Source organism: Vombatus ursinus, unplaced genomic scaffold (assembly GCF_900497805.2).
Source record: "Vombatus ursinus unplaced genomic scaffold, bare-nosed wombat genome assembly UNPS02014789.1, whole genome shotgun sequence".
NCBI classification, from domain to species: Eukaryota; Metazoa; Chordata; class Mammalia; order Diprotodontia; family Vombatidae; genus Vombatus; species Vombatus ursinus.
This window is the reverse complement of record NW_020954567.1, coordinates 8,690,611-8,834,789: the sequence shown is the minus strand read 5'-3', so window position 1 is coordinate 8,834,789 and position 144,179 is coordinate 8,690,611. Positions and strand designations below refer to the sequence as shown.

The following is a 144,179-nucleotide window of genomic DNA, read 5'->3' as shown; positions in this document are numbered from 1 at the left end:
TACAGGCTATCTCCCTTTATTAGGATGTGAGCTCCCTAAAGTCAGGTACTGTCTTTTTTTTTGGCTTATATTTGTATTCCCAGTGCTTATCACAGTGTCTGGCATATAGTTAATGCTTAATATATGCTTGCTCACTTGTTGACTTATCTATATAGTCTCTTAACATAGTCTCTCCCCTTAATCAAAAGGATTTTACTTACTTGTAAAATATTCCTTAGTGTGGCCTGGAGTTCTAAATTTTGGCTCGATAACTCTCTTGCCTGACCGGATAAATCATACATCATATCATCAAATAATTTTACAGTCTGAAAGGCAAAGAAATTTGTACTAAACAACAGAAATCTCTAGAAAATGACTCAATTTTAAAAGAACATAAAACAGCACACTCTGATTTTGTCTATTTACTTAACACTGACAGCTTCTGAGACAAAAATTTAGGAAAAATTACATACTGCTACAACTCCTATCGAAGAACAAACACAGAATCTGAAATTACCCTAGCAATACTAAGATATGTTTTCTACATAACCCACAAAACTAAATTTCTAAAATCCAGTTTTTATGGTGGAGAAATTAAAAATGCTCACTTTTCTACTGGTTTACCCATAATGAAGATATGTATTTAAGATTTAAGATAATTGAAGATATGCATGTTTTTCTCTAATAATGTTTCTACCAAGCTATCTATTCAACTATCCTATTCGATTCCCTTTTTCACATACATATGTATTTTCTCTCTCTCTTTCTCAAAAGACCTGGTCAGCACTGGATGCTCAGAATGGGCTATGTAATAGTTTCTCACGGGATATTGTGGCTGGGTCTAAGAACAATGGCCTCACATTTGCACTATCATGTCTCTAAATGAACTAACTGGACTAGACTATGTAATAAAACCAAGGCAAGTGATGACTGCTAAAAAAATTTAGATTTCAAGGTGGTATTAAAGAGCCTACTTTGAACCTGATAATCATATATAAAATCTTTGTTTAAGCTACAAATTTACTACCATGCTTTGTGGAGCATGAAGGTAACTATTGAGAACTTAAATCTGTCAACTGGTTAAATTTTCCTAATTTCCCAGTTTTTTTTAATTGTTGTCATTCTTAAGGGTTTATTTTAAAGATTTTTTTTTTAAGATGGAATTTCACAACTATCATTAAAATATATGAGAGATAAACAAAACTAATGAATTTAATTACTACATTATCAATCCTGAATTCTGAATTTTCATTTGGTTATTTAAACAAGAGGTATAAAAATGTGTCTAAGGACACATGAACTGATAAAATAATTTTGCCATTGAACAACTAATAATTTTTTTTCAATTCCCTGGGGCACTGAGAGGTTAAGTGATTTGCCCAGGTCACACAGCAAATATGGGTCATAGTCAGAATATGAACCCAGGTCTTACTGACTCCAAGGCTGTCTCTCTAATAGTTGATATTCTAAATACAAATATATTCTCAGGTTAAAGCTTTCCTTCTTTTATTTGGTTTATAAATACATAATACTATCCATAAATGTCATACCTTTGGTAATACTTGTGAAAAAAATGACTGTTCCAATGCTAAGTAGTTGATATGAGGTAGAAACATTTCTGTAAGAATCTTGAGAACTCCTATAAAGTGAAAGATTTGCATGCTTTTATGAAAAGATTAATCAAAGTCAGTAAAATTATGACAGAGACTACAGTATATTAACATATGGAAGAAAAATTCAAGTATAGGTTATATTTTTTTCAAAATTACTATTATTGATATCTTTTGTTTTTAAATCATCTCCATTACACAATGTTTATCACTCCCTTCTAATCCCTTCCCAAAAGCCACTTCTTACATGAGAAAAGTGTTAAAAAAAAAAAACAAGCAAATTTAATACAACAAAAAGCTCTGCCATTATATACAGTGTTCCACATCCATAGTCCCCCACTTAAATACAGTAGAAAGGGAAGTGCTTTCTCATCTTTCTTTGGGGCCAAAGTTGGTCATCCTAATTTCACAACATTCAGTTTCAATTTTTTGTGTTCTTCTTTCCATCTACATTGTTGTAGTCATTATGCATATCATTTTTTAGGGTTGTTCTTACTTCATTTTGTATCACTTCAAACAAGTAAAATACAATAAACATTTATTTAGGACCTACTATATGGCAGGCTCTATGTTAAGCACTAAGAAAAAGAAAGTTAGTCCCTGACCTTAAGGAGCTTACAATCTAAAAAGGAAGACAATACACAAGAAGTTGAATAGGGACAGCAGGCAGGGGATAATGATGGGAGGGTCAAAATCAAGCGGAGAAGCTGGTATAAAATGAAGATTTGGCTGGGAATTGAGCCCTCTATAAAGAGAGACAATGGGGGGAGTCTTTTGCTCTGCCCTTCAAGCCATCCAGTCAGAGAAAGAGGTAACTAAGGGTACAAATGGGTATAAGTAGGAAAACTAAAGAAATCTCCATGATGCTCAGCTTCCTGGTGATGAGCTTATTGGGGGTGGGGGGGAGTGATGATGGTGATGGTGATGATGATGATGATGATGCTGATGGAGTAGAAACCAAGGAGAAACCAAACATATCTTTCCATGATTCCCTGCATTCATCACATTCATCATTTCTTATGACACAGTAATATTCCATCATTACATTTGTGTATCACAATTTGTTTAATCATTCCCCAGAGGATGGGCATCCACTTTTTAAGTATTATCTAAAAAATATTTTCAATTTAAAATGTCAAGAGTAGCCATTTACCCTTCTTAGAAGAAAAACTATCAAGTAACTTAAACCAGAGTGGTGTGCCTCTAGAGAAAATGCTTCCTTCATGTTAAATGGAATTATACAAGTAAAGAGACTAAATTGGTTATACTTTTTAACCCAGCAATCCCAATATTGGAGATACACCGCAATCAATCAACAAGTAGTTATTAAGCACCTACTATTTGCCAAACACAGAGGTAGGCACTGTGGATATGAGAACAAAGAATGAAATTATTCCTAAATCGAAAGGAGCTGATGTTATAATGGGCAACAAGTAAATATGTAAGTACATACAGTGTAAATACAAAGTAAATAAATACAAATATATACAAAACAATGAAATGCAAGGAAGTTTGGGGAAGGAGGGCACTAGCATTTGGGGGATCAGGAAAAGCTTCCTGAGGAAAATGGAGTTTCAGCTACATCTTGAAAAAAGAGAGATAGATGCCATGAGGCCGAAGTGAGAAGAAAGTATGTTCCAGGTACGGAGGCCCACCAATGTAGAGGCAGAGAGGTGGGAAATGGGCTGTAGTGTGTGAGGAAGAGACAAGTTCAGTTTGGCTGAATTACAGAGGCCAAGAAGGAGAGCAATGTCCAATGAAGTTGGAAAGACAGGCTGAGGCCAAGCACTGTAGGGCTTTAAAAGCTAGACAGAGACGTTTTAATTTTATTCTTGACACAATAGGAAGCCACCGGAGTTTTTCATTCCTTTTTCTTTTTCTTTTTTAACCTTTGCAGGCAATCAGACTTAAGTGACTTGCCCAGGGTCACACAGCTGGTAAGTGTTAAGTGTCTGAGGCTGGATTTGAACTCAGGTCCTCCTCATTCCGGGGGGGTGGGGGGGAGCATATGCACTGTGCCACCTAGCTGCCCCTATCACTGGAGTTTTCTGAGTTCCAATATATACCAAATATTCATAGTAGTACTCTCTAAGCTAGCAAAGAACTGGAAACAAAATATACTGAGAGGTCAAGGAGGATTAAGACTTAGATACGGTCACCGATTTGTAAACCAGGGAACATATTAGTAATATTTCAGAGAAGAGTTTCAGAAAAGTGGGGGACAAAAACTTGACTATTAAGGGTTGAAGAATGAATAGGTTGTAAGCCAAGGAGTATAGACCCTCAAGGTACCCATCTTAGAGCTCTCCATCTTGCAAAGCTAGTACCCTTTATCCCATTCCCTCCTACTTTCCAGACTATCAATTTTCTCCTCTTAACTCTTCAATTTCAATTAGATTTAGCTCAATATTTTATACTACATAACTACAATATGCTCAAATGGTTATATGATCTATCTGAATATTAAAAATTACACATAAAAACATGAGGAGAAAAGATAAATATGACTAAAGCTGTAGATATATCTGAGGAAGAATTCTTAACCAATAAAGAGATACAAGTAATCAGAAAAAAATAAAACAGGTATTTAAGAATGGTCAGAGGCTATGAATAGTTCTCAAAATGATTGCAGACTATTAATAGCCACATGAAAATTACTCCGTTATCACTAATTAAGAAATGAAAATCAAAACAATTTTGAGGTTACTTTTTCCACCCCAAAAATTGGCAAAAATCACAAAAGATGACAATATTCAATGTTGGATGAACTGTGGAATGACAAACACACTAAGGAGAGCTGTGAATTCCCCAAAGAATTCTGGAAAGTAAATTAAAATTATTCAGCAATTAAAATGTACATAACCTTTAACCCAGAGATCCAACAGCCACCAGGTATATAGCCTAAGGAGGTAAGTGGTAAAAAGGTCAATTATATACCAAAATATTCCTAATAGCACTATTTGTAGAAACAAAAAAACTAGAAATAAAATCAATGGTCAATGACCGGGGAATGGCTAAACAAATTTGTGGCATTTAATGTAATGGAATATAAGAAATTGTGCTATAAAAAATAATGAATACAAAGAGCACAGAAACTCATGGGAAGATTTACATGAACTGATGCAAAAAGAAGTAAGCAGTATCAGGAAAATAACATACACAACTACAATATTGTAGGTAGAAAGGACAACAACAAAAAATTAAACCACCATTTTGTGAAATTACAATAACCAAACTTGACCCCCCCCCCCAAAGAGAATACACTTTCCTACCTTCTTTGAAAAGGTAAGGACCTAGGGGTGTGAAACACTGAATTTACTGCAGTTCTTGTTTGAAGTGTTAATTCTGTTCAACTGGTTTTCCAGTGGGGCTTTTTACCCTTTTTTCCCCTCTTTGTTATTAGTTTGCTCTCCTGGAGTATAAGGCAAAAACCACTCTGGATAAAGTTATATGGACTGTTTTATCATAACAAGAATAATAACAGCTAGCGTTTATCAGTGACCTAAGGTTTACAAAGCCCTTTATATATGTTAACTCATTTGATCCTCACAAAAACCAAAAAAGGTGGGTCCTATTAATATGATGCCCAATCTTGGTCCCGAAGAATATGATGTAACTCCCTCCCTAAAAGGGTGGGATTAATGGGGAGGAAGCAATTAAGAGGGGAAATGATTGCACTGTAAAAACAAAAGGCATCAATAAAACTTTTAAAAAATTAAAATAAACATTAAAAAAATCAAGTCATGCCAGAAAACAGCTAATTAGAATCTCTAGCTTCCTTAAATGCTCACCTGAACTGCTACTTCTTATGTGAGGCCTTTCCTAATCTTCCCAGCTGTTAGCACTTCTCCCTAATAACTACTTTCTATTTACTTTGTATATATTTTGTATACAAAAGCAGTCTAGTGTAGAGGAACAAATCACACTCAAGAGTTTGGAAGACCTGGGGGTTCAATTCCAAATTCTTAAATGTACTGGCTATGACCCTGGGCGAATCACTTAATGGATGTTGTGATGTGGCTACCCAAAAAAAAGCTATTAAGATTTTAGGCAGCATTAAGATAGGCATATATTTGGGAGATGGTCCTACTTAACTGTGTTCTGGTCAGGCTACATCTGGAGCATTATGTTATGTTCTGTCCTGGGTGCCATATTTTAGGAAGGATGAGGAGAAGATAGTGAGGGCCCAATGGAGGTAATCTGAGTAAAACATGGAATTGTCTTCATACTATTTGAAGAAATTGGGGTGAATAACACTGAGAGAAGACTTAGGGATGAAAGCCGTCTTCAATATTTGAAGAGTTGTCACGTGGAAAAGTGATTAGTCTTGTTCTGCCTGGCACCAAACTAGAAAAACAGGTGGAAGTTACAGAAAGAGGAAGACTTCTGCTTGATAAAATAAAACACTAACAATTAAGAGTTGTCCAAGAGTGAAATAGGCTACCACAGAAGGTAGTACACACTTAGAGAGACCTTTAAGCAATGACCGAATGACCATTATGATATGCTGTAGATGGGATTCATCACAAGGTACGGTTTGGACAAGATGGCCTTTCATGTCCTATCCAACCCTGCAACAGGGATAGGACCTGTTTCTGTGATTTCTTTGGTGTAAGAACCCCTTAAATGAGGAAACTCTCTCTACCAATGCAAGTCAGCATTTTATCTGCAACATGTAGTTTAAAAGAGTTGCCTAGATCACCAAAAGGTTAATTGTCTTCCTCAGGTCACACAGCCAGAACGTGTCAAAGGTGATCTATGGTCCTTCTGGTCCTGAGTGCAGTTCCATACCTACTTCATGTTTGCTCTCTTTCCAACTCTGAATTCTGTAAGTTATACAAACTTATCCAGATACCACATAACTAGAAGTGTAAAAAGAACACAGATTCTGACTTTTTTAAAGTGTGATTAAATTTTCCTTTCTGAACAGAGAAGCACTCTAGCTTGAGAACTGGGTCAAATACTTTATGTTCACTAAAAGTAATAGCTATAAGAAACTAAAAAATGAGCACCGATTTATTTTCCAGTGAGCAAGGCATCTCCACTGTGATGCAAAATCTAGACTTCACTGACACGAAAATTAAGAACCACACAATCAAGACATTCTTACTTACGTATGTGATCCTTCCAGTTATCAGAACACTGATACATAGAGTAAACTAATTAAGGAACACCCAGCATAATTTGAAATAGCCACCAGTTTGAAAATGGGCTTTCCAACAACCTGAAAATATTAGTCATTTCAACAAGAACCTTTCTTGGAATGCAGTGTCATTATAATATAATTATGATTTAATTATAATATAAACAACATATTTATTGAATTGAACACCGGAAATTTTCTTAGTACAGGCCTCAACAAAAATCCTGCCTATAAACGCATCCTGAATACAATCAAGCCAATTCAGCACAAAGTCACTGGTTATTTAGTGTACAGAGTTACTGGTTACTTTTCTTATTGTAAGATTTAAAATAAACTCCTGGTTAACATGTAAATCAGAAACATATATTTAGAGCTGGAAAGAACCTTAGCGATCATCTAGTTCAACCCCTTCATTTAATAAACTGAGGCCCAGAGGGATTAAATAATTTACCCAAAGTCACAAAAGTAGAAAGTAGCAATGTCTAGATAGTTTTATACAACATAATTCATATCCACATATAATAACATTTCACCTCTTTCAGAATCTCTACAAATATTAATGGTGAGTGCCGAATAAAAGTTATCCTATGTAATCTTCCCTGAATGAACAAATTACAGAAAAAAAGACCTGTAAGGCACAGGTCTCCTTAACCTTTTTTGATTCCTGGATAGTTCCCTTTAACAGTCTGATGAAGCCTTATGAATCCCTCCTCAGAATGTTTTTAAATGCATAAAACAAGATGCATAAGATCACAAAACCAATTATATTGAAAGAGTTATCAATTTTTTTTAAGTTCATAGATCACAAATGAAGAACCCTCAGTATAAGGAGACCTCTCTGGGGTTCTCTTTCCTCACCTGCAAAAGGAAGGGGTTGGAAAGAGCACACCTTAGGTCTTTTCTACCTCTAGTAGTCTATGAGACTTTCATATTAATGTTTTAGGGCTAGTGAGGTAAACTATTAAATTACAAGGCTTCCCTCATGCAATAATCAAGAATCTGGACTAGGCTTCGAATGATCTGGGTTCAAGTTCCAGCTCCAACATTTAGAACCTATGTGACCTCAGGTCAATTACATAACCTCTCAAATTCTATTCTTTCATCTATAAAAAGAGTTAAATACTTGCAATACTTTGAAGTAATAGTTGATGCAACAAGGTTGTTGTAAACTATAAAGTAGCATATAAGTTACTATTATCTTCACTGAAATCTCAGACATTGGATCCTAAACTGAAATCAACATGATCCTACCAAATTCTAACATTTAACTAATCATCCAAATGCATTTGGTTTTTAGTTTTAAGGCTATATTTTTCTTTTTCTTTTTTTTTTTTGTTTACCTTCCCACATTATAAAACCCACTCTGGAGATTATTTTTGTGTTGACAATTTGAAGATGTGGTCATAAATTTTAGGGCTCAAAGGGCCTGTGGAGTTCTTAGTATCCTATATAGGCAGAAGGGACCTTTAAGGCGATCTGAGATGATTGTAACCCCCTCATTTACGAAGAATTGAGACTCGGCTGTTATTTCACACAGCTAAAGAGTTTCTGAAGTGGGACTCCTCACTTCAAACCCAGTATTCTATCAACTATGCCATGCTGCCTCTAATCATCTAGTTCAAACTCCTCACTTTAGTTAAAGAAAATGAGTACCAGAAAGGTTGAGTTTTTCAACTGACACAGGTGGTCATCTGAAGCACTGTTATAATTTTTATGTAATTTATGTTTAAATACTTATATAAAATAATATTTATAAAATTTTTTTCTTGGCAACGATACTGAAATGGTTTGCTATTTCCTTTCCAGCTCATTTTACAGATGAGGAAACTAAGGCAAGGAGGGTGCTAGAAAGTGTCCAAGTCCAGATCTAAATTAGGGAAGATGAGTCTTCCTGACTCCAGGCCAGACATTCTATCCGCTGCGCCATATATAATTACATGTTACAGTTATTAGGTAAGAAGCATTTGTTATCCAGGTACTTTTAGAAACTCACAGATGTGGCTGAGCATATCCCAGACTGCCACGGAGCTGACTCGCTTACACTCTCACAGTGGAGGTACTTAAGGCCAGCCCAAATGACCAGCAGTGTGAATTCTCCTAAGAAGGATCAAGGGTCATGTTATACCATTAACAGCAGAGGCAAAAAAGCCTAGATGATATCATGCACCTGGGAGTCTAGGGAGCCACAGGAATAAAAGAGGATCACAAAAACACCGCGGAGAGAGCGCGGGCGGCAAAGAGACACCCTCTCCCGAACGCTAAGGGGCACCCCGACATCTCGCCCCACCGCCACCATCGGGCCACGGCGCAAGGCTGCAGTACTCCCTCAGACCCTTCCTTTCGTTTGCTTCAGCACTGCGCATGCGCGACAGGCACGCTCGCGCATCCCACAGGTGAGGGATGGGGGAGGGACCCGGACTCCCGCCTCCCTCCGACCCAGCGGACATTCAAGGATATGAGAAGCCGGGGCAGGACAGAAGGCAGCTCCTGACGACATAGGTCCTCGGACCAGCTTGCCAACTCCTCCAGCACCACGGTGGTCGCCGGCTCCGCGCGGTCCTGAGACATTCTCTCTGAGCAGACACAAAGTTTGGCCACTTCAAACGCGTCCCGCCCTTTCCTAGCGCCGGAAATAATCCTCCACTGTCCCGTCAGGCTCTGCGAACTCCCTCCCACCGAGATCCCCACTGACGCCGGCGTCGGATTGGAGCGGAGGGGAGCTACTGCGCGCGCCCTCGCGGAAATGGAAGACGCTGAGCGTTCCCAAGCGGAGGATGGAATCCCAGAACCCGAGGTTGGACGGCGGCCGGACTGGGTGAGGAGGGGTCGACCCACTCCTCGGAGCCCCCAAATAGTGGCGGGACACGGGGCTCGGCCTACGTCCTCAGGGAGGGCTTGAGCTCCCGAGATTTGTCACTGGAGTCCTCCGGAGCGAGGCGTCCCACGTGTGGAATCTGCTTCTTTTGGGGATCAGACTCGTAGTGACCCCCAAAAACCTGGATTCCCTGCACCATGACACAGGTAGAAGGGGATCCCCAGGGTAGCTGTAGGCAGCTAAATGGTGCAGTGGATAAAGCGCTGGGCCCAAGTTCAAATCCAGCCTCAGATACTTACCAGCAGTGTGACCCTGTGCAAGTCTCGTCCCGCCTGCCTCAGTTTCCCTTTATGTAAGATGGGGATAATAACAGCCCCTACTTCTCAGGGTTGTTCAATTCAGTCAGCATTTATTAAGTGCCTACTACGTGCCAGGAACTGTGTTAAGCGCTGGGGATACAAAAAGAGGTAGAAGACAGCCCCTGCCCTCAAGGAGCTTACAATCTAAGGGGGATGCAACATGCAAACAAACAGATACAAAGCAAGCTATATATAGGATAAACAGGAAATAATTATTAGTAGAATTAAGAGGGATTGGAGGAGGCTTCCCGAAGAAGATGGGACTTTAGAGGATCACATGAGTTAGTATTTGTAAAAGGCTTCAGAAACAAAACTTAACGTGCTATTAAATGCCAGCTGCTATTAATATTATTAGACTTGGGATTTGAAAGATCTGGTCAGAATCCTGCTTCTGTGCTTTGCAAATAAATCTTAACATGCTATTAAGTAGTGGTTTTTATTGTTGTTGTTATTGTTGATATTAAACTTGGGATCAGAAAGACCTGATCTAAATCCTACCTCTAACACTTAGATGGGCATGGGCAAATCACTTAACCCAGCTAAACCTCGGTTTCCTTATCTGTAATGGGAGGTTAATAATACCCATTGGACTTAGGTATGCAAAGGACTTTACAAAAGTTTAAAAATGTCATCTAAATATCAGTTATTATAATCTTCTTAGTCATCATGAAACAAGTTAGACCCCTGCTGAAGGTGAACCAGCCTTGGAAACAGCGTCTGCTACCCTTTGGTTGCTCCCTATGGCTCCATGCCTACCGTGGGTGAAGGTTTTAAAGTATATGTATCCTTGCCCTTCTTCAAATGCTTGTAAATTGAGGGATTTTTAACTATGTGGCCTCTAAGATCCCTTCCAGCCCTATATCTGTGACCTAATTCATTCCTCTCATTTGACAGAAAAGGAAATTGAGACCCAGAGAGGTTAAGTGATGACTTTCTCAGGTCCTAAGGCACAGGGTTGACCGTGTCAGTCCTGCTCAAAAACCTTCAATGGCTGTCACCGCGATTTGGCTCCAATCTGCTTTTCCAGCTGTATTTAGCATTACTACCATTCATACAGTCTGTAGTCCAGATGAATTGCCATAGAAGGTATTTCCTAATGCTGTATTTTATCACTCATCTATAAACTTTGCACAGATTGTCTCTCTTGTCTGGAAGACTACCTGCTTATCCCTTCTGAGGATCCCTTTTTTTCCATTCAGTGATCAGTTTAGATATCAGTTCCTACTTGAAACTTCCCAGAACTCCCCAAGTGTTAGTGCTCTCTTCCTCCTCAAATTATCTTGTTTTTGTTTTTGTTTTTTTCTTATCTTCGTAAGGTAAGTAGAAAGTAAATTCTTAGAGGGCAGGGATTATTTTTTTGTCTTTATAGCGTCCTCCAGTACGTCTCACATTGTTGAATACATTTTAAAAATGTATAATTGAATTGCCCTAGGTCACATAACAGGTAAAGAGCAGGGCTAGAGTCAAAGTCAGCTCTTCTGACTCCAAATCCAGGTTTCCTTCCACTTTACCACTCTGCCTTCTTTATGGTCGTAAGAAATGGGACAGTATGTTGAATTCAGGATCTCCTGTCTAACCTGCATTTCCCATATGTAGGCAGTTCCATTTATAAAGGGCTCTCGTTCCAAAAGTTATCTTGTAAATCTTTGTTCAGGGTTCGTTTATTTTTCCATAGAGCCAATATCTCAGTGATTAAATTTATATAAAGTAATAGAACTGTAACATTGACAATTCTAGCCTGAATCCTGTTGCCCTTGGGAGCAAGGTCGTGGGCAGGGAAAAGAAAGAAGCTTTTAATTGAGTAAAGATCCTGCCTTAGGCAAATTTTGAAACAAACAAAAAAATTTGCCTTTGGCATCCTTTCATTTCCCTTTATTCATCTCCTCTTATCTCTTCATGCCCCACTCTCCAGGCATCTATTTCTTGGAACATAGGATCATGTATTTATGCTATGCCGTTTCCATCCCTATCCCCAATACCCTTTCTAGACCTGTCCTACTGCCAAAGTACTCAGCTTTTCTCTTTCCACAGCCCCCTCTGGTCTGGCCATTTTGGGAGGGAAGCTGTCTAACTGATACAATTTAATGTGACTGAAAGCCATTCAACCTGGTTTTATCTTTGTAACTCCAAGATTTAATAAGTGTTTGTTGATTTGGGACCTACCAGAGATATCAGAATTTGTTAAATAGATCCTTTGTTAAACCAAATATAATTGGTGAAACTTAAGCTAGCATAACAATTGTTTTTAATTCCACAATTTAAGATTTTTTTTTAGACAGGGGAACCAAGATAGCTATCCCTAAACTGTTTCTGCTTTTCGGAACTTTTTCCTTTGGCAAGGTTCCTAGGAGTAACAGGCAAGGAAGTGGTCCTATATGCAAATCTTTTGTGTCTTGGGGAGTTTATATCACAGGTCAGCAAATTGTGACATTCTGGTTTGATAAATTCAATTTTGTTTCTTTTTTTCCTGTAGCAAAATTGAGAGATGATAAAAGCATACAAGGCAACAGTGAACTCAAGAACATTGTGCTTCGGCTATAGATTAAAATATCTGGAGAGAGATTTTTCACCACAGCAAGCTTTTCAGGAAAAATGTCTTTTAACAAATTCATTGGATGAATGTTGAAACTTCCTCAAATCAATAGTGATTTCACTACTACTTCATATTTTGTTTATGGTTACGAAACACTTTGCATATCAGAGTTCTGTCCATTTAATGGGAAGATGGCATTCCAGTTTAATTTTACTATAGACAGCCACCTAGACAATGAATTACCAGCTTTTGGAGATGAGGCCTTAGGCCTGGAATCTTCAGGAAAGACATCAGTCTTAGAGAGTCAAAAAGGAAAACAGAAAGATGGAAAATGGTCCTCCAAAGAATGTGACTTATCTGAGGAGCCTTTGTGGAGATGCAAATTGTCAGCAGAAGTTAAAGCTTCTCAAGTCTATGACAACTCACTGGTTAAATCAGATGAAGTCATAAGGGATCCAAAAGAAAAGCAGCCTGGTTTGAAAGTGGCCAAAGAGCACGATGTCCCTAAAGATTTAAAGAAAGTGGTAGAAAATAAAGTGGTAGAAGTTTTACCAGATCTCCACCATGTAAACTTGTCAGTAGTGAAAATGGCCTTTTTGAAAGACAGCTCTTGTGGAGAAGACATAGTATCCCAAAGCCTTTCTTCTCACTCTGATCTCATCACAGGTGTCTATGAAGGAGGTTTGAAAATCTGGGAATGTACCTTTGACCTTCTAGCTTATCTGGCTGATGAAGCAGCGCAGTTTGCTGGGAAAAGAGTGTTGGACCTTGGCTGCGGAGCAGGGCTTCTGGGGATAGTTGCCCTCAAGGGAAAAGCTAAAGAAATCCACTTTCAAGATTATAATGGCACTGTAATTGATGAAATAACCATTCCCAATGTAATAGTGAACTCCACTTTTGAATGTAAAGATGATGAAGTAAGTGAGCCAGATTTGAAAAGACGGAGGAACTCAAACCCAGCACAAGAACTTTTAAGCAGATGTCGATTCTTTTCTGGGGAATGGTATGAGTTTTCCAAACTTGTCCTAAGCAGCAAAAAAGCTTTTGCAAAATATGACATCATTCTTACCTCTGAGACCATTTATAATCCAAGCTATTACAGTGCTTTCCATCAAACTTTAGCTAATTTGTTGGATGAAAATGGACAAGTGTTTTTAGCAAGTAAAGCACATTACTTTGGTGTTGGAGGTGGTGTTCATCTCTTTCAGAAGTTTATAGAAGAAAGGAATGTATTTGAAACTAGGACACTCAAAATAATTGATGAAGGACTAAATAGGATCTTAATTAAAATAATCTTTAAGCATGCCCATTGAAGTCCAAATTCAGTACCTTTTTTTAAATGTGTTAAACTGCTGACTAAAAGATTTTTGCTCCAAGAATCAATTTTCTGTCTCATTAGTCTTTTTTATTATTAGTCTTTTTAATTATGAAATTATCCCAGTATTACCTCTCTTTTTTCCCTTCTCTACAAAATAAGAGGTCATCTAGCATGATGAGAAACAGGAACAATGAGAAAATAATACACCTAAATACCCTGTATTGATTGATCATTTTGGGACCAAATTCTGTATTCTCCATTCTCATTGTGTTAAATGAAATTATTCTTCAAAATATTTACCATCTGTTATATGAAATTTGCAAACTTCTTTCCCAACCTTTTAGACCTTAATTCAAAGGTAGTATCTAGTCAGATGTGCTTGGTTTATTTTTGTGATTAAAATAAGCATCAGCAAAAAGGTTCCAGAGAAACATGAACAGCATGTCCCAAAACTCCTACTGCAGTTTAAAAGTTTAATAATTTCAGAAATGCTACAAACTTAAAAAAAAATTGAAATGTTAATTATTTAAAATATTAAAATACTGATCTAGTCAATTATCAAACTCTATAAAAATTTTAATCAGACACTGCTAAGTGACAGAAAGGATTGCATTTGTAATCCTAGCCTTAAGATCATCCCAACAAAAAGGTTTTCATGCACAAGAACAATTTTGATGTGACCTCATGAGAAAAAGTCTAATAGAGACAGATCAAGTGGCCAATCAAGACAACTTCCTCTAGTAATCCATTGGTCTGAGAAAGTGTCATGCAAAAACTATCAAACAGACAATGTAAAATGACAGGATACTCCATCTTATTAAAATGTATTATTCAGAAAACTAAATTGGTATAAAGGAAATTAAAAAAAAACCTTCAAATGATGTTTTTGTAAGTTTGGAGCATTTATACCTCTGAAGTTGTTAAAACTTACAACTTTCCCCAGATTGTGGGACACCTTGTATAGAAAGTAGTCAAATCTATTCTAGGAATTTTTTTTAAAGTTTTTATCTTGAGCAGTAGTTATTAGGTAGTTAAACAATTTAATTGGTGCTAGTGCTTGTGGAGAAAGGGAAGGGAGTAAGAAGTTATGCAACTTTTGACTGATCTGATGGAATTTGGGATTTCCAAGGGTATTAGTCATCAAGCATTTATCAAGTATTATGTGCTGGTGCTAAGGATACAAATACAATGAGTGAAACAATCTCAGTTTACTGGGAAGAAAGAAGGGAATAACCTTTTCTATGGAGCCTATTATGTGCTAAGGACTTTACAAATATCTCCTTTGATCCTCACCACACCTCTGGGAGGTAAGTGCTATTATTGTCCCTGTTTTACAGTTGAGGGAAAGAGGTTAGTGACTTGCCTGGGGTCACAAAGGTGTCTGAGGCAAGATTTGAACTCAGGTCTTCCTCACTTTAGGCCCTAGGTTGTTACTTGCCCATGGTCTCTCAGATTGGAAGAGAGATAAGATACAAGGAGGCCAATCAGGATATTGTTTCCTTAATTCAGGAGGAAAAAAAAAGACTTGGAGAGTGGATGAATATAAAATAGGACTAGATATTCAACTGTTGGGAGTGGAGGGTGGGAGCAAAAGAAGTCAGTGATTCCCAGGTTGTGAACCTGGTTGGATGAAAGGATTTTACTATCAACAAAAATGTAACAGTGGTCTCCAAACTTTTTCATCTCAGGACTACATTTTTATACTCTTAAAAATTAGGGCCCCCCCCACCTCCAAAGAGGTTTTTTGTGGGTTATGTCTCAATATTTACCATATTAGAAATTGAAACATCTTAGTATTATTGTGAAGATAGTTTTGATCTTATGGAAGCCCTGAAAAAGTCTTGGGGGCTTTTTAGTGGTTAATTGAAAATATAAATTGCATCCACTGAAGTCCAAATCCCATTCTCTTAGCCAATTTGTTCACTTCCCAAATCAGTTTTTCTCTTTGGTGTCCACCACCTTCAAGCACCAGTCAAGAAAACATGACCTAAGCCCCTGTGGACTTAGTTTCTTGCCCAAAATTTCTATCTAAAAAACTTGTTGATTCGTGAACTTGGGAAGAGGTGGAAGAGTATGGAGACATTTGCAGGAATCTTATATAACTTGCCATTTGTCTGAAGAAAAAATTCGTCTTTGTTCAATTCAGGCAGAATGAACACATCCATAATCCATGTCCTTTATGTCATGGCTGACTCAGAAGTCAAGAGGAGAGGGAGAAATTTCATTGTGTTGACATAAAAAGGCCAGGAAACTGACTTCAGAGTATTAGGTGTAGTGTTGGCATGCTTTTGCTGTTTGCTGCCCTAGAACTCTTATAAGGAATCTCAATTAAGTTATAAACTCTTTGAGAGCAAGGACTGTCACTATACTTTTTATATCCCCCACAGCACCTAGCTCAGTAAATCACACATAATATGTTCTCAGTAGTTCTTGATTTATAAAACGTGTGACAGTCCATGCTTTCTGTTTTACTTAAGGGATATGAAATGTACACAAATATGAAAGAGATCTGACAATGATCTTTTTTTTAAAAAAATAGTATTTTGTTTTTTCCAATTACATGTAAAGACAATTCTTAATATTCACTTTTTTAAAATGTTGAGTTTCAAATTTTCTTCCTCCCTCCTTCACTTCCCCCCTCCCTGAAACAGTAATTTGATATAGGTTATGTATGTGCAACCATGTGGAACATATTTCCATATTAGTCACATGAAAGAAGAAGGATCCAAAGGGAAAAACCATGAAAAAAAATAAAGTGAAAATAGTATGCTTCATCAGTTAGCATTTTTCCATCACGAGTCCTTTGGAATTGTCTTGGAGCATTGTATTGCTGAGAAGAGCTAAGTCATTCATAGCTGATCATTGTACAATGGTGCTATTGCTGTGTACAGTGTTCTGGTTCTGCTCATTTCACTTTGCATCAGTTCATGTAAGTCTTTCCAGGTTTTTCTGAAATCTGCCTGCTCATTGTTTCTTATAACACAGTAGTAGTCTGTGACATTTCATATACCACAACTTGCTCAGCCATTTCCCAATTGATGAGCATTCCTTCTAATTCCACTTCCTTGCCATCACAAAAAGAGCTGCTATAAATATTTTTGTACATGTCAGTCCTTTTCCCCTTTTTTATGACAGTGATCTCTTTCTGGGAAAGCAAACAGAGGCTTCAACGTGAAAACAAATGGGGGAAAAGAAGCATTTGAGGCGGAGATGGATCCTGACCTGTGTCAGAGTTTGGGGAGGGTGAGCAAAAAGGGATGAAGATGGATCATTAAACATTTGGTAGTAAGCAACAGATTCTTCCTGTACCCTCTGGAGAAAAAGGTAGCTGCCTGTCCAGGGAATGATGGTGTGGATTCACAGGTGTGGTCGTTGGAAGAAGAGACAAGTAGTAGTCATTGGAATCCTTGCTGAAGGCTTCTGAGGCATCTACTTCTTGGCCTCATGACAACAATAGAGGGGCTTGCTATCATCCTGGTGCATATATCCAGGAGATGACAGAGAGCTTCCCCAAACTTATCAGACCAGATTACTACTATATACTTGTGATGATGTTTTATATAAGCACTTGAGACAAATTGTACTGCCGAAAGGAATCTAGGAACCATTGCTAGTCTAAAGTCTAAGGTAAGAAACTAAAAACATTTGTTCCATAGGTGGCATTTTCGTCACTATTTTGAAAAAAGGCAAAGAGAAAGGCAGACTTGGAGAATGAAAAGATGGCATCTCAAAATAGGATTTGGATTTCTGCACCATGCCTTAGAATATAGTAATGATGAGCTCTTAGATAGAGATAGAGAGTAGCTACAACGTAGGAAAACATTAGTAGAGGCACTTAGAAATGGAAATAGAAATCCATGGGAGACAAGATAAAAGAAAGGAGTTACAAACAAAACCCATGGCTTCAGATGTTTATATACAAGTACACAAACTTTAATTAACAAGCAAGGAGAAATCAAGATGTTGGGGGAGAAGTGCAACTTGGGGGCAGCTGGTGGTACAGTGGATAGAGCACCAGGCCTGGAGTCAGGAAGATCTGAGTTCAAATGTGGCCTCAGACACTTACTAGCTATGTGACCCTGGGCAAGTCACTTAACCACTATTTGCCTCAGTTCCTCATCTGTAAAATGTGGACATACTGGAGAAGGAAATGGCAGGCTATTCCAATATCTTTGGCAAGAAAACCCTATGGACTATGTCCCTGGGGTCACATAGAGTGAGACATGACTAGATAACAGCAAATGCAACTTGAGCTCATGAGAGTCATTGGAACTTTGTGGCCCTGGAAAGGGATGCCTTATTCAAAGGAACACGTTAGGTAAAAAGTTGTGTGTGGGGGGAGGGGAGGTGCAACACAGTATCACGTATTAAGAAGATATACTCACCTGAGAAAAATCCAGTAACCAGGGTGGGGAAACATGGTAGAGAGCATGTGGATAAGGTTCAAAAAAGAAAAGCTATTAGCATTTGATAATACTGTTCTACCAACCACCCAGTCAGAAAGAAGCTTTTGGGGGAAAAAATCACTTTGCCTCATACAGAGGCGTGATTTAATTGTGATGGGGGACTTAAATTATAAAGACATCTGCTGGATCTCAAATCTCTGCCTAAAGTATAGCAGTTAATACCTTCTTAACTTATTATGAAATGATAATTTTATACATCAAAAGGTGAAGGATAAGGAATTTCTACTTTTGATTCTTACAAGGAGGAATTGGTTGTTACAGTGGAAATGAAGGAAATATTGGGGAGAAGTGACCTCTTTACCTAAGAATTTGGATTACAGAAACAGAGAAAAGCCAGTCAGTCTCACATGTACCTCAGAATACTGTGGACTAAATTTTTTAACATTAATTTTATTTTGAACTTAATAAATACCCCCAATAACATTTCCATATACAGAGCAGAACACTAAGAGAAGATTGTGTATAAAACTGAATCTCCATTTTATGCCACTTATTTTTTTTTAATTCCACACTTTACTTTGAAAACTCAAAACTCTTGAGCCAATGTGAGCCCCCTTAACAATCGTTCAGCAGCTTCAATTACTTTTCAGCAAAGGCATTTACTCAAGTGAGTAAATATAGTGAGAACAATTGGTACAACACTTTCCTCACAAGATCTATGGCATATTCTCCTACCTATATACAAAACATCCATGGTAGAGTGAGAAAGTATAAATTTAGATTAAAATGGTAATGAAACATACAAGTAGAGCACAATACCTAGCCTTAAAAGTCTTTTCTCCCTTCATAAAATCCTAGGAGGGCTCCCTTTGCACTTAGCTCTCTGCTGAGCTTTTAGGGCCTATGCCTGTCTAGAGTCCTTAGCCAAAACTTTTCTCTGCTTCAATTCTATGTTTCCTCTTCTATTAATCTAGGCAATTTATATTTTTGTAAATATTCTTCCACTTCACTTAAATTGTTAAATTTATTGGCATGTAAGTGGGCAAAATAACCTTATATTTGCTTTACTTTCATCTTTGTTAATGGTGTATTCATCCTTTTAATTTTTGATACTAGTAATTTGGTTTTCTCTCTTTTTTAAAATCAAATTAACCAATTATTTATCTATTTTGTTTTTTCATAAAATCAACTCCTAGTTTTATTTACTAATTCAATGAGTTTTTTACTCTTAATTTTATTAATCTCACCTTAATTTTTAGGATTTCCAATGTAGTATTTGATTGGGGATTTTTAATTTGTTCTTTTTCTAGTTTTTTTTTAATTGCATGTCCAATTCATGAGTCTGCTCTTTCTCTATTTTATTGATGTAAGCATTTAGAGATGTAATTTCTTCTAATCACTGCTTTTGCTGTATCCCATATGTTTTTATATGTGGTCTCATTGTCATTCTCTTTAATGAAATTATTATTTCTATGATTTGTTCTTTAAGCCACTCATTCTTTAAGATTAGGGTGTTTAATCTCCAATTAGTTTTTAATCTATGTTTCCTTGGTCCCTTATTAAATATAATTTTTATTGCATTATGATCTGAAAAGGATGTTTAATATTTCTGCTTTTCTGCTTTTAACTATAAAATTTTATGTAATAATATATGGTCAGTTGTTGTAAAGGTACCATGTACTCCTGAGAAAAAGGTATATTCCTTTCTATTTCTATTCAATTCATAAAATTCTACTTTTGTCGTTGCTGTCAGTCATTTTTCAGTCATGTCTGACTTTTCACAACCCCATTTGGGGTTTTCCTGGCCAAAATACTGGAATGGTTTGCCGTTTCCTTCTCCAGCTCATTTTACAGATAAGGAAAGTGAGGCTAACAGCATTAAGTAACTGGCCCAGGGTCACACAGCTAGTGTCTGAGGCCAGATTTGAACTCAGAAAGATGAGTCTTCCTGACTCCAGACCCAGCACTCAATCTACTACACCACCTAGCTGCCCCAAATTCTACTTCTAGATGGCTTCAGTTGTCATGAAGACTTTCCTTGCATCAAGCCTAGATTTGCTTCTTATGCAAGTAAATAAACCAAATACCGCTTTCCTATGATGGCCCTTCAAATCTTGAAGAGAGTTATCATATCTCTTCACCCTCTCAGGGTTTCCTCTTCTCCAGGTTAAACACCCCCAATCCTCATATGACATGTGACTCACTATCACTTCCAAGCTTTAGGAGGACAGGAGATACCTTTGATATCAAACCACATGAAGCTGCTACTCTTCTGCCCTCTCTCACCTGCTGAGCTTTGAGAAATCTCTGACCTTGTAATCCAAACAATATAATTGCTATATTCCATCAATGGGACATTGAGACAGAGAGAAATCAGACTTAACAAAGTTCATATAGAAAGCTAACAGCTTAAATATTTATCACTGTTTTACTTTTCAGCTTACTCATATTGAATACTTTGCAGTAAGCTATGAGTATGATCCTTTACTGTTCTCTGTAGCATAAAAAAGGAAGACAATGCTAGCACATTATCTAGGGGAATAACATATAGAAGAATACAATAAGGGTAAAAAAATTCAGACAACTTCCAGCCTACTGCCTTGTACACCACATTCTCATTAACCAAAGTCCATGCCAGCTTTTTAGTCATTATTGCGTTTCTCTTTACTGCCATCTTATCCTCTTTATATTTTAATTACCATCAGAGAAAACTTCATTGTCTCTGATGTGCTTTTCTTCTCCAGATCTCCCACAAATTGTTCTTTGTTTCCTGTTTTTCCAGTTTTCTTTGCTATTTATAAGCTTCTCTAGGGTTTCCTAAAGTGAGGACCAGTAGTCTGCTTAAAGATATATTTTCTAGAAAGACTGGTATAGAATTTTTGTAACAATATGAAGGCTTTCCCCTTTTCTGTAAACACATTCCTTGGCCAGAATCCTAAAAGAGGCAACACTATATTAATCAGCATTCCATGTTTTCACTTTGGTGACCTTTCGTCAAAGTTTGTAAGTTAACGCCTATAGATTTGTCATTTCTCTTCCCAAGGGAAATATTTCAGAAATTCTTCTGTCTTGTTCCTTAAGCAGGGAAATAGTTATTTGTTACTTACATAAAATATACGCTGCCCATATGAGAAATATTTAACCACATGAGATTTCTAAATATATAGATAGGTGACATATGGTGAGATCTGAAGTCTGGTGTACCTCTCCCTGAAGGAGATTGTGCTTCCTTCTTCGAGAAGAGCAGGAGAAGGGATCATTTGTCTGGGGTCATCCCTGTCTTCTCCAAGAGAAAGGGACACAACTAGGATTATATCTAGGACATCCTAAATATTGCTAGTTCACAATTGGTTCAGAACAAAAACCCAGTTTCCTGGCCAGTATCTCTTAAGATACCAAGCTTACACCCAAAGGCTTGATTCCTTCCTACCAAATGCTAGTTATACAAAATATTATCATAAATAGTGAAAAGCAAGTAAATTCATACATCCAAGCAAATAGCAAATAAGTAGCCTCAGAAATACCCAGAAGGAATGAGTTCTCTTTCTCTCTCTGGGAGTAAGATATCTTAGCCAAGATATAGGCCCCAAGCTCACTCAAGGGGAAATTCCCTATAGTTTGTAGGAAAGCTAGCTGAAAATCAGAGACCTGATGAGAAGCTACCTTTATTATTGACAGAACCTGGCAATACTCTGCCTACAGGTAAATGCTTCTTTTGTGGGAATACAGAACAACATGGGAGTGTACCTAAAGCAGGGGTGGGCATGGGGGAGGTGGAGCAGGGGGATAGAGAGTAATAAGTGATGTGCCAAGGTCAGATCAAGAGCTAGCAACGAGGGAAAGGTGACTGACCCCTGTGGTCTCAGAAGAAGAGAAGAGGCTACAGGTGAGTGGGTGAGGAAGAGGGAGGAAAGATTAAAAAGGGAGAAAGAAGAAGGAAGGAAGCCTTACTTTTCCAAGGTGTGAGGGGTTCCACTGATGAATTGCCAATGAGAACAGAGAGATGAAGGGAGATGAGGATCTTACACCGGATTTTGAAGGAGGTGGGGGAGGTGGAAGCTTTAGAGGCAACTGGCACCTGGAGGAGTAGGAGAGCATGGACACAGGGAGATTTCCAGGCAAATTTAAGAAGAAGAAAAAAGTCAGCAAGAGAGGGTATAGATCAGTAGTGGGCTGGTCAAGGATGTGGTCAGGAAGGGCCCAAGATAGAGCAGTGTCCTTTCTGACACCTGCAATAATGACCGTTGTTCTGGAAAAGAGGCGGAGTGGGAAAAGTGAATCCATGGGGCAAATGCTGTAAGACAGTGGCAGAAAGTGCCTAGAGGGAGAACTTAGAATTGATACCTTGGAAGCTTTGATTACATAAAAAATGCAGAGAAAAGAGAGAGAGCAGATGATTATAAGGATCATGAATCAGAGAAAGAGGGTTTAGAGTAAACAGAAAAAGAAGATGGATAGTGAAGAGAGCAAGAGAGATCCTTTTTTGGAAAGAAGCAAAAAAAAAAAAAATTTAAAACTAAGGAACAAGGGGCAACTAGGTAGCGCGGTGAATAGAGCACCTGCCCTGGCGTCAGGAGAACCTGAGTTCAAATCCAGGTTCAGACACTTAACTAGCTGTGTGACCTTGGGCAGGTCACTTAACTCCAAATGTCTTTTTAAAAACAAACAAACTCTAAGGAACAAGACTAGCTGAAGGAGAAGGGAAGGAGGACTATCAGATGAGAAGAGAGATGAAGGGAAGAGAGCCAGTGGGAACAGGGCCATCCTTTAACATAAAGTAACTGAAGGAACATAAGACAGAGGGAACATGAAATGCTTCTGAACAGACTGCGTGGGATAAGAAGAGAAGTGATTAAATGGGGAAAAGTCATCCAGGAGGACTTAGTCTTTAAAAAATACTATCAGGAATCATTTTTTCTTTCAAGGTTTCTTCAGTAAGCATTCACTGAGTACTGGCAGCACAGCAAGACCCTTTGGGAAGTATAAGAAAAACAGAAGATAGTTTCTGCCGTCAACATTTCATCCAATGAATATTTTACTCTTGGATTCAAAGCATATGTTCTCAAGTTGCCACATCTTCACCATTCCTTTAATATTTATTAAGCCCTCACTATGCTCAAAGCACTGCACTGGATATTGGGTATCTCAGTAACTCTTTGTAATATCTCTTTTTCTTGGCTTTTGGTTTCACAAGTAGTCACCTCTATCCAGCCTTTTGTATTTGTATATGTATATGTATATGTAGATGTAGATGTATCTGTGTATGTGTATATATATGTAAATGTATATGTGTATGTACAAAAATGCATGGGGGTATGATCAATAGACTACCTCTACAATTTTATGTATAATTCAAATCCTGTCTCAGTCACTTGCTAGCTGTGTGGCCGTGGGCAAGACACTTAGTCTCTATTTGCCTTTGTTTTCCTATCTGTAAAATGGGGGTAAAAATAAAACCTACCTCCATTATTGTGAGAATAAATGAAATAATATTTGTAAAGTACTTTGCAAACCTTAAAGAATTATACAAATACTAGTTAGGAGGAGGAGGAGAAAAATAGTAAGAGGAGGAGGGCTGCTGATACAGTTCAATACTTTAGTTCATTTCCAGTCTCTTTGGTGTGTCTGTTTCCTCTGCCAGTAAAGATTACAAATTTTCTGTTCACTTTCATTCTATGCAACTCTTGTCTTTTTATAACTCTTCCATTGAAAATCTATCCCCATGTACTAGAGGACTTCCTTTGGGCCTTTTATAATTTCGTGGCTAACAGTGCAACATTTGGGCTATCTATTTATTATTCCTTACTCTTACTACATGACCAGCCCATCTCTAATTCAATTCAAATAAATTACTTTTAAATACATACTACGTGCAAGGCACTGAGTTAGGCACGGAGAATTCAAAAATTAAAAAATAGTTTCTTTTGAAGTGTTTATACTCGGGGGGGGGTGAGGCGCTACACCATATACACAGCATTAAATAAAAAGTACTAAAAATTAATTTCCAGAAGCAGCCTTAACACCTGAAGGAAATCATGAAAAGCTTCATTTTGGAGGTTATACCTGTGCAGTGCCTTGAAGGTGAGGAGGCAGTGCCTTTCTGATATCAGGGAACCTGTGTAAAAGCAGAAGTGGAGGGTGGAATTCATATAGAGGAAATAGCTAGCCCACCAGTTTACCCAGAATGGACAATGCATTTTACTTTTCTTGTCAGTCACTCATGATTTTGTTATTGTTTTTGCTATATTTAATACTATTTTGATATTTTGTTTATGCCACATTTTTAACAGAAATTTTTTCATCACTTACGAAGTGCTGCAGTTTACTTACTACCAGCCTTGCATCTTTTCATTATCTGTAGTTCATCTGTCATTTTGATTCTTTGAAATCTGTGTTATTCAAGTATTTGCAGCCATAACAACACTGGGAGAATCTTGATGTTAAAAAGATATTGTCAGGGAGCAAGCATCTTGGCATCACTGAAATTTCTTCCTGCCATACCTCATGTATTTCCTGTGTTAATCAAGGGGCTTGGTAAGTGTTAGTTTATGATGAGTTAGATATCACCTGACAGGAAACAGAATGGTTGGCATAGTTTTGGACTCCAGACTCTTCTGGAAAGAGCAGATGTGAGAAAACAAAGTCAGAAACAAGTCAAAGGAATGACCCAGAGACCTAGAACAAAGTTAGTTAAGACCAGAAGTAAGGGAGACACAATTGGGAAAATTAAGGTAGGCTGAATGCTTGTAAAATCGTTTGGAGACACTTGTGGAGTTAGAACCCATGATAAAGAGCAGCCAGCTTAGGGTGTCACGTTGTTTCTTGCTTGGTTGAACCATATTGCTTGGTTTCATTAGTCTGAATCAGGCCTTCATGGCTACTGAACCACTAGAAAGGGCTTTAGTTTCTCAAGGACGAGGGAAACCGAAAGAAATAACTCAAGCTGGCCTACAATTCGATTTAATTCAGTTAGACAAACATTGATTAAGCAAGTACTCTATACAAATATTGAATGGAATTATAAATCACACATTGAATGGAATTATAAAGAAAAACCAGATATTTGAAAAGTATAAGATGGGAGGGACCAGAATGTTAGGGAGAGTTGGAAGAGTTAGCTCATAGGTATGAAGCTAACGAGGACATGAATAAGCTAGATTCTATAACCATCTTTAGGATCTAGTAGGTGCCCATATGTATATCATTTTAGGCCAAGATTCCGGATACCGTAACAAGCTATTGCACTATGTATTTTTAAATTTGTCTTTTTTGCACGATCTTTTTGTTGTTGTTGTTCAGTTGTTTCAGTCATGTCTGATACTTCATGACTCCCATCTGGGGTTTTCTTGGCCAAAGTACTGGAGTGTTTGCCATTTCCATCTCCAGAGCATTTTACAGATAAGGAAATCTGATAAACAGGATTAAGTGACTTGCCCAAGGTCACATAGTTAACAAGTGTCCAAATGTTAGATTTGTATTCGGGAAGATGAGTCTTTCTGACTACAGGCCCAATATTCTATTCACTGTGCCACATAGCTGCCTGCTGCATGACCTACATTAATGTGTGTGTGTGTGTGTGTGTGTGTGTGTGTGTGTGTGTGTGTATTCCTCCTCTTCCATTTCCCAAAAATCCACATCCTTTGTAGCTAAGAATAACAAAGAGAAAAGGGGTAGGGGTGGGGGCTCAACAAAACCAAGTGGACAAGCGATACACTATGCCGTTTTGTATACACATGGTCTCCCATCACTGCATGGAAGTGGGAAGAAGATACATTTTCTCCTCTATTCTTTAGGGCCAAGTTTGATCATTATAATTTCACAGCACTCTCAACCAGAGTTTATGGAGTAGGGGGATGATATAGACAGACATACTCTTTTGGCAAATCACTGTTGCAGGTGAATGGAGAATAACTTGGAGTGTAGAGACACTTGTGGCAAGTGAGATTGATCAGCAAGCTATTGCAGTTTTTCAAGTGAAAGGTGATGAGGGCCTGAACTACATTTGCAGCTCTGAATGTAGAGAGGGAGATGTATGTGAGGGATATCATGAAGGTAGCCATGACAATATTTGGCAATGGATTGGACGTGTGGGGGGAGAGAGAATGAGGAGTTGAAGATGACATCAAGCTTAGGATTCTGGTTGATTGCAAGGTTGGTGGCACCTTCAACACCAGTAGGAAAGTTGGGAAGAGATGAGGGTTTCAGAGGGAAGATAATGTGTTGGACATGTTAATTTGAGATGTCTGGGGGAAAATCCAGTGTAAGTTGTCCAAAAGGTAACTGGTGACATAGAAATGGAGCTCAGGAGAAAGACCGCTGCTGTATGAATAGATCCAATAATCATCTCCATAGAGTTGATAATTGATAATTGATAATGAGTGAGGCTAACGGCTTCACTCAGTAAGAGTGTAGAGTTCAAAGAGATGAGGGTTTGGGAGGCCATCCATGGTTAGTGGACAGGACCTGGAGGGAGGTCCAGCAGAGGAGAATGAGAAGAGGTCAGATAGGTAGGAGAACCAGGAGAGAGTTATGTCACAAAAACCTAGAGAACAGAGTATCCAGGAGGAAAAGGTGATCAACAATGTCAAATGTTGCAAAGGGTCAAGAAGTATAAGGACTGGGAAATGATCATTAGATTTATCAATTGAGAGATAATTCGTAACTTTGCAGAAGACAGTTTTAGTTGAATGATGAGGCTGAAAACCAAATTGCAGAGAATTTAGAAGAGAATGAGAAAAGAGAAAATAGAAGCACTTAGTGAAATGATTTTCCCAAGAAGCTTAGCCAAAAAAAAAAAAAAAAGGTGGGGAGAAGATACATAGGATGATAGCTAATGACAATGGTAAGATCAAGTGAGGGGTTTTTAAGGACGGGAGAGATATGGGTGTGTTTGTAGGCAGTAAGAAAGGAGCCAACAGATAGGAAGACAGTGTAGGAGACATTGTTTTTAAGATGTAAAACAAAATAGATACCCTTGAATAAGTGACTATTGTCTGATTATACATTATATATGTGTGTGTACACATATGTGTATATATATATATAAATGGATAGATATATAATCTGATTATATACTAGAGACTTAAACCAAAACTGAGCCTTATCAACATGTGCTTATATCATACATGCACACACACATATATACATACACCCCCGCCCCCACTGGGGCTGTTGAGAAAAATGCCTTCAACACCTACATCCTGTTGGACTCTTATCCTTCCGAGAACTGAGACTTTTTTTTTAATCTTGGAGTGGTAGTGACCAAAGAACTGTTTACTTGTCTAAAAACCTCAGGTTTCATAATTCTAGGAAGCTTTCAACGCCATGCTTAAAAGTGACCTCTCTCCTGTGAGACCTTTTATGTTAAAAACATTTTTTTTCCTTATTCAAATCCCTTGTTATAAAAAGAAAATAAATGCTAAGGTGAATGTTTTGAGTGCATTTGGGTTACTGATTAAAATAATTGTTGGAGAAGATTATGTAGAATGAAAATTTGGCCTCAATGTTAAAAATAGTCAATTTCATTTGATTATTTTTGTAGTTGGAATTAGACAAATATACTTAAATATGCATATTATTTATGTAGATTTGATTTAACTCAAAAACCACTTACATACCTACTATGTAAAGGGCCATATGCAGATCTATCATAGTCTTTGATGTTGATTAATACAATAAATTTGTAAGTATAGTTTTTAAGTTTGTTTGCCCTTCCCAAAGAAAAAGACCCCTGACCATCAAGTCTAGTCTCTCATTCAATACATTGACCAATTGCACTGGAAATGTGATATGACTATTCCAAGAAAGGAAACAATGATTGATATCAAGTAGATGTGGGCTTAGCTTTCCCATTTGATTCTGTGAAACTGGAGTGAGTCGAGAACTTACAAAAATATAGGTTAGAAGTGTTAGGAACCATAAGAAGTGCATTGGACTCAAAATCAGGACACTTGGGTTCATAGCCAAGCCCTGACATTTACTAAGCTATTGTGACCTTGGTCTGGTCATTTACCCTTTTTAAGCCTCAATTTCCCTATCTGTACATTGCAGATAATAACAGTTGTATTATCTACCTCACAAAGTTGATGTCAGGAAAAGTACTATGAAAACCTCAAATCACTTATAGAAATGTGAGTTACTATTATATTGGGTCTTAATATTTTTCCCCCTTCGGTCATTTGCCCCCTGGCTATTCCACAAGAATTTTGTGGCTTTTTATTAATTTTCTCTCAGCTGTACTGTGGAGACACAAACTTTCACCTCTGCTCATTATCAAATAAGATAACTTATATAGATTACTATGTGACCTTAAAGTGATGTAAGGTGCTAGTTGCTATCATAATTGTTATTATTATTATTATTATTACATATAAAGAATAGCCAGTATCACTGATTCTTTTTTAAAAAATATTTATTTTATTCTGAACTTAAGAAAGAAAACAAATATTTTCATAACATAAGTAGAATAGAAAAAAGGTGATTGTACATGAAACTACAAATCTATTATGTACTGCTTGCTATTCCTTTTAAAATATAATAAAGTTATCATGTATTTTTTCCTTTTTTTCTTCTCCCCCCTTCCTTAGAGATAGTTACTATTAGAAACAAATATGTATATATATGTAAAACTATTCTCTATATACTTCTTATATATCTTATGTATATTTCTTATATGAGTGCTTTGTCTGGATGCAGATAGTGGCTTCCTTCATATGTCCTTTGTAGGTAATTTTGGTATTGTTCTCTTTTTGCACCATTAGTGGACCTAAAATCCTCACTATATGTTCTTTCAATCTTTGCCATAGCTTTTTATTGAAATGTTCTAAAATTCCAGGATTTGGTCTATTATAGTAACTCCCTAAGTGACCTCTTTATCTCCAACTTCTACCCCCTTCATACTATATTACATACAACTTGATCTAAAACCTTCAATGGTTTCATGTTTATCTGAAAAATAAAATCCAATCTCCTTGCCATTCTATGCTTTTAAAAAGAGTTAATGACACTGGCTACTCTTTATATGTAACAATAATAATAATAGCAACTAGTATCTTATGTGACTTTAAGGTCACAAACTTTGGTCACTACTAGTCCAAGATTTTTTAAAAATCTCAGTTCTAGAAAGGATGAAAGCCCAATAACTCCTCAATCTGATTCTAACTTTCCTTTGCAATCTTATGACCCTCTTCCTATACTCCTACCAGGACTACCTACCCCAGATAGACTAGTAATGTTTTTCCCTTGTCATTTTCCCATTCTATTCCTTTACTCAGGCTGTGCTTCTTGCCTGAAATGCTCCTTCCTTTTCATATGCCTAAATTCCAAGGCTCAGTTCAGATCCTGAAGGAAAACTTTCCTGATCATCTCTGACTCCCCTCAACCTACCATGGCCCACAGTTATGTTTTCCTCTTCTGAATTTCTGTGTTTTCATTTTGTATTTATCATATACCGCCTTTATCATTGCCTTTTTTTTGCCTTTAGTGAGGCAATTGGAGTTAAGTGACTTGCCCAGGGTCACACAGCTAGTAAAGTGTCTGAGGCCGGATTTGAACTCAGGTCCTTCTGACTCCAGGGCTGGTGCTCTATCCACCATGCCACCTAGCTGCCCCTATTACTGCCTTTTTGTGTGTATGTCTTTGATCATATGAACACTGAGGGTAGCAGGCTTAATAGTTTGTTACATCTTCCACATTGCCTAACTCAATGTAGAGCAAATGAGAGTACCTTCCACTCATATCTGGGTCCTCCTGGATAAGCTAACTCAGGTTCCAGGTAATCTCTGCAGCCATATCCATTCAAAAGGCATAACTCATAGACTCCTCTGATGTATTTATTTTGGCATGTCAGAGAATAATTAGTGCAAAGCAAAAACTTAATGAAATAGATTTTTTTTAAAAAGTAGCAATATTTTTTGATAAAAAAGTAACACATATCCAATGCAAGCCATGCACACTACATATTATTCATAGGTAATAAACAAAGCTGTCAATACTATCTTACTTAGATGTAGCAGTCCTCCATAAGCAACAACATAGCTAGCATTACTTTACATCTTCTGTTTCCCTCCCAATCAAGCAATTTTTTTTGGGTGAGGCAATCGGGGTTAAGTGACTTGCCCAGGGTCACACAGCTAGTAAGTGTCAAGTGTCTGCGGCCGGATTTGAACTCAGGTCCCCTGACTCCGGGGCCGATGCTCTATCCACTGTGCCACCTAGCTGCCCCCTCATTCAAGTGATTATTAACCACAAATGAAGGCCAGTGGCAACAGCAACTCTTCCATTAGATTGTGAGCTCCTTGAGGGAAGGGACTATGTTTTGCCTCTTTTTGTATCCCCAGGCCTTAGCACAGTGCTTGACACATAGTAGGCATTTAATAAATGCTTCTTGGCTGACTCTCTACTCATAATCTGTTGATTAGAGGTGCTCAGTCTTATGTTCGTTAACAAGTCTTTTCCGCATTGTTATGATGCATTTAGTTGGCATGACGTTTATTCAAAGATGGGAAATCAGGGTATGGCCCAGACTGTTCTGAGAATTCCTTTTCCCCTTATCAACCTTGTCAGAGAGCCTGTGTTATCATTCTGGCTTTCTTTGCTATTTACTGAATGTGACTCCAGAGTTCTCTCAGAGTATGTGCTTACGTAGGATGGGATCTTTCAGAACAGTCATTTCTCAGAGTTTTGTGAATTGCAGCATTGACTTTTTGTCTCCAAATATCTAGTTGAAACTTAATAAATTACACACCATTCTGTTTGGGCTCCAGCATCAATTCAGCTCCCTTGGAGCTTGCAATTAATGTTATGAACTGTTGGATATGAAACAAAATAGAAGATCCCAATAGCAGCCTGATCCTCAGAGGAACAAAAGTGCCAGCTTGCCTGTAAGTTCTGGGGAAGTAAAGAAAGAAGGTGAGGGAATGGGGAACAGAAGGAAATGTGGAGAAATCTGCCAACTTAAACATCAACATACCATGATTACTCATAGCAAAAAATACGGAACTGTATGGGAAAAAAAGAAAGGAAAGAAAGAAAAAAGGAAAGAAGGAAGGAAAAAAGAAAAAGAAGGAAAAGAAAAGAAAGAAAGAATTCTGAATGATCTGTGAGCAGAGGGAAAAAATAAGAGGGCTATGGTCAGATCACAATGGAAATGATACGATATGATGAAAACTGTCCTCCAGCCTCACTAATGTAGTGAATAGAGCGCTGAACATGGAGTCAGAAGACCTGGGTTTTGATCCTGGCTCTATTGCCTATTAATTGTGTGATTTAGGGCACATCACTTCATCTCTGTGAATATCAGTTTTTGCGGAACCCACAGAGTTTTGAGGAAGACACTTTATAAACTTCAAAGAACTCTATAAATGTGGGCACATACCTGGTGATGTTTTTAAGATTGCTCCTGTTTCTTCCCTGGAGGAGCTTCCCGTACAGGAGTGTGCTGTTTGCCCACGTTAACTTTATATGTGTATATTATACCTTCTCCATTAAACTACAAAGTATTTGAAGGCACAGGATCTGTTTTTACGTAACATTCCATAACTCACAATACCTAGCATAGAGCATTGAACATAGTTGAAGTTCAGTAAATAGCTATTTTTTTTGTTTGTTTTTTGGTGAGGCAATTGGGGTTAAGCGACTTGCCCAGGGTCACACAGCTAGTAAGTGTCAAGTGTCTGAGGCCGGATTTGAATTCAGGTCCTCCTGAATACAGGGCCGGTGCTCTATCCACTGCGCCACCTAGCTGCCCCAGTAAATAGTTATTGAATTACTGACTTGTACAAAGGTACAGAGCAAGCCAAGATGAAGATATCAAGTCATCAGCAGCATTTACACGTGAGAACTAAGAACATTAAAGATAGTATTACAGGAAAGAGCACAACATTTAAACGTGGCATGGAAAATTCCCCCAAGCTAGAGCCAACCTATTCTCACATCTTGTTCCAAGTTGACAATACTGAAAGATAGGAAGAACTGGTACATGGAAATTCCAGTAGAAGGTTTTCCGATGTGGAGCTATCTTGACCTGACCGTATTTCCGAGAGGTCTTGGGGTCATGACATTTCTGTAGTCACTCTATGCCCAAATCAGAGACTAACAAAAATAAAACTAGTATATACTCTCAAGTCCTGGTGACAATGACTCTGAAGAACAGTTGAGATGTAAGAGAATCACAGATCTTCAGAGTCAGAAGAGACCTCAAAAATTATCTACTTTAACCTGTACCTGAATAATAATTGACTACAACATACCCAGAAAGTGGTTATCTAGCTTTTACTTGAAAATTTGCTCCAAGGAGAAACCCACTTTCCAAGGCAGCTCATTCTACTTTTGAACAGATCTAATTATTAAAAGTTTAAATCAAGTCTGAATCTCCTCTGCCACCTCATTGGAGTGCTCCCAGAAATCTTCTCTTTGGGACTAGGCAGAATGTCTAATCTTTTGTTTCCATAATATCCCTTCACATGCTTCAAGGCAGTCATCATGCCTCTAACCCTTCTGGTTTCTAGGATAAAGGTTCATAGTTACTTCAATCAGTGCTCATGTCGGGGCATTTAGTTCCTTAACTGGTTTTCTTTGGGATATTTTCTAGCTTCCCAATGGCAAGCTAACCCTCTCCCCCTTGTTCCTTGTCCCTTCCCTTCTCCTTTTCTCTTCCCCTCCTTAGGTATATTCAATGTTATCCCTCATTATTTTTTGACCCTATTGTTTGACTCCACTGGTGTCCTGACCTTTTCTTCCATGGGATCCAGGAGATAGTCCACACCAGGAATTAGTCAGAGATGAACAATAAGGAAAGAGATGACCAACCTGGGAGAAAGGGGTGTGATCTCCACACAATCTCGTGTGACAGAGATCCAGGAGAGTAAACGGGAAAAAGCCCTAAGGTCAGAGTTAGGCATCCATGGTGGCAACAGAACCAAACATCCAGGCAGAGAGTCAACAATAGAGAAGGTCAGGAAAACACCACTGAGTGGAAAGCATGGGGCATGATGACATTTGTTTCACGCAAAGAACTTGTAGAGGAAAGGACAAAGGGAAAGTCAGAGGGATACGAATTTGTGGTCAGAGAGATTAGATTAAAACTCCAGCTTTACTATGTACTACCTGTATAAGTTAATTCACCTCTCTGGGCTTTAGTTTCCAGTTGGATCAAAGTGATCTCAGAAGTTCCTTCCAGCTCTAAATTCCCATGGTCATATGACCTCTTCCCTTCTTAGCTCAAGACCTGGCTGCTATGGGATCAGACAACTCAAGACCAGTGAGGATGCTGATGTTGTAGGAAGCTGTGAAACCTCCTCCTTCTCTCAAGTTCTTTCAATATATGATCTATGTTTAGTTGGGAGGGTATAGACTAGATGACCTCTTCTGGCTTCTTTTGGTGGTCATGAGATCCTTTGATTTACATGTAATAATAACAGCTAACATTATATAGCACTTTAAAGTTTGCAAAGTGCTTTACAAATACTATCTCATTTGATCCTCACAACAACCCTAGGAAGTAGGTAATATTATTATCCTTATTTTATACGTGAGGAAATTGAGGCAGACAGAGCTTCTGTAACTTACCCAGAGTCACACAGGTAGTATTTGAGCCTGGATTTTAACTAAAGGGCTATACAATGCAGACAGAAGAGGTATTAGCTTTGTTAGCTTTACTGTTTGGGTTCATTGAGGAGAACCAAGACCAGAAGAGAGATAATAATTAATAACAGTAACAGCTAGCGTTTATAAAGTGCTTTAAGGTTTTTGAAGTATTTTTCAAATATTATCTCATTTTATAGAGGATACAAGACAAATTTGAGTTCCTTATAAAGGAAGGATTTCCTAATCATTAGAACTTTTTGAAAATTGACAGGACTTCTTTGGGAGATGTTGGGCTCCTTTATTAAAGTTATTCAGACAAAGCCTGGATGGCTACTTTGTCAGGAGTACTTTGGGAAGTACCCATCACTGAGCAGAGAGCTGTGCTACATGATCTCTAAGACCCCTTACAATTTGGGATTCTGTGATTTTGAGGGGCCATTTCTTCCAGTTGAAGATGAATTGCTTGACTCCCAGACTGTCACAGATCTGAGCCACTCCTTTGTACTAGACCTAGAAAAAAGGGTGTAAATTTGAAGCTGGAAGTAAATCTACAGTTAATATGGTCCAATTTCCTATTTTATATGTGAGGAAAATGAGGCTAAGATAGGCTCAAGTGACTTACTTGCCCACGGTCATGCAGGTAATAAATGAGAGAAGTGGGATTTGAACCTAAGTCGTCTGAGTTCCAAAGGAGTACTTTCCCCACTGTACCACCTGTGCAAAGTTGGCCTTTTTGGCTCTTTTTTGGGGGGGAGGTCCTGAAATCAGGATCCTGAGTCAGCAGAGTACCACACTTGGACCCTAACATAGTGAAAGAAGTATTGATGGAGGAGGTAGAAATACCACTAATGAGAGCAAAGGCAAGAAAGGAAGCCGACTGGACGAGAGTGTAGAGGAGCAAACTGCTGGAAAGGATACATTTGTGAAATTACTGAAGGCTGATGTAGAAGGTATTAGAAAAAGGTAAAATTACTAAAGGCTTGGAAAAAAATCTCTTTGTGTGCTTATATGGGAGCCGGGAACTCTAATTCATATTTAAGGAAACCTGAGGACATGAACCTAGGAGATTTTCCTGGAGCAACTCCAGGTGCAATCAATGAACCAAAGAGAGAAAATGGTCCTCAGGATTAGAGATGGTCTGTGTAGGCCTAGAGTCCTTGGTGGAGACCTGGGACATGGGTTGCAATGCTCTGTATGTCATAAGTCCTTAATAAATGTTTGTTGGACTTATTTTTTGATTAGGTCTGGAATAAGGCTTGAGAAAGTTAGTAGATTTTTTGCCAGTAGTCTTTTATTTATATAGACATGTAGACCTATTTGGATATAGACTCCATTTCAACTTTTCTTCCACCTTAAGCCGTGACCTCCCCGTCTATTGTTTTTGCTTGCCCTGGCAGACCCCAGAAGTAGAGAACCAGAGGTAGAAAAAGTAAGAAAAATCCTGAGATCTTTATTGGCTACTCAGGTTGTGAGTGACATTGGAACATCTCTGATCTAAATGAACAGGCTACAATTTCATTGTAATAGGGAAGGCTTATGTTTCTGCCATGGGAATTTTATTACGTAGATAATTTTGACTGTCTTCTTGTGAAATTATTTGTACAGTGGTCAATGAAATGTATGATAGTAGAGCCAGGAGATTCCCCACTATTCCCCTTTTAAATTTAGGACAATGTATAGGGGGAGGGTGGGATGGAATCTCCTTTCTTCAAACAAAGGAACTAGCTACTTCACATCTTAAGTGGCTCCTACCTACTGGCATGAACAATGAAAGGGGAAACACCACTTATCAAACAATAATGTTTTTTGGAACTCATTGTGTCTCTTTTAGTGGCTTGTAGCTACCATACTTATGTTTGAGGGTATCAAAAAGGTGAAGTCTGGAGATTTCTAAGAGAACTATTTCTTTGGAATGTATGGTTTTGGGATTTTTATAATAATAATGCTTGCCATTTATGTGAAGTAGCATATTATAGCGGGTAGAGAGCTGACCTTAGAGTGAGATGAACTTGATTTCAAGTCCTGTCTCTGACACATGCCAGCATATGTTCCCTACATGTGTACCTCTACACAAGTGTTCTCTGGATACAGCCACTCATCCCACTGGAGCATATTTTTATAGGGGAGTGTGCCGCCACATTTATGGGGGAAATATTTATTTCTACTTTTCTTACTATGTCAGCTCATTAATTACCTTTCCTTTGATGTAATTGGGTCTCTGGCTGATTGTTAAAGGTAAATATGTTAGTGGGAGATTCTAAGCTATAGTTTTAGGAGATTCAGAGCCATATAACCTGAGATAGCTGGTCCCTGAGGAATTCACTCAATAAGTGGGGTTTGTGTGTGTAAAACCTTACGCTTGAGTTGAAAACAAAACTGCGCAGGTAGAGGATAGGTAAAATTAACCAGAACATCACTTATGTGAAAAATGTCTGAAGGTTTTAGTGGACTACGAGTTCCATTCAGGTCAGCAGTGTGGTCTGGAAGCCAATAAAACCCAATGGGATTTTAGTCTGCCTTAACAGACCTATGCTGCCCAGGATGATCGAGGAGATAATACTGCTGTTAAATATAGTCAAATATAAGGTAGAGAATGCTCGTGTGGGGAAGGGCAAAGGAAGGAGTTGTACAAAGTGCTCTAGAAAAATTTGAGACAGGAACACTTTTAACTGTGGAGGATCAAGAAAGGCTTTACAAGAAAATTGTGGCACCTGAGCTGAGCCCCTTCTCCCAGCACACAAACCTTCTGAAAGATGAAAGGCAGAGGTGATAAAGAAGGGAGTGTCTTGTACCAAATAAACACATGGAGGCTGGGAAACACATTGAGTACCAGGGAATGGCTAGCCATCCAACTTGGCTAGAACATAGATGGAAGAAGTGGAGTAAGGTGAAATGAGGCTGGAAAGGCTGGTGGGAGTCAGACTGTGAGGGGCCTTAAATGTAAGGTTAAGCAGTTTACATTTTATTCTATGAGCAATAAGGAGTCAGTGGAAGTCATTGAGCAATGATTAACCCAATATTTAAGAGATTATCGCGGCAGTTGTTTGAAGGATAGACTGGAGAAAAGAGTGAGTGGAGGCAGAGGGACAAGTTAGAAGACTATAATAATAGTCAAGAAGATATGAAAGTCTGAAGTAGGGTGGTAGTCATGTGCATGAAGAATGGCAAATGCAAGAAATCTTGTGGAAACAAAATTGACTAAACTCATTAACTAAATGTATGTCTTTTTTTATAAAGAAGTTACCTCTCCCATTAGAATGTAAGCTCACTGAGGGCAGGGACTGTTTTTGTTTTTTAATTTGCATTCCCAGAACTTAGCACAGCATCTGGCACATTTAAAGTTCCAATAGATGCTTGATTGATTGGAAAAAGAGCACTGGGTTTGGAGTCAGAAGCACTGGGTTCAAGTCTATTCTGCCCCAACTACCTTGAATTTATTTTGTATATGTATATTCATATGCATATAGTTTCAGTCTTTGTTTTTGTGTCCCTAGCACATAGGACAGTGCCTGGCACATAGCAGGCTTGAAAAATACTTGCTAATTGCTAAGTGGCACAGTAGATAGAAAGATTAGTCCCGAGTCACGAAAACTCATCTTTCTGAATTCAAATTTTGCCTCAGATACTTCCTAGCGTGACTCTGGGCATGTCACTTAAACCTGTTTGCCTCAGTTTCCTCATCTATAAAGCGAGCTGGAGAAGGAAGTGGCAAACCCCTCCAGTATCTTTGCCAAGAAAACCCCAAATGGAGTCATGGAGTGTGAGACATGACTGAATTGACTGAGCAACAGCAACCGTTGACTGGGAAAAAAGGGCAAAGGGATCTGAGTCAGCCTCCATGAATGTGCCTGAGGCAAATTGACTAATCTCTCTGACCTTACTTTCTTCCTCTATAAAATGAGGGGGTTGGCTTACAGGACCTCTGGGTTTCTCTACAGCCTTAAATCCATGAAACCATGAAACTACTCTCGTGAAAAGATTCAAAACTGTTTGGCTAGAAATACAAATTAATTTGATGTCAACTTGGAACAAAGCCCCTAGCTTCACTAGCTCCCTAGTTCCATGCTTGGCTCTGTGCTATTTAGCATTTTTGTCAGTGGCTTCAATGAAGACATAGATGGGCTACTTATCACATTTTCAGGTGACACAAAGCAAAGAAGTGAGAGAGAGGATTTATGGGGTGGTTTTTGTCCCCACAGAAGGAGAGTCAACGTACTGCATGGCAATCAGATTCTAAAAGGATATTAACAGTTTAGAATATTGAGCTTAATCTATTGTGATTATATATGTATACCTCACATATCTAATATTTTATACATATGCTTATATAATATAGAATATATTCTTATTAAGCTTCATGCCTCATTCACCTTGACTTCTCTGCAGCTTTTGAACCTGTTGATCCCTCTCTCCTCAATATTTTCTCTCTAGGCTTCCAGAATATCACTCTCTCAGGTTCTCCTCCTACCTGACTATTCCTTTGCTGGATCCTCATTCAGATCATGCCATGTAGGACACATGGACTGTAGGAACCACAGGGCTCTGTCCTGGCTCCTCTTCTCTTCTCTCTATACTACTTCGCTTGGTGATGTCATCAGTTCCCGTGGATTTAATTACCAACTGTTTGCTGACAATTCTCAAATCTACCTATGCTACCTCAACCTCTCTGACCTCCAATTTTCAGCTTCCTTTTAGACCTCTCAAACCAGATGTCCATCTTAAACCAAACATGTCCAAAACAGAATTCATTAGCTTGCCCCCTAAAAATGGCCCCTTCCTACCTTTCCTGTAGTGGGCAACACCATCCTCCCAGTCCCTCGGGCTCACAACCTAGTACTCATCCTCAACTCCTCAGTATCTCTCACCCCCCATATCCAATCTATTGTCAAGGCCTATTGATTTCACCTTTCCAATATCTCTTAAATATATCCTCTTCTCTCTTCTGACACTACCACTGCTCTAGTGTAGACCTTCATCACCTCATGCATGGACTATTGCAGAAGCTTGCTTCTTGGTGTGTCAGCCTCAAGTCTTTCCTCACTCCAATCCATCCTCTGTTCAACCACCAAAGTGATTTTCCCAAAGCTCAGGTCCAATCAAGTTACTAACCTACTTATTAAACAACATTGGCTCACTTTTGCCTCCAGGATCAATTGTAAAACCCTCCATTTGACATTCAAAGCCCTTTATAGCCTAGTCCCTTCCCACCTTTCCAATCCTCTTATATCTTACTCCCTGACATATACTTTTTGATCCAGAGACACTGGTCTCCTGGCTGTTCCACAAACAAGACCCTCCATTTCTCAGCTCTGAGCCAAAATCTTCTCTGGCTGTTCCCCTGCCTGGAATGCTCTCCATGCTCAACTCTGCCTACTGACTTCCCGGGTTTCCTTTAAGCCCAAACTAAAACCCCATCTTCTACAGGAAACTTTCCCTAACAACTTAGTTGCAAAGCCTTCCCTCTGTTAATTATTTCCTATTTTTCCTGTGTATGGTTTGCTTTGTCTATATTTGTTTGCATGTTCTCTCTCCTCTATTAGATTGCAAGCTCCTTCAGGGCAGAGACTGTCTTTTGCTTTTTTTTTATCCCTTGAGCTTAGCTCGATGCCTGGCATATGGTAGGCACTTAATAAGTGTTACTTATTTATTTATCCTTGGGTTCAGAACCAGCTTCACAGATATGTGACAGGGAGCTATGGTTTGGTAGCAGTTGATCTGAGTCTTAATGGATTGCAATCTCAATATGAGTCAATAGTGTGATATGTTTGTAAAAAAAAAAAAAGAAGTAATGGCTTTTAAGGCTTCATTAAGAGATACGTAATGCCCATTTTTAGGGAGATGATAGTTTTGCTGAATACTGTCCCAGTTAGACCATATCTGGAGTATTGTTTTCAATTCTAAGTACCATATTTTTGGAAGAATGTTACTAACATGAAAAGCATGTGAAAGAAGACAATCAGAATGGTAAGGAGCTTTGAGATTTTGTCATTAAAGATTAGTTACAAGAACCAGAGATATTTAGTTTAGAAAAGTGAAAACTTGGTATGGTAGAGAGTGATAGCTGTCATCAAGTATTTGAAGGGCTGTATACTATTGGAGGGATTAGATCTGATAGTAATAATAAATGGTATTTATGTAGTGTTTTCAGGTCTATGAAAAACTTTCCATGGTATTTCATTTGACCCCTCAACATCCACTTGAGGTAGGTGCTATTATTATCTCATTTTACAATGAAGAAACTGGGGCTCAGAGAGGTGAATTGATTTACCCCGGGTCATAGAGCTAAAATTTGTTTGAAGGGAGTTTTGGAGTTTTGAACCCAGGTCTTTTTGACTCCAGTTCTAACAATCTATCCACTATTCCAGATTGACTGTAGATGGTAAAACTAGTAAACAATGGTTGACAGTTGCAAAGAAGCAGATCTTTTTAACAATCAGCACTATAGAATGGGTTGTCTCAAAAGTAGCAGGTAAATCACTTAACCTCTGTTTGCCTAGGAGACAACTAGGTGGCTCAATGGACAGACCACTGGGCTTGGAGTCAGGAAGACCTTGAGTTCAAATCCAGACTCAGACACTTACTGGCTGTGTAATCCTGGGCAAATCACTTAACCTCTGTTTGCCTCAGTTTCCTCATTTATAAAATGAGCTGGAGAAGGAAATGGCAAACCACTTCAGTATCTTTGCCAAGAAAAGCCCATGGACAGTATGGTCCACGGGGTCAGACATGACTGAACAATGAAAAGCAGGAGAAGGGCAAGCAGTCAATGTATACTTATAAAGTATCTATTATGAGCTAGGCACTGCAAATACAAATAAACTGAAACAATCATTACTCAAAGAGCTTATATACTAAAAAGGGAGGTAAGAAGGAAAAAGGGAGGAAGGAAGGAAAGGAGGGAGAGAGAGAGGGAAATATTTATTAAGCACCTACTATGTGTAGGTACTATGCTGAGACCTTTATAAATATTTTTCATCCAGTCCTCAGAACAACTTTGGGAGGTAGGTGCTGTTATTATCCCCATTTCAGAGTTAAGAAAACAGCAGTCTTCAGAAAGTAGGCTCCTCTAATAGATAGAGGTAACTGTATCTGGTCTGAATGTGTTTTAGTCAAGTCAGAGAGCAATGGTTTGGAATAAGGATGAATAAGACTCTTCCAGGATCTGAAGCCATAGAGGACTCCAGGGTAAGAATGAAGGGGAACATTTCCAGGTCAGTGCAGACTGGATTTCGAGACCAAGGGAGGAATATTTGGTGACCAGAGAAAGAAATATTTTCTTCAACTGGGTTTACATAGTTCTACGGCTCCAGTGCCATCTTTGTCCCAGAACCACTTCTCTCTGAATATTTTTTGGCTTACCTGAAACATATTAAGACCAGTTAAAGTCACTACTTCTCTGGGGAACCTTGGCTTGGTACTCTGATTTTCTCAGCTACAGTCATGTAGTCTCCATGTGAAGTACCTTAATTCATGGTTACTGTCTCCCTCCTAGCATCTTCCTCCACGGACCATAGAGTTGCTCTAGAGTAGAAGTAGTATATCCCAGCTCAAGGCTAGAGGGACCATGGCAGCTCTAGAATAGAAAGTACAACCTAGCCCAGGACCAGAGGGGACAACCTGGGAGCCCAGATCCAGAGATGACTAGGACATAGTTTTGGAAAAGGACTGAACGTTTTTTGTTTTTTTTTTTCAGTTCTAGCGGTTGTGCCAACCCAAATTTATCTTAGGCTGAAAGTCTGAGTAACTTGATCTAGCATCCCAGCAACTGAGTTAAGATGAAGAAAAATGAGCAAAGGATGGATCTGTTTCAGTCAACCTATTCCCAGAGAGTGGCTAATTCTTCTGGTTGGTTGGTTGTTGTCCTTTGTTCTCAAAGAGGACCAAAATGACTTCATTATGCTAGAGTCAAGATATAGTGTATCTGACTGTGGCTGATCAGACCAATGGGAGCTCAACCACAGGTTGAGCACAAATAATCCATGTGGACATTTGGGGTGGATTCTCTGAATTTTCACATCTGTGTTTCTTTTGAAATCTATCTGGTGGTCGTAAGGTAAAAGAAATCCATGGTAAACAAGGCTCTTCCTTGGCGGTACCTTGGAGTCCATCACAAAGGGTATGCCAGGCCAAGTGTGGGAGTGGTCTCCATAAGAGGGAGATAGGGGCTTAAGGATTTTTGATTGATCAATCCCTAGATAAGAATCACAGGGTCAGAATGGTGCTACAGGAAACACAAACCTACACCCTATTTACCTTTCAAAGCCAAGGAGCAGAAATGGAAAGCACAGCATCTGTGTGGCATTGGGCTGGAAAGTGCTTACTGAGCGTCATCCACATTTTGCCATGTTAGTCACTGGCCAGTGTTGTCTGGTTACTATGGCAATTGAAACATATGAAAGAAATGTCAGTGTTATTTCTGTAAAATTCACCAACTATCTCACTGTTATTCATAGATCCTTGGAAACAATGTGGGCTTAACCAATTCCCAGAATCCAAGTGGACCTCTGAACTTTGTAAATGAGAATTCTGAGTTTATTGACATGCACAGGAAGCACCTTAACTACATCCACTGGCACCCTAATTATTTTTCACTAGAAATGGGTCAGGAAATACAGAACAAATTTGTAAGCTAATAACTAGGCTGAATTTTCCTAGTATTCTTCTAGTATCCTCTTTTAATGTCTCACTAACATCAAACTTTGAAGAAGATTCACTGCTCCTAATGTTGTATTCTTTAAGTCACTTAACCTCTGTTTGCCTGGTTCCTCAAGTGTAAAACAGGGATAATAACAGCATCTACCTTAGGGTTGTTATGAGGATTAACTGAAAGAATATTTGTAAAGTTCTTAGCATAGTATCTGGCACATAGTAGGTATAGAATAAATGCACATTTCCTTCTTTCCTTCTTTTGAGTTTGCAAAATATCCTTCCTGGGCAAATCATTCACATATATAGTCAACAAATAGTTTAACACGTTTATCAGTGATTTGGATGTAGGCATAAATGGCACAGAACTGGGAAAGTTAGCTAGCACACAATGTAATAGAATTTTGGATTCAGAAAGTCCCTTAGATATTGGGCTGAATCTAATAAGATGAAATTTAATAGAGATGAGCAAAATCTTATACTTGGGTACAAACATTCAACTTCAGAAGTACCAGATGGTAGAGGAACAGTCAGACAATGGTTCATATTATGATCTATAAATTTCAGAAGACCACAATCTGTGTGAGTCAGTTGTGTGGTAGTCAAGAAGGCCAATGACAGTCAAGAAGGTTAATGAGATTTGGGGCTTTATCAAGAGGAGCCTGGGATCTAAGAATTAGGTGATTGTGCTCTTCAAGGGTCAGACCACATCTAGAATTTTGTGTTCAATTCTGTGTATACCATCTTTTAGGAAGGATGTTAGTAACCTGGAGAGTGGGCAATTAGAATGGCAAAGGGTCTTGAGTTTCATATCCTATGAGGCTTAGTTGAAGGAACTAGGAATATTTAGCCTGGAGAAGAGAGGATTCTGGGGGAAGAAGACGTCTCTGATCTCATGGAATTTATATTTTACCAGGAAATATGCTGGTGTTCCAGAAACCTGGAAAAGTTAAATAACAATGCAAAGACAGTCGTTCCAAAGAGCTAAAAATGGCATATAATTGACCACCAGATGTGCAGTATAGGTAATAGTACTATGGTGAGCTCTCCATCATCAAAAATGTTCCTATAGACCTAGGTGACCAGCTATCAAGGATATCATAGATGTGACTGCTGCATTGGGTAGATTGGAATAGGTAGCTGCCCCTCCCCCCTCCTCGCCAGCCAAGATCCCTTCTATGTTTCTCTGTCCTTCTGAAATCAGAAGAGAGATCAGGAAAGACTTCCAATGACAACAAAATAATAGCTAGCATTTATATAGTGCTTTCTGGGTTACACGAGTATGAGCCATACATTTACAAATATCATTTTAATGGATTTTCATAATGAATATGTGGGATTTTAGTGTAACCACCATGGTCCCCATTTTATTAATGAGAAAACACGTTCATAGAAGTTAAAGGTCTAATGTAAGGTTGCATAACTATAAAGGGAACAGATCCAGTACTAAAAACCCACCTCTTCTGACTCCAAATCCAGCTCTTTCTACTCTATCACTCTAGAAGAATGAAGAAATTCTAGGCCAGGGGTGAGGGTGGGAAGAGAGTATGAACAAAAGTGTTTAGGGAACAGTGAACAGATTGATATTGTTAGAATGAAGTTTTATGGGGGGCAACATTGGAAAGGCAATTTGAAGCCTGATTTTGGAGTCTTAAATGGCCAGGCTAAATGGTTCAGACTCCTCCTTTCCCTCCCTCCCTCCATTTCCTTCTCCTTTCCTCCCTCCCTTCATTCCCTTCTCCTTCCCTACCTGTCTTCCTTCCTCTCTCCTTCCCTTTCTCCTCTATTTCTTCTCTCCTTCCCATCTTTCCTTCCTTATTTTCTCTTCCTCTTCTTCCCTCTTTCCCTTCCTCTTCTTTTTCTTCTCTCTTCCCCTTCCTCCCTTCTCCTCCACCCCTTTCAGCAGAGGAGAACTATTGAAGGTTTCTGAATAGGGGAGTGACATGATGAAATAGTGTTTAATCTGGCAGCTCACTCATACAACATGGCAGATGGACTGGAGAAGGAAGGCTCCAAAGGCGACAGGAATAATAAAGAAACTACTGTGGTGATCTCACCAGTGAGCCAGTGAAGGCCTGGACTTGTGTGGTAGAAATGGAAAGGTGAGAGATATTATAAAGGAAGAATCCACAAGATCTGGTTTCTGATTGGATGGAAGTGGAAAGCAAAAAGGAGGCTTCAGACATTAGTGATGAAGAGGATTTTGGAGTTACAGAATCAGAGCATTTCAGGCTTAGAAGACACTTCAGTGACCACTTATCCCAACCCATGCCTGAAAAAAAATTCTTCCATAATATATCCAAACTGATAGTTAGGAAATTTTTCTGTATATCAAGTCTATATTTGCCTCTTTGTCACCATACTCCAGCACTCTTCTCGTGCTGGAAGATCCCTCAGCCTCCTAGAACCTTTATTCATTTCTCTCTGGGCCCCCTGCTGCTGACTCTCTGGACTTCTTCACTATTCCCCAGAAGCCTTTTAAGCCTGAAAGACTCCTTTACCACCAAGCTCCATCAGCCCACCAGTTCTGGAAGATCCATCCACTCCTGCAGCCTTCTCATGTTAAATTAAGTTTTTTTGGGAAGGGGGAGAGAGACCGGGGGAGAGAAGGAACAGAAAGCGGGGGAAAGGGGAGAGGAAAGAAGTGACATGTGAAAATCACCAGAAATTGATAGACAGCTGTGAACTATGCTAACTGATTTAATTACAGGGGCCAGAGTGTCTAGCCCAGTACCTTGCTGCTAGTGGGCATTTTATTAAATAATGCCTGTTGAATGCATGAATACTTCCAGGCAAAGACATAGATCTGATTTTGCCTAGCCCCAATATCAATGAAATATAACCTAGAAACCAGACCCCAACCAGCCACCTAGAAAATCTGGTTAGCAATGCCCATTGTTTCAAGGTCCTAGTGGAGCCTCTTTCAAATTTGTAGTCATTTCTCAAGTGAGCCACCAGACAGGTCTAAAGTTTCAGTTTGGGGAGTCTGATTCTACCTTTTCCTCCCTTAATGCCTTCCATCCAGATCTTGAGGCAAGAATTGAAATGGAGGTACCATATTATTAGCTGAGGATGAGTCCTTCATGAGCTAGAATCACTGAATGCCAATGTAGTTATCCCAAAACAAAGAACCTGCCCTATAGTGAGAAAGAAATGAAACTAGAAATAATCTACTTAATGAAACTAGAAATAATCTACTTAATGATTTATTGGAGAGAAGACACTCTTTTCCTACCCACCTTTCCTGCCAAGGAACTGATTCCATTGTTCCCAACTGTGTAATTCATTAGCATTCCCATTACTCTGTCTCAAAGTCTGGTGGGATAGCCAAGAAGGTTAAAAGGAACTTGTGTAGCTCATGTGTGGAAAACTCAGAGTAATGCCTGGTTCTCAGAGAACAAGCTTTGTCTCCCTCTGGTATGATTAGTACGGAGGAAACCTTCAAACAAAAGAGACCAGGGCCAGAAAATCCCCTGGTCAAAGTCATTTTGACCTTGTTTGCACCATAACACCAGGGCTCATTGGCAAGGTCCACTTTGGTGCTATCAGGACCTATAATTTTAGCAGACCAGGGAATTCTTACCAAGGAAACTCCCTTTCCTAATGAAGTTCAATAATTCACCTTTAATTCATAGTCTTAGAACTGTGTTTGATAGTATTAGGGGGCTAAATGAGGTAGCTAGGAGGTACAGTGATTAGAGCTGTGGACCTGGAGCCAGGAAGACTTTGAGTTCAAATCCAGCCTCAGACATTTACTAGTTGTGTGACCCTGGGAGAGTCATTTAACCTCCATCTCAGTTTCCTCAACTGTAAAATGGGAATAATAGCACCTATTCCTCAAGGTTGTTGTGTGGATCAAATGAGATAATATTTGTCAAGTGTTTTGCAAACTTTAAAGTGCTGTCACATAGATAATATACTTCAGAGGCAAGACTTGAATCATATTTTCCCAATTCCAAGGCGATATTCCACTGGTGATTGTACCAAGCTAGGCAAAATAAAGCATGTCCATTCATCCCATGAACATTATTTGTCTATGATTAGTTACTGTCAGTTGGACCCAACCGGCCTCTACCCTGTGGGTGGCCAGAGCTGAACAGAACAGGATAGAGACAGGAGAGTCAGGAATCAAACAGAAGTTTAATTTCAAAGTGAGGGGTATTTTTTCATATCTCTACTTTGGGACCATGTTTGTTTTTTGTAATTTTGCAATATGCATGTTTATCATTTGATCCTCTTCCTGCTTCAAAGCCCAATTCAAATGCTCCTTGCTCCAGGAAGCCTCCCCATCTTACCTCTGTCCCTACCTCCACTCTCCAAGGTAATAAGTTCCACAGTGGTGTGCTGATAAGTATTTAACAACTGGCTCTCTGAAAATACACAACTCAGTTTTAAGTTGAATCTACATTATTACCATTTTCTGCATCACATCCTTAAGTCTAGACAATCAATAAAACAATCTGCTCATTTCTGAGATGTAAGTGATCACGCTAAAAATTTAACAGCTATTACAAACTGTTCGAGCTAGCTCCCTCCAGCAGCCACCTGGTTATTCACTTAGACCTTAACTAAAACTTTCTTTTGTGACTTTCTAATGCATTTAGACTATGCTGTTGTGTAGTATAGACACATGCACTAGTGTCTTACCACCCAATTATACTGTATAGTACTCAAATTCAAGGGATTGCGTCTTATGTGAACTCTGTATCTGCCACAGTGCCTGGCCACACGCTGGGCAGGCAGGCAGTGCTTGATCAGTGACTGCTGTATCTACTTTTATGCTACTTTTCTACTTAGGAACCCTGGGGAAAAGCTGGGCCAAAGTCACTAGAGTTGTAGTTTTGACCACTTAACAGCCATGGGACCTTAGGCAAGCAACGTAACTCCTCTGGGTCCTCATGTGCCTCATCAATAAAATGGGGACACTGAGAATCTGCTGACTTTGCAGGGTTGTGAGGATCAAACAAGTACATGAAAATGCTTGAAAACTATTTTTATAAAGGGCTTTATAAGTGGAAGGTAACATAACATCAGATAGAGAGATATAGAGGCAACTGGCACAGTGGAGAAAAGATTGGACCTGGAATCAGGAAGACTTAAGTTCAGATACTTACTAGCTGGGTGACCTTGGGCCAGTCACTTAAACTCTCTCTACCTCTGTCTTCTCACCTGTAAAATAGGGAAAATAATAGTGCCTACCTCCCAAGGTTGTTTTGAGGATAAAATTAGATAATATTTGAAAAGCACTTTGCAAACCTTAAAGCACTAGATAAATGCTAGTTATTATTATTGTGGAAAAAGAAATGGATTTGGGTTCAAATTCTGGCTCTGACACTTAATAACTACATGAACATAGATAAATCCTTTAACCTCTGAGCCACTGAATTATCTCTTTGATTTGTTATAGTGAAGCATTTGGTAGATAAATGTGGATTATTAGAACTTCTTAGAAAAAAATAAGTACCCTGGAGTTTGTTTATAATTTACCTTGGATCTTATTCAAGAACAGGAAGGGAGGTAGAGTAAGCAAATACATTGCAGGCGCAGGGTTTGGCAGGCCTGAGGAAGGGTGATGGGTGGTAATCATTCTAGGTATGGGCATCGAGTCTAATTTAGGAACAAGGGCAAGGGGAAGACCAAGGGTGAGAAAAATAGGAACTGTGGATAGTACATAGGAAATGTAGCTAATTCAATCATCTTCTTTCAAAGCAGGGGAATACCATTGAACCTTCTGAATGATGAGCTAGGCAATGAAAAAAAAATGTTCCCTGGGCATCTGCTATATGCTTAGCAATATGTTTAGGACTACGGTGGGGGGAGGAGGGCAAAAGAAAGCTAATGCATAATTTCTGCCCCCCAAAGAGCATGCACTTTAGATTTATGTACATTAAGTGATTGAAGAACAGTATTAGTTTGTAATAAAGTACCACTTGTAGGCTATATAGTCTCTCCCGCTGCACCCCCCAACCCCATATAGGCAACTTTGTGATCTTGTCTTATTGGGATGTGACAAATGTTACCAAGGCTTGCATAACTTCCTTGATTTAATGTAGACTTGATTTAATGTAAATTTAATGCAGGTAGGTGGCACCATAGTGAATAAGTGCTGGGTCTAGAGTCAGAAAAACTCATCTTCCTGAATTCAAATCTGGCCTCAGACACTTACTAGCTGTGTGACCCTGGGCAAATCACTTCACCCTGTTTGCCTCAGTTTCCTTATCTGTAAAATGAGATGGAAAAGGAAATGGCAAACCACTGCAGTATCTCTGCCAAGAAGACCCCAAATGGGTCACAAAGAGTCAGACACAACTGAAAACAACAAAGGAGGTAATGCATCATGAAACTTGAATGTAGCCTGTTTGTTGTTGTCACTTCTATCCCTTACTTTCTTGTGACAGAAAGCTGACTCAATTCACCAGGTATTTGTTAAGCACCAGTGACTGTGTGTCAGACAGAGAGGCAGTGTGAGGCAGAGGACAGAGAGGTGACTTGGCAATAAGGAAGACCTGGCCTTGACACATACTGACTGTTAGATCCTGGGCAAGTAACCTGAATATGAAGGCAACTCTCTAAGACCAAGAAGGTCTTCAGTCTTATTGCCAAGAAGATGCTGATCTATTATGGTAGAGGAAGTTTCCTCACCTGGCAGTTCCATATAATCACAAATCTAGTCCTTATTCCTATGAGAGAAGCACTGGGGATAGAAAGACAAAGATGCCTTTCTCTTGACGAGTTTATTTTAATCTACTATGGGCTCTTCACAAGAGACAGGTGACAGGTACTATGTCCCCTCATGCTCTCTAGCAAGACTGATTCTCTCTTTTTTTTTTAAATTAAACTTCTAAATGAATACAACAAGAGGCTATTCATTATTATCCTGTGTTGTCCCCCTCCCCACCCTTGGCCACTTATTAGCCGTCACACTGTACTGATGACTTATGTTTTCATTTAAAGAATGTTGACTGTGTATACTATGTATACACTCATACATGTGTGTGCATATGTGTGTGTATATGTGTACATTATATACACACATGTGTGTTATTATGTATCCACTCATACATAGATGTATATATGTGGGTAAATGTGTATATCATATATACATGTGTGTGTTATTTATTATGTATACACTCATGTATATGTACATATGTATATACTATACGTACACATATATGCTATATATTATATACATTCATACATATATGTGTGCATGTGTGTATATTATGTGTGTGTACACACACATGCATGTGTATGTATATGTGTGTATATACATACACATATATACACATAGGATCATAAGATATTAGAGCTAGAAGGGACCTCAGAGTTTTAGAGATGAGGAAATTTGGGACTAGAGAGTTGAAATCACCTACTTAAGGTCACATAAGTTATAAGGGGCAGAGAAGTAATTTCTAGTCAGATTCTTCGACTCTAAATCCATAGTTCTTCCCACTATATCATGAATGACTTCACCATCTGGATAATATTCTACTCCATCCAGACTCCTACTCTTATCCTAAGCAGGTAGTAGGGTTTGGTGGAAAGAGTACTGCATCTGGAACCAGGAGAAGCCTGCCTCGGACGTTTAATAGTTGGGTGACCGTGGACATGTCACTCATCCTCTATGAGGCTCATTTTCCTCATTTGTAAAATAGCGCTGATACCCAAAGCCATTGGGAAGATCCAATGGGATCATTTGTAGCAAACTGTAAATCACTATATGAATACCATTACTAATTTCAATGTTTATATTGAGAGAAAGGTCAAGGTCACCCACTGCAGCCTGGGCCATCACCAGTCCTCTTGACCTTTGTCTTGCCACTGGATTTGAATGACTCTGGAGGAGAGAGTGAGGCTGATGACTTTGCACAGTCCTGCCTCACCTAAATTCAATTCATGTGCAAGTCAAGACATCAGCCTTGTGATTTCATTGGTCATCTTTGAGAATGAAGGACAGACAACAATATTTATATTGAACAAGCCACTCTGGTACCTCTGATTTGGTTCTCTCCCAGAAGTCAAAGACTTTTAACGCTACCCAGACCACCTAAGAGAACATATATTAGACCTCAAAGTTTTTAGGAAACTCCTGCTCTGATTTCAAGAATCACACAACCCCAGAGGAGGGAGGAACCTCAGAAGCCCATTTAGTCCAGCCCATCTCTTAACATAAATCCTCTCTGCAACATAGCCAACAAGTGCTATCAGGTCTTTGCCCAAAGATCTCAAGTGGGGGAGCGGGGTGCTAAGGGTATGCTTATAAATGTTTAACAATCAGCTCTCTAAAAACCATGACACACTTGTAAGTATAATCTTCATTATTAACATTTACTTAAATCTAGACAATCAACAAAACAATTAATGAAGTCCTGATGGATGACAGTTGCCAGTTTCCAAGGGGTAAATGCCCATACTGAAAATTTAATTATTGGTTTTAACAGGTTGGTTTGAGTTGGTCTCAGCACAGTCCTTGGAGCCCCCCATTTTACTTTTTAGTGTCTCTGCTAGAAAGTTTTCCCTTTGATCCAGCTAAATCTGCCTCTTGGTAACATCTAGTCATTGTTCATAAATCTTCCTGATAGGGACAAGAAGAATATATCGAATTTCTTTTTTGCCTGACAGCCTTTTTCTTAAATAAAGTTTTTATTGATTCTATATACATATATAATTTGATTTATTTGATAGTGATAAGACAGAATGTCTTCTGTTTCTTACATCATCATATTTATCTCCAGGATTCTTCTCTTCAGCCACTCTCACTGCAACCTAAGATCTTTTTGTGGCTGTCATATCACACCCTTGACCCATATTGAACTTGCAGTACTCAGAACTCACCACTGGGCAGCTAGGTGGCGCCAAGCTGGAGTCAAGAAGACATCCTTATGAGTTCAAATCCAGCCTCAGATACTTACTAGCTATGTGATCATGGGCAAGATACTTAACCCTGTTTGCCCCAGTTTTCTCATCTATAAACCAAGCTAGAGAAAGGAATGGGAAACCATTCCAGTATCTTTGCTAAGAAAACTCCAAATGGGGTTGCAAAAAGTCAGACACAACTGAACATCAAGCCCTCCCTAATCACCCCAGTTGCTAGCATAGCAGGGCAACCAAAATTACTTTGGTGGTGGTGGTGGCCAGTACCAATAACTATTTATTTTGTATTTACTTCTCTGTGAACAGTCTCCCTCACCTCTCCTCATGCAGTGGAGACAATGCAGGAACTGTTTTCGTTGTTATCTTTGTATGTCTAGCACATCACATGGTGCCAGACACATAGTAGGTGCTTAGTAAATGTTTGGGGAATTGAAGAGAATTTTTGCTTCTGTCGTTGTCCTTCACTCTCCAAGAAATGATCTGGGGCTTCTCCCCCGTCTTGGGGAGCTCTGCACCCATGCTCCCAGCTGTTCCACAATCGTCCAGCAGATGGTGGTAGTTGCTAGCTATCAGCAGGGGGCCTTGAGCAGCTTCCGTGGTGCCCCAGAACCAGGTTGTACCCTGTTGAAACCTTTGGTGTTTTTTGTTGAGTCATTTTTCAGTTGTCCTTGTGACTCCATTTGGTGTTTTCTTGGCAAAGATACTGCAGTGGTTTTTTTGCTGTTGATTTTTTGTTTTTGTTACTAGCAGATGAAGAAATGAGGCAAACGGGAATTAAGTGACTTGCCCAGGGTCACACAGCTAGTAAGTGTCTGAGGCCAGATTTGAACTAGTTTCCCTGACTCCAGGTCTGACACACCATTCACTGCACCACTTAAAGGCCCCTTTGGTGTTTGCAATTCATATAATCTTACCCTCAGAATCACAGAATGAATCAGAATAGGAAAGGACTCCAGAGGTCATCCGCACCAACCCCCTCTTTTTAGAGATGAGGAAACTCAGCGAGATCCCCAGTGTGTATAGCTAGTTCCAGAAAGAGTCAAGATTTGAACTCAGACCCTTTGGCTCCTGAGATCTCGTTCCACTGAGCGACCATCACAGAATCTTAGAATTGGAAGGGACTTCAGAATCCTCTGATTAATCATAATGAGGCTGGAGGATTGCTAGCATTCGTATAGCTCTTTACGGTGTGGTTTGCAAAGCATCCTTCTTATATATGTATATATACACATACATACACATATATGTATACACACACATACACACATATATAATCTCATTTGATTCTCACAACAACCTTGAGAGGCAGGTGCTATTATCATCTCCATTTTACAGAAAGGAAACAGTGGCTGAGAAGTTAAGTGATCTTGTGCCCAGGGTCACACAACTAATAAGTGTCTAAGGCTGAATTTGAACTCAGGTCTTCCAGACTCCAGGCCCTGCTCTCTATGCACTTTGCCTCCTAGCTGCCTCTTGTAATTCAAACCATACAAGAATGCCCTCAACAACATAGCAACTAAACAATTAGTCCTTCCAGACTTCACAGGAGGGAGGACCTACCTCCAAAGACAGCCCATTTCACTTTAGGGTAGCTTAAAAATTTTTTTCACTTTACCACTGTCTGCCTCAGTTTCCTCATCTGTAAAATGAGATCAATTTTCACAGGGTTGTTGTGAGGATCAAATAAGATATTATTAAAGTGCTTTATAAACCCCATCAGCTTCAAAGGCCATGCCATTGGAATGTAAACTCTGGCAAACTCTATTAAACTGGGATCACTTTGAGTTCAGGTCCACTGATGTCTGCTACCTTGAGGACCAGTCCAACTTAGTTCACACAGATTCTTCACTGGGTTAGTCACAAGGCAATAGGATTGTTTATTTTTAACCATAGTGGCTCTCTAGGACTATCTATGAAGTTCTAGATGAGTTACTTTGATGTTGCAGAAACAGAGTTAATTCTGAGAAATGGTATTCCTTGAAGCATGAAACTACAGGGTACAGGAAGGGAAGTCATAGAAGCTAAGACTGGATAGGTAAAGTCAGAGCGCTGTTGAGTTAGAAAGGTCCACATTCATCCTATCCAGACCCTTTATGAATATAAAGATTCCAGCCACGTCTCTTCTCTCAACCTTCATGTTTTCAGACTGGAAAATCATAATCCTGTTAGCCTGTCTCCCATGCAGTACCAACACACTCCATTGGCCATCAACTCTCTTGACTATCTTAGCTGCTTTCTGTCATCCTAGTTTTAGACTCAGTCAGATCAGCCATCTTATTTTTCAAGGAACATCTGGTTTTGAGGAACATTCAAGGTGAGATTATATAAAAGCTCTGCATGTTTGTGAACAATTTGTACTATGAACAAATGAGAGCTTTTGCTCTCGTTTCCAAAAATACCCTAATCAGCTGAAATAGTTCTGCAGAATACTCTAAAAAATGAAATGGTATGCTGATCACTGCAAAAGCTCTGCCAACCTTATTAATAAAGTATCCATAACTTTGCAAAACAAACAAAAAAAGGGCGACTAGAAATATAACTTTTGCCCTGAACTTTTGATCAGCTACATGAAAAAATGAGCATCAAAGTCAGCAGCCAATGAGCAGTCAAAGTCAGAGCCAATGTCAGCAGGACAGAATGAACAGAAACATCTGAGAACTGGACTTGGAATCAACGAATCTGGGTTCAGATCCTTGATCTGCTACTTCCCAGGTATGACCTTAGGCAAATCACTTAGCCTTGCAAGGCCTTAGTTTCCTCATCTACAAAATGAGAGGGTAAGACTAGATCAATAGTTCCCAATGTTTTTTTGCTCTGTAAACTCCTTTCAGCAATAACATAAAAAATATGTTGCGAATCCCCAGGGTAATTCAATATACTACTCATAATTACTCATAATATTATTTTAAATTTACTCACTAAATGCTTACAACTACGATGATAACTTTTGCTTAAAAAAGATCCCAATTAAAATTCACATTATGTAATTGTAAAATATAAAATTTTATTCTACCTTTAATTATTAAAACTAAAAATATAAAACTACAATTATAAGAATTATGAACATTTTGCTATTTACTTATATTTTACATTTATTTATTTACTAGTATTTTATTGAATATGGGATATTCTGTAAGAATTAAAAGTAATCCAACAAGACCTCAAATGCTTACTATTATCTACATTTTTAAACTCCTTTATTTTGTAAATTTCATTGAGTATAACATTTTTAATGAAATAAGTTACAACTTGGAAGATGTTTAATATAAAATAATAATCACAATGAACTTAATTTTTCATCTCATTCACTCAGCCCTTTGAAATCTGTCTTCCAATCTCATCACTCAATTTAAACAGCTGTATCCAAAATTACCAATGATTTTTAATTGCCAAATATGATGGCATGTTCTCAGTCCTCTACTTGACATCTCTTCTGCATTCACCACCGTTGAACACTCTGTTCTCCTGGATGATCACTCCTATCTGGTTTTTCATGACACTCCTCTCCCCTAGCTTTATTTCTACCTGCCTGGCCCCTCCTTCACAGCCTCCTTTGCTGGCTTATCATCTCACCACATCCTCTAATTGTGGATGGGTGTTCCCCAAGACTCTGTCCTGGGCAGTCTTCTCTTTTCACATGATATACTCTTTCTCCTCACTCTCACTATCTCTCTCTCTTTGATCTCATCAGCTCTCATCAGTTTAATTATCATCTTAATTCAGATGTTTCATAGATCCATATTTCTTTTTTTTTTTTTGAGCTTGAGTCCTGTATCACCAGCTGTTGATTGGATATTTCTTTTTTTTTTTCTGTGAGGCAATTGGTGTTAAGTGATTTGCTCAAAGTCACACAGCTAGTATTATGTGTTTGAGGCTGGATTTGAACTCAGGTCCTCCTGACTCCAAGGTCAGAACTCTATCCACCACACCACCTAGCTACCCCATGTTGGTTGGCTATTTCAAACTGAATGTCCCAGACATCGCAAACAACATGTGCCAATAGCACTCTTCATCTTTCCACCCAAACCTACTCTTCTTCCAAACTTCCCATTTCTGTCAAAGACACTACTATTCTTCCAGTCTTTCAGGTTTGTTACCTCATTATTATTATTGACTCAACTCTCTTTTAACCCACATGACCCATTGGTTGCCAAATCTTGCTATTTCTTACTCCACATCTCTTGTACTCAACCCCTAATCTGTACTCCCAGCCACTATTTCAGTTTAGGACCTTATCACCTCTTGCCTAGATTATTTTAATGACCTCCTAACTAACTTCTCTGTCTCAAATCTCTCCCCACTCCAGTTGATTCTATGTACTATCGCCAAATAATTTTCCTTAAGAGCAGATCTGATCATGCCATTCTGCTTTTCCATAAACTTTAGTGGCTCCTAATTACTTTTAAAAAATATATGAACTCATTTTACCTTTTAAAGATCTTTGTAACTTAGCCTAAACCTGTCTTTCTAGCTTCATTATAAAATGCGCCCCTTTCTAAACTCTGCAATCCAGCCAAACTGGTCCTCTCTCTGGTTCTCACAGATAGCACTCTCTCTGTCTCTGTGACTTTGCATTGGATGTCCCTGCCCCAGTGCCTAGAATGCTCTCCCTCCTCACTTCTGCCTCCCAGGATTCCTCACTTCCTTCAAGAAATAGCACAGGAACAACCTCCTATGAAGCCTTTCCTGATCATCCCAGTACTTGGTGTTCTCCCCGCCAGCTGCCCTATATTTATTTGTGATTATTCTTGCTCTAGTTATTCTCTCTCCATTCATATGTACTGGTTGTCTTTCTCATTAGAATATAAACTCCTTTTGAATAGAAAATTTTCATTCCTTACATCTGTACCCCAAATATCTAGCTGGTATCAATAGGTATTGACATGCTTGTTGAATGATTTAGTGCCCCCATGATACAATGCTTCCCTGTCTGTAGTATCAAAGGTAGGAAGTTAACTGAATGTGATTGAGGCCCTTCTCTCTATATGATACTTGGTCCTCTTTTTGCATAACTGAGTGACCTTGTTGTGTGGGACAGGACCCAGTAACAACTTTACTAATGTGAGGGTGAGTAACAGAAGCCTGGCAAAAGTTGGGTACCACGTACAGGTGCCATCTTTCTCCAGACCAGCAGTCATTCAGTCAATAAATATTTATTAAAGTGCCTATTACGTGCCAGGCCTAAGCACTAGGGATGCAAAAAAAGGCAAAAGACAGTCCTTGCCCTGGGAGACCTCACAATCTAATGAGGGAGACAAGATGCAAACAACTATGTACAAACAAACTATATATAGAATCAATGGGAAATAATCCACAGAGGGAAGCTACTAGAATCAGAAGGGATTGAGAAACGCTTCCAGTAGAAGATGAGATTTTAGCTGGGACTTGAAGGAAGCCAGCAGGCAGGACAGTGAAAATGCCCTTCTGTTGCTTTCTCTCTCCAGCTACTCATTTAAGGCCCAGGTCCTGCACATCCTAGCCCCTTTTGAGGCTATGATTTAAATCATCTGGTCATTCCCACCCCCACCCCCCAGCCCTCACTCTCCTCCTCATGCCCTTGCTTGTCCCAAGTTGTGGCATAGGCCTTGTCTTATGAATTAAAATACATCCACAAATAAAGACCTATTGTTTTGCATTCATCCCCCACCTCAATTCTTCTATGAAGACCCTTCAGTTCATTGGGTTAGAAAAAAATTGGCTGTCTTGCAGTCCCTCTTCAAAATCCTCTTAGCCCCTCTGTCATAGTAAATGATTAGCCTAAACAGTAGCCCAGAAAGTCGGGCTCTCTTTACCAGGTTTAAAAGTAGCTTACAGTCAGATTCTGAGCAGGGGAAAGGCTGGTGCCTCATTAAGGCTATTTGGAACAGCTTCTTCTGTATCTTCTTCTACCATAGAACTGCCTTTCCTTTCTAATTACAGTAAACATTACTTCCACTTTAATACCATCATGGAAGGAGAAAAGGCTTAAAACTAATAGGGAACCAACTAATGTCATGTTGGGCTGGCTTTGGTCTATTTATTTGCCCTTAGTTATTGACTGCATAATATATAAAGGACTTTTTGGCTTGCCTCAATGACTCCCTGTCAAACATTCTCTGCTGTTGCTTTCAGTCTTCTTCCTAATCACTCTTTGAAAGGCAGACATGTAACTAGGGTGGGTCAACTGGAGCTTTGCCCAAAGCACCAAACTTAGAGGGTATCAAATTTAGAGGATATCTTTCAGCAGCATTGAGATGGCAGATCTTAGCATCTAGTCAGTGAGAATAATCATTTAAAGTAGGAATCTACCAGCTAGCAGGCCAGGATGACATCCTTCCCTTTTATCCTACCCAGGCCCACCCATGGGGTAGCCTCACAGTGCTGCCCTGGGGTCTTTGAATCCTTCATTCAATTGAGGATACACTTCATGCCACTTACCTGGGGGGCAAAAATTTCTTGGTACAGGTCTGCTGAAAGGAATGACCTTAGTAGACCATAAGCCCAAAGAGATCAGGAACCATGTTTTATCTAAAGGTTGGCTCTTCCTCAGTGCCTTGCATAGGACTCTGCATACTGTAGGTGCTTAATAAATGTTTGTTGAATGATTGAATTAAGAGTGGAAGGGCTTGTTTGTGCAAATGGCCACTCAAACCATTCTGTCTATTCATTTTACTACTTTAGAACCTCTTCCCAGAAGAGGCTCATTCATGTTGTTCTCTTTCCAATACTACTCAATCTGAGGTGTTCTAGAAGTTGCCTTCCTTTTTTTTTCAATAATATTTTACTTTTTCGGGGCAGCTAGGTGGTGCATTGGATAGAGCTCTGGCCTTGGAGTCAGGAGGACCTGAGTTCAAATTTGGCCTCAGACACTTGACACTTACTAGCTGTATGACCCTGGGCACTTAACCCCAATTACCTTACCAAAAATCAAAAAGAAAAAAAAATTTTCCAATTACATGTAAAGACAATTTTTAAAAATTCATTTAAAAAATTTGAGTTCCAAATCATCTCCCTCCCTCACCACTCCCTCCCTAGAGTGGCTAGCAATTTGATAAAGGTTATGTGTATGTACAATCATGTAAAACATATTTTCATATTAGTCATGTTGTGAAAAAAAAAAAACAGGCCAAAAGAATAGAACCGCACACAAAAAAAGAAAGTGAAAATAGTATGCTTTAATATTCATTCAGACTCCATCAGTTCTCTCTCTGGATGTGAATGGCATTTTTCATCATGAGTCCTTTGGAATTGTCTTGGATCATTGTGTTGTTGAGAAGAGCTAAGTTATTTCTGGTTGAGCATCACACAGTGTTGCTGCTACTGTGTACAATGTTCTGGTTCTGCTGACTTCACTTTGCATTAGTTCATGTAAATCTTTCTAGGTTTTTCTGAAATCTGCCTGTTCATCATTTCTTACAGCACAATAGAATTCCATTACATTCATATACCACAACTTGTTCAGCTATTCCCCAATTGATGCGCATCCCCTCAATTTCCAGTTCTTTGCTACCACAAAAAAGCTGCTATGAATATTTTTGTACACTTGGGTCCTTTACCCCTTTTTGTGATCTCTTTGTTATACACACCTGGTAGTGGTATTGCTGGGTCAAAGAGCATGCACATTTTTATAGCCCTTTAGGCATAGTTCCAAATTGATCTCCAGAAAGGTTATAACTGTATACAACTCCACCAACAATGCATTAGTTAGACTGCTATTCTCAAAGCTAGATGGATATTCATTTCCTGATCCCTCCACTTGGTTTATCTTGACTCTAGGCTCCAATTACTATCAGGAATTGGCAGGAAAGAAAGACCACCTCTATTCACTGCAGGGAGAGTGCTCCTTGAACCATTGTAGCTCAGGCCATCTTGGCTACCCCTTAAACTATATGATTTGAATGTTTCCTTGGCTTTCAATTAGGGAAACAGTTTCCTGCCACTTCAGTCCTCTTCCCAGGTTTCTGACTTCAGATGCATCTATTCATTCAGAATTTTGGTCTTCTGTAGTATCGTGTCCCATCTCATCCATGAGCTTTGAGCAATATATCTGGTGTTTACATAGTACTTTAAGGTATACAAAGCATTTTACAAATAGTAACTCATTTGATCATTACAACAATCCTTGGAGATGATATTTATTTCAACACTGCTCTTCTTGTTCCTTCCATGTGACCCTCTGTCTCTTATCACCTGACTCTGTGCCTTTTAACTGCCTAGAATGCTCTCCCTTCTCACTTCTGACTCCTGGCTTCCCTGCTTTCTTCAATATTCAGTTTAAGTCCCAACTTCTGGAAGAGTCATTTCCTGGTCCCAAGATTACCTTCCATTTACATAGCATATATCTTATATATATGTAGGTGTGTATGCATGTATATATATATTATGTGTGTATGCAAATGACTTATATATATGCATATATATGTAATCATTTGCACATTGCTCCTCCATTAGAGTGTAAGGTCTTTGAAGGTATGAAGTGTTTTTGCCCCTTTTTGTATCCTTAGAGCTTAGCAGAGTACCTGGCAAATAGTAGAATTTAATAAATGCTTGTTGGCTACTTTTTGACTGAATTGTTCCCTGCCAATCAGATCAGAAAAATGGGTTCCTGTTACATCAGTCCTCTGATCAGGGTTCTCCCTTCATATGTAGCCATTTGTTTGACTGCCTTCCTTCCCCTGGAATGGCATGCCCCATCTCACTCTGAGCCTTGAGTCATATTGCTCATATATGACCCTAGAATTGATCAAAACCACACTTTGTGGGTTTCCCCGACTCCTGACCCCAGGCAAACTCTCCCACAAAACATGACCAGCAGAGAAGCCCTCTTCAAGCCCCATGACCTTTTCTCTTCCTTCCCGAAGGCCTCATAAACTTGTTTGATGGTTTCTTAAGCTAGAGGACCTAGAGACTTCGGCACTAACACAAGAAGGACCAGTACTAATAAGCCCAGTGCGGTCATAGTCTGAAAATACACGTGTGAATGAATGTTAAAGCAACTAGGATGAATTTATTATGTGTCAGACAGGTGTGAAGGATACAAAGAGAAAAAAGTGACAGCTCTTGCTTTTAAGAAACTCACACTGTAATTAGGGAACTAATATCTTCATTTAGACTCTCCTCGTCAGATCCCGGGCTCCCCTGATTTCTTAAGGACTCCCCTCTATAGTATTGATCTCAAAACAAATGGCAATATCGGGCCAGATGATCCCCCCTCAGGAATTGCAATCTCTGGCTGACCCCCATTTGCATGGATTTAGGGCTTTCCTGATTCTAAAGTGGCTCATCGTAATCTTGAGGTCATCCTTCTTCTTGTCTTTGTCATTTAACTGAATTCTCATATCACTTAAGGCTCCCTGATCTTCAGGCACAGTATGTGGTCCTATGGCTACCTAGGTAAGTGGTCCTTTAATTTCTCGTTCACACTTCTTTGAAGTGATTCTACCAAAGCCCCAGTGATACTCAGGTGGCAGAACTCATCTCTGCCAGCCATGAAAAAGCATATTCTCCTCAAAATGGGGGTATCCCCAAATGGCCAGGAATGCTTCCTATCGTTGTTGATTGCTCTTTAGCAAGTGGCAGCTCTATTCCATCAGAGGAGCTGTCCAGTGCAGGGAGTCTCTTCTGTGCCAATCTGTCTCCAATTGATGGACATCCTTGCTAAGTTGGTTGAGAAGCCCTTTTGGCTGCCCTCAAAACCTACTCACAGTGGCCTAGAAAGACCAATGTCTATGTTCATTGGTGCTGTTATAAGAGCCACCTGGATGTGATTGTCCTTCTGACCACTAACCACTCTTGGCAATTCCTACAATGGTTGACCCAGCCTACATATCAACTCCAGCAGATCCTCTATGGTTACAGTAAACTTGTGTTTTTAAAAAAAATTATAACTGCATTTCAATACAATTGGCTTCTATTGTAATCCTGTTTATTTTATTTTATGCATTTAAAAACATTCTAACCCTTTAACCCAGCAATAGCACTTCTAGGACTGTATCCCAAAGAGATCGTAAGAATGGGAAAAGGACCCACATGTACAAAAATATTTGTAGCAGCTCTTTCTGTGGTGGCAAAGAATTGGAAAGTGAGGGGATGCCCATCAATTGGGGAATGGCTGAACAAATTGTGGTATGTGAATATAATGGAATACTATTGTTCCATAAGAAATGATGAGCAGGCAGACTTCAGAAAAACCTGAAAAGACTAGTATGGCATTTTACTGAATGAAGTGAGCAGAACTAGGAGAACATCGTATACAGCAACAGTCATTTTGTGCAATAACTAACTTTGATAGACTTAGCCCTTCTCAGCAATGCAAGAATCTAAGACATCTCCAAAAGTCTCATGATGGAAAATGCTATCCACATTCAGAGAACACACTACGGAGTTTGAATGCAGATTGAAACATACTATTTGCTCTTTTTTTTCTTCTGTTTTGTTTTGTTTCCTCTTTCTTGTGGTTCCTCCTATTGGTTCTAATTCTTCCTTACAACATCACTGATGTAAAAATATATTTAATAGAATGTATATGTAGAGCCTATATCAGATTACATGTTGTCTTGGGGAAGGAGGCGGGGAGGGAGAGGGAGAAAAATTTAAAACTCAAAAGTTTATGGAAGTGATTGTTGAAAACTAAAAATAAATGAATAATTAAAAAAAAACATTCTGAGAAATGGTCAGCCTCTGTTTTTACTAGACTGCCAAAGGGGTCTATGACAATAAAAGTTAAGTACTCCTGGAAAAGTCCACTGTATAGGGTTTTCCCCAGACATGCACCAGCACACTGGTAAGCGCAACCCTCCCTGATCCTTACCCTCACCCATAGTGGGTCACATGGGTAACCAGATTTTCCAATACTTCACGCCATTGCTCTGTCACAAAGCACATTCATCTGACTTTCTTGCTTTTCTTCTTCTCATCATAAATCAACTCCACAAATACAGTATGATGAGGCAACTGAGACTCAGAAGCCTAGGTTTTCCATTTCTTGATATGCTGTCTCCTAGCAGTTTCAGAGTGGGAGAGAGGTGGGTGCCCTCACTGCATCTAGTAGCAACAGCTATTGCTTATAGGCCCCATGTATTGTCTATCCTAATTGTAATAACAGTCACTAAACATTGGTCTTCTACCTCTGAAAGGCTAGGAATAAAATCAAAAGAAAAAGAATTTACTGGTGTCTACATCAGCCAAAGTAAGCACTAAGATAATCATATGGGTAAGTTAAATAAAAACCTTTTCCCTCAGTCATCTGGATATTTCGGGGGGGGGGGGCTGGGAAGTGATATATTTGGCCTGAATTATTCATATATTTGCCTCATTTCTCCATTTTAATGTATGTAGGGAATAGTCTCCTAGGTTAGAGAAAGCATTTCCTTTTCATGAGTAGGAAATAGTTTCTTAGATTAGAGAAAACATTTCCTTTTCATGATTCAATTTGAGATCATTTAAATGATTAAAAAAATCATATTCCAGGCAGTAGAACCAGAGATAAAAGATAGCCTGGACTTTCTATCACCTAGACAGACTGACTGGAGCTTTTCTGTATGCTTAGAGATAAATTCTGTGTTTTTTTTTTTTAAAATGCATTATTCACCTCTTCCTTTCTCTTTATCTAATATAATAAGTGATGAGAATCAGCTCACTTTGTGACAATGATCCCAGTATTCCTGTAATATTCACTGGGGGAAACATAAGATTTTAAAACTGGGCTCCCATTCAAAAATAACATTCTTTAATAACCGAAGGAATCACTAAAGGTCAAAGGTTAAGCCAAAACCCACAAAGCAAGGAAATTCTATCTTGAAATTAGAGGCGGAAATTTCCTTCCGTTATCCATTGTCCAACACACACTCACACACACACACACACACACACACACACACACACACACACACACACACACACACACCCTGCTCAAAATCTTGGGAGCTAAAAGGTACCTTAAAGGTCATTCATTCCTTATTTTTACAGAGGAGGAAATGGAGGCCTGGAGAGAGGAGGTGCCTTGTCCAAGGTAACACCCCTATTCAAGGGGCAGAACTAGGACCAAACCCCATCAGAGCAGTATTTATAGTTATCTGTGGGCACTAGCACTTAATGGAAGTCCACAGGGACAAAAGTTTATTAGGGTTGAGAAAGGGGAGGAAGAGGTAGAAGGCAGAGAAACAGGTCAAGGGAAGATGCAGCTCTTTTTATAGCTGTCCAAAAATGTCAAAATGTTCTTATGATGCTGATGATATCATTTGGAATGATAGTGGCCCCGTCAATGGGTTTGTGAGATAGCTATATTGGTTTGATTGAGGAAAGTAGAATGGGAGAGGGGAGAAAAAAGGGGGCAAGAGAGAGATCAGGACAAGTAGAGAAAGGAGAAAAAGGGAGGGATGAAAGGTGAAGCAGGCTAATTTGTTACCTTGGATTCAATTTTGAAACAAAATGAAATTGTGGAAGATCTAACAGTTAGCAAAAAAAGGAGATTTATTTGGCCATAGCAGAGGAAGGGTATTCAGCAAGAATATTTAGTGAGGAAATCACATTGATTCGCTAAGCACAGCTTCCTAGTGTTGGTCATACTGTTGGTCCATGGTCAGAAGTCTCAGGAGGCGAGCTGTAACTTCTCATGGTCTTTTGTATGTACGTAATTAAGAAATCTCATAAATAGCTCATACTTTACTCTCATGAACTAATCAGATCTCAAGGCCATTTTCAATATCTTTTAAGGAAAAGAATTATTCTTACCTGTAAAGCATAGGTCCTGAGGAAAAACTAGCCCAGACCATGCAGTAAGGCCCTAGGAAATTTTGTTCCCATTAAGCCCTCTAAATACACCCCTCCTCCAAACTTCTCTATTTCTATAGAAGGTACCACCACCCTATCAGTCACATCAGTTCAAGCTTCAGTCATCCTAGTTAAAGGGTAACTTCCATCTCCCAACCCAACTAACATAGTAACAAAAAAGCCCACACGCCTCAACTGAATAAATCAATCTGGACAAAGTGGAAAGTAGGTATGAATAAGTCTTAAATCAATTTGAGAGGATTGTACTGAATGAAAGACAGATGATGACACAGAGGAAAATTCTTGTAACTGGTTAAAAAGATTGTCATACTTCTTGGTGCATAAAATAGCAAGCCCATATGGAGTCATACAGCAAAATAGTTTAGTGGAAGAATAGTTGCACTTGGAGGATTCCTTTTGGAGAGTTGGAGTCAAGGCACTGAGTGGTAATTGCCCTTGAGGTGAAAGGAAAATGAGAGAGAGAAAGAGAGAGACAGAGAGAGGAGAGGAGGAGATGGGGGAGAAGAGGAGAGATTTAACAAGATTTGCTTCCTGCCTCTGACGGTAGAAACACTGTCATTGGAGACACCAGAGTCTAGTCACTAGATCCATACTAGACTATGCATCTAGCTGAGATCAGAGAAAATGGACCAATAGGAGAGAACACATTCAGCTGGGAGTCATAGTCACCTGAAGAAAGGTAGCTTCAAGGAATTTGACTCCTTATTGTGGAGAAAAGCTGGCTATGATCTCCACAAAAGCATAAATCTTTTTTTTTTTTTTTTGTGAGGCAATTGGGGTTAAGTAACTTGCCCAGAGTCACACAGCTACTGAGTGTTATGTGTCTGAAGGCAGATTTGAACTCAGGTCCTTCTCACTCTAGGGCCGGTGCTCTATGCACTGTACCACCTAGCTGCCCCAAACATAAATCTTTGGAATCCATCAGAGAGCTACACATAAACGGAATTTCATAAAGTCTTTCTGAAGGAATAAAACGACTTCCAGTGACCAGGAGTCGTGAATTACTTTTGCTACATTTGTTCTCTACATTTTTTGCCTTGTCACCTTTGTAATTTAAATTTGTGCCTACTCTCCTTATGTACCCTGTGTGTATTTATCAGAAAGTGTGCTCTGGACATTTGAGGAGAATGTTTTTGTAACTAGTGTTCTTGCAATACCGTTTTAGTAAAAATATTTGCTTAAAAAGCTAGATCTGGCTAATTAGTTAGAAGCACACTGGTGGGGGCTCATGGGTGATAGTATTAGAAATCCAAGCCTTCAAGGTTGCCCTTAGAACACTGATAGTATTAGTCAGCTGCTCCCTAGCCAGCCTACCAATGGAAGTGGAAGATGGGGAAATATTCCTGGAGGAGGTGTTACATTTGATTTTTCCTTCTTTATCACTGTCCTCTTCTCCACTATTCAGTCAGTTGCCAGCTCCTATTATTTTTGCCTTCACATATTTCACATTCATCCTCTTATCTCCTTACATATATATGGTCACCATCCTAGTCCAGTCATTTATGACCTCTAACTTATAATATCCTCCTAACTGCCATGCCTGTCTCCCTAATTCTTTGTCTACTTAACTGCTAAAATAAGCTTTCCAAGACATGGATCTGATGAGTTCAGTCCCCTCTTAAAAATCTTTAGTGGCTTCTCATTGCTTCCAAGATAAACTATATATTTAACTTGGCATTCAAGGATCCAACTTACCTCTCTTGCTTTATTTCATATTACTTCACTTCATTTAGTCTATATTCCAACTTAACTGTAGGGTTTGGCCCCTACACTAAGCATGTAATTTCCACCTCCATTTATTTGTGCCATCCTGAAATTCATTCCTTCATCTCTGCCTCTCAAAATTCTTATCTTCTTTCCAGGATCTATCTTCCCTGCAATCTTATTCCCCAGTTGCTAGTGTTCTTTCCTTCCTCAAATTACTTGCTATTATTCATATCTATGTACATGATGAATGTGAATTTCTTTGAGAAAAGGGACCATTTTGTTTTCATTTTTGTGTCCCTAGCACCCAGCACATTGTACATAGTAGGTACAAACAAAAAAAAATTGTTGAATGGAGTTGAATTAACCTTTTACAGAGAGGCCAGGAGTTCTGATTTCTAGCTGCTCACTTATTTTGAAAACCAGTCTTAATATCTGTTAGATATAAGGTAGAATTGCTCTTGACCATTAGGACTTGTTTAGCTTAGATATCTGCACTCTAGTTTTCTTCTTGAACAAGGGATATGATCTTTGCGTGATGGTTTGAAGCATCTTGCTAGATGGCTTGCACATTTCCTGTTTTCTCTTCCCACTTTATTATACTTAGAAGAAGAGGCATATAAGAGTCTGTAGTCATCAGATTTAGGTAGGAACAATCTGGGGATTAATCTAAGATGACCTCCAAGAGGTATCTCAGAAAAATCAGGTTATTCATCTCATAATTCGGGGAATCTTAGGTGAGTCAGATGAGAGGAATCCTTTCTCTTAATTAGAACAGACATTTCCCCATTACTGTTATCTGATGGTTGGGACATTATCTTCAGATCTCATCTACAGACTAGCTCCCAATCAAATTTAAAACCAAAGCAAGTCTCTCATGTTCAGGCTAAAAGGAGGTGAGGAATTATATTTTGCCCATCCATTCCCCTCAGAATCACTTTTGAAGAATTTAAGCCTTTAAGACCATCTATTCCAAAGCCTTTATTTTATGAATGTGGAAAAAAGGCTCAGGAGAGGTGAATGACTCAGCATCACACAATACAGGATGTGGCTCCAAGTACAGTCCTTTCTCCTTCAACACCCATAATTCTGGTTAAGGGAGTTAACACAATGCAGTAGAAAGTGCTTTGGTTTGTAATCCTTGAATCAGATCCTATTGTGCTAATAACTAGGCAAGTAACAGTCTCTTGGGGGCTTCTGTTTCTTCATCTATATATAAATTAAGAGGCTTGAACCAGATAATATCTAAAAATCTTTTGATGGCATATGTAGAAATGGCATCAATTTGAACTAACTGGGCAAAGAGCAATAATAAATTCACATTTATTACTTTCAGGCATTGCGAAGACTAGGATTAGGGAGGGTAGGCAGCCACCTAAGGTGTGCTACCCCAATAGTTCCTTATCAGGGCAAGAATAAGTCAAGTCAAGTCAACAAACATTTATTAATCATTTACTATGTATCAGGTACTGAGCTAAGTTCTGGGAATACAAAAAAAAAGGGACAAAAAATAGCCCATTCTCTCAAAGGACTCAGTATAATGAGAGAGACAACATGTCAACAACTACATACAAACAAGGTATATACAGGATAAATTGTCAATAATCTCAGAGGGAAGGCACCAGCCCTAAAGGGGACTGGGAAAGGCTTCTTGCATAAAGTGGGATTTTAGCAGAAACTTGAAGGAAGCCAGGGAAGCCAGGAGGTAGAGTGTTCCAGGCATGGGGGATAGCCAGTGAAAATGTACAGAGTTGGGAGACAGAGGGTGAGTGTTTTATGTGAGAAACAGCAAGGAAGCCACTGTCACTGGATTGATGAGTGTGTGGAAAGGAGTAAAAATGAAGACTGGAAAGACAGTAGGGGTCTAGGTTATGAAAGACTTTAAAGGCTAACCGGAGAATTTTATGTTTATTTCTGGTGATAATAGGGAGCCACTGGAGTTTATTGGATAAGGTGGTTGACATGGTCAGATCTGTTCTTTGAGAAGATCAGTTTGACAGCTGAGTAGAAGGGAGACCAACCCTGTCTCAAAGTTATCATCCTCTCCTCCCCAGCTCTTCAGTTAACTGGCAGGTCTTATTGTTTTTGCCTTTCTAACATCTGCAATGGTCTAGATGTGGGGTACTAAGGTAGTGGCACTGTCAGAGGACAAAAGAGGGACATATGGGAGAGATATTAAAAAGGTAGAATCTACAGGACTTGGCATTAGATTGGATATGACATGGTTGGGTGGGGGTGTGAGAAAGAGTGAGGACTTGAGAATGACACCTAGATTTCTAGCCTGGGTGACTGGGAAGATGGGAGAGAGGACGGCTGGGAGTGTGTGTGTGTGTGTGTGTGTGGGAAGGTGATAAACTGTTCTGGACATGTTGAGTTTGTGGTGTCTACAGGACATCCAGTTTGAGATGTCCAATAGGCAGATGGAGATGTGGGACTGGAAATCAAGAAAGAGATTATAGAATCTGTGATAGCTGATAAAATCACCAAGTGAAATAGTATAGAGGGAGAAGAAAGAAGACCCAGGACAGAGCCTTGGGGAAAAGACACCTATAATTAGTTGACAGAAATGAATTTAGATCCAGCAAAGGAGACGAACGAGCAGTCAATCAGGTAGAAGGAGATCAGGAGATGGCAGTATCCCAAAAACTAAAGAGAAAAAGGGATCGAGTGGGAAAAAGTGATCAATGGTATTAAAGACTATAGAGAGAGCAAGAAGGATGAAGATTGAGAAAAGGCCTTTTGGCTCAGATTATCTGCAGAGGAAAATAGAGGATCAGCATTCAAATGGAGAAATATTCAAATCTTTCAGGCTTCTTTAGGGCACTTCGTATGCTTTTGATTCAGCTCTACTTTCAAGTCCATATGGAATAGGCTAACAAAGTTCATGGCCTTATAGAACTTCTTGTTGTTCAGTCACTCAATAGTGTCCAGCTCTTCATGACTTCATGCCCCACAGCACCCCAGGTCCTTCTGTCCTCCACTGTCTCTTGAAGTCTGTCCAAGTTCATGTTCATTGTTTCCATGACACTGTCCATCTCATCTTCTGCTGTACTTAGGAGCTTTGATTGAATCCATAGATCAGAAGAATAATTAACATTTCCAATGGCTCATAATTAGTAGCTTCTTGAATTGTTGAGCTAAGGTCCATACAATCTAAATAGAACTAAGTGATTTAACCTTTCCTGATTCTTTCCTTATTTATAGTTAAAAGGTAAACTTTGAAGGAGGTCTCTAGAGGAGTACTTCAGGAATCTGTATAATTCAGCTTTGTGCTATTTAAAATTTTAATCTCCTACTGCGAAAAAAGGTGTAGATGGAATGCTTATCCAATAATCTAGTAAAATGAAAATTAATGGAACAAAAGTAAAATCTTACACTTGGATTTTTAAAAAAATTGACCTTATAAGACATAAGCATAAGACAAAGAAGCTGTTACTAGATAGCAGTTGGTACAAATAGGGTTGATCAGAAAGATCCCCCTTTACCAATCAATTTGAGCTTATCTCTGTCTATAGTGCATGGATATGTAAAACTGTCAAGTCCTCGTTGCTTTGTAGCGATGAAGGCTGTTCTCAAGTTGATTGGTTAGCTAAGGCCCAAGAGGATGGACTCCTATTATAGGAGTGTATAAAAGAGAGTGAGAGCCCCTTTTTGATCAGAGACACTTTTTGGCTGACTCCTTTTCACTTTTCTGGGGCAAAAGGATAGACGAGCGCTGAAGCAGAATGGACTGGTTCTGGGAAGGATAGGGGATAGAAAGGCATGTGTGTGTTGGGGAAGGAAAATTTGCATATGCAATGTCCTCTTTCCTTTCCCAGCCCCCAAAGGACTGATAATGGCTGCCTGAGTTAGAAGTTCATGGAAGTAATATTGAGAGGAGAAATACTGAGAGGGGAATGTCCCATCCCAAGAGATAGGAGAAACCAGGTCAATGGTAAGATTTCTTGAAGAGGCACATGGCAGAAGCAAATGTGCACTTGCCCTTGTGGCCAGAGAGGATGGTTCATGAATAATGTTACTGACACTAGGGATGTTTACATTAAAGAAGGGAAGGTTTCAGGAAGCAGATCTAGGATACCAATAGAAAATCTTGAGGGAACTAGGGAACGGGAGGAAGAGAGCTCAATGTGAGCCTGAGGGTAGGATGTAAGTGAACAAGCAGGAAAAGACAATGAAGGAGACCCTTACAGAACACTGAGTGAGGAATAATGATAAACTTGACCTTTATGTAGTACTTTACATTTTGAAAAGTGCTTTTTCTATATATTGTCTCTTTTGATACTATCTTCCTGATTACTCTATGAACCCATTACTACAGGTATCATACTCACTTTGGTTGGGTTGGCTGTCCATCAGAGACAAAGAATCAGAGGTTTTGAGAGGTTAAGTTAGTTGCTCATGAATACACAGCTAGTAAGTGTCAGAGTCAGGATCTGAACCTAGGTTTTCCTGGCCACAAATTTAAGGCTCTATCCATTTGATGTTCACTCTATCCACCTATATCCTGCTGCCTCATTATTCTACCTTGCTAGAAACAGATGAATACACCAAAACTGTGTCAATACACTGAATCTCATAACACTGAGTACTATATATAATTTGTGTCTGGACGTTCCCTTGCAATGTAGTTATTATTATATATAGGGTTGTTTGGAGACAGAGTATCTATCCCTTAAACAGTGTTGGATCTTATTATTAAAATACTGGGGTGAAGACCTTGATTAATACATTTAATTGTTTTACTAGAAAGAAAATGCATCAGCTACTAGTGTCTGGCCCCTGGGCAAATCACTTAACCTCTGTTTGCCTCAGTTTCCTCATCTGTAAAATGCAGATAATAAGAGCACCTATCTCCCAGGGTTGTTATGAGGAGCAAATAAGATAATAATTGTAAAGATAATAATTGTAATTAGCACAGTGCCTTGTACATAGTAAGCACTACATAAATGTTATCTATTATTTTATTATTATTTAGTTGCATAATTTTATACTAATATTAAGTATAAATGTTTCATTCTAAAGAATGACCAAGTAAGCAAGGCCTTTGAGAGAAATCTCTGGACCAGAGATCAGAGGTAAAACATTTACCAGGAGAGATGTGATATAATTGATCTAACTTAAAAGGAAGGTCATAGACTTATAGAATGTTGGATTTGAAGGACCCGAGAAGTCAAGTCCAACTGACTCAATTTTATACAAGTGGGTAAACTAAGGCTCATTGAGGTGAAGATATTTACTAAAGACAAGAAAATACATTTTTTAATGGAACCAGGACTACTACGCAATGCTGCTCCTAACAAATCAGTGAGCTCAGAGGTTTGGGGATAATACTTTCATTATTTTCATAATGTCTAGGATCGTGACTCAACTCAACTAAACACTCATTTGTTAATTGCCTACTGTGGAGCTGGTTGGCATAGAGCTGAACTTGAAGCCAAGAAGCCCTAGGTTCAAACCATGCCTCAGACAGTTCATAGCTGTGTGATCCTGGGCAAGTCATTTAATTTCTCTCAGTCTCAGTCCCAGTCTCAGTCTCACCATGTGTAAAATGGAGATAATGACAGCAGCTACCTCACAGTGTTGTTGTGAGAATCAAATTATAGAAAATGCATCCAACTCTTTGTGAACCTTAAAGTGTTATATAAAAGTTAGCTATTATATAAATGGTAGCTGTTCAAAGCACTGTGAGAAATGCTGAGGATATACAGACAAAATTAAATAGTTGCCGACTTCAAGGAGCCTACGTTATTATTCTTTTGGAAACCTACATTCTATTGGGGAGATACAACATGGATCTGAGTAAATAAATATGAAGTCGGCGAAAAGCAATACAAAGTATTTTCAGGAGGGAAATAATACAGAAGGTGGCATCTGAGCTCTGCCTTAAGAGAAGCTAAGATTTCTGTGAGGTAGAGGTGATGAGAGAGCACATTCTGAACTTGGAAGACCATTGGTACAAAGGCATCGAAGTGGGGGATGGAATTCTGTGTACTGAGAACGACTAGTAGCTGGTTTACCCGGAAAGAAGACTTACATGAAGGTGAATAATAAGAAATAAGTTTGGAAAGGTGGATGGGAGCCAAATTGTGGAGGGCTTTAAATGGTTTGCTGAGAAGTTTGTATTGTATACTAGTGACAAAAGAGAATCACTGAAAAAATTTTTGAGTAGAGGGCTGACATGGTTGGTTTTGTATTTTAAGAGTATTAATTTGGCAACCATATGGAGGATGGATTGGAGAAGGCAAAAAATGGAGGCAGACTAATTAGGAAGTCATTGAATAGTCAGGTGAGGAGTGATGAGGTCCTGAATTAGAACTTGAGACCCCTGGATTACCCTCAACCTGGTTTAGCCTGTCTGCTGAAACAGTGTCCCAGGTATGGCCACTGTGCATGTTACAGCTTCTTGGAGCCACAGATGAGTTAGGTGTGGACACCAAAGGTGGAAAGCAACCCTGAAATTTCCTTGAACACACCTTACACCCCTACACCAACAAACCTGTTGGTGAGTTAATGAGGTGTCTACCTCAAGCATGTGAAAACTTCACCTGGTGAAATGGGTGAATGAGGACAATATCTTCCAATGGCCATGAAGGCAGCTGAAGCAGGTGTTGTGGAGTGTTTAGAGCTTGATTAGATAGTGAAGATGCCAAGGTCATCCACTGCATCTTGAGCCATCACCAATGGTCTTGATTCTGTCCTGCCACTGAACTGTAATGATTCTGGAGGAGAGAGTAAGGCTGATAACTTTGTGTAATTCTGCCTCACTTAAATCCAATTTATGCATGAATCAAAAGACACAAACAAAGAATCAGAATAGTGGTTATATGATCAAAGAGAAGGAAATAGCCAGGATAACCATAACACCATTATCATTCACCTTAAGGCTTACAAAAGTTGACTTTTGCTCCTCACTATTTACACTTACCACTACCACTGCCAAAGAAAGGGCTGCTTTTCTTTGGCACCTTCTTTAAATTAGTTGTTTTCTTTGTGATTAATTAAAAACACAGTAGGGTTAAAAGTAACTTAACGGGAAATATTTTTTTTTCTCATGCAATAGCTAGAATCGAGATAATAATAGACCAGGAGGAGCCACTCTTTGGCCTGAAAAACAGGCAGCAAAAACAGCCAAGGAAAACAAACAGGGGACTGTTCTCAGACACAAGGATTTTTCCCACCTCGAAGACGACAGTCTGGAAGCATTCAGGAAAAACCTTGAAAATTAACCAACCTTCCTTATATAGAAATACCGTCCGTTATGGGAATTTACTGGTGCAGTTCCTATATTGTAGAGGTATCCATTACTTTATGCAGTCCGGTAGAACTGAAGCATGAAGAGGAAGTCTCAAGATAAGTGCCTGCCAGGGAGAAAGAAAGGAAGATCATTAAAATGGTGAAACTGAGAATCATTAGGAAGCTTTAAAAAAAAAGGGTATTGGGGGAATTCCAACATTTTACAGTATCAGAGAAGAGATAAAGAGAAGCTACATGCCACGTGATAAGTGAATGGCAGCCCAGTTCACTTTTTGTGTGTCATTTTCCTTGTAATTCCCTTTCTATGCTGGACAAATAATTCATTTCCTATTATAAACCACCGCAAAGATTCAAAAATCGATTTTCCCTAAGAGACAGTGAACCATCAGAAGGCAAGTGACAGTTCTACTTTCACCAGTAGCAAGAAATGATGAACACAAACTACTATGTTGTCACTATTTGCAGGAATATGGTTAGAGAAGGTAGCTGGCATCACCACATTCATTCATTCATTCACTCATTCATTTATTCACAAGAACTTAGCTAAGCATCTACTGTGTGCCAGGCACTGTACTAGATACTAGAACTACCAAGTCAAAAAACAAAGCAGTATCTGCCACCAAGGACTTTGTATTCTATTAGAGGAAACAATGTGTACCTATGTGTCACTGAGGTCTAGATAATGAGGGTCCCAGTCCTTTGAGAATATATCATCTGGTCTGCCTGGGGCCAACCCACATTGGATATCTGGGGAATCTGGAACCTCACTGGGCAGTCTTCCCATTAAACACATGTGTGTGTGTGTGTGTGTATATATATATAATGTATATATATGTATATATATATAATGTATATATATGTATATAATTATGTATGTATTTGCATATTTCATGGACAGCTAGGTGGCCCAGTGGATAAAGTGCTGGTCCTGAAGTCAGGAAGACTCATTGTAAATTCAAATCTAGCCTCAAATTAGCTGTGTGACCCTAGGCAAGTCACTTAACCCTGTTTGCTTGAGTTTCCTTATCTGCAAAATAAACTGGAGAAGGAAATGACAAACCACTCCAATATCTTTGCCAAGCAAATCCCAAATGGTGACATGAAGAGTTGGACACAATTGAAATGACTGAGCAACAAATTTATGTATTTCACATGTAAATAAAAGACAGGCTGGCACAGTATCTAGAGCATCAAAGTAAAAAAGACCTGAGTTCCAGTCCTACCTATGACACATCCTGGCTGTGTGATCTGAGGTATGGCATTTAACTTCTTTGTACTCCAGGACTATATAGGTTGCAGACAAGGTGCTGACAGAAGTTTTCTCAACTGGGTGAATGAAATTGCAAGCCTACTTCTTACCTCTTTGTAAACAAACATTCACTGAATACTCCCTGTGTGAAAGGCCTGAGCTAGACACTAGGTATACAAAGATAAAATGAAAAACAGTCCCTGCCCTCAAGGAGCTTATATTCTACTGAGGAATAAAACATTTAAACAGAAAAATAAATCCAAGGCTTCTCCTGAAAAGGGGCACATAGGTTGGGGCTTGAAGGAAGCTAAATATCATCACTGATGGAAAGATGGGGTCATTTTCACCTTCTTCCCTTGAAGGAGTGAACAGAAACACCAGAACAACTGGGAGTTAATGTTAAATCGGAAACTATTCGTTCCATCCTAGATTTTCTACCAATTCAAGTTAGGCCTTACTGGTTCAGGGAACTCTTCTGACCTTAGATTTTGGTCAAATTTAATGACCACTTTCCTTCCTTTTGGGAAACATAAGTTTTGAATAGGTGATTTATAGGTTCAAGCAGCATCTACCCTGGCAAATAGGGCAACAACATCTAATACTAAATCCAAGTCCATATAAAAGTCATCCCTGAATGATTCATGATCTCTATACATATAATCTCCTACTCTCAAAATTCCTTTTTCTTTTAACTTCTCCTCACAATGATTACTTTCTATCCACCATAGCCCCTGCTGCTCCATGGTGCCCTCTGCTGTAACCTAATAGCTAATGCAGCTGATACTTTAAGGTTCCCTCATTACAAAAAGTACCATAGGATAATTCGTAGGTTTGCAGCTGGAAAGGAGCTTAAAGGCCAGCTGGTCTCACTTTCTACTTTTATAGATGAGAGTAGGAGGACCAGAGAGGTTAACGATTTTTTGAAGGTCACATAGGTTTATAGGATCATAGATTAAGAGCTAGAAGAGACTGCAGATTGCATCTAATCCATCCCCTTTAGTTTTATAGATAAGGAAACTGAGGCTCAGAGATATCAAGTAACTTGCTCAAGGTCACATAGGTAGTAAGAAGCAGAGCCAAGATTTGAGCCAAGACCCTCTCATTCTATAACTACTGTTTTTTTTTTTCCTTAGGGTCACCTAGCCCAGGCACCAAGAAAGACACCTGAGATCTTGAGAAACCATTCCTGATTTAATCACTGAGCTCTGAACATAGCCCTCTCCTAGCTCCCTATACCTGTATTGTCTAAATTAGGAATGAGACAAAGGGGAAAGAATAGACATCTACCCATTAGAAAGATAGAAAATATTTATAGTAGCTCTCTTTGGGGTGACAAAGAACTGGAAATTGCAGGGATGCCCATCAATTGGGGAATATGATTGTGACGGAGTACTACTGTGCTATGAGATGATGAACTCAGTGATTTTAGAAAAACATGGAACTATTTGCAGGAAATAATGAAGAGTAAAATGAGTAGAATCAAGAGAACATTGTATACAATAACAGCAATATTGTTTTAAGAATGATTTTGAGTGAATAAGTTATTTTTACTATTATAAATGCCTAAATTAACTATAAGGACATATGAAGAAAAATGCTATCTGCATCCAGAGAAAGGACTGATAAATAGAAGTATGTACAGAATAATTTTACACACACACACACACATCCCTATTTGTGTCTAATAGTAGCCCTCTGTGGGGAGAGGGAAGAAAAATAGAAATTTACACGATAATTTTATTGTATATTTGAAAAGAATGGCAAGTTGTGCATAGTTTTGTACTTTCATGTGGAATCACCTTTTTTTTATTGTACTATGTTATGGAAATGCTTGTTTTATTACATAAATTAAAAATAAAATTAAAAAAAAGATAGGTGGGGTAGTAGAACTAGCCCAGCACCTGACAGCAGTAGACACCTGGGTTTGATCCCCACTTCTAGCATTTTTTTTAAACTGTGTGACCATGAGCAAGCCACTCTCTCTCTCTGAACCTCAGTTTCCTCATCTATAAGATAGAGATAATGGTACCTCCCTTACTGGTTTATTGTGAGGATCTAGTTAAAATATATGGATAAAGCTCTTTGCAAACCTTAAAGAGTGGTGTAAATGCCAGCTGTTACTATGTGTCAATATGTTGAAAACCAGAGATCAGGAATGGAAAGTACCTATAGGTATGTTTAGATGCATAATACTTGTAAGAGTCTGGACATGGACCACTTTTTGATGCTGTCGTGTGTTTTGAAAAAAATTTTGCACTTGAATTTATTATAAACATGTAATAAAAGAACATTATTTTTAGTCAAACACTTTAGTGCTTGTCTTATGGTATATACACGCTTATTAGAGTTCTCATAAAGACACTGCTCCTTAAAAACCATCGAGTTGATAAGGTGGACAAAGAAAAATGGATTATGTTGGCAAAGTAGAGATAGCTGCTGATTTGAAAATCTCATCTGGTCAGTCTCATACTGGTCTATATTTGTCTGTGTTTAAGAAGAGTGGTTGTGTGTTATTTCTAACCCTAAAACTTACTTATTAGGCTTTAGCAAATCATAGAATATGTAAAAGGCATCAAAGAGTTGGTAGAATGCAGGAGGAGTGGCAAACTTTGGGGAAGGGGCTTCTTATCATCACGGGATTTGTAACATTGTGGACATTCCCAGGCATCTTTCTTCCTTTGGAAATTCCTCACTTTCTAACTTGGAGACATCCTCCTATTATTCAGCCATTGGGTCATGAAATTCCAAAGGAAGTGCCGTCTTTAAAAGGAATCGGACGCTCAGGGTGTGCTGCAGTTCTACGACCTGAGCGTGAAAGTGCGCAGTGTGAACCGCGAGGCTGTGCTTGAGGAAATCAGGAGAGCAGATTACCAGATCGTGGAACTGTAAGTACAACTGACTACTGACTAAACCCTGATCAGGATTCATTATAGATGCCAGATCCTGTGGAGAAGGCATTCTGCCAGCTTCTCCCAGGTGGATTTGTGTAATTTTCAGACTGGCTAAAAGTCCAGCTTTCTCTCTGGCGCTAGATGTAAATCCAGAATCCAACTTTTGCTAAGTTGTTGGAGGCTTTAAGGCTTTGCCTTTGAAGAATATCATCAGTCTCATGGTTTAGCATTTCTTTATAGTCAACATCTTATATTTTTAAGAGGCATAATTCTTTTATAATATTAAGGACAATGAGATACTATGAGGTAACAGACAGAGTGCTGGACTTGGAGTCAGGCTGGGTTTGAACCCTCCCTTGGATACTTATTAGCTGTGTGACCCTGGACAAGCCTCTAGGAGCCTCAGTTTCCTCACTTGTAAAATAGTGATAATAATAGACTCTCTTCCTAGAGGACTGCTGTGAGAAACAAATGGGATTATATATGTAAATCACATTAGAAACCTTAACGTAATTTTTAAACGTCCATTTCACTTTAAAAACAAATTCTGTTCTTTTTTGTCTCAGAGAACTACTCCAACGCTAACATTGTGAGGAAAAGGATGATTTCCAAAATGATGACTATCTTGTCATTTCTACATGCTCTCATTTTTGGTAAGATCATATTTGTTTGAGAAACTGATATCACTAATTTTAAAAAGGGATAAAAAACCTCCTTTTGCATAGAGATACCCTATATAATATCATTACCTGATTCTGGGAAAATGTGATACTAGATCAAATGATATTACAATGGGAAACTGAGAAAAAATGCCTGGTGGCAGGGCACTGAGCAGTTTCCAGGAATGAGGGGGTCTTTGCTAATCTCTTTCCCACTCTTAGAAGGGTGACAAAAGCTCAGGTCACCCCAAGGTCCCCAGGAAAATTTCATATTGATTCCCGAGATTGTCCAATCATATGGTTATTATTTCAAGGCCAAGAACCCCAAACAAACCCATAGAACTAAAAAAAAAAATCTGTCAAAAGAACAGTATACTCACAGGATAAAATTGTATGCTTCCTTTTTCTAGCCTGTCTTCTGTTTGAAGGGAGTGAAGCTTGGTTATACGCTTCTTCTGAAATGAATATGACTTATGAACAGGCAAGGAAATATTGTCAGGAAAGGTACACAGACCTGGTTGCCATTCAGAACAAGAATGAAATTGAGTACCTGAATAGAACACTAACATTCTCTCCAAGTTACTACTGGATCGGAATCAGAAAAATCAATGGCATCTGGACCTGGGTGGGAACACAGAAGCCGCTGACCAAAGAGGCCATGAACTGGGCTCCTAACGAGCCCAACAATAAGCAAAATAATGAGGACTGTGTGGAGATCTATATCAAGAGGAAAGAAGCCTCAGGCATGTGGAATGATGAGAGGTGCACAAAAGAGAAGCTGGCTTTGTGTTACACAGGTATGGTGCATGATGAATTAGTAGGAAATGATAATGGTAGAATGGGTGAGAGTAATATTTGAATAATAGCTACCAAATAGTTTTAAGGTTTGCAAAGTGCTTTACATATATCATTTCATTTGATCCAGAAGTACCGACCTCATAAGTTTCCTCTACTGAAATAATGAGATAATGTATGTAAATCTTTTTATAACGCTAAGTCTCAATATAGTTGTTAATTATTTCTTTCTGTTTTTGGTTTTTTTTTTTTGGTGAGGAATCAGGGTTAAGTGACTTGCCCAGGGTCACACAGCTAGTAAGTGTCAAGTGTCTGAGGCCAGATTTGAACTCAGGTCCTCCTGACTCCAGTGCTGGTGCTCCATCTACTACTCCACCTACCTGCCCCTTAGTGTTTAATTATTAATAGCTAGGTGATACACTGGATGGGGTGTTAGATCTGGCATCAAGAAGACCTGAATTCAAATATGGCTTCAGGCACTTCCTAGCTATGCGACCCTGGGCAAGTCACCTTTCTCATCCTTTGTTTCCTCATCTGAAAAATGGGGATAATAATAGCACCTACAATAATAGCACCTCTCAGGTTTGTTGTGAGGATAAAATGAGATTATATTTGACCTTTGCAAACCTTAATGCACTATTATCTAAAAGAAAGCTAGTGTCATCATTATCATCATCATTATTGTTATTATTACTATCATTACCACAATCAGAATGTGTGTGTGTGTGTGTGCAGTGATGGTCACTGAGGCTGAGATACGTGTGTGTCTAGAGCACTGGGTATAAACGTTTAGAGATGATGAAGAAATATGGTACCTCCATTTTGCAAGATGGCCTTATGAGTGTGAAAATAAACACCACCTGTTAAGATTTTTGGTCTGAAATATATTAAAAATGAGATTCGGGGAAAGGTGGACCTAAAAATGTCAGCCTGACCTCTTGACAGACCCATGAGCTAAAATCAGAAGCCCAGCAGGCCAATATGATTTGGGTCCTCTTAACAGCCCTCCTTTAGCAACCATCCTCATGATTCCTTAAAGGAATAATAGCAGCAGCAGTGATGATCCTTTTGGTTTCAGCCTCCTGTACCAGCAACTCCTGCAATGGCCATGGGGAATGCGTGGAGACCATCAACAGCTTTATTTGCCAGTGCTATCCGGGGTTCACTGGGTCCCAGTGTGAGCACGGTAAGACCTCCTCTGCCTAATCCATTTATTCCATTGTTGCAGCCTCATTTCATCCTCTCCCTTGTCTTTGGGGTGTGGACTCTATCACATTACTTTCCCTGTTACACCAAAAGGAGGAATGAGTCAGGATGATTTTGTTTTCTATCATAGCTGTGACCTGTGAATCTCAAGCCAATCCTGAGCATGGCATCCTGGTTTGCAGCCATCCAATGGGGTATTTCAATTCTTCCTGTTCTGTGAATTGTGAAGAAGGCTACGTCCCAACCAGTACTAATTCAATACTGTGTACTTCTTCTGGAGAATGGAATGGACCTAGCCCTACTTGTAAAGGTATTTCATTTTTCTTCAGTATAGAAATTTCTGGGCCTCATTCTAGAACCCCTGTTTCTTATCCCACTTATATTAGATTATTTTGGAAGCTATTTTAGAACATAACTCATTCTGTCTTCCAATCTATAGTCAACTCAAGAACCACACTAATGGAGGGGAACAACCATGAGAGTAATTCAAAATGGCAGTCCATCAAAATATGATAGATCTTTGGCTCTGAAGGGTATATTGTATTTTCTTTGAATAGGAATGATCCCAGTTTTGTGGAGATTTAGAACGCTTGGAACAACAACAGAAATGAAACAATGCTTCTTCTCTAATCACCTCCTTTCTTACTTACCCAACCTACTCCTCCATACTGGGAATAGACTATTTCATCTTTAGACTGTTACAAAACTTTAGCTTAGGGGCAGCTAGGTGGCGCAGTGGAGAGAGCTCTGGACTCAGAGTCAGGAGGACCTGAGTTCAAATCTGGCCTCAGGCACTTGACACTTACTAGCTGTATGACCCTGGGCAAGTCACTTAACCTCTATTGCTTCACCAAAAAGCAACAACAATTACAACAACAACAACAGAAAGAAAACCAACTTTAGCTTACAAGCAAAAGCAATGTTGGTTTGCATCTGGGAGAATTTCAATTTGGCTTAGAATTCCTTTTCTTACAGTTCCTTTTGGGCTTGAGAACATCAAGATTCAATTTGTGTTAGCAAAGTAGAGAGACTTTTAATAGAGAATTATCAGTGTAAATAATCAGAAGTTGACTTTCTCTGATAAGGTGGAAATCACACGTGAGAGGCTTCATGCTCAAGTCTCTTCTTTCAGGGACTTGTAGGACTGTCCACATCCTACACAGAAGAACTCTGCTGTTCTGTCAAGTTCACGGTCTCGCTTCTAATTTCTAGTGGTGGAGTGTGACACACTGACAAGTCCTGTTCATGGATCCATGAACTGCTCCCAAAGCTCTGGCATCTTTCCATGGAATACAACCTGTGTGTTCGACTGTGAGTCAGGATTTGAACTAAAGGGATCCAAGGAGCTTCATTGTAGCTCATCTGGGAAGTGGGACGTGGAGAAACCAATGTGTCAAGGTAGGATGTCTTAATATTAAGAGGCAATTCAAAGGGCTGGTTCTGTAATGTATTACTATAGGGGTCAAACAGATGGTTAATGGGAATGATGTGTGTCTGCTTTTCTGTGTGCCTCAGCAGTGAAATGTAATGCTCCCAGCCAGCCCCATAATGGCTTTGTGAAGTGTGTCCATCCCCTCACTGGAGACTTTACCTATGGATCAGTCTGTAGTTTCAGCTGTGAGGAAGGTTTTGCACCGCAAGGATCATCCCAGGTTGAGTGCACGGCTCAGGGGCAGTGGACACAGCAATTCCCAACGTGTGAAGGTAGGACCAAATTTCTATCTTTTAACATTATAATATGACAGGTCCAGCAGCTTTCTCTTCTCTGAATGGAGATTCCATTCCTTCAAAGTCATGCAATGAAATGAAGCCAGGTGCCTGCTTAACCTTTTGAAATCAGATTCAATGGGCACTGTGAACCCCAGGCACTATGTTTAAACCACTTAATTAGCTCTAGGTGTAAGGCAGATCTAACCAGTTTCCCCTTAAGCATGCACAGAGTATTGAATAATTAATTGTTCTCCACCCTAGAGGAGCAGCTTATTCAGATGAGCTTGTGCCCCAGGTTATACTCATTATTGGCTAGATACATACATGGAAAGATTGGTTCCTATTTAGAATGTAATAGATGTAAGCCAGTAAGAGCACTATCTTATATAAGCTGATGGTGGAAGAGGTAGAAATGTTAATATGATGGAAATAATGGCCTCTGAGGTCCTAGACAGCTCGTGATCTTAAATCTTACGAAGTGTTTCTAGCACAATGCCAGGCACAGAGTAGACACGCAAGTATATGCTGAGCATAGATGCATAAGTGCATGTTTACATCTTCTCCAGTAGAAGGACAGAGACATTGAAACCTAGCAAGTTATGTAAGAATCAGCAAACTCGTTCTTGGAGTGCCAAAGTGGCCAGAAAGAGATGTTTGTTTCAGAGTCAGGAAGGTCCACAATCAGGGTCCTAAGCAAAACTTCAAAGCAAGTAACAGATTTCTTTGGTGCCACCCACCTCCCATACTGAGCTCTTCTCTCCCTCCTGCCGCTACCTCCCCTTAGTCTCTCCAGGTCCCTAGATCCCCAGTGCTTCCCCCCGATTGTCCAAAGCCCTCCCTCCCATCCCTAGCCTTCCCAGAGTGTCAGAGGAACAACAAATCCCACTTCTGAGAGGCTGCCATCTATGCCTGCCCAGAATTAACCTTATTGAATGGATGAGGAAAGAGGAGTAGAGGAGAAATAAAAATTACTTCTCCCATGGGATCAAAGAGAGGAAAGAATGCGGATTTAGCACTGAAATGCCGCTACATCTTCAGACTGCTTTTTAGTACACTGCATCAAGCTGCTGTGTTCTATAAGCCCCCACCCCCCAATTACTCATAAATCCTGCTGAAATAGCATGATGTACCCAAAGAAGGCTGGATTTGGAGGCACAAAGTCTTAGCTGAAAACTGGTTCTGCCACTAACTCCACGTGTGACCTGGGCCCAATTACTGAACCTCTCTGGGTCTGGATTCCCCCCTCTACAGAATGAAGGGGCCTCGAGGCTGCAGGTCCACCCGTGGACTAGGCCGTCTCTGAAGGCTGCTAGTTTGAACCCTATGATCCATGATCTAGAATTAGCTTCTTCTTTACCTCTGTCTTTCATGGAATGGATCTGAGTTCACTCATCAAAGTACAAACACTTCCACATTGCTTCGCGATCCCAACTGAGTATTCACTTGTGTCTCATTAGCTATACAGTGTAAAGCACCCACCAGGCCAGAGAGGGGCCACATGGAATGCCTTCCTAGCGTTTCTGGAAGTTTCCAAAGTGGATCCAGCTGTGAGTTCTCCTGCGACGAGGGATTTAAGTTGAAAGGATCCGAGAGACTCCAGTGTAACTTCACAGGGGAATGGGACATGGAGGTGCCCATGTGTGAAGGTAGTTTTTAAAAATCCAAGCTTTTTTTTTTTTTCCAACACCCAGGACTTTATTTCTTGAGCAGTCAGTCTGTCATTGCATTAGTTAAGCAAACTGCTTATAGTAACGGCGTGTTTGTGTGCACTTGTGTGTGTTACAGCCGTGAAATGCGATGCTGCTCGCCAGCCCCAGAATGGTTCTGTGACGTGTGCCCATTCCCCCGCCGGAGACTTCACTTACCAGTCAGTCTGTAACTTCTGCTGTGAGGAAGGCTTTGAGCTGCAAGGGTCCCCCCAGCTTGAGTGCACGGCCCAGGGGCAGTGGACACAGCAAATGCCGACCTGTGAAGGTAGGACCGAATTTCTCTCCTGTCAGCAGCTCCCTTCAGGCAAGAGAGCTACTGAAAACTTAGAACTCATGTTGTGAAATGAAGCCAGGTGCCCAGCTGTGTAGGTGGTACAGTTCAAGAGTGCCAGACTTGGAATCAGGAAGATCTGAGTTCAAATCCAGCCTCACTTACCAACTGTGTGACCGTGGGCAACTCTATTAACATGTTTGCTTCAGTTTCCTCAACTGTAAAACGGGGATAATAATAGCACCTACTTCACAAGGTTGTTGTGAGGATAAAATGAGATAATATTTGTAAAGCACTTAGCACAGTGCCTAGTACATAGTAGGTGCTGTATAAATGCTTATTCCCTTATTCTCCCTGTGAAATCCTAGGCAAGAAACCTAGCTTCTCTTGCAAGGCTTCTGTTTCCTCATCTGTAAAACACAGGTGCTACTTTCAGTGGCTTCTTAGGTCCTTTCTGGATCCAAATCTATGATCCTGTGATCAATCCCTACAGTTAAAAGGCTTACTGTCTACCAGGAAGTTAAAACATAAATATAACTATTGTATATGCTGTTGTTGTTCAGTTGTGTCCGACTCTTGTGACACTATTTGGGGTTTTCTTGGCAAAAATACTGGAGTGGTCTGCCATTGCTTTCTCCAGCTCATTTTACAGATGAGGAAACTGAGGCAAACAGGGTTAAGTGACTTGCCCAGGGTCACACTTTATTTCTTGAGCAGTCAGTCTATCATTGCATTAGTCAAGCAAACTGCTCATAGTAACGGCGTGTTTGTGTGCACTTGTGTGTGTTACAGCCGTGAAATGTGATGCTGCTCGCCAGCCCCAGAATGGTTCTGTGACGTGTGCCCATTCCCCCGCCGGAGACTTCACTTACCAGTCAGTCTGTAACTTCAGCTGTGAGGAAGGCTTTGAGCTGCAAGGGTCCCCCCAGCTTGAGTGCACGGCCCAGGGGCAGTGGACACAGCAAATGCCGACCTGTGAAGGTAAGACTGAGTTTAGGTTCTTTTATTTCTTCAAAAATATTTTCTTTTATATATGAAAGTGAAAATGAGATAGTTTATTTCAAAGAAACAAAAGCCTGTAACTTTGATGACTAAAACATAAACCAAAGTTTTAATTAACAATGAGCTTGGGTTCTTAGGTGGGTTGATCAGCTCTTGGAGGTCATTTAATACCTAGATAGAAATTAAAGCCTTGATCCTAATTTTTTTATGCTGGAAACATAAATTTGTATATTTTCTGGCCTCTAGCCTGAAACAGGTAAATTTTAAGTTGAGAGAGACTAAGTCACTCACAGTCATACACTATCTTTCATATTATAGACTAATTTACTCAGATGATTTGCAGAATAATCTTAAAGAAATGTGTCCCCTAGCCCAGAAGTTTCGGAGGGGAATTCAGTTTAACCAGCTTGACTATTTCCCAGTAGACATTTATTAACCTCATGCATCTCTCTCTTTGAATGTCATTTCTAGTGGTACAATGCTCTACTCTGAAAGTCCCCGAGGAGATGAACATGACCTGTGATGGTGATAGGGATTTTCTCTATGGCACCAGATGTGTGTTTGAATGCCCCGAGGGATGGAAACTCAACGGCTCAGATTCCTTGGTATGCAGAGACACAGGAAGCTGGTCTGGGATGCTGCCTTCCTGTGAAGGTAATGGGCTAGGGCTGGCTCACTAAGAGGATGTGGGCTGAAGGGTAGAAAGGGAATTATCTGGATATTTCAGGAAATGATGTATAAGGGACAACAATTGCCCATCCTTCTCATGTACTTATTCATTTAACTAATCAGTTATTAAGTGTCTGTTACATACAAGGAACATTGCTGGGCCCAGGAGATAAAAAAAAAACAAAACAAAATAAAAAAGGCTCTGACATCAAAGATGTTACATTCTTTAACCAGAAGATTATATAGGTTAATGAACTGCACAACCTTTATATCCACAGGGATAGGGGGAAATAGGACAAAAAATACTTGTTATTGTTTAGAGGAGGGGTCAGCAAACTATGGCCAGTGGGCCAAATCTGGCCCATTACTTGTTTTTGTACAGCTGTGAGTTAAGAACTGTTTTTAACGCCAGATGTGCAAGAACAGATGGTGGGCCAAATTAGGCCTGCAATAGGAGTTTGTTGATACCTGGTTTATAGTAAAAGTTCTTAACTTAGGGTCTGTAGACTCAGGAGGTCCATGGACTTGGTCAAAAAGAAAATTAATCTTTATTTTGACTAATCTCTAACTAAAACTTAGCTTGGCCTTTAATTACGGAAAAACATCATTCTGTGAAGGGATTTCTAGGCTTCATTGGACTACCAAAGGAGTTTATGCCAGAAAAAGGGTTAAGAACCCCTCGTTCAGGTCGCTTCTGCTCTGGGCATGGGAGAATCCCTCCTCTTACTCACGGACACTTTCCATCCAACCAGTAGCATTCCTTTGAACAAAATCCATTGTTAGTTAAATCTTTTGATGAATGATTTCACCCCCTTACATTCTACCTAAGATAAAAATGCCAAATATAGCAAATGATCCTCTCATCAATAGAAGAAAAGGCCAAGGAGGAGGGACTTTGAATCTGCTTGCAAGTGTCTTACCTCATTTGTATTTCTGAATGACTCTTTTCCTCCTCATTCCCTTAGCTCCCGAGGAGTCAAACACTTCCCTGGTCGTTGGCCTGGCCACCAGTGGGACCTCCCTCTTGATGACTGCGTCATTTCTTCTTTGGCTCGCAAAACGTCTTCGAAAGAAAGGTGAATACCCTGCAAATACACTTCTGGGAATAATTTTCACCAAACAATAGATGAAGGAACGAAGAGGTCATAATACCTCTTACAAATGCAAACTAGGATTTTGGTTCCACTGTGTAGAACCTGGGTTCGACTAGAGGAAGTCCTGGCAGGATGGATGATAGTGAGCAGCCAATGGCAATCTCAAAGCAGGAGCACCTTAGGAAATAATGGTCCAAATTAGCAGTAACAGATTCAGTGTTAAGAGGCAATATGGCGCAGGAGAGAGAAGGCCACCCTTGGAATCAGGAAGACTAGGATTCAGGTCCTGTCCCTGATAGACACTAGCTGTATAACCATTTTCTCTTTTGGTGATATAGACCATTCTAACACTGTATGTTCCCCAAAAGTTGCTGAAATGCATCAATGGAGATAATTTCCATACCAAGGGTTCCCCACTACAGTGAAATTTACAGATCTGGATCAAAAGGAGGGTCAATGTTACAGCAAAGGAGGATTGGAAAAAATGCTCCTGAAGTATATTTCTTGAAAGTCCCAGGCTTGAATCAGAGTTGAGGAGATCACAGGATAGTAGATTTAGAACCTGAAGCAGTGTTGAGGTCATTTAGTTCTATCTCCTCATTTTATGAGGAAACTGAGTCACAGAGAGGTTGGGGGCCTTGACCGAGGTTATACAGGTCCTAAGTGGCAAAAATGAAATTCAGACCCAGGTCTTTTATTTTCGAATCCAGTGTTCAGGAGGCCTGAGCCCCTCTGCCCCCTTTTTTTCAGTGGGAAAAGTATTCTGCCAGTGAATCATTTGGTCTGCATTTGAGAGAGGAGGAATGGGGCACCTGCCCCATGGGGTTGTGAAGAAAATATTGTTAACCTTAAAGTATTAGATAAATATGGATTGTTATTATTAATTATTATTTTATCAAGAGGCAACATGGCGGATAGAGAGTTGACTTTGAAGCCAGGGACACCTGGGTAAAAGCCCACCTCTGACTCATACCAGTCATGTGATCACTGGCAAATCACTTAACCTCCAAGTGTTCTAGGCAGCTCCCCATGCTAACTGCAGGTACAAGGAAGATGCTGACGTGCTTGCTTAGGTGATGATTTTGCACTCAGGACTCCCTTATGCTAGTAAAATCACAGATCCAATACCTACTCTATTATTAGTATTATTACCTTGTTTTGTGATCATTTGAACCTTACCAATAACTGATCTTTCAAAACAATATCAGATTTATAAAAAGAGCTAAGGGTTGGGAGCTCAATTTGTCAGAAAGGATAAATTAAAAATTAGGGAATAAGGCAAATAGTTCAAAATTAGTTTTATTATTTCATGACATTAATGATTTTCTTTCTTTTCCTTGCAGTAAAGAAATTTTCTCCTACTAGGTAAGTTTTATCCTTGTGGATATATGAAATATACCAGCTAATATTTTATACAAATATTTCTCCCCTTTTCCACTGGAGAATAGTAGTTTACCTTGTCTTGTCTTGTGTGTTTTACAGCAGCTGCCAAAGTCTCGATTCAGATGGAATCTACCAAGCTTCTTCTGAGTTAATTTAAGTCCAACAGGATCAGGTAAAGTATCTATGTTTATTAAAAATCTATTTGGTTATCAGTGTCATCATCCTTTATTCATGTGGCATCAGCTCTACTGAACCAGAATTTCCTTGGTTTCTGAGGCTAATTGCCATACCTTATTTGCAATGAACAAAATATAGAATCATAGAATGGGAACCAATGCTACAGGAATCTAATGAGCCACTTCACTCTTTTATCCATTCAACAGAAATTTATGGCATGTCATCTACTTCTGTCAGAACACAACTTAACCTTTAAGGCCAGACTACTTAGCCGTTGGTGCCTCAATACTCCCTTTTCAATGGGAGTAGGGCTAGAGATGTTCTAAGTGTTTGGCGAACTGGATTTACCAATTAACAATTTTATTCCAATTCAATAAACACTTGTTTCATGCCCACTGTGTACAGAAAGCCTTGTGTTAGGTATTAGGGGAGACACAAGTTTTACTAAGACATGGCCCCTATCTTCACTGGTCTTTACCATCAAGGCATTTTGTGTTCACAAATAGTTGCATCTACAAATGTTTTATTATAAAAGGATTTGGGTTGGCTGGGTGGATAAAAATGCACGTGTAAATTATGACTTTGGTCTAGCTAGAACACAGTGTTAAGAATGAACAAGATTCAGATTTTGTGAGTGTTCTGAAAGGATTTGCTATTGTCTTTGCAGGAACTGGAGATACCTTTTCAGATATGTCTAGAAAACTGGGTTTTTCAGTCATGTGCCTAGCCACTGGGGACAACTCTTCTCCTCAAGAGGAAAATCTCCCTTGGATCCTTGGTCTTTCCATGCCTATAAATCACAAGCTTGGCATCCACAAGGAACTTCTGCTGATCAAGTCGGTGACAAGGGCTATCCCCTGTCTTTCTACTGGGAAGAGTCAGTTTCAATTTAGTATATGTTAACGTACCCTTTGAAATGAGAGGATGGATTGTCTTATAATAGATTGACCAACCAATGAGGCATTGTTAAGGCCTTGTAAAGGTAATGGAAAAAGGGCCTGCAATGTTGGAATTACATTCCTAGCCATCTCTAAGCATGAGCTCAGTGGAGACCCAACTTTGAAGTTCTTTGGTTCTTCACAAATGATGTGTGCCCTGACAGTTTCTAACACTCATAGAATACAGGTGAACAGGTGTTGTGAGGTAATGATATTTAACTTTGTAAAATGTAAGATGCCACATAAATGGGAAGAGTATTATAACTTATCAAGTGTTCAGAAGATCCTTGGGGATCTTCTGTTGAGAGAAATTCTGCCGCTAATTAAATACTGAAAAGAAATTCTATCATTTAAATGCCAAGAGAGATAACATTGACAAGAGCTCTGAAGAATGCAAACCATACCCATTTCTACTCACCAAACTGTACTTGAATGGCAGATCATTGATCTGGGGTACTTTTATTACTGTGGGATGCAGTTCAGCAAAATGTGCTTAGAGATTATTGGGTGATTTTTTTTTCTAAAATTTTCTAACATTTGACCAACTATATAGAATGTTCTGAGATTGACAAAACATTAAAACTATCCTTTAATAGTGTTTTTGGGGACAGCTAGGTGGTGCAGTAGATAGAGTGCCAGATATGAAGTCAAGAAGACTTATCTTCCTGAGTCCAAATCTGTTTTCAGACATTTACTAGCAGTGTGACCCTGGGCAAGTCACTCAATCCTGTTTACCTCAGTTTCCTCATCTACAAACATCTGTAAAATGAGCTGGAGAAGAAAATGGCAAGCCACTCCAGTGTCATTGCCAGAAAAAAAAAACAAATGGGGTCACAAAGAGTTGAACATGATTTAAATGATTGTACAACAACAGTAACAAAAAAAGTGCTTTGTACTTACTGAGAGCTCTCAGCAAGGTGGTGGGTGCACTTACTTTTCCTGGTGTTAGCTGTATCTCTGAAAAACTTGCGGTACTTTTTTTTTTTCCAGCAGAAGTCTAAGACCAGTGCCATCCATGAACTTTTTATTTCTCCAAAGGGAAGAGCTCTAATGCTCAGGACATGAAGGGGCCCTTCTATAGTTGTCCTCTTTCCACTATTCTTACCCATATAAAGAGTAGAAACAGCTCTCACTGTATAAATTGTATATATGATTTTTTAATTTCTTTTTCTCAGAAACTTCTATATCTTTTGCTTGTTATTTCCTCAGAGATGTTAAGTAATAAATAGCCTTAGCATTTCCATGTATGGAAAAAAAATACGGTTCTAGGATGTTGAATGTTTGACTTTGAAAAACAAATGGAGGTACAATTTTAATGACATCTTCTCTGTGTTGAATTAAATGAGAATTATGGGTATGTTCTATTTGATGTCAAAGATATGTGTGATTCTCAAGTGTCATATAAATACGATTCTTGTAAACTGAATTGTATTTTCTGTCCAATGGGAGCTCAATGTCTTTGCAGTAGATTATACAGCAAAGTGAAACTGCCTAATGAAAGATGCTCATCCCTCAACTTTCTCTGCTTTGTAAATTGGGAGGTTGTCCACACACATATAAAAATGGTTGCTTATTTATATGCAGAGAAAAATCCCCAATTGTCAGCTCCCCATTGATGGCCGGAAAGCCTGAAACAGTGACCACTGCCTTGGTCTCTGCCATGGCTGTCCTAGTGCTACAAGATGTGAGAGATGAGGCTTTCTGTGCTTCTGTGCTTTCATCATTATATCGTGCATATTGGGGCATTTTGTGCATATTGGGGCATATTGTACACATTATGTACACATACTGGGGCATACTGAGCTAGAGAGATGGTGGCAGTTTCAAGTAGTTGGACCAAAAGTCAGTTTGGCATAAAGCTGGGAATTTGCAAAGCAAAGTAAAAGCACATTCCACATTGCTCCTACCAATATCATTTTACAATAACGTCTTATGAGCAAACCTCACTGTAAAGCTGCAAAACCTGTCTATAATAATAGTGTTTTGTAAACATTAAAGTGCCATGTAAATGCTAGCTATTTTTATTAATAACAGCATTTGGCTGACAACCATTTATAGCATCATTCCTATGGAATGAATTGCCATCAGTAATGTCATTTTCTCACATGGAGTTTTGTAGAACCAATTGATGGTATCAGGTAAATTATGCCTATACTAAACCAAAACCTTTTTTTGGCAAATAGGAGAAGGAGACTTTATAATGCTCAGGTTTTAGTATGAATGACTATGTCTTAGAATTTTAAAATATTGTTTATAAGTAACAGATTGTTAATATGTATGTGTGTGAAATACTTGTACTGAAAAACATGTATGAGCTTTTGGGTTCTGTAGAGATTTTGTAATATGACTTTTAAAAATAAGTGTTTAAAATATTTATTTATGTAATATGTATCTATTTTATTCTTTATTATTCAATAATAAATAATAAAGATTTTTATAACAATCTTTGTGTATGGGTTTTGTATTTGTACTGAACATAAGTATTCTGGGTGAAGCTCCCATATGTAGGGAAGAAGAAGGCCCCACATGTGTAGTGAGGGCAAGGCTTGTCATTATGTGACTTGAAAAGAGGCAGAACAAATAAAAAAAAAAAGAGAGAAAAAAAAGAAAAGAAAAGAGGCAGAACAGACATCTCCAGCCTCTTCTCTCTCTACTATTCTCCAAGAGAGAATTTTATTCCTGCCAGGAGGAGAAGCAGGAAGTTGGTGCTGGAGACCACTCTGCTGTCCTCAGAGAGGAGGGCTACCAGGCTAAAAGCACATAAGCATATCTATATACTTCATTAAATATTGTTTTTCTAGGGAACATAACCAGGTTCCATATAACTTTTGATCCTATATAAAACTTTCATTTATCTCCAGAATCACACCAATTACCTACAGGACATTTCAAACGCAACATGTCCAAAACAGAACTCATCTTTCCCTCCAAACTCACTTCTCCTCAGAGCCTCCTTATTACTTTTAAGGGCACTACCATCCTTCCAATGAGCCAGGTTTGCAAATGGCATAGCTCTCCTCACTTTGATCCATCATCCCGCAGTTGCCAAAGGGATTTTCCTAAAGCATAGGTTTGACCAAGTCACTCCTCCCCCCAATAAACTTCAGTGGTGTCTTATTAGTCAACAAGTCAAGTCAACAAGCATTTATTAAGCACTTACTATATGCCAAGCACTGTGCTAAGCACCGGGAATACAAATACAAGCAGAAAGACAGTCCCTGCCCTCAAGGAGCTTTTATTCTGATGGAGAAAGACAAAATATAAAAGGAAACTGAAAAAGGAGTGTGGCCTGGAGGAAGAGATGAAGGTGCTCAAGAAGGGAGCATGGTAGAGAAAGTCCATAGAGTAGGAGTACAACCTAGAGAGGATGGCCTGGGAGTGCTTCTTAAAATGGAAGTTCTAGGAAGAACCAGCCAATCAGAAATACAGGCTGCAGAGATGAAGGCACTTCCAATGTGTGAAATTTAGGGGTAGGTGAGCTTCCAGGGTAAAGAGGTTCTAGGGCATGGTAGAGAAAGTGCAGAGAGACAGGGATGCAGCCTGGAAAGGATCCTTTGGGGTCTCATAGGTTCAAAGATAAGCTATTTCCATGCAAATAAAGTCAGATCTAAATAACTGGAAAAACATCAGTTGTTCATGGGTAGGACGAGCTAATATAATAAAAATGACAATTTTACCTAAATAAATTTACTTATTCAGCACCATACCAATCAAACTACCAAAAAATTATTTTAAAGAGCTAGAAAAAATAACAAGATTCATCTGGAAGAACAAAAGGTCCAAAATAACAGGGGAACTGATGAAGAAATGCTAGGGAAGGTAGCCTAGCCATTCCAGATCTTAAATTGTATTATGAAGTAGCTATCATCAAAACTACTTGATACTAGCTAAGAAATAGAGTGGCAGATCAGTGGAATAGGTTAGGTATACAAGATACGTAGTCAATGACTATAGTAATCTACTGTTTGATAAACCCAAAGACTCCAGTTTCTGGGATAAGAACTCACTATTTGACAAAAACTGGTGGGAAAACTGGAAAAGAGTATGGCAGAAACTAGGCATTGACCAAAATCTTATACCATATACCAAAATAAAGTCAAAATGAGTACATGATTTAGATATAAAGGCTGATACTATAATCAAACTGGGAGAGCAAGGAATAATTTACCTGTCACATTTATGGAGAAGAGAAGAATTTATGACCAAACAAGAGATAGAGAACATTATGAAATGCAAGATGGATAATTTTGATTACATTAAATTGAAAAGTTTTTGCACAAACAAAGCCAATGCAACCAAGATTAAGAGGGAAGCAGAAAACTGGGAAAGAATTTTTACAACCAGTATCTCTGATAAGGGCCTCATTTCTAAAACATATAGAGAACAAAGTCAATTTTATAAGAATATAAGTTATTCCCCAATTATAAATGGTCAAAGGATATGAACAGGCAGTTCTCAGATGAAGAAATTAAAGTTATCTATAGTCATATAAAAAAATGCTCGAAATCACTATTGATTAGAGAAATGCAAATCAAAACAACTCTGAGATACCACATCACACCTATCAGATTGGCCAACATGACAAAGCAGGAAAATGATAAATGTTGAAGATGTGGGAAAATTGGAACACTAATGCATTGTTGGTGGAGTTGTGAACTGATCCAACCATTTTGGAGAACAATTTGGAACTATGCCCAAAGGGCTATAAAAATGTGCATACCCTTTGACCCAGCAATAGCACTTCTAAGGTTACATCCCAAAGAGATCACACAAATGGGAAAAGGACCCACGTGTACAAAAATATTTATGGCAGCTCTTTTTGTGGTGGCAAAAAATTGGAAATTGAGGGAATGCCTATGAATTGGGGAATGGCTGAACAAGCTGTGGTATATGAATGTATTGTGCTATAAGAATTGATGAGCAGGCAGACTTCAGGAAAACCTGGAAAGACTTGTATGGATTGATGCTGAGTGAAGTGAGTAGAACCAGGAGAATGTTGTACACAGTTATAGCCATGTTGTACTATGACTAACTTTGGTAGACTTAGCTCTTCTCAGCAATGCAAGGATATAAGACATCTCCAAAAGTCTCATGATGGAAAATGCTATTCACAACCAGAGAAAGAAGTATGGAGTTTGAATGCAGATGGAAGCATATTATTTGCTCTTCTTTTTCTTCTGTTTTATTTTGCTTCTTCTTTCTTGTGGTTTCTCCTATTGGTTCTAATTCTTCTTTGCAATACGACTAATGTGAAAATATGTTTAATAGAAATGTATATGTAAAGCCTGTATCAGAATTGCATGTCATTTTGGGGAAGGAGGTAGGAAGGGAGGGAGAGAAAATTTAAAACTCAAAAACTTATGGAAGTGAATGTTAAAAACTGAAAATAAATTAATCTAAAAAATAAAATAGAAAAGATATTCTCTTTTGTTGGTACGACTCTTCACAGTTTGACCCCTTCCTATCTTTCCAGTCTTCTTGCACATTATCCATCTTCCATGTATTCCATCCAAATGCTGAATTGTCATTCATAAAGTGCCCAAAAGTCCTGTAGTAATTTCTTCTTGCACACAGAAAGAATGGGGCACTGAAGAGTTGGGTGGTTTGCCCAGGGCTGCATAGCCAGTGTGCATCTGAAACAGGATTTGAACTCAGATCTTCTTTATTCTAAGTCCAGTTCCCATCTCTATACAAATTATTCTTAGATCTACTTACCCATCTCTACACTCTTTGCTGACCTCCACTCTCACATCTCCAACTGCCTACTGGACACTACAACTGAATGTCCCATATATATCTTAAACTCAACATGGCCCACACTGAACTCAATATCTTTTTCCCCAAGTTCCCTCTTCTTCTAAATTTTTCTAATGCTGTTGTAATCCCAATCCCAAACCTGCTGACGTGGAACTATCTCGTTATTGGTGGCTGTATCAGGGACGGGGATTATCTCCAAATTATCCTGTATATAACATGCTTGCATATAGCTGTCTACATGTTATCTCCCCATTAGACTGTGAGCTCCTTAGAGCAGGGACTATCCTTTGCCTTTCTTTGCATACCCAGAGCTTAGCACAGTGCCTGGCACACAGTAGGCACTTAATAAATGCTTATTGACTTGACTTGATTCTATCCCTCTGCCATAAGCTACTATAAATAGCAAGACCAATTATGATATTATGATAGTCTAAAATAGAAGCTATTATGACAGTCTAAATATGGCTAAAGTCTGGGTCAGATGGTTATAATAGGAATGAATTGAGAAGAGGGGATATATGAAATAGATGTTGGGGAGATAGCATCTACAGGACTGGGTAATGATGGAAGTCGTTAGCCTGAGTAAGTAGGAGGATGGTGGGGGTCATCAATAGAAAGAGCACAGTTAGAGGAAAGGATAAGGTTCTTTGTTTTGTAGAAGATGAGTTCAATATGGGCCATTCCAAGTTGTCCTGAAGACAGTGGAGGCAGTGTGGTATAGTGAATTGGTAGAATCCTAGACTTGGAATCAGGAAGAACTTGATTCAAATCTTGCCTCAGATACTTACTAGCTATGGGACCATGGGCACGTTAATCCCTATGAGTCTCAGTTTCCTCATCTGTAAAATACAGGGATTGTACTAGAAGTCTCTGCCGCCCCTTCCGACTCTAAATCTACAACTTTATGGACCAGAGTCCTTTAGAATATTGGGTGCCCCAACCAAGGGAAGATGCAGAAAAACTTGCATGACTTGAGAAGGTGGGATTGGGTTATGAATGACCTGATCCCTTGGAGCTCCCCCACAGACAAGATCCCCGAATTACTGAAATGAATGAAGGATGAGAGAATATACTTTGTCAGGAGAAAAGAGAGAGATCACTGAGTACTTTGAGATTAATGAGAGAATGTCACTGATTAGGCAAAAGAGAAGAAACACCAGTAAGCAAATCATTTACTTTATTTTTTATTTTATTTTTATAGGTTTGAAAATTTTTATTATGGGGATGTATACTCCTAAAAGTTTAAAGACTGATGTTAATAGCAGTAAATATTTAATAAATATTTGTTTAATTGAAATGAAGAAATTAACAAAATCACAACTAAACCTATGGCTTTCTATTTATGTGGCTGTCAAATTATTTGTCCACAACAGAAAACAAAAACAAACAACAAAAAGCTTATCACTCTAACCAACCTAATTTGATTAAATTATGCATATTATGGACTTTTCAATATTTGATCCATCGTAGTGATTAATGTGATAACAATAAATGATAATTCACAGTTATATTGGGATTAAAAGTTTAGAAAATGCTTTTTTTACATCAGCTGAGGCCATCTTTTTTTTTCTTTCTTTACAGTATCAAAACTATTTTGTTCTATCATATATATAGTACCACTTGTGTTAAAATGATACCTAGGGCCAGTACCGGTTTTCTCTTGCTCATCCCACCTTTTGGCCATGTCACCATAGAGTACATCCACTAGAGGGTGACCAAGGGAAGAGAGAGGAGAGAACATTCTCACCAGTCAGCCTGCCTTTCCTTTCCTTCTGTTGAGGTTTGGTGGGGCACAGGGGGAGGTTATGACATTTGTCTAAAATACATTTTTTTCTATTCTGTGTGTATTTTTACTATCTAGTACTTTCTATTCCCGTATTACCACAGATAATCAAGAGATAAGGGTCCTGTCAAAAACAATAATCAAGCTAGTAGTTCATCTCTCCTCTGGGGAGGTGTTCAAGGACAAAGGGGGGACAGGATGTGGGGTGGGGTTGGGCTGCCACAATAAGGGAACTAAGTGTTTTGAGAGGCACTTGGTGCATTGTCTGGGCACCAGAGCAGCACTCGGATGAGGGACAGAAGCCTGAGTGACCCCCACTGAGCTTGAAGGCTGAACTGCTGCAGAGAACTAGAGGAAAGCTAAGCAGTCACCATGGTGAGCCTCTTCATCCTAAGAGACCTTGAGAAAGTCAGAGCAAGAGATGACTGCCCTTGGAAATGTGGGGGCGGGGTGGCAAACGGGCAAAGCAGCACCAATTCAAATTTCCTCTTAAGATGAAAACACAGGTGGTGAAAAAGGCATAGTTAGGGCAGACTATAGAGGTTCAAAGAGATGACATTAGGCTTCTACTCATCTTTCTAATTATATCTTCCTGCCCTTGGACAGATACCTCGGTTGGAAAGAGAGGCTATCCCACGCAATTGAAAACCATTAGCAAATAAGCATTTTAACAATAAACATTATGATTAAGTAATGTAGAATGACAGAGACGTTCTAAAGGAATTGGAGTTTGATGCTGTGATTTCTCTTGAAATTATGAGCTTGTCATCTGGGTAAAAATTATTTTCCTGTGGCTGAACTTTGCAATTGGATTTCTCTTTATTTCTAGCAATTGACCCATCATCATTTTCTAGAGATGGGCAGCACTGTGACACCATAACCTAGAATTTATATTGAGCCTGGATGCTTTTTAATGTCCCTGAAACCCATAAATCATAGCATGGGACAGTGGAAAAAGCATTAGCCCAGGAGTACCTCAGTTCAAAACCCTCCTCCGTCACTTACTACTTACTTACATGACCTAGGGCAAGCCATTTAGTTCCACGTGCCTCAGTTTTCTCATCTATTAAATAAGTGGGGTTGGACCAGATGGCCTCTGAGGACCTTTCCAACTCTAAATTCTATGATTTTGTTATGATAGCCTTACTTTGAATTATAAGATCATAGAGCTAGACTTGCAAGGCCATCTAATTCATCTCACATACACATACCATTTTGCAGATGCAGAAATTGAGGCCCATGCAAATTAAGTGGCCTGCCCAAGGTCACACAAGTATTAAGAAGCAGAGGGTGGGAGGGCCCTAAACTTCTTACCTCAATAAATTAAGGATCTGTAATTTTGTTGGTTTGAGAATTCCCTTCACTGACTCAGTTTGAAGTCCTTCTATAATGGCAGGTGGTTCCTGAAAGTTGCCATAGATGAAATCATCATTAGCTTACAGCCAAACTTTACTTAAATTAGACTAGTCCTTGAAAATAGGCATATGGCCCAGTCTTTTGACCCATACTCTCTAAGTATATTCATTTTAAGAAGATTGGTCAGAGCCTGTGCTCTACTGGACCACCATTCAGGATCCAAGGGTCATCTTTGCCCTAAGCTGAGGCATTGGAGAGGCCAGCTTTTCACAGCGGGAGATTTAAGGGTCTAAGATCATGTTGTCTGAACTAGCCCTAGGACAGAAACACAGCAACAATATTGCAAAATGTACAAAGTCAACAGTGGTGCTGCTTGGTAATTGTAGAATAAAGCACATGCACAGATAGGCTTTCGGTGGAGGCGTCAGCTTTGGAGAAGAACCCATCTTGCTTCTGAAAACCACCCCTGAGAACCTGCCTGTGCTCTTGTCCAGGAAGTCCCTCCATGCCAGGGTCTTAGGAGGTGATACAAACCTACTATTTTTTCTTTCATTTTGCAGAAACTTTCCTGGAAATATCAGCCCCTCGCTGGGGGCTGGTGGGGTGTCCTCAGGCTGTACACCCTAATAGTCCTGTATTGTGGTAAGTTGGATAATCAGTTTGCTCTGCTATAACCCTTTCCATGCCATTTGGTTGTTTGTTTCTGGAGGCAAGGAAATAGGCTCTAGGCAAAATTACAGATTAGTCTTTTGGCTTTTTTCACCTCTGGTATGTATGTATGTATGTATATATGGTCTTTTCCACCCTTTTGGCCTTAGCCCATTGTCTGCTCCTTCTTACTCCCCTTCTTTCTGCTTAGGTAATTTTCCTGTATCTACTTCCTGCTAAAATGGTAACTGATAAGGCTTGAAGAGAGGTATCATGGATCAGTGGAAAGAGCATTGGATTTGGCATAGGAGAACCTGGATTTAAACCCTGTCTCTGCCATTTACTGGGGCAGTTAGGGGGTGCCAAAGTGCACAGAGGGCCAGGCCTGGAGTCAGGAAGACTCATCTTCCTGAGTTCAAATCTGGCCTCAGACACTTACTAGCTTTCTGACCCTGGGCAAGCACTTAATCCTGTTTGCCTCAGTTTTCCCAATTGTAAAATGAGCTGGAGAAGGTGACAAATCATTCTAGTACCTTTCCTAAGAAAATCCTAAATGGGGTTGTGACAAATCAGACATGACTGAAAAAGATTGAATAACAACAAATCTGCTGTTTACTGTTTGTCTGGCCTTAAGTAAGTTGCAATACCTCTTTGTTCTCATTTCTTTCGTGTATAAAATGAGGAAGCCAGACTCCAAAATCTCAAAGATTTATCCATTTAGTTTCAAATCTGTGACCCCTTGGCTGAAGAGTGCATGCCCCTTTCTAGTGATATTTATATTTTAATATAGTTCTCTTCAAGATAAAAATATCATTGGTGCACAAAGAAATGAAGTTACTATATAACTTCTAATATAAATTATATAGGTGATAAGTTATTATATAAGTTATTAGATATGTATATATATGAGGCAATGCAGTTCTTGGAGTCAGGGAGACCTAGGTTCAAATCCTTTTGTTGTTATTCAGTCATTTCAAGTTGTGTCTGACTCTTCATGACCCCACTTGGGATATTCTTGGCAGAGATACTGGAGTGCTTTGCTATTTCCTTCTCCTGCTCATTTTACAGATGAAGAAACTGAGGCAAACAGTTTAGTGACTTGCCTAGGGTTATACAGCTAATAAGTATCTGAAGCCAGATTTGAACTCATGAAGATGAGTGTTTCTGACTCTAGGCCCAGTGTTCTATGCACTATGGTGCCACCTAGCTGCCCTTGGGTTCAAGTCTTGCCTCTCTCTATACATACTAACAGTGTGACTATGGACAAATGATCTTTCAATTCCTTAGTTTGTACTCTAAGACCATAAATGACAGATGACTTGAGGATCTATATCACTTCGGAGGATTTTCCATACTGGGAGTTCCATATACTGATGAAATCACTGATCAGCTCCTTCCTACCCTCTCCCTCACTCTCCCCCAGTGTACTAGTCAAGTCATGTCAATGAGCATTTATTAAGTGCCTGCTGCATGCCAGGCACTGTGCAAAGAGCTGAGGATACAAAGGACGGTAAAAGACATTTCCTACTCTCAAGGTCCTCATAATCTAGTGGAGGAGACAATATACAAACCACTTTGCACAAACATGATCTCTGCAGGATAAACTGGATATAATCAACAGAGGAAAAAGGCACTAGCATAGAGGACGGCAGAGAAGGTTTCTTATAGAAGTTGGGGTTTTAGTTGGACTTGGCAGTCCATGCCATGGTGGGCAGTAGGCGAAAATGCAGAGTTGGGAAATGGAATATTGTTTTGGGAGGCAATTGGGGTTAAGTGACCTGCCCAGAGTCACACAGTTAGCAAGTGTCTGAGGCTGGGTTCGAACTCGGGTCCTCCTACTCTATTCATTTCACCACATAGCTGCCCCTGTTTGTGTGAGTAACAGCAAGGAAGTGAGTGTCCCTGGATCTTGAAACATGTGGAGGAGAGTAAGTTTGAGAGGACTGGAAAAGTAGGAAAGGTCCAGGTTTTGCAGGGCTTTAAAAGCTGGAGGATTTTACGTGTGATGCTGGAGGTCATGGGGCGCCCCTGGAATTTACTGAGCAGATTGGGGGTGATGTGGTCCGATCTATGCTTGAGGGAGATCAATTTGACAGCAGGACGGAGGATGGACTGGAGTGGGGAGATGGTTGAAGCAGGCAGACCCCCGGTGCCACACAATTTGTCACTTCATTACACACTTTCTTGAATTTCTTGTTAATTATTTCATGTGGGTTAGTCTTCTAAGCTCGACCAAACTGTAAAGTCTTTGAGGTCAGACAACGTGGTCCATATCTCTCAGAGCATCTAGTCACGGTGCTGGGAACATAATAGGAGCTTAACAAATTGGTTGATTGGTGATTAAGTGATGTGTGCCATCCTCTGAAAATACATCCTAAGTAGGCTAACTATTTGATCTTCTCATGAGGCCGGTTCTGAACAGTTTCATACTTGACCCTCCAAGTTATACTGTCTTCACAGGACTGAGGAGCTTAATATTAGATATTCTAGAACTAACAGTTTATAAGTCCGTGGGTTAGGGACTGAATCTGTGATTTTACTGGTATAGCGAGCTCCCTGGTGAGCAAACTCCTTCTGCCTGTGCAGGTCACCACTTTGTGTCCCTTTTTTTTTTTTTTAATAGTTTCAATTGTGTAGTGGCTAAAAGGCCATCGTTGGAGGCAGAAAGCTTGAACTCTGGCACCCACTGGCTTTGTGACCCTGGGCACGTCACTTAACCTTTAAGTACTCCAGGCCAACTACTACAACCCCTACAAAAGGATCCCTGCTGGCCACATACTGATTTAGAAAACCACATACTAACATTATCTATATTCTATTCTATTGGGGAGGGGGGACAGCTAGGTGGAGGAGTGGATAGAGCGCCAGGCCTGAAGTCAGGAAGACTCATCTTTCTGAGTTCAAATCTGGCCTCAGACACATATTAGCTGTGTGACCCTGGACAGGTCACTTAACCCTGTTCGCCTTGCTTCCTTATCTATAAAAGGAATTAGAGAAGGAAGTGGCAAACTACTCCAGTATCTTTGCCAAGAAAACCCCAAATGGAGTCACAAAGTGACAGACACAACTTAAACAACTAATCAACAACAAATTGTATTTTTTACTTATTTTGTTAAATATTTCCTGCAGTATTTGGCCCATGTTCTAGGCAAGTCTCTAAGACTATAGTTCAAAGAGAAGATGCTGACCTACATTGGCAGAAGGAATTTCCTCCTCAGGGAACTGCCCATACCAGCAAAGTCACAAGATCCTACTTTCTGCCACGGCAGCTTCTTTCCTTCCAACCATCTGACTGTACATTTAACAATTCCACTTAGCTGTAACAGCAATCATAGCAATGGTTAACATTTCTATAATGCTTTGATCCTCACAACAAACCTGGGAGGTAGGTACTATTATGATCCCCATTTTACAGATGAGGAAACTGAGGCAGACAGAAGTTATGACTTGCCCAGGGTCACACAGCTAGTAAGAGTGTCTGAGGCAGGATTTGAGCTCAGGTCTTCCTGATGAAGCTTGACTCTGGATCCAGGGCTGTATCTATGGTGCCTCTGCACGTAATTTGAATTTGCTCACTATGTTTTTCTTTGTTCTTTGTTCACGCAGTTTTGTTCAATCAACAAGTTTTTATTAAGGACCTACTATGTGCCAGGCATTGTGCTATGTGCTGGGGATATCAGTACAAAGAATGAAATAATCCCTATTCATAAAGAGTTTATATTATTCATGTGTAATAGTAAAATACTACCTTGTTCATGTACTTTTAAAAGGGTAATCATACCTTACACATGCATACTTATGTCTTCCAACTGGTTGCAGACTCTTCAAGGTTAAGTCCCATATCTACTGTTTATTTGGGTCTTTGATACTGTCTAGTGATGCTCTACACACTCTGAGAACTTAATGAATCTTGATTATGATGACTTGGCAGCATTATTATATAGCTACTATTGTTCCACATGGACCGCATGGAGATAGCTATTGTGTATAATTGTGTGTATCTATATAGTCATTGTGTAGTTACCATTGCCACTGGTTCTCCCAAAGACTCCCATTTAAAGGACATCACTAGCCTTCTTTGACTTCATTTCAAAGAAACTAGGGGGCGCCATAGTGCATAGAGTGCTGGACTCGGAGTCAGGAAAACCTGAGTTCAAATCCAGCTTCAGACACTTAGCAGCTGTATAACCCTAGGCTTCACTTACCCTCTATTTGCCTCAGTTTTCTCATCTCTAAAATGAGGGTAATAATAGCACCCACCTTTCAGAGTCGCAAAGATCAAATTAGAAAACAATTAGAAAGTACTTAGCACAGTGTGTTCAGTCATTTGCAGTCTTGTCTGACTCTTTGTTACCCCATTTGGGGTTTTCTTGGCAGATACTGCAGTACTTTGCTATTTCCTTCTCCAACTCATTTTACAGATGAGGAAACAGGGGGAAGTAACTTGCCCAGAGTCACACAGTTATTTAGTGTCTCAGGCCAGATTTGAACTCAGGAAGATGAGTCTTCCTGACTGCAGGCCTGGTACTTTATCCACTGCACGACCTAGTTGCCCTACTTAGCACAATATTTGCACATATTAAGCACTCCATAAATATTAGCTTTAATTATTGTTTTATCATCATCATCATCAGACATTTAATGAGCACCTACTGTGTATAAGACACAATTTAATCAATCACTTAAGGCAAAAGTATTTGGAAAATGGCTAGGAGCAATGGGGGGAAATTCAAAAAGGCAAATTTAGGGGTCGGGAACCAAGAAGGCAACCCCAAAGTAGAATGAGCTGCTTCAGGAGATAATGGGCTTCTTCTCACTGGATATGCCCAAGCAAAGGCTGGATGATCACGTGGTGGGTATGTCACAGACAGGATGCTCGTTCAGATATGAGTTAGACTACGTGGTCATTAAGGAGGTATTGTGATCTGCAAGAGGTACATCCTAGCATTGTGATGCTCTCAGAAGAAATCACGCTTCAGTAACAAATAATCTTTCTAGAAAGAAAGTAATTATCATTCATATTCTGATTCCTCTTCTCCCTCAGCCAGATAGTGTGACGGCTACAAAATTGTCTCAGGAAAAAAAATGCTGGCCCTGAGATTTTTCAGAGCCAAATTGAGTTAATGTCTTCTAATCTGTTTTTCCATCTATAAAACAGTGACAATGATACTCACACCACCCACCTCACGGGATTTTGCTGTCAGAAAAGTTCTCTGTACTTTGCACACAACCTTACTCTCTTAGACATCTCCAAAGGGAAAGCCCTATGTTTTATAACGAGTTGTTATTATGATTAATTATGTTTTGAAGCTAAGTCTTATCAGTCTTGCCACTCACTAAGGAAAAGCAAAACAAGAAACTCTTGAAAGTTATTGTGAAATTTCTTTTCATTCATTTGAAAACATTTTGAGGAGAAGCAGTGGTTTGGTAGTTTTTTTTATGACAAGAACAAAATTATAAGCCGCCGCACCTGGGCCAATCATTTGGATAAAGCAATAGGTCTGTTTAAATATGGGACTAAAACTGAGACAGCATAAAGTAGCAGAAATAGTAGAGGGGTAAAGGGCAAAGCTGAGTGCAAGGCCAAGTACTTCCATGGGACAACGCTGCAACCTCTAGCATGCCTTTCCCCCTTTCTAGACTTCTGTTTTTTCCTCTGTGATAACAATAAAGATATTTAAAGCTAGCATTTATACAGCACTTTAAGGCCCACAAATCACTTTATAAATATCTCATTTTATCCCTGCAACAAGTCTGGAAGGTAGGTGTAATTTATCATTCCTATTTTACAGATTGGGAAACTGAAACAGAGAGAGACTAACTTGTCCAGGGTCACACAGCTAAGAAGTGTTTGAAGCCAGATTTGAACTCAGATCTTCCTGAGTCCAGGTCTAACTCTCTATCCACTACACTGTCTCTAAAATAATAGGGGTGGGGGCAGCTAGGTGGCGCAATAGATAGAGTACTGGCCCTGAAGTCAGGAGGACCTGAGTTCAAATCTGGGCCTCAGACCAAACACTTGACACTTACTAGCTGTGTGACCTTGGGCAAGTTACTTAACCCCAATTGCCTAATAAAATAAAATAAAATAAAATAATAGGAATGGACTAAGAGATGACATGTTATGGTCTTTCTTGTTTTAGCATGCATGCTTGTTGGATTAAATCCTATGAGACTTTGGTTAATCCCTCTCATATTGGTGTCTTCCAGATTTCTTGGCATTGCGTGGAGGTGACTGCTGGACCTACCATTACTCTGAAAGGCCCATGCCCTGGGCCAAGGCAAGAAACTACTGCCAGACAAGTTATACAGATTTAGTAGCGATACAAAACAAGGCAGAAATTGTGTACCTGAATGCCACCCTTCCTCTAAGTCGTACTTACTACTGGATTGGGATCCGGAAAATAGGAGGCATATGGACTTGGGTGGGAACAAATAAGCCACTCACTGAAGAAGCAGAGAACTGGGGCACGGGGGAGCCTAACAACAAAAAATCCAAGGAGGATTGTGTAGAGATCTACATCAAGAGGCAGCAAGATGCAGGCAAATGGAATGATGATTCGTGCTTGAAGCCCAAGGTTGCACTGTGCTACCAAGGTATGGAAGCAGCCACCTTTGTGGTCTTTTACTCCATAGCTCCCAAGGTAGGAACGGGCTGAGTCTAGCAGAGCAATTGAACTAGCCCAGGACGTTTTAAGGAAACAGGAGACAATTCAGTACAAGTCGTGAGGCTTTTTCTGCATTCCAAGACAGCCCCCCTCCTAGCTCCGTCTTGGGAATATTTGAACTGTGCAGAGTAAAACTTGAATCATCATGTTTCTGGCTGTTTCTGATCTTAGAGGATATGTGCACATTTGCACAAACTTTGTCTCTAAGCAGCCAAGAAAAAGATCTAAAATGAACTGCAGCAAGATGTGAAGGAGGCTAGGGGATGAGGAGGGGAAAGGTCACTTTCCCTAAAAACAGGACCTAGAAACGGAAACTTAAAAGCAGAAAGAGTGAGCAAGTCAATAGTTTAATCTAAAAATCAGGAAACATTCCAAATCATCCTCAGTAGCCCTCCCTAGCAAATAATTATTTTCCTGAACCAATTGGAGGTAGTCAGAATTTCCCAAATAGGTATTTGGTGAACAACAATTAATCTGGACCAGAGGTATAACTAGGCTGGGGTAACTGAGGCTTTACTCCAAGGTGCTGAAATTTAGAGGGAACCAGAAGCACCACCCGGGGGGGGTGCTTCCTTCCCACAGGTAGCCACATTCTGAGTAAGCTAATCCCAGATACAAAAATTCCTAGTTGTGGCTGTAGTTTGGATGCCATCAATTTGGGACTGGTTGTAATTTTAGGTGGGTTGGGCTGAAAGTTGCTTTGCAGTATCTATGAAGAAATGGATTGCCAAATGATTGAGCAATAAACATGAAGCTCCATGGGAGCATTTTTTAAAAAATCTGTGTATCTTTTTAAATCCAATCATGTAAAAACTATATTAAGACTTCAACCCATTGCATGCAAATGAATGGTAATAATTATAGAGGAGCTTATCTATGAAAGTAGGTTGTCATAGAGATTTATATAATGTTACTATTATGACCTTGAGTAATCTACTTTACTTCTCCGGGCCTGAGTTTTTTCTTTCATAAAATAAGTGGGCTGGATTCTGATGGTCCCTAAGGGCCTTGCTAGCACAGCATTATAGGATTCTACTTAATCTTAATGGTTATATGGACTCAAAAAGACTTAAATTTATTTTTCCTGACTTTCTTAAAGCTTCCTGTCAGCCTTTATCCTGTAGTGGTCATGGAGAATGTATAGAAACCATCAATAATTACACCTGCAAATGTGATTTGGGATACTATGGCCCCCAATGTGAGAATGGTAAGGTCTCATCCTTTTTTTTCCTTGGTTTTGTCCAGTCTGGGAATAAAGTTATGAAGGGAGTTGTTATTGTTTGCCTGAGCTGCTTCGCATAGTCACAAAAGACATTCTGAGAAGCAGGAAGTTTCAGTAAGAAGGCTGCCCCTTTTGCAATACTTTTCTTTTTCTGTAAAGATTTCATAAGTCACCATCATGTGTCAGGAGAACTTTACTAATCAGGAAGCAACCATATCATCCACCATTGAGAGACACACCCAGTCAGAGGAAACAATCATCTTGTCAACCTTAGTTTTTTATACATCTCCAATGGGAAGGCCAAGAAAATAGTGAAGGAAACTCATGTAGGTACACAAGGGAAAAGCTACAGGTTTCTATGACTTTAGTGATAGAATCCTCCCAGAGGTGCCCTGTAAGGGGCTATATTGGACAGGTAGTCCAATAACCTCATCAGGTGAAGGACTTTGCCTGAAGTCACATAGCTCATGAGATACTGAACATCAGTATCCTCTTTGGGGCATCCCTATTTCCTATAATATAAAGGAGTTGCATTAAATGAACTCTAATATTTCTTCTAGTTAGCCTAGATTCCATGATCCTATACTGTAAAAAAAAAAAAAAAACTTTCAGTCTCTTCCTCCATAAGATGACGAAGCTGAACAAGATGATTTCAAAGGTGATTTTTTTTCCTACCTCTGAAATTCTATGATTATGTAGTTCTCCAGGTGAGGACACAGTAGAACAGGAAGGAACTGGCTACTCCTTTCTCTATTTCATCTGTGTTGTAATTTACCCTTCACTTGTGTGCTGCTTCTGATGATAGAAGAGGCCCTTTCTTTCATTATTCAGGGCCTACTAGAATACCATAAAAAGAAGCTGAGAGGCAGTGTTGCCTAGTGGCTAGATAGCCAGCCTTGGAGTCAGGAAGAACTGGGCTTAAGTCATCTCTCTGACACATGCTGGCTAGATAATCCTGGGGGCACCTCTAAGTGCCCTCCTCTCTGCCCCCAGCAGCTCTCTGAGACTATAAATTGAAGATTAGGTGCTGATCTGCATTGACAGATGGGGTTTCCACACTGGGAGTTCCTTTTGCCAATGGGATAGCAAGTCTGATTCCCATCCTTCCATTCTTCCCCTTTCCCCTCCAAAGGGAGATGCTAATAGATTAACTTGCTAGCTAGCTGTTTCTGGAGTTGGCCACTTCCAAGAAAACACATTTGGATCCAGGAAAGTTCGCCACCAGATAATGCCTATGTTTCTTTTCTCATTGAAGTGATTCAGTGTGAGCCTTTAAGGGCACCGGACCTTGGAAGGATGAACTGTACCCATCCAATAAAGGACTTCAGCTTCAGGTCCATATGTACATTTAGCTGCTTGGAAGGAAGATACTTAGTAGGTGCTGAGGATACAACCTGTGAGGCATCTGGGAACTGGTCATCCCTCCAGCCAGTGTGTCAAGGTAGGTCACTTTGCCCTGATGTACTCTGATCTTCCATGATCTCTCTGACCTTTGCAACTGCTTCACAAACCCCATTAAACAAACCAGCCAACCCTCCTGCATCCCCCATGAGTATCTCATGTAACCCTGGAGGAGTCAGGAGATGAAGGTATTAAAATCTGCTTCTGCCAGCAATGGTATGAGCTTGGACAAATTACTTTCTTTTTCTGGGGCTTGCTTTCTTAATCAATAAAATGAGGACATTAGTGCAGGCGGTCTCTCTAAGGTCCTTTACAGCTCTAATATTCTATGATACTGCAGTTCTTGAGACTTACCTCCACTGGCAAAGGACTTGATGTGAATCAGACTCTGTTCTCTGTTCTATAACAAAGTCCTCTCTGTCAAGGAAAACTAGTACCAACCTGTTCACTCATAGAATAACAAAATCTTTGGTTCAGAGTTGGGTTGTGCTTCAAAAACAGCTTTTTAAAAACTTGGTACTCATGAGATAAAATTATCGCAAGAAATGAAATGATGTTTGGAAAAAATTCACGGAGGAAGAATGATGAAGTTCATTTGTAAAACCAATCAATTGGAATAAGAAATAGAAAGGCTCCTATAGCACATAATAATGACTAGCATTTATATACCACTTTTAAGGTTTGCGAAGCACTTCGCAAGTATTATCTCATCTTATCTTCACAACAACCTTGGGAAGAGGGTAAAAATCTATAAAATGAGGATAATAGGAATATTAATATTAGTTAATATTAGTAGGAATATTATCCTCATTTTACAGATGAGGGAACTGAGGGTAAGTGACCTGCTCAGGGTCACAGAGCTTGAGTGTCTGGGGCCACATTTGAACTCAGGTCTTCCTGATTCCAAGTCTGGAACCTGATCTACTACTACATCACCCACTTGTCTTAGGTCAGCACATCAAAATTCATTTTAGGGCTAGATCACTTAGACTAACCTCTTCATTTTATGGCTAGAGAAACTGAGTTGCTAAGAGACTGAATGACTTGCCCAAGGTCAAATGGTACCTCATTGGGTCTTCTGTTCTTTTCCTTGATGATAAGTATGATGCTGGTTACAAAGCATTCGTTTGACAACTATTCAACAGGTATTTATTGAAAGTCTACTGTGCGCAATTCATTGTGCTAAGCAGTATGTAAGCAGTAAGTGAAGGCTACCCCTTGTTCCTCCACATACAAATAGAAGCTTTCCCTTGTATCAAATAAGCATAATCAAGCAAAGCAAGTCAATACAGTGACCATGGATGACGATGGATGTCTCATTCGACATCTCTACTCCGTCACCTCTCTGCAATAGTTCTCATTATTGGGGAGTTTTTCCTTCCATTAAGAATAAATCCACCTCTCTGTAAATCCTGCTTCCTGGGCCTTCTTTCAGGTGACAAGCCTACCTTCAAGTACTTGTCTTTGTATTCCTAGTGCCCTGTTTGGTGCCTTGTACATAGTAAGCAATAAACAAATGCTTTTCCAGTTGCCTTACTGATCAGAACAGTTACTACCTTGTGCCTCACCAAACTTTCTCTTCCTCAAATTTAGGTTCATTCCCTGTGGGTCTGTCATTAATGGAGATGTGAGAGAGCAGAGAACAGTCCAGTTTGACTGGAGCATAGAATTCATGGAGAGAAATAATGGTGGCAGATTGTGGAGGGCCTTAGATCCCAGACATTTTTGAGCTGTGATGATAGCAGCAGAACTGGTGTAATTGAAAGGTGCTGGATTTGGCACCAGAGGATCTAGTTTTAAATCCTAACTCAGTTATACTATTTGTGAGATCTTGAGAAGTTATTCAACCTCTCTGGGCCTCACTTTCCCTATGGGTAAATGAGGGGATTGGACCAGATGACCTCTAAGTTTCTTCCTCTAAACCTAAGTATACTAAGGACATGATCAGATCTATGCATGAAAATGTGTCTAGGAATGGAATGAAGCATAGATTAGAAAAGAGAAGGGAATGAATCCAGTGGAAAGACATATGAAATTATCACAATAGCCCAGGTGTGTGTTAATGAGGGCTTATATGATGGTAGTGGAAATAGAGAGGAGAGGACAGATATTATAGAGAAGGAATTGATGAGATCTAATTGGCTATTAAAAGTTAAGAAAGAAAGAGGAATAGAAGGTAATACTAAGGTTAGGGACACAAGAAATGAGTAGTGGTGCCACAAAAGGAAATTGATAGTAAATGCAGAGAGATAAATAGAGCATTTTCATACATTTACTATGTGCCAGACACTGTGCTAATCTCTGGAAATACAAATACAAGCAAAAAGAAAGCATCCCTGCCCCATAGGAGCATACATTTTAATGAGGAAAGATAATACAAAAAAGAAAGTAGAAAAAGTTGGGGAAGGGTAGAGAAATGGTTCCAGAAGTCATAGGCTAAATCGGTTCTGAAGTGAACATGGCTGGCATGGTGTTCCTTAAATGGAGGTTCCAAGAAAAACTCACCAATTAGAGAAGAAGGCCACAAGGGTGGAAACGTTACCACCATGAGACGGCCACTAGGGTCTGGAAAGTTATCCAGGGAGTCATGGGCTGGGTCAGGTTTGAAGAAGGAGTAGATTGAAGGGGGAAAATGCCAAAGATGATAGATTTAGCAAAACAAAGATAACTCTAAAAATGGCGCACATGTTTCCTTCTTTTTGAAGCGACTCAGTGTAAGCCTTTAATGGCTCCAGAACATGGAATGATGGAATGCATTCACCCCCTGGAAGAATTCAGCTTTACCTCCAAATGCACATTTAGCTGCTTAGAAAAGATGGTATTAACAGGTGCTGAGGAAGCTACATGTGAAGCATCTGGAACTTGGTCATCTCCAACGCCGACATGTCAAGGTGGGTAACATTTTAGCATGAATGGGCTTCATTAATCCAGTAAGTACCATGTCTAAGCAATGGGAAAAGGACTATGAACTGACTAGAACTCTACCTGTTCTCAAAGGGAATTTTGCATGCAGAAGGTCCACTTTTGGGCTCCTTGGTCATAGACACCAAGAGCAGCTGTACTGTATGGTATCTTTGTACTTCTATTATACTTTTCTCCAGCAGCCCATCATATGAGCTTTAGTTGTTTAATTAGTCAACAAACATTTATTGAGGCCTTGATGTGTTAGCCAGGTATTGGGTTAAGCACCGAGGATATTAAGAAAAACACAAACAGTCCTTCCCTTCAAGGAATTCACCTTCTAATGGGGGAGACAATATAAATAACTAGGGGCATACAAGATATAATCAGAATAGAGATAAGGTAATCTGACCCAGGAATAATAATAACAACTAGAATTTCTATAACATTGTAAGGTTTACAAAATGTTTTACAACTATTATATTATTCTCACATCAACTCTGGGAGGTAGGTACTATTATTATCACCATTTTATAGATGAGGAAACTGAAGAAAACAGAGAGAACATAACTTGCTTAGGGTCACACAACTAGTGTCTGAGGCTGGATTTGAACTTGGGTCTTCCAAGTTCAGTGTTCTATCCATTGTGCCACCTACCTGCCTACCTGCTGAGATAAAAGGAATGACTCAGATGATGTCATCAGGATATAGATGCCACTGATATTATGGTGTAAATTCATCACCATCATCTCCAGGTCTCCTCTCTACTAACCTAACTGCCCTTCTTTGGACATTCCACAGCCTCTCACTGTCCTGCCATAAAGAATAATGCCAATATGACCTGACCAAGGTAGAGTATAGCAGATTGATGGACAGCAAAGAGTTAAAAGATAAGGAGACCAAATGTGGGCAATGATGATACCATTAACAGCAATGGAGAAGTAAGGAGAAACAGGATTTTTTTTTTGTGGGGGTGGGGGGGTAGGGATGCCAAAGGGGAGTTTAGACGTGTTAAGTTTGAGGTGTTAACAGGACATCTATGTTTGAGCTTTCCAGTAGTTGAGAGATTCATGATTTTGTAGGTGTGAGTCCAAACAATCAATAAACATTTATTAAGTGCTCACTATGTGCTAGTCAATGCTCCAAGAAATGGGGATACAGAGAAAAAGCAAAAATGGTTCTTGCCTTCAAAGAGCTTACATTTTAGTGGAAAATACATCATATATATAAATTAGTGTATACAAGATAAATGCAGAGTAAATAGTCTTAGAAGAAAAGGCATTAGAAATTAAGAGGAAGGGGTGGGTGGGAGGAAAAAGACTGAAGCAAAGTCAGATAATTTAAGAGTGAGAGGTTGGGAAGGAGATCATTCCCTCCATTGTCACAGATGGCAAACATTCTATGATAACAGATGCTGTTTGAAAGTTGCTATGGTAGAAGATTTCATTGCTCTACAATTTGCTGACAACAACTACAAATTCAGTTAGACTGGTCCTTGGACAACATATGCAGAGTCTATCCTGGACTCACATCAAAAGCTTTTTCATCATGGAAGGACCTACTAGAGCTTGTGTTTCCCTAGTACATCATTCTATATATATTGAGGAATCACAGTATGACTTTAGTGGAGGGTATATCCAATAAGTAATGTTAAGTCCAGAGCTTATGAGTAAGATTGTTGATGGACATTCAGATTTAGGAGTGATCAATATAGAGATGATAATTAAAGTTGTGGGACTGAATAAGATCACCAAGGGGGAAGTCACCATGAGAAACAAAGAGGGCCAAGAGTAGAGCCTTGGGTGGGATGTACAGGGTGGAATGAGAGGAGATAGAATCATTGAAGAAAGCAGAGAAAGCTATCATAAAGGTAGCAAGTAAACCAGGTGAGTTTAATGTTATGAAAGCCGATGAAGAAATTAATATTTGCAAGTCAACAGTGTCAAAATATGAAGAAGGATGAGGACAGAGAAGGTGCCACTGGATTGGGTAAAGATGAATTTAAATGAGTTAAATGTGGTACATAGGTATCTATGAGGCAGAGATTTCAAAGTAGTCTCTAGAAAAAATAAAAGGGTTTGAATTTGACCAAGAAAGTAAAGACATACACTGGGGCAGAAGCCCAGCTTTCTGTTGTAGTGTTTCCCTCACCAAGGTGTTTTTCTTCTCCTGACTATAGAATAGTCCTTTTTCCTGTTCTCCTAATGGGGGTAAATGTTAGGGAATGAATAACAATGGGGTGGGGTAAGCAGTATGAAAAAGTTATTGGAAGGATTTAGGGTCAGAGAGCTGGAACTGGAAGGGACCTCAAAGGTCATGTGGTCCAACTTCCTCATTTTTATAGATAAAGAAACAGGTTAAGTAAATTTCAAATTTGCTCTGGGCAATTCTATATTGAAACCTATAAATCATGGAGAATCTCTGCCAGATGACGCATGTGCTTTCTTTTTTTGTTGCAGGGACTCACTGTGAGCCTTTGATGACACCAGAATGGGGAATCATGAACTGTACTCACCCCCTGGGACATTTCCATTTTAGCTCTAAGTGTATATTCCGCTGCTTAGAGGGAACGTCCTTAATAGGTGCTGCAGAAACGACATGTGAAACATCCGGAAACTGGTCATCTCCAGAGCCAATATGTGAAGGCAAGTCCCTTTGCTTAGATGTAACTAGTGACTACGTGCGGGACAATATGGATGAGTAGACATTGAAGAAGTATGTATTGATTACAACTCTGAGTGGTCAACCCTGGTCGACTTCTCATCTTTAGCATCTGCAGGGCTTCCTTTATACCGGATGCTTTGATAGATGTGTTCTACGTCCACGCTATACTTTTCTTTGACCTTAGCATTCCATGACCTGTCTTTGTGCTTCTTTCAGGGCTGGAATGTGTTTTGCCTCTTGAAATTCTTCATTTTCTTCCATGTGAAGCTCCTGCATTATCTACAATGGGAAGGATTTGTTTTCCTTTTCTGATTTCCTAAGTTGTTAATTTCTCCTCAAATAAGCCAGTCTACATTTACCTGTTCACACACTGTAACTTCTTAGAAGAATGGAAACTCCTTGACAGGAGAGACGGCCTTATTTTTGTTGTATTTGTATCATTAGTGCTTAGCACTTTTTTTTGTTTGTTTGTTTTACACATAGCAGGTACTTAATGTTTTGGGGGTAAATTTGTGTTATTTGACTATATAGTGATAATTTCATCTTCCTTCACTTGTTGGCAGTTCCAGATATCCCTTTCTGACAATTTTCTTTGGCCAAGCCTGTCTTTCTCCTCTCCTCACTATTTCTGGAACTTTGTAATCGCTTTGGAATCTTTTGAAAAAAAAAACAAAAAACACATCACCATTTCCTACCTGGCCTCCTCCACCTCCTCCTCCACCTCTGCCTCCTCTTCCTCTTTTTATTACATCATCATTAAAATTATTCTTCTTTTTTGTTTTTGTTTTTTGTTTTGTTTTGTTTTAGGCAATTGGGGTTAAATGACTTGCCCAGGGTCACACAGCTAGTAAGTGTCAAGTGTTTGGTTTAAGACCAGATTTGAACTCAGATCCTCCTGACTTCAGGGCCAGTGCTCTATCCACTGCGCTACCTAGCTGCCACCCCTTTTTTAGTTTTGGGTTTTTTTTTTGCATTTCCACTATCTACACAATTCTTTTTTTTAATTCTTTTTTGGCTAGGCAGTGGGGTTAAGTGACTTGCCCAGAGTCATACAGCTAGCAAGTGTTATATGTCTGAAGCCGGATTTGAACTCAGGTCCTCTGGAATCCAGGGTCAGTGCTCTATCCACTGTGCCACCTGGCTGCCCCTTTTCTCTTTTTTTTTTAAAGTCCCTTTGACTTTCTCTAGTTGCCAATGCAACAACCTATGGAAACTTGAATTAATGGGGATCAAAAAGCCAAAAGTGATGGGAAGTGAATGAAGTGTCCCTTGACTGGTTGCCTGACTTCTTTTAGACCCAACTTAATATCTTTCAGTCCCTAATGACCCGGGTGTGTTAACTTACAGGGCTTATATTATAATAACAGAACCTTTCATTTTCTTTGGACGCTTGGTTGCATCTGAGGCCACGTACATTGCCCCATTGCCCTTCACGCCCTTGACTCCCAATTCTGATGCAATGCTGTGATGGCATAGAGAAACCACCAAGCATCCTTGTGTGAAATACCAAGACAATATCTCTTCCAGGAATCCCTAGAAAAGAACTCTCTTGGAAAGGCTAGTGTTTCATGGGTCACAGGCTAAAAACCCATTGATCTAGGCAAAGAATAGTTTGGATTGGTAAGTCTGACTCCTTGTCTTGCCTCTTTCATGGAGTCCCAAGTGTCATCAGACAGATTTAGTTTCCTCATCTATCATATGGAGGCAAGGTAGGAAATACATCCTCTATGTATCCGATGAACTCTGTTATAAAGCATCAAAAGTCTCCAAAATGGGAACAAGGGAAACATGATGTGCTATAGATGAATGTGAATTTAGAGATAAAGGGACTTTAGACATCATTTAATATTTAGACATGAGTGTTTATACCACCAAGGGAGAATATGATCACTGTATCATGTGTGTCCTGTTATTTTCTCTTTTAGGGTCAAGAAATATTCTATCACCCATCAGAAAGGGTCACTACAATCCTATCTTCATCCCTCTGGGGACTCTAGTGACTTCTTTCTGTGGGGTTGTATTTATCATTTTGCTGGCAAGGAAGCTGAAGAAAGGTAAGAGAATTTAATCTTCTACATGGAAATTAGAAAGGATTATGGAAACACAGAAAGAAAGTAAAAATATCAAAATTAATATTATTTCTAATTTCTTCCATATTGATTCTACAATGTTATTGATTCATACTAATTTTATAATTGTGTCTGCATCTCTTAAAGCCAGCTTGCTCTGAGTTAGTTTAAAGGTATAATTAACAGAAAAACTGTTATTTATCATATCTTATCTTTAAAGGCATACAAGCTATTGTGGCATATTCCTACAAGAAATATTCATTCTTGCCTATCCTTGTATAATTAAGGAGGGTCTTATCTCCTTAACAAACCCTAGGCACCAGAGAGTCTGCTAACAAGGTCTGCCAGATGCAGATGGGTCCCATAAAACAATTAACATTCCTTAATTGTCAGAGAAGGGTGGTTACTAGCCCCATATAGGTGCTAGCCCATTTTCTTTAAAATAACCAATCATGTCGTCTCCACTCCCAAGACGTTGTTTACCCTGTAACTAATTGCATTGTCTTCTTCACCTACCCAACTTGTACTCCCCCAAATTATATTAAGGCTGGTGAGCCCTACCTTGGGGTCTTTGGTCATTAAGATAGGCCATTGACCCAATTTATTGGTTACTGCTATCCTAACTAATAAATTGATCATGCTCAGATCATTCTCTCTAAGTTTACCTTAATTTTCAAATGCAACAGAAGAAAACACATAAACTCTCAGGAAACTGAACACAATGGATTCAGATAAAGTCTCAACTGAGAAATACACATAGCTCCAGGTTCTGTAAAGATCAGTTGTTCTTAGAAATAGTTAGAACTTCAAGTGCTCTGTCCCCATGCTCATAATTTTTAGAACCAGTCAACTGCATGATGCAATTTATTTAATGTATATCTTGTGCAAATTCTGGATGGAAAATACACAATCCTAGAACTTTCTTTCCTGCATTTTCATGCTGAGAATCCATTGAGATTAGATTCAACTTAACAAAAATTAATTAGGGGCCTACTATAGGAAATGTGTTAGGTGAGGTATTAGGAGATACAAAGATAAAACAAGAAACAGTTCCTTGCTTCGTGGAGGTTATTGGAGGAAAGAACAATTTCAAATATCAATATTTGATATTGGAATAATCAATAGTATTATTAGTAGGTATAGGGACAAAGACTAAACCTGTGATTACTTTGGCATAAGAAACTCCTTTTGTAGGGGCAGACAGGTGGCTCAGTGGATAGAGTACTGGCCTTGAAGTCAGGAGGACCTGAGTTCAAATTCGGCCCCAGACCAAACTCTTGACACTTACTAGTTGTGTGACCCTGGGCAAGTCACTTAACTCCAACTGCCTAAAAAATAATAATAAAATAAAAATTTGTTTAAAAAAAAAAAGAAACTCCTTTTGCCAATGCAGGGAGCGAAATCTCTGCCTATAGCATCAAGCTATGATTTGTTCAAGGTCACATGGCCAATCTTGTCAATGATGGGATTTGCATCTGGATTTTCTTGGCTTTAAGGTAAACTTTCCATCCCCCACACCTGAGGTATTAAATATGAGACCAGTTGGCTACATGTGGTCCATAATACTCCTGAGCATGGTCCAAACCATATTAAAATGTAACTGAAAACATTTAAAATAAATAGAAATACAATAAAACATAATTTTAAATTAACATTTAAACATTTAAAATAAAACAAACATTTTAAAACTAAGTCAATAGGTGGTTCACAGTGATCCTTATGTACGGATTACTGGCCTCATTTCTATCAGAGCTTGACATCACTGCCTCATACTATGCTACTTTTCTAAGTATACAGGAAAAATCTAAAACAAAATGGTTTAACAAATTCTAAAGGCATTGATTCATTATGATATGGTAAACAGAGTAATGGAACCAGAGTCAAAAGATGTGAGGTTGAATCCCAGCTCTGCCATTTATTAACTATGTGAACTTGGGCAATCAATCAATAAACAAGCATTTATTAAGGACCTACTATGTGCCAGGTACTAGGGATACAAAAAAAAAAAGTGAAACAGTCTTTGTCCTCAAAGAGATTACATTCTACTGGGGAAGAAATTGTGCCAATATATAGTTAAATATAAAATAGGTACAAGGTGATTTTTTTTGAGATGGATGACATTAACAGCACAGAGAATTAGGAAACATCTCATGGACAGGATGGCACTTGAACTGAGAATTGAAGAATAGAGATTCTGAGAAGTGAAAGTGAGAGAGGAATGCACACCTGTCATTGGGCACGGACAGTGAAAAGGCAAAGAGACAGTAAATGGGGTGTCTGTGTGAGGAACAATAATGCAGTTTTGATTGGACCATTGGATATATGAAGGGCCACAATGTAAAAGAATGCTGGGGAGGTAAGTTGGAACAAAGTTGTGAAGGGCTTCAAAAGTCCAACAGAAGAGTTTATATTTGATCCTGTAGGCAATGGGGAACCACTACAGTTTTCTGAGGAGGAGAGTAACATGGTCCAAACTTTCTTTGCGACAATCACATTGGCAGTTGTGTGGTGAATGGATTGGCATGGGGAGAGGTCTCAGGAAAGGCTGCTAATTATGAGGCTATTACAATAATTTACGTGAGAGGTGTCAAAGGTCTGAACTAAGCTGGTGGTATGTGGATGGAGGGATAAGGACAGATGTAAGTCATATTGTAGAGGTAGAAATAACAAGCTTTGGCAACTGATTAGATATGTGGGATGAGTGAAGATAAGGAGTTGAGTCTGACATCAAGGTTATGAACTTGGGTGAATGGAGAGATAGTGATACCCTTAATACAGGTAGAGAAGCTGGGAGGATGGTGAGTTTGAAATGACCACTATTTGGTTCTAATTTAGACATATGAGGTTCAGAGGCCTATAGGACAGTTAGTTTGAAGAATGCAGTAGGAACTTTTTTGGTCCCAGTTGAGATCAGAGAGCCTAAGTTGGGTGTGGTACTGAAGATCAGGAAAGAATCTGGGGTGAATCTACCAATATGGGAGTCATCTGCATGTAACTAAATACATACGGGCTGATAAGGTCACCAAGTGAGAGACTAGAAATAGAAGAGAAGGGAGAGTAGGAGAGACCCTTTAGGGTAAATTCACAGTTAAGGATAGGAATGTTATACAGACAACAAAGGAGTGATCAGATGGGTAGGAGGGGAACCAAGAGAAAGCAGCGTCCAAAATCTCAGTGTAGAAAATGTATTTAGGAGAAGAAGGTAGTTAACAGTGTCCAATACTGCAGAGAGGTCAGCAAGGAGATGATTGAGAAATGATCATTAGATTTGATGATGAAGAGATCATTAGTAAGAGTTGAGTGATGAGATCAGAAGCCAGAGAGATTGCTAGGGGGTTGAGAGGTGAGAGGGAGGAGAGGAAGTAGAAGCAATGATTGCATAGTAGATAGCTTTTTTTAGGAGTTTGAGAAAGAGAGGAGAAGATACAGAACTGTGGCTAGATGGCTTAGTGAAGTTTTTTAAAAAAAATTTTTTAGGCAAGTGAAACACGGGCACGTTTGAAAGTGGTAGGGAAGGAATCAGTAGATAGGGAGAGATTAAAGATTGGAGAGAGAGGTGATTATTGTGGAAGAAATCGACTGGAGAAGGCAGAAGGGAAGGGATCAAGGGTATATACCACTAGATCTAATCTAAGAGCTTAAAAGTTCCAGGTCAGAAATCCAGCAATAGTGCACTTTGACAATACTTTCTAACCTTTCCTAATTGCTCTAGCATATGGTGGCCCTAACAAATTAATGTAATCTTTGGCTTAATCTGGAGTTTATTAAGGACCTATTCATGTAGGAAAATTCCTTAACATCTGATTTATACTTTATGAATATATTCAGGCCTGGGTGAGAGAGAGAGCTCAATTGAGATTAGAGAGCCTGAATTGCAATACACCCAATCATCAGGTTTTCATTACTTTCTCTAGCAGTCCTCAGGGGCTCCACATCAGGAGCAAACATCATGGATGGTGGAGGTTACCTCGTATTGAGGATTATCAGGGCTAAGGACAAGAGGGCAAGGAATTGATTAATGGAAGAGAGAACAAACTTGAAATGGCCAACCATTTCAGTTCAATTGAATAAACATTTTTTAAGTGCCTACTATGTTCCAGGTGCTGTGTTAAGCACTAGGGACATAAAAAGAGGCAAAAGACAGTTTCTGTCCTCAAAGAGTTTATAATCTGATAGGGGAGACAATGTACAAACAAATATACGAAACAAATTATATACAGGATGAATACAGAATAATTAATGGAATGCAGGCCAATGGAATTAAGAGGGGTTGGGGAAGGCTTCCTCTAGGAGGTGGGATTTTAGTTGGGACTTAAAGAAAGCCAGAAATGTCAGTAGTCGGGGTGGAGGAAGGAGAGTGTTCCAGGCATGGGAGACAGCCAGAGAGAATGTTCCAAGCTGAGAGATGGAGTGTCTTGTTTGTGGATCAACCAGGAGGCCAGCGTCACTGGATCAAAGAGTATATGTTGGGGGAAAAGATGGAAAAAGACTGGAAAAGTAGGAGGCAGTTAGGTTATAAAAGGCTTTGTTATGTATTGGTTCTTAGACACAGCAGGAAACCACTGGAGTTTATTGAGTAGGAGGGCTTGACGTGATCAGACCTGTATTTTAGGTGTATTTTATATCAGACTTGTATTTTACTTTAGTGACTGAATGGAGGCTAGATTGGAGAGGGGAGAGATTTAGGGCAGGCAGACACACCAGCAGCCTGTTGCAATAGTCTATGTGTGAGGTGATGAGGGCCTGTACCAGAGTGGTGGCTGGGTCAGAGGAGAGAAGGCATATTGAGGCGATATTGCAAAGGTGAATCAGTAGGCCTTGGCAATAGTTTGGATATGGGAAGTTAGAGATAGTGAGGAGTCCAGGGTGCCTCCTAGGTTGTGAGCCTAAAGGACTGGGAGGATAATGTTGCCCTCTATGGTAATAGGGAAGGTAGCAGGTTTGGGGCAGGGTGTTAGGGGGAAAGATAATGAGTTCTATTTTGGACATAGTGAGTTTAAGTACTTGGATTCTTGTTCATTAGATTTACCTTATTACCTTAAAAGACCAAATACCCCTGGAATATATTCTGTGGACAGTGGAAACCAACTCCAAATGTTTTTTTTCTTATGCTCATCCATTTACAGCAAGGATGTGTTTGCATGGTGCATGCTATTTAAATTTGGGGACCCTTCCTAGACTGTCCAAGATTTCCCTTTGAAGAAGGCAGTTCTAGGATTTATTTTTTCCCTGCCTTTAAAAAGGTGAATGCCCAAATGTAGGGTCCATGTAAATATTAACTTTAATTTAACATTAAAAATTCATTCACAAGAGGGATTGCTAAATTGTCTTAGGTTTCAGGGCAGTGGATAAAGTTTTTCATTTTTTTGAGATTAGGAACCAGCCCTGAATTTTGTTCTGGATTCATTGGGCTGGTGGATGAAGAAATACTGACTTCAGTGTATTTGTAGTACCATACCTCCCTGCTACCCAGTCTCTCTGGGAGGGAAAAGACAACTGGAGAAGAAGACAGAAGGGTGGGGATAGATAAACCAAAGTAGTTTATACCAGTTGAGAAGGGGCAAAGCAGAATCGAAAGCCACCAAAAAAGAAAAAAAAATCTGAGTAACACTCCCATTGTTCTGACTCACCTTGTCTTTTAAGTGTGTTACAACCTGAAGTGTTAGCTAAACCTGTTATTTTGAAATCACACTTTCAACAGCAAGATCTATGTAAAAATGAATCATTTTCGATGTTTCTGGCATCAGATTTAACAACACACCACCTAACCCTGTTTAGCAGAAAAAAAATAAAATAGTGAAATTAAATTTTGTATTTAAAAGAAAGGCATTAAAGCCCCCAAATGGTTCATTGGTGAGTACAGATCACCCACTGCCCAGCAACCTTTATTTTGGCAAATGCTGCCTTCACACTGAATTGCTATTTGAAATTCCTCAAACCCAATGCATTAATCAGTCCTGTTCACAGAACGTTACCTTTTAAAAGTGATTTTCGATTAGTGGGTTCCCATGTGTTGTCCGTAGGCTGTCAGGGGTCCTCCAGGTCACTCATGGTATTGTCCAAAATGCAAGCATAGGACATTCTGGGCAAGTTTTTCAGTCAGGGTGAGAGGGAAGTTGGATGGTACTCTGGATAAATTACAAGTCTACTAAATGGATCTAAGGCACCCAGATCAATATGGCCACTGCTATCAGCTTTGATCAGGATTTTCATCCTGAACCAAGGTGAGAGAGACTGCCTCAGGTATAAGGTCAGGGGAGGCCAGAGGAAGGAAGGTTCTTATGGAATTCTTCACCAGAGGAGATCACATCTATCAACCCCCACTATTGTCCACCTTACACCCATCTACATGAGGCAGAATGGTTCATTGGAACAGATGCTAGCCTTGGAATTGGAATCTTGGCTCAAATACTGTCCCTAGTTCAAATCCCAGACCTGCCACATGCTATTTTTGTGACTTTGAGTAGTACACTTAACCACTCAGGGCCTCAGGATCCTCATCTGTGAAACGGGGGTGGGGGGAGAGGGAGATTAGATTAGATGATCTTTATGGACCCTTCCAGATCTAAATATATGATACAATTTGAAAACGATAAAATTATATCAGATGATCTTCAAGAGTCCTTCCAGCCTTAAATCTATGATCCCATGATCTCATAGTCCCCTATTAATTCTCATTGCCTCCAGCAACCCAGAATAAAAAGGGTAAAGGAGAGGGCAGCTTCCACGTGTTGTCTGTGGGGCTGTATTTTTCCTCTTGGCAACAGGCTGTGCTCTGAAAACAGTTCATGGACCCCTGAAATAACCATTTTCCTAGACAGCCTTTAAAGACTTTGAATAAGGAGATGCTTTACTTCTACATTTCAATCATCTACATTTCAATCCCATGAATAGTCTGAGCCTATTTTATCCAACAAGGAGTTTGGCCAAGGCTGAAATTGGCAGTAATGAGAAAGGTGGTAGGTTGTTTTTTTCAGTCTTCTCCCCCAGAGTCATTTCTGTACAAGATCTCAGACAGATAGCATGATGATTGACGTGCCACCGCTGTGGGAATTTCAAAGTGGGGGCAAACAGGAAACAGATAAAAGCTAAACTAGTTACAGTTATGCCAACGAAGAGAAGAGATGCCCAGAAGATCACAGAATTCATAGGTAGTTAGGACTACCATAAAGCTACATTTAAAAAATTCGGATTTAGGAAAAAAAAGTGCTCCTTGTCAGATTATAATCTCTTTAAGGACGAGGACTATGTCTTACTCATTCTCTTCCCCTCCCATAGAACTTAATATAGTACATTGCACATAGTAGGTGCCCAACAAATATTTGTTGAGTTGAATTCTAACATAGGCAGCCCCAATTTACTAACAGGCTAGACTTTCAAGAGTTTGTTTGTAAGCAAATTGCTTGGAACTCAAAACAGGTTTCTTCATAACAAGAGTGTCGCAAATAGCAGTTAGCGAATTAAATCTGAGGTGGTTACTTAAATAAAAATGTAACTGAAGTATGGTACACGTGCAATGAAAAACAGCAAATGATTATGTTGCAAATATATGGCATTTCAGTTATATTATGGGCTAGCCTGGGAATTTCACCAGTTTATAACATTGCTTTTTTTTGTGGAAAAAAAAATAAACACCCTGTGGTTCAAGTGGTAAGGAAATGTGGAAGTTTTGGGAATTTGTCTTTTCTTCTCTTTCTTCTGCAGGGTGTTAGGGGAAAGAGGAGTTTGATGGAGAGAGGAAAGAACCCAGTGGGGCAGAGAAAGTGATTAAAAGGTCTGGGGAGTCTAAGAGAAGTGAGAATGCTGAGGAAACTTGGGGAGGGAATGTGAGAAACTGAAGGGAGGGAGGTCCAAGTGTGGAAACTACAGGTTGGTAGAAAGGCTCAGTTCCCATACAGCCCTTCAGAGCTCCACCCAGAGCCTCTGACCTAAGCAAGAGCCTTAGGATCTGGACCTGGGATCATTTCCCTTCCTCTCCCCTCCAAGCACATCCCCACCAGAACAGAACATAATAGCTTCAGTAATGGTTTCCTTTTTGCTCCCCAGCCCAGGATGAGACTAGAACATAGAAGTGTACCAGGAGCATGTCTTTCCTCTTAACCTTTGCTTAAGTGGTTCCCTTTTACACAATAAGAGAGGGAAATGGTAGATTGGAGAACATTTTTCAATCTCCTGTATCACAAGGACTGGCTGAGCATCTGCACAAATCAGAACTTCTCATACCTTTTATCATCACTGTAAGGTCAGTCAGCAAATGCATACCAGAGGAGGAAACTGAGGCAGAGGTGCTTTAGGGACAACTTTTTTTTGGTTACATAATAACAAAACCAGATCCCCAACCAGATGTGGCCTGAATCCACCACTGGCCTTCATTCAAACTAATGCAGTGTTGTGTATGTTTTGTGGTTGGGAGAGTTTTCCACATGAACCCATGCACAGGATGAGAATAGGGCTTGAAACTAAACACATACCCACTTAGTTCCCTTTTCTCTAAAAATAAGCTCTCTCTATAGGACTGGGCCTTTATTGATGTACAGCTGTAGCTTTCATTGTTTTTTGCTTGAGAGAAAATCATGTGAAAACAGGCAACAAAATTTGTAATGAATGAATGAATGAATGAAAAAACATTTATTTAATGCATATTAGGTACAAAGCAATATGAATACAAACTTGAGCTCACATTCTAATGGAGGAGATAACATATGAGAGGCCAGCAGCAAGTCAGATATGATATAGAAGAAAAACAAAAGGTTACATATTTTTGTTAATGCTTTTTCTACAGATAAAATCGTATTTCTGGTTTGATCTTTCCCTCTTGCTCAAGCTTCTTGAGGGCAGAAACTTTTGTTTTTGTCTGTTTGTCCCTAATACCCAATAGTAGTTAGACTAGTTACAGATACGGTAATGAAGAGAAGCCCAGATAGATCACAGAAATCATAGGTAATTTGAGTTACCATAAAATAATAGATAGAACACTAGGTGGTGCAGTGGATAGAGCTCTGGGCCTGAAGTCAGGAAGACTCATCTTCCTAAGTTCAAATCTGGCCTCAGACACTTCCTAGCTTTATGACTTTGGCAACTCACTTACCCTATTGCCTCAGCTCCTCATCTGTAAAATGAACTGGAAAAGGAAATGGCAACCCACTCCAGTATCTTTGCCAAGAAAACCCCAAATAGGGTCACAAAGAGTAAGATATGACTGAACAACAACAACAAAATAGTAGTTGCTTTTTGAATGAGTATATTATTTGCAGCTGAGCCACATTATCAACAAAATGCATGTTGGGAAGATATTTTTCTCCTGGGACTATTTCTACAATGATCTTTTTGCTCCAGCTTCCCCTAGAGCAAGAGTTCTTAACCTAGGTTTCATGGACGCATAAGGGGTCTGTGGATAGATTTCAGGGGATCCATGGGAAAATCCAATCTTTATTCAATATAATTTTTTCTTTTGTAATCCTTTATCATATTTTTATTTTATTGTATTGTATTATATTATATTGTTTATTTTATTTTATTGCATGCATTTAAAAACATAATTCTGAGAAGGGGTCCATAGTTTTTACCAGATGGCCAAAGGGTTCCATGACACCAAAAAAGTTTAATAAGTTCTGCCTAGAGCAAGAGCTGGTTCCAAAGGACCAGAGATTTAGAGCTTGAGATGACCTAGTCCAATTCTCTCATTTTATATATGAGGAATCTAGATTTACCCAAGGTCACTCAGGGAGCAGGGAGCAAAGCCAGGATTTGAAGGTTGGTACTCTGTCTCCAAATATAGGGGTCTTTCCATCATGTGACAGCTTCTAGGAAGACATAAGCATTGTCATTCTGAGTCAGACCCATGGTCCCCTCTAGCCCAATATTCCCTGTCACTTTGAATATTTAGAGCTTGAAAGGACATTAGTCTTTCAATGAGTCCAATCTTCTCATTTTATAGATGAGGCCTAGAAGAATTGGGGGACTTGCCCAAAGCCTCAACCCAAGACTTCCAACTCCAAACCTACCCCCTCGCTCATCATTACCTCTAGTCAAATTCTGATAATGGTACCAACAGTTAGATCACATTTGTTAGGTCTCTTAGAATTAATATCTCTAATCAGTAGACTTCAAAAGGAAAATATGCCAGGCTCAGCACTGTCTATAGAGTAGACATAGTAAAGGTTTAGTTGAGTTGAATTTTAAAAAATAGTTGGAGGTAGAAAGGGAGAATCTCTCTGAAGCCTTCCTTAATAAAAGTATGATGAATCTTGGTATCATTTTCTTACCAATTTTTGTTAATAACATTTGTTTCTTTTTCCCCCTATTGATAGCCAAGAAGTCTTCCAGAAGGTAAGTGTCTTTCATCAAGGAACTTCCTCTGTCAAGATGTTTTTTAATCTCTTACCTCTGTTGGGTCCTTGCCTTGCTAAGCAAGCCTTCCTAATTGTAGCTGAGCTGTCCCTTCATGCTTATTCCAAAAGGTGCACGCATGCTTCTGGCCCAAATGAAGTTAGCAGGTGGAACTGACAAGAATGTCATTCTTAGGGTTTGTGGAACAAAACACAAAGAACAAAAAAATGAATATTCACTCATTCATGTTTGCATGGTGAATCCTATTTAAATTTGGGGACCCTTCCTAGACTATCCAAGATTTCCCTTTGAAGAAGGCAGTTCTAGGGATTTATTTTTCCCTGCCCTTAAAAATGTGAATGCCCAAATGTAGGGTCCATGTAAATATTAACTTTGACATTAAAAATTCATTCACAAGAGGGATTGCTAAATTGTCTTTCTTTAGGTTTCAGGGTGGTGGATAAAGTTTTTCATTTTTTTGAGATTTTAGGAAGAAACATATTAGGTAATAAGAATTGTTGAGATGAGAATTCAAAAGCGTCCTAATTGGCCAAATAGAGAGTATGCTGGGTCTCTGGGGAGTCTGGGACTGAGGCTGGAGCACAAGAGGGTAATTTTTGTCTTGATGGATTTAGTAAATACTGCTTGCTAGTGTAGATGGTTTCTCTCCCCTCCTCCTCTCCCCACCTTACTTCCCCACCCTTCACCCCCAACTTTGTGGGTCATGTGGGAATGGCAGGGCTGGAAACTGATAACATCTACATATTTATTTCCTGGCCACACCCACTGTGTGAAAGATTTGCCTGGTATCAGGGGACAAGCTGGCAGCTGCAAAAGCCCCAGCTACTATTTTGCTTCTACTAAATTGCTTGTAGTTGAAAGCAATTCAAACCAATTAATACTTATTAATCTCACTTGAGGAACACAATGGACATGCTGGCCGGAAATTTAAATGTATCAATATTAACTTAAAATTAAAAAGTGATAGAATTGTAAGCTGCAGAAATCAAACTAATCCTGACCTGTGGTTCTGGGGTTACCATAGTAAGCTATGGCAAGTGGCATGGTTAGTGCTAGAGTGCTGGTCTTGAAATCAGGAAGGAGCAAGTTCAAATTCTATCAGCTGTGTGACATCAATCAATAAGTATTTATTAAGGGCCTACTATGTGCCAGGCACTGTGCTAAGCAATGGAGATACAAAAAGAGGCAAAAAACAGTCCCTGCCCTCAATCTCTCTAAGCCTCCCCCAGTGCCTTAAATGTGTTTTTTATGGGATTGCCCCTGGGAGCTAGTCTTCACACTTAGGAAATTGTAGACCCGTGAAAAATTATTTTGCATTTATTTTCTGTGTTTTTTGTAGCTATTGATTTGTATCAATGTTGTTTCCTCTCCTCCTAGTAGAAGATAAACTTTTAAAATTTACATACAGACTTTTGTTTTTACATCCCTAGCATCTGGAACAGAATAAGTCCTTAATAAATGCTTATTGAATTGAACCAAAATTGATACGCTTAAGGTGTATGGTCCATTGGTTCAACTGATGTTTGTTGATTGACCATCCAATCTTAAGTGATTATTTCTTGAGCATTGGCAATACAAGGCATCGGGATAGATGCAGTGGAAAATATAAAGAAATGTAAGACTTGTCCTCTCCTCCATCTTGTTGGGGAGCTAGATACCTGTGCAAGAAAATTAATAACAAGACTAAAGAAACTAGGGAATTCTAGGGTGAGGAAACTCCTTTGATGAGGGTTGGTTGGCACCTTCTGTACAAGTTCAAGTCTTCAAGAGTTGGCATAGGCATTGAGATGCCAAATGAATTGCCCATGGTCATACAGCCAGTATGTGGTCAAAGGTAGAACTTAAGTAAGATAATATATGTAAAGTGCTTTGCAAATTTTACAATGCTATGGAAATATTAGCTATTATTATTTTTATTATCATTTGTCATTACAATAATAATGATAATTATTATTAACTTGGTTATTTCTGGCTTCAAGGCCAGAGTTTATCCATTCTACAACTCAAATGCTCCTAACAATGTTAAATATTAACTAGACGATGATGTCAAAATGGAAAACCAACTGGTAACTCTTCAAGGAGTGAAGAAAAAAACATTTTTCAGCTGGGATCAGACAAAACTGGGTAGCTGACTAAGGGAGGGGAGTAGAAACCACATCAAAGTTGCAAGGATTCTAGTTAGGCTTGTTGACTTGCAGGGACTTTCTGGTCTCTTCTGGGAAGAAGAAGGGGGGAATCAGAAATGAGGAAAAATCAGTGAGAGTCAAAACCAACAGTGGTGGTTTCAGTCTCAAAAAGTTATTTTGACTTGGATTAATAGTGGAATTGATTTGAGATGGTGAGAGATTTAGTTTCATGAAATAAATATCAGTTTTGCTTGAGGCGGAATTGCACCACGTTCCTGGAAAGGCCAAAAGGGAACCAAATATAGCAAGTCTTTGAGACCACAGTCAAACCAGGACCCAAGTTCCCAGGCCCTGCATTCATAGGAACTTGAGCTGTTCAAATGCAGCTGCAAACATGCTCAGCAGGGTAAAGATCAAAGCACTTGGGGAAGAAAAAAAAAAAACCCCAAAAAACCCAAAACCTCAAGTTTCAGAAACACTCTCATCTGATGTTGGGCATTGTATCTTCCTGTGTATTTCGTCTCTTAGGTAATCATTTGCCCAAGCACAATAGAGACTCTGAAAACGTAACAAGGTAGTAAATAGAACTTGTTCACCTAAGAGCCAAAACAGACCAAGAGTTAAAACCACAAATACCCAGGGAGTCAAAGGGTTTTAATGGACACCATCCCACCAATAGGGATAAAAGGAAGCTAGGTGACATTCACCCCAAAACCCTTGATATTAGAAAACGTTAAAGTAAATCAGAAATTAGTTAGGTGCCCATGGAAGTGGGAGGGGAGTTTTCTGAATGCTGGCAGAATAACATTATTTCACCATTTGCTTGTTCTCTACCCAACATTGAACAATGGAACATTGAGCATTGGAGCACTGAACAATGATTTGTTTTGGGGAAAAAAGAACAACCCTAATAAAGTCCAGAGTTCATATAGGAGAAATCATAGAAAGAGCACAGAACTGGCAATCTTGGAGACCCTAGTTTGAGTCCCGGCTCCACTTGAGGTGAGGCAATCGGGGTTAAGTGACTTGCCCAGGATCAAACAGCTAGTAAGTGTCATGGGTCTGAGACGGGATTTGAACTCAGGTCCTTCTCACTCCAAGGCCAGAGCTCTATCCACTGCACCATCCAGCTGCCCCCCAGTTCCACTTTTTACTAATGGTGTAGAGAAAACAATGAACCTCTTTAAGCTTCGGTTTCTTTGCCTTGGCCTTTTCCACTCATGCCATACCTTCTTGCTTGGAATGGCCTCCCACTGCTTCTCCAGCTATCAAAAATCCTGCCCAGCTTACGTACCCCACCTCTTCTATGAAATCATCCCTGAGCATTTCTGTCCAAAGTTCTTTGAATTCCAGTGACATTTTGTATCTGTCCTATTTGTTTAACACTTATTCATTTCTTTAGAATAATTATTTTTCTTGTAGAGATATCTAGTTCCCCAACCAGATAGATGAAAACTCTTTGAAGAGAGGGACAAGTCTCACACTTCTTTATATTTTTCACTGCATCTATCCTGATACTTTGCATTGTCAATGCTCAAGAAATAGTAACAAACATCGATTGAACCAATGGACCATATAGTTTAAGCATATCAATTTCAGCTCAATTCAACAAGCATTTATTAAGGATTTGTTCTATTCCAAATGCTAGAGATGTAAAAAACAAAATAGTCCCTTAAAATTTTCATACACCCCATACCAATGAAATTACAAGTTCCTTACTCTTATCCCTTTATTTTATCCTTAATACTTACTTATGTCTCAGGGTTGTTGTGAATCTCAAATGAGAAAATGTATGTAAAGAAAGTAATCTGCAAACCTTAACACATTTATATGCTGCATGAAAGCATATAAATGAGAGGTAGCTTGCTGTAGGGGATAGAGAAACTTGAGAGTCAGGAAGAGCAGAGGTCTGTCCTGCCTCTGACATGTACTGGCTGAGAGACAAAGGCAAGCTGCTTAAACTCTCAAGGCCTCACTCAACTCTCCAAGAGTGTAAGTTGCAGAGGACTTGCTAATCTGCATTGGCAGAGGGAGTTTCCACACTAGGAGTTCCCTATCTCAACCAAAACATAGGTACAGTCTAAAATAGAAATTCTTTCTAGTATTTTCTATCTATGAAAGATCCTAGGGATAATCAATCTCACATTTAATTCACAATCTCTTGCTTTTTCTTTGGCAGGCCTGACAGAGAATAAATTGCTACTCGTTAGAGAAAAGTCAAAGAACTATCAAACTTTTCAACAACTTTGTGAAAAAGGACTGGAAGTTTTAAGTGGAGTCATCCACATTGGAAGATGACATTGGTGGTGTTTTTCCCCATAGCGGTGAATCATCCCCACTGTGTCCATTTTGATGTATACTATTTTCTTTGTTATCTTGTATACTTTTATGCCTATGCATCTATAAAAAATCATTTTGGATTTCAAGAAGAAGGGATTGTTTTGAAAAATAAAGACATCCAACTATAACCCAATGCCAATTCTGCTTTGCAAATACAATAAAATACTGTTCTGTAGCAGGTCTCATCTGATCATAGATTTGATACATGGTAGTGGAAAGACCATTGGATAAGGACTCCAAATATATGAGTTCCAAGTTCCACTTCAGAAACTTGCTGTGTGGCTTTGAGCAAGTCACTTAATTGCTTTTAGTCTCAGTTTACTCATCTGTAAAACGGGCATGATTATATGTGATTTATCTATGTTATGTGTATATATGTATATTATATATATATATACATAATTGGCATAGTTATATACTATAATGAGAGGCAGTATCATGCGATGGTTAGTGGGCAAGTCTTGGAGTAAGGAAGACCTGCCTCTAACATGTTCTAACTATGTGACAGCGGGCAAGCCAATTGTCTTCTCATTGCCTTAAGAGGGCACTGAGGGTAGTTTGCAGAAGATTTGGAAGGAATTCACAAACTAGGAATTTCCCATGTTGATGTCTAGACCTAAATATATTGTGTGTAGGGTCCTCCCAGTGAGGAAACTCCCTCAACAATGGACATCAGAAACTCTTCTGCTACTTATAGTCTTAGAAAATTGCCCAAGGCACTGAAGTGACTTGTACTTCACAAAGGGTGAAGTACTTCACAATTTATCTGATATTCAAGACACATAGGGAATTTATCATGTAGCAAAGATGACAGAAATGAAAAATGACAATTGTGGAAGGTGTGTGGGAGGACAGACATGTTGTTGAGCTGTAGGTGAAGCAGTAACCAATCTGGAAAGCAGTTGGAATTTTACCCCAAAAGTCACTGAACTTTACACCAGCCTCTATTAGGCTTATACCTCAAAGAAATCAAAGATAGAGAGAGAGGAACCATGTATACAAAAATATTTATAACAGCCTTTTTCGTTGTGGCAAAGACCTGTAAACAAAATGGGTGCCCATCAATTGGAGAATGGCTGAACAAATTATGGTCTGAACAAATTAATAGCTAGGTGACATCTAGCTGGTACAGTAGATGGAATGACTGAACAAATTATGGCTGAACAAATTAATAGACAGGTGACATCTAGCTGGTACAGTAGATGGAATGGTGAACTCAGAGGCCAGAAGACCTGAGTTCAAATCCGGCCTCAGACATTCATTAACTGTGTGACTTTTGGCACATCACTTATCTTCTCTCAATTTCATAGCCACCTCTCTAAAATGAGGGTTTTAATAGCAGCTATCTCAAAAGTTTGTTGTTAGGATCAAATGTAATAATGTATTTAAAGGGCTTTGAAGGCCTGAAAGTATTTACCCACACATACATACATATATATATATATATATATACACACATACATGCGTACATACATATCTAAATATATACATGTATTTAGGTCATTTTTAGTATTAATAGAATGAAATGGAATATCACTTCTCTATAAAAAACAATTTCAGAGAATCCTGGGAAGACTTATATGAGCTTATGCAGAGAAAAAGGGAGCAGAATCAGGAGAACAATTTCTATAATGACTACAACATTGTAAAGGAAAACAACTGTGAAAGACTCAACTCTGATCAATACAATGACCAGTCAGGACCTTACATGACTGATGATAAATAATACTTCCCACCTCTTGCGGAGAGGTGATGAATGAGACATACATTTTCAGTGTTTGCATTTGGTTTGTGTGACCATTTTCACTTTTTACAAGGGGAGGCCTATATTTTTGGGTGGATAGAGGGGAAAGCTGTGAGGAATGGGAGGATATTTATAGTGATACTGAAAAAGGAAGAAAAATAAAGAAAAGAGAATCAATGAATCATTGAAAAAAAACGAGAACAGAAGGAAGTTCAGGAGGGGACACAGACAAGCTACCAGGTTAAATTTAAAATATTCAAAAATAAAATTGTACATAGAGTGGGGATTCATGGTTTCCTCCTTTTCTGTTCTTCTTTGTACAGGGAGAAGTTTGTCTTTGTTTGAGAAGTTCAAAATAATAAAAAAAATTAAATTTTAAAAAAAATTTAAGGGGGCAGCTAGGTGGTGCAGTGGATAGAGTACCAGCCCCTGTAGTCAGGCAGACCTGAGTTCAAATCTGGCCTCGGACACCTACTAGCTGTGTGACCCTGGATAAGTCACTTAACCCCAATTGCCTAAAAAAAAAATTTTAAATTACATACCAAAGGGCATATTCAGTTATCAGTTTTTGTAAGCTTATCAGCTGGAATAGACCCCTCCTTTACCACTGTGTTTTGTAGTTTTATATGGTGATAAAGCTCAAGGTCAGAGGCCCTATGCAAATACTAATTTGTTGATAAGAGCTGTACTAATGCCAGAGAAACAAACCCAAACAGAAATATTAGAAATGCCGCTTTGTCACACAGCGCAGTCAAATTCTGTTTACATTTTTTTTTTTGGCTAGGCATTGGGGTTAAGTGACTTGCCCAGGGTCACACAGCTAGTAAGTGTTATGTGTGTCTGAGGCCGGATTTGAACTAAGGTCCTCCTGACTTTAGGGCCGGTGCTGTATCCGCTGTGCCACCTAGCTGCCCCTGCAGTCAAATTCTGATGATCCCATAGAGGTCTTCATTTTTTATAGCAATCACCTACATAGAAGTATTTTAGGAGGAAATTTCTTCTCTCTATATTATGTGTATGTGTGTGTATGTATATACATACACACACATACATACATATATACATGTATATGTATGTATATATGTGTGTGTGTGAGAGAGAAACTGTTTAACACACACACACACACACACACACATGCACACGCACACACACACACCCCGAATGCACATACGTGGTTTTCTAGGTCAAGATGCCACCTACTGGGATCCTTAGGTGTGGTTTAGTGGCCACCATTTCTATTTGAGCTTAGCTGCACTGATGTACCGGTACAAACACTGCTGAGGGAATCAGCAGACTCGGGTTCTGGTCCTGGACAATATTGTTGATGGACAAGTCATTGAATTTCTCAAAGTCACAGTTTCCTCTTTTGGAAAATAGGGTTGGTAACGAATGTCCTGCTTACCTTTAGGGTTGGTGTGAAGATTAAATGAGATGATGGCTAAACATATAGATAAAATTGCTGTTTACATTACTTTGTCAACTTCAAAGTATTATAGAAGTAATAGGTATTATCATTAACCCTCAGGGAACTGTGTGAAACTCAACACATTCAAAATTCTAACTGAAGTTAGCTACATTTAGATAAATATCTCAATATTTAAAATTGCCTAGCTTCTTGTAATACTAGCCCATCGAAAACAAGGAATGGTAGGAGGATCACCGAGGAAACTAAGGTCAGTCTACCTCACTTATAACATATGCCGGAACCTGACCTGGCAAAGCAAATCATGAAGATCTACACTTTGTCTTTAGAATGGATATTGCTTCCATTTTCTGCTTTTCTTTGGCAAGGTGGAACCAGCCGTATTGCACATGGCTTCTTTGGCTGTCACCATATCTACTCCCCAAAAGTGAATTCGGATGTGGCTTTTACAAATGATTCATTATGTGAGATGTGGCTACAAAGCAGTGGGACCAATCTTTTGTAGGTGGTTTATGGAATCTCACATATCTATTCTAGTCTGTAAATTATGTTGTGTATTCCAAGTTGTAGTAAGTCAAGATCGCAATTCCTAACTTCAAATCCAGTGCTGTATACACTATGCCACATAGCATTATCTGTTACCTATATTATTCTCTCCCATATATAGACATAAACATACATATATGTAGACACACATATGTGTATAATGTTAAAGGATGTTAAGGGGTTCCCTGAACTTGTCTTTTTGAGTTGCCATATTTTCCAGAAACACTGGACCCAGAGTGAGCAGGAGGTCCTGAATGTGTCAAGGACAAAGTCACCCCCCCCCTTCTCCTCCCCCCCCGCTCAGAACTTACATAATTTGTTGTTTGCATCCTAACTTGGACTCCCTATGTGTCCTTTGCAGCCAAGATAGGGGCCAGTCAGTCTACACTGGTCTGGAAAAATGCTTGTGCAGCTGGGACCCTTGTAAATAAGCTGAACCATCATATCTTCATGGTCTAGCACAAGAGTGAGAAACCTGCAGCCTCGAGGCCTCACATGGCCATCTAGGTCCTCAAGTGCGGCCCTTTGACTGAATCCAAACTTCATAGAACAAATCCCTTTAATAAAAGAACTTGGATTCAGTCAAAGGGCTGCATTTGAGGACCTAGAGGGCCTTTAATAAAAGCATTTGTTCTGTAAAACTTGGACTCAATCAAAAGGGAGGTTGCAGGTTCCCCACCCCTGGTCTAGCAGTTTCCAAGGGAAAAGAGTGCATCTTTTGCCATCACCTTGCTCCTCCCCTTTGGGAGGAGTTTCATCCTTTTCTGACTTTTACTGCACCTTTCCCCCTCCCATGCCACACCCCTTTAGGTGGAGATTTGTACTTTCTCCTCCTTCTTTGGTTCTACCATTATAAATATGCAAATTTCTGTATGGATTATGAGCTCTTTGTGTTCCATATGCAAGGTTCATTTCTCTTGTAATAAACCTAGTTTTCATGTAAGTTTCATAAAGTTGTGATTGTCTATTGACCGAGTATATACACATATACTGAATATATACACATATTTATTCATGACTCCCAGACACAAAAGATGATGGAAAGATGGTTGGAAATCAGGCTGAAGCATATCATCAATAATTATTTGTACAAGAGTAGTAGCACAAAAAAACATAATTAAGGACATATGTTCAGACTGCCCAAATGGTACACGGGTATTCATGAAATGCTCATATAGGTGTTCCAATATTTGGGTTATAGAAAGACGTGGATAAAAATGACAGTTATTCAGCAACATATGTTAAGCGCTATGACAGCACTATGCTGAGCACTTGGGGATACAGCTGGCACAGAATGTTGTTGTGTGGATACTACAGTGGAGAAAACATTGAGAAAATCTAGAATTCTCTACTGTTTTGATAGTATATGACAAGACTATTTGTTTGGCTGAATTAGGGCTCCTCTAAATTTCAACCTTTTTCACTCGGAAGATATTGGCAGATGAGGACAGATGGGAATGCAGGGCTCAGCTTGTGGGCAACTGCATGCTAGGCTAAGGAATTTGGATTTCTTTTAGAGCAACAGAGTACAACTGAAGATTTACTAATAGGGATTGTCAAGATTAAAGGAGTGCTTTAAGAAAATAAGTTGGCAGTACTGTGCAAGAGTGAGGAGAGAGTATAGCACAGTAAATATTAATTAGAGTCATCTATGTACCATTTTCCCTGGTAGTTATCCCACCCTCCCCTTCAAATTGCACTTATACCTGTAGGTTGGGTTCCCAGAGGGCAGCTGCACCTCAGGGTCCAAAGTTTTTTCTCTCTTTGTAAAGTCCTGATGCTAAATTCCCAGGGTCTGTTTTTCTACACAGTCCTTTTTTTTTTTTTTTTTTTTTTTTTTTTGTGAGGCAATCAGGTTAGGTGGCTTGCCCAGAATCACAGAACTAGTGAGCGTCAAGTGTCTGAGGTCAGATTTGAACTCTGGTCCTCCTGACTCCAAGGCCAGAACTCTTTCCACTGCACCACCTAGCTGCACCCAGCCTCACTCTTGATTACGTAGTGTTCTTACCCTCGTAGCTGCTTTCTTCCTTGTGTGATTTTCTCCATATATCTATGTTTTCCTAGAGCATTTCTGCTCCATGGACACACTGTCTTCTAGTGTTACAGTAACTCACCTTCAAAGTTACATGACTGAAGTATAGAAGAAAGACAAATTCTCTCTTTCTCCTGTATATCAGTCTCACTCTGTGATTATTTGTACTCTTCAGGGCTTACCTATTGAGCACCCGCCAAGAGAGATGACTGATTAGTTTTGTTCACACCTGTTAAAGTTGTTACAAATGCCTCATTATGTGGCCACTAACACTGTAGCGCCTTACCTCTCTCACAAGCATGTGGACATCTGTCACTTTCTCTGTACCACATAACTGGTAAGACTAGCTTTACAGAGAAAGACACTTTCTTTTTCTTGTCCTAGCTGTAATCTTATTGGTGGAGAATATATTCTTCCTTACCCAATATTTTAACTCTTCAGGCCCCGCAGATGTATTAACATTTAAACAAACCAGCCACTAATAATGATGACACTTAATCATAACCATTTACTGAACAAAAAGTCTAAAGTCCAAATGCCACAGGTACTCATATATCAAAGAAAATGCAGGAATAATAAATATATCACAATCCACACATAAACCTAGGTCACACTCTCTTGCCTCTGAACTGAGTTTCTAAGAGGGGAGAGTGGACACACAATTACAGAAACCTGTCAGGAAAGCACATGAGGGAGGAAAATTCATGTGCTCTGGATAAATTACAAGTATAGACTGAAGGTTTTGATATCATTAGCCTAAGCAGCAACATCTGTACCACACGTCACCGTTTCTCTGCTAACTGCTCCCCTTTTGAACTTCACTTCTCTCTAGCTAGGAAACTCAAGTTATCTTCTGTTGGCTAACCTTAAAGTATTTTAAGAACTTTCAACTTATAATCACTGTTAAAATCGCACCGAGAAAGCATTACACCTTAATTTAGTTAATGGTTCCCTTTAGAGAATTGCACAGCTCATCAGGAAAAAACTCTCGTCATGACAGACAAACCTAAACTGTTATTCACTCACCAGAATGATGCATTTTTTCAATCAGCTGATGGCAGAGTTGAAACCTAGCCCATAGCAACTGGTAAAACCTCTTTTACTTTCCTGTTTTTCCTTCTCAAACCAGAGAGGACAGTAGAGATCAAGAGAACTCTACTTCTGAAAGACTTCATCTTTTTCAAACTGTAGGTGGCGCAAAAGAGCAATACATTTACAATGAAGCTCTAATCCAATGAGTTCCTATTTCTCTTCAGCCAATCAGGAATCTCCAAGGCAAAGGATTCTTGTCTTTCTGCTGTTGCTCCTACTTCATCACAGATCTCCAACAGAGATGACCATTTACCCCCTGCTGTTTTTTCCATCTTCATTACTTTCATTGGTTTAGCTCAGGGCCTCCTGGTACTAACTCCCTTTTCACTTAGGAAGATAAAACTCACCAAATCTCCCTTGTGAAATCAACGGTCCTTATTTAAATAGTCTAAAACAGTTTTTTTTTCCTTTTTTTAGTTTTGACCTCTTAACATTTAAAACAGTTATATACAAATGAGGTGAGAGGACCACAGTACCCTGCAGTTTTAGCCATTCTACAAGTATTCAAAGAGGTCCAGTTTACCCGTCAGTGTTTCTGACAACTGTGTTTATACTCTCATTTTTATCAGTTTCAATAAATTAATGTTTTTCCTCTGTTCCTTGTAAACCTTCAAACTGTTCACATACAAAAAAACCCCACCAACCTATGTCTTTTACTAGATTATTTGAACCTTTTATTTATGTCAAAGATAATTTTTTTGTCTTAAACTGTTCATATCCCATCTGAAAATTCTCTCTTTACATGCAAATTTTAGTAGTTTTTAGCAAACAAAAGTTCTTTTCCTATCTCTTCCAGGCACTAAACTGTCTATCTCTGAAAGGGACAATACCTTACATCATTTACCAGTTGATTGTTCTTTAAACAAAAGTAATATTTCTGCTCCTTTCAACATCAAAATGCTTTATATAAAGGCAGTGTCTTAAAGGAACAGGACTTTACAAAGGAATCAGTGCATAGACACATATCAACAGTCAGTTTTACACTTCATTAACACAATTCAATTAACATATTCTGGGTTTTCTGTGACTACATCAACTGAAGTGGGTCAGAGAATGCCCTCTCATATATAATTTAGATCTGATGACAACTTTTGATGGGAAATGTTAAGTATATGCTCACATCTGATATGATACAGTTCCAGAGACAGGCTATACTTTTCGAGGATGGGCTTAGCTAAATAGAGACTCATCATCTCTCAGAAGCCCTTAGAGAAGCCCAAAGATACCTGGGGTAGAAAGAATTCATTAAGATACTGACCAAACTAGAAGAAAGAGATTGAAACCTAGCCCAATAAAATTATTGAATTTCCTTGATGAGAGAGATGAGAGAAAGAGACAGAGACAGACAGAGATTATGCAGATGTCTTCCTTTTACCACCATTATATCTCAGAACCAGGCTTGTGATCTGTTTCCCAAAGTCCTCATTTATTTATTCTTTTGTCAAGGTGTTCTGTAGAGTATGCTGCAAAGACAAAATTATTGACCTTCACTCAAATGCTTTCTATCATGCTTATCCACTTTTGTGTCTGGTTTTGTACATTAGTATGTCTTCTTAAATATACAATGTTATACTCCACACCCATTTCATCTATCTTATTTGTTAATTTTTATATATTTTTCGGAGGCACTCAGGGGTAGCTGACTTGTCCAGGGTCATACAGTTAGTAAGTGTCTGAGGCCGGATTTGAACTCAGGCCCTTGTCTCCAGGGTTGGTGCTCTTTCACTATACTACCTAGCTGGCCCCTACTTGTTTTAAATAAGGTTTAAAGATTCAGAGGCATATTCCAGTCATGGGTTTCATCATATCAGGTCTCAGGGATATCAGTGAAGTCAAATTTTCTTCTTTACATTAGGACCTCTAGTTCAATGAATGATTTTTTTAAAAAAGAAAAATCATCTGATAATTTATGTAAAGCACTTTGTAAACCTTAAAGTGATATATGTGCTAACTATTTAAAAAGCACCTATTAAGTGCTTACTATGTGCCAAGTACTGTGCTGAACACTAGAGATAAAAAGAAAAAAGGCAGTTCCTGCCCTCAAGAAACTTACATTCTTATAGGAGGAGACAATATATGAAGAGGGGGGTTGTGGCCATGAAAGGGAAAAGTCACAAATGGCAAATGGAACCTTAGGACATTTGGTTACTGATGCTCCCTTTCCAGAAGCAATGCTAGTCTCAATTTGATGACAACTGTTTGTGGAGCAAGAGGTGGAAAGGAGGAGAGGATAGGTGAGGGGATGTAGGGAAGCACTCACTAATTAGCATGGTACAGAGTTAGATCTGGAGGTCCAGTTAGAAGGGTCTTGTGGCAGGAATAGCAAGAAGGCTACCCAGTTGGGTGTCTGGGGCTCTAGCTGGGAGAATATAGCTGAAGGAGTGGAAGGAAAGAAAAAACCCTGAAAGGTAAAGATGCTTTGTGAGACCGCCGAACACATGTTTCATGTTTTCCTTCATTTTGGTTTTGCAGGGTCTGAGCAGTTCACAAGGTCCATATCCCCTGGCTAGTCAAGACTTAGCTACTGGGTGGTCCCACACTGGTCATGTTCTCCTCCAAGGAACATTGTTCTATTAAAGAAATAATCTCCCTCTAGGTAACTGGCACCTGATGCTAGAATTCTCAACCTACAAGGTTCCCACCAAGGATGTAATGTCCATTCCAATGACCAATGACCTCTGCTTAGGGAAGGAAATAGAAGAACAGCCAGGGACTCAGGCTCACCTAGGCAAACACAGAATCTTTCTGCTATGTGCTTATAGTCTCAAGCCAGTGTTATTACTAGGGGAGGGCAGAAATTCAAGGATGAAAATAGTTGGAAGAAAGTTCTCAAATGACAAGGTCATAAATACCACCCCCAAGAAGTTATTTTTTTTGTAAACAAATGGGTGACAGTGAGGAGAGCCCTTTTGGTCCATCTTAACTAGAAAGTGATGTTGGCCATTCAGTGGTGAGTCCAATGTTCCCTCTGGCAATGTGCATATACTCATTTGGCAGAAGTACAGAGTAAATACCATGCTCTCTTTCATTTTCAAATAGTTGGGTTGAACCATTTGGAACCTAGTCAACCCAGTTGGAACATGGCTCTAGGCTGCCTCCCCCAGCCACGATGATCACTTTTCGTTTTCTGACCTTGTTGTATTTCAACAGAACTCTAGTCATATGACCTTGGCATAATGGAATTGATTCTTCACATAATCAGGTCCACATGCTGGAATATTGCATGCAGCATTTACTCATAGCATAGCATAGAACAATACAATAAGATACAAGACAACAGAATATAATAACACAATAAGAATATTAAAAGTACATAAGAACTAGAATGCATAATAAACATATATAACCTCTACCAAGTGGCACTGAGAGCTCATTGCTGTCTCAAATCCTGAAAGTTAGCCAGATATTGGGAATGTATGAGTTTGGTTAGTCCTTTACTGCTGATCCTCTTTGAGTGGGCAAAGGAGTGTCCACTCAGTGTTCCTTGACTTACCAGATGAAGAAACAGGAGTTCTAGACCTGGGACTCAGCGTTAGAAAGAAATACATTTAGCATCCTGAGTAAACTCAGAATCTTGGTTCAGCTTTGGGGTATGGAATTTGGTTTAGGAGTCTCGTTATTGGCAAGACTTCTTCAAGCCACAGCTAACTCACACAGAAGGGTGAGTAGATTTAGTAGCTAGCCCTGACAAGGAGAGAGCTGCTGCTGCTATTATTGGCTCTGCTATCCCCCTCACCCTCTCTTCTTCATCCTTCACCCTGGTGCCTATCTCATACAGCTGAATTTCCATCCTCACTTCCTATTGCCATCCCAGCCAAATTCCCAACTCTGTGTAGTGGCGGAGAGGGACTGTGAAGGGAAGACCGAGTGAGAAGGGCACTGCGCCATGTTTATCTGATGAGGAAAGGAATAGGAAATAGAGAAGGAGCAGTACGAGAAACAGCAAGAGAATCCTGTAGAAAACAGAACAGGTTTACATTGTGTTACTCCATAATGCCAAATTAGTATCAGTGGGCAGAAATTACATGTAGGTGATTTTCATTTCAAAAATTTCTAACTAATGAGTGCTATCCTAGAGTAAAATAGGCTGCCTCATAAGGAAGTGAATTTCCCATTCTTGAAGAGACATTCAAGAGGAGAATGGTCTTTTAAGGTCTTCATGAAACTTACGTTCTAGAAATGGGCAGAAGAAAGGAGGGGGTAGGGTTGAGAATAGTAACCTGGACACAAATAAGAAAATACTCGAAAATCTGAGAAACAAGTGAGCATCAAAAATCAGTGGTTGTTGTGAGAGTTTTCGCATTTACATTTGGTAAATTTGATGTAAATTTACATTTATAAAATCTCCTGGAAACCTTCATGTAAGAGGTCTGTGGGTTCCTCTCAAGTCAGGGTTATTCATTTCAACATTCTGGGTTCTTTTCCTTCCCACTTTTAGGATACATCCATCTGTGAACCGCCAGATCCTTCCGAGAACGTTCATGAGGCTAATGACACTCACAATCTTCTGTTGTGCTTCTAGTCCTGATACCTGTACTGATGCTGACCTGGACCATGCTTTTCTTTTCCTTCTCTTTTTTTCTTAGATTTTTTTAGGGTTTTTTTTCTTTTTGGTGAGGCAATCTGGGTTAAGTGACTTGCCCAGGGTCACACAGTTGGTAAGCATCAAGTGTCTGAGACCAGATTTGAACACAAGTCCTCCTGACTCCAAGGCTGGAGCTCTATCCACTGCACCACCTAGCTGTCCCCTGGACCATGCTTTTCATCAGCAAAAAGAAGAACATGACCAAATTACTTCATCAAAGCCCTCATAGAAAGAAGCTAAGGATTCTGAGAGGCAGAATGAATTCAAGGCATGTTGGATGACCTGTGCGAAAATAATTCATCAATCAATCACCAAGCATCTATTAAGTGTCTACTGTGTGCCAGGCACTGTAAGACAAAAACACAATTGTCCTTACTCCTAAGGAGCTTACATATTAATGGAGAAGACACACACACATATACATATACATGCATATACAAGACTATACAAATCAAATACAGTAGTTGGAGAACCAGCAAAGACTTCTTGCAGTACATGAGCAGAGTGTTGAAGGAAGTCAGGAGTTCCTGAAGGTAGAAGTGGGGAAGAAGAGCATTCCAAGCATTAGAAACAGTCAGCATAAAGGCATGGAGATGGATGGAGCACCTTATGTGAGGAACAACAAATGGGGCAGTATGACTGGACCACAGAGTATGTCAGGAAGTAATGTGTTAAGTAAGCTAGGAAGGTAGTAAGGGGCCAGGTTGTGAGGCACTTTACATGCCAAATAGAGGAGTTCATATTTGATCCTAAAAGTATAAGGAAGTTACAGGAGTTCAATGAGTTGGGAGTAGGATGGGAAGTGGGGAGATGATATTTTGTCAGATGATGCTTTAGGACAATAACTTTGCTGTCTAGAGGATGGGTTGGAGTGGGGAGAGGCTTGAGGCAGGAAATTAGGAGAGTACTAAATAATCCAGGTGAAAAGTGGTAAGAACTTGTACCAGGCTGACATTTGCACTACCGTATGAGCAGAGAGAAGGGGACGTGTCTAAGAGATGTTGTGAGAGTAACAAGACTTGGTGACAAATTGGCTATGTGGGGTTAGTGCTAGTGAGGAGTTGATGACAATTCTAAGGTTGCCAGCCTGGGTGATTGGAAGGACAATGGTAACTGCTAAGATGAGATGGATAGAGAATCAGTTAGTAAGGAATAAAAGAATTGCTTCGCTTGAAAGAAGCCCCAGTTGTGATTGGATGAAGCAGACTTGTACTGTATCTGGTCAGCGCTGTTGTATGACTTTCTAGATCTTTTCAGCAGTAAGTGAGTAGGAACAAAAGAGGTAGATGGTGGGAGTAATACAGTGTTGGGATTTGAAAAGATGTAACAAGGGATACATGTTGGATAGGACTAGGGAACAAGGGATTCAAGATTAGACAATAGCAAAAGGTAGAATTGGCTCATAAAGGGTACAGGATTAGGAAGAGAGGTAAAGATAATAGGAGCAGGAATGGTAGGCTGAGAAAGAATTGAGGTATGGAGGGACTGGAGGTGATGATGAGAATAAAGAATAGGTTTTGGAGAAGCAGGGCACTGGGAGAGACGGAATGATAGGAGATTATGATCAGGAAAAGGAATCTGAGAATCCTTGATTATACAACATGTGTGGGAGATGTTAAGATCAACTGTAGGACTATCCATCACTAAGCGTAAGTAAGTTGAGGTGGAGTGGAGGAGTGGGTCATGGGAGTTTGAGTAGATTGGAGCTAGTAGATGGAAGTGGATTGAGGAACTGTGAGGTTAGTATGTCTGTGGAACATCAACATGGATATTGAAGTGCCCCATTACAAGGGTAGGTGCTGGGCTCAGGGGAAGAAGGCAAACCAAGCATTGAGATCACTGAGAAATGTCCTGGTGACGACCACAAGGATCTGGATTGAGTGATAAATTTGAATAGAGTGACTCTCAAAGGAAGAAAGGTTGCTGAGTATTGAGCATTGGTCTTAGAAGGAGAATCTGAAAGTGGCAATGGGGATCACAGAGTATTCCTTCCTGATTCCCAGTCCAAGTGGAGCAAGTCAGGTCTGTGAGAGAACATGCAGCCAGTACTAGAAAGAATGGCCAGGGATGCAACATCATCCAGTAGGGAGCTAGGTCTTGGTGAGTGTTGGCAGATGAAAGGAGTATGAGCAGAAGTAGTCCAAAATGAAGAGGTGAATAAAATACTGAGTGGAGAGAATGGCAAGTAGGCTAGTTTGGCTAGGGATGCACAGTGCACAAAAGAAAGCAAGGTATTATAAGCTTACAAAGTCAATCAATAAGCATTTAATAAGCTCCTACTATGTGCCAGGTGCTGTGCTACATATGCTGGGGTTACAAAGAAAGGCAAAGACAGCCTTTGCCCTTGAGAAGCTCACCATCAAATAGGGAAAACAACATGCAAACAACTATATACAAATAAGCTATATGCAGGAAAAATTGGAGTTAATCAGCAGAGGGAAGGCACTAGAATTAGAAGGAAACAAGAAAGGCTTACTATAGAAGATTTTTGCTCAAACTGGGAAGAAGACAGAAGGCAGAGATGAGAAGGGAGAGTATTCCGGGATAGTAACTATAATAAGTTAAATTTCTAGTGGCCAAGGCAACCTTCCTCTTTACTCTTAGGGGGCTAGTGGTCTGTGAGAGAAGAGGGCTAAGAGTGCTGTGACCACTCTTCCTGTCCCACACTCTCTTAGGAAAGGCTTGGAGCTTGTGAGCATTGAAATAATGGGAAACTTATCGA

The 144,179-nt window shown here is 39.4% G+C and overlaps 4 protein-coding genes across 11 annotated transcripts in view; 3 read left to right on the top strand and 1 right to left on the bottom strand.

Annotated features, from left to right (window-relative positions):
• CUNH1orf112 (chromosome unknown C1orf112 homolog) overlaps window positions 1–9,360 on the bottom strand; it is a 69,010-nt gene extending 59,650 nt beyond the window's left edge. For 2 of the 6 annotated variants that reach the window (XM_027868320.1, XM_027868321.1), the window contains exons 1-4: window positions 9,190–9,360; window positions 6,704–6,743; window positions 1,530–1,618; window positions 201–305 (exon numbers count right to left, since the gene is read on the bottom strand). In XM_027868320.1, the coding sequence (XP_027724121.1) occupies window positions 201–305; window positions 1,530–1,618; window positions 6,704–6,743; window positions 9,190–9,300 (345 nt within the window). In that variant the 5' untranslated portion in view covers window positions 9,301–9,360. Of the gene's footprint in view, window positions 1–200; window positions 306–1,529; window positions 1,619–6,703; window positions 6,744–8,725; window positions 8,844–8,899; window positions 9,020–9,177 lie in introns of those variants that run through there. The other 4 variants (XM_027868327.1, XM_027868324.1, XM_027868326.1 and 1 more) reach the window with 4 other exon arrangements.
• Window positions 9,361–9,439: 79 nt separating this feature from the next.
• METTL18 (methyltransferase like 18) lies at window positions 9,440–13,807 on the top strand. 2 transcript variants are annotated; one of them, XM_027868333.1, is made up of 2 exons: window positions 9,440–9,547; window positions 12,380–13,807. In XM_027868333.1, exon 2 carries the CDS (start codon window positions 12,526–12,528, stop codon window positions 13,750–13,752), a length of 1,227 nt encoding a protein of 408 aa, XP_027724134.1. In that variant the 5' UTR covers window positions 9,440–9,547; window positions 12,380–12,525; the 3' UTR covers window positions 13,753–13,807. The 2 variants fall into 2 exon arrangements, with proteins under 2 accessions (XP_027724134.1, XP_027724135.1); XM_027868334.1 differs by having other exon boundaries at window positions 9,440–9,753.
• A 63,239-nt stretch (window positions 13,808–77,046) lies between these two features.
• On the top strand, window positions 77,047–89,419 carry SELE (selectin E). 2 transcript variants are annotated; one of them, XM_027868484.1, is made up of 15 exons: window positions 77,047–77,131; window positions 77,704–77,790; window positions 78,207–78,593; window positions 79,670–79,777; window positions 79,928–80,107; window positions 81,010–81,195; window positions 81,316–81,501; window positions 82,965–83,153; window positions 83,293–83,481; window positions 84,280–84,468; window positions 84,961–85,143; window positions 86,124–86,234; window positions 87,596–87,617; window positions 87,735–87,807; window positions 88,480–89,419. In XM_027868484.1, exons 2-14 carry the CDS (start codon window positions 77,739–77,741, stop codon window positions 87,790–87,792), a joined length of 2,040 nt encoding a protein of 679 aa, XP_027724285.1. In that variant the 5' UTR covers window positions 77,047–77,131; window positions 77,704–77,738; the 3' UTR covers window positions 87,793–87,807; window positions 88,480–89,419. The 2 variants fall into 2 exon arrangements, with proteins under 2 accessions (XP_027724285.1, XP_027724283.1); XM_027868482.1 differs by having other exon boundaries at window positions 81,313–81,501.
• Window positions 89,420–96,527: 7,108 nt separating this feature from the next.
• On the top strand, window positions 96,528–130,210 carry SELL (selectin L). The gene is made up of 10 exons (XM_027868456.1): window positions 96,528–96,665; window positions 98,207–98,288; window positions 104,505–104,891; window positions 106,062–106,169; window positions 107,440–107,625; window positions 110,291–110,476; window positions 112,946–113,131; window positions 115,076–115,204; window positions 125,530–125,548; window positions 129,875–130,210. The coding sequence occupies exons 1-10, from the start codon at window positions 96,663–96,665 to the stop codon at window positions 129,888–129,890; spliced, it is 1,302 nt and encodes a 433-aa protein (XP_027724257.1). The 5' UTR covers window positions 96,528–96,662; the 3' UTR covers window positions 129,891–130,210.
• The last annotated feature ends 13,969 nt before the right edge of the window (window positions 130,211–144,179 follow it).

Coding starts and splice junctions, on each gene's coding strand:
- METTL18 (XM_027868333.1), top strand. CDS start 12,526: ATGTTGAAACTTCCTCAAATCAATAGTGATTTCACTACTACTTCATAT.
- SELE (XM_027868482.1), top strand. CDS start 77,739: ATGATTTCCAAAATGATGACTATCTTGTCATTTCTACATGCTCTCATT. Junction 79,778..79,927: donor TGGGTCCCAGTGTGAGCACG/GTAAGACCTCCT, acceptor TTTCTATCATAG/CTGTGACCTGTGAATCTCAA. Junction 85,144..86,123: donor GATGCTGCCTTCCTGTGAAG/GTAATGGGCTAG, acceptor TCATTCCCTTAG/CTCCCGAGGAGTCAAACACT.
- SELL (XM_027868456.1), top strand. Junction 104,892..106,061: donor GGTTGCACTGTGCTACCAAG/GTATGGAAGCAG, acceptor ACTTTCTTAAAG/CTTCCTGTCAGCCTTTATCC. Junction 113,132..115,075: donor TCCAGAGCCAATATGTGAAG/GCAAGTCCCTTT, acceptor TTTCTCTTTTAG/GGTCAAGAAATATTCTATCA.